This window comes from Mixophyes fleayi, chromosome 1 (genome assembly GCF_038048845.1).
Source record: "Mixophyes fleayi isolate aMixFle1 chromosome 1, aMixFle1.hap1, whole genome shotgun sequence".
Classification (NCBI taxonomy): Eukaryota; Metazoa; Chordata; class Amphibia; order Anura; family Limnodynastidae; genus Mixophyes; species Mixophyes fleayi.
This window is the reverse complement of record NC_134402.1, coordinates 24,290,994-24,435,172: the sequence shown is the minus strand read 5'-3', so window position 1 is coordinate 24,435,172 and position 144,179 is coordinate 24,290,994. Positions and strand designations below refer to the sequence as shown.

The 144,179-nt window shown below is 39.2% G+C and overlaps 1 protein-coding gene across 1 annotated transcript; it reads right to left on the bottom strand.

Annotated features, from left to right (window-relative positions):
* Positions 1–27,914: 27,914 nt before the first annotated feature.
* On the bottom strand, positions 27,915–106,091 carry LOC142148544 (cystine/glutamate transporter-like). Its single transcript, XM_075204832.1, has 12 exons — positions 106,055–106,091; positions 105,629–105,755; positions 89,301–89,416; positions 79,838–79,963; positions 75,689–75,788; positions 68,290–68,334; positions 51,272–51,395; positions 49,945–50,048; positions 48,875–48,971; positions 34,515–34,664; positions 33,377–33,554; positions 27,915–30,220 (listed from the first exon to the last, which is right to left on the bottom strand). Exons 1-12 carry the CDS (start codon positions 106,089–106,091, stop codon positions 30,156–30,158), a joined length of 1,269 nt encoding a protein of 422 aa, XP_075060933.1. The 3' UTR covers positions 27,915–30,155.
* Positions 106,092–144,179: the final 38,088 nt, after the last annotated feature.

The following is a 144,179-nucleotide window of genomic DNA, read 5'->3' as shown; positions in this document are numbered from 1 at the left end:
TTGATACTTTTGTGGAACTACATGTTCCAGTGTGCCCTGGCTGCCATGACATGCTGCTGCTTGTAACCACACAAGATGCAGCAAGTTCTGGCAGCCATGGGCATGTTGGCATTTGTAGTTATACAAGCAATAGCACGTCCGGCCAGTAATTTTCTGCCAGGTCATGCTGGGATTTGTAGTTCTACAATCGTACTATTCCCTTTTTTTATCTTTTGTTCCATATTTTATTTTTTCATTTGTATTTGTATTTCCATTCATTGCATGTATTACATTACTGTTATTCTAAAATATATATCTACAGACACTGGTAAAGCTCCTGAAATAATCTCTAAAAGAGCAAGAACCTTGAAGAACTATCTGCCCCCTAGAAGATGAAGGGGCTGATTTATTACTAGCAGCCTCATCACAATGATAAATATAATTTCTTTAATTCTTGTAATAAAAATCACTTACAACCAGTATGTATGAAAAACATATTGCAGAGTTAGCTGAGTGTTACTCAGCTGTCACAGCAAAACGTACCCGGATGTTAAAGTATTAATGGCCGGTCTCTGCAGTCCGCATGTGTGAGCCGGTTTTCTAGTTTAGAATGCGCAGTGAAACTGAAAGCTCCGATTTGGTCAGTCAGTTCTACCTATGAAAAAATAAAATATAAAATAAAATAATAAAAAGAAAGTAAAGTATAAAAAATGTAATTAATATTTAGTTAGTGACGAGTTCACACCATGTGACCTTGCCCCCAAAGCTTCTAATGTGACCTTGCACTCCCTCAAGGCAGCATGGAGTCGCCACAGACACCAGTGGCAGATGGACACGAGAACCGCCCACCATGGTGATGAATGGGGACATTACACCCAACTTCCATGGAGTCAGGACTAAATCAGGACTATTAGGAGGTAAGTCTTTTATGTATTGGGAGGTGTGATGACAAGTTCACCAGCAAAAAATTGTGTTTTCACTGGCAATAGACTCGTGCTTTGATAAATAGGCCCCTAACAACCCTTAAAGACTTCAGGCTGTTTTATGTATAAACACAATATAGAGGCTAATTATTAATGATTGCTGATTGTGGTGTAGAATGATGCTCTGTAATTGGCATTGTATGTTTGGTCACGCTGTGAAGATGTGTTTGGTGGGCATAAATATGTGAATGCCATTTTCACAGTATTTAGAGGGTACAAGTGTTTGATAAATAGGCCCTTATATGTCTTATATATACATTATATTACAGATTATATATTTCTACATTCCTACCACACAGCATATAAATCATCATCATCATAAATTAAAAACAGTACGTTTATTACAGGAGAGGTGTGATAGGAAAATGGATTTATATTTAATAGATGACACAGTTGGAACATACAAAATGCAATTTGCAATTTAATCTTCAATACAACTCTCAATCACGGTTAGATTACAACTTGTCAGTACGTCCCTGTTATAAGACACGTCTCACTACACAGAGTGAATATACCTGCAGTACTGCCACTCATTTCATAGACCCAAATTACACTAAGAGCAATGAGCAAATAGAATAGAATTGAAGTGACTACACAGAAATGGACAGATGAAGTAGACAAATGAATTTAGTAATACGTTTACAACATTTAATTACAATGTTAATAATCCATCATATTCCATTCAGCGATAAATCAACTGCAATATTACATTTGGTATCTATATTATTGTGCTGTGGTTGTGGTTTACAGTCTGTCAGTCACACAGCCAGCAGCCTGAAACCTTGTTTTATGGAGCACAGTTGGAGTGTCCTGAAGGGTGTATGAAGGTACTTCTACAATAAACACTTAATTCCCTTTCAATTATTGGCATTGATCATATAACACAGAAAATGGACAGTTCGTTCTGATTAATGCTGTGCCAGAGAGAGTCTTATTTTATCTTTAAATTATGAAAATGTCACTTTTAAATGAAACCTTAAACCTTTTAGTCTTTTACATGTATAGTCCTTTATATTCCTTTTATTATCATGTTCCTTCTGCCTAATCTTTTTTTTTTTCCACCTGTGTATACTGTAAATGATAATTGACATTGTTATTGATATATTAATTAGTTTTTATTGATGTGTTTTAGGGTATGTTCCTTGTATTCAAATAATTTTAACTTTATTATCATCCTAGTTAATTAATTGTACTGCAAGACTATAAAGTCTGTTCCTGCTCACTATCAGAAACAGAAAGAAACACACATAGCACTTGTTAAATTGCTCTGATCCACATGAGCCACCGTCCACTCCTGAGTCGTCACACGAGGAAACTGCTTTATCTTCACACGGTCTATATGTTCCACTATCCATCCGCTGCCTGAATGCACCGTGCAACTGATAGATTTGGCCTTAAGATGTTAATGTCGGTATTTTCTTACACATTGTAATCCTCCAATTGTTGTTTACGTGACTTATATTAAATTATCAGAGCATAACTGGACAAGTTTGTACTCTTCCTCCTCTATTTCTTGTGCTCAATTATGAAGATAAAATGACTGACTGACAACCAGCCCCTCATATTACTCCTGATCTGGATGTGATGAGAAGGTGATTGTCTCCAACCTGATCCAGAGACATATGATAATATCCTGAGAGAGGGAACAGTCAGAGGTCGTGTACATCACACATGATATGTTCTAATGTTTCTACATCACCCACTGGAAGATTTATATGTTACTTACACTTACTGTACTGGGGAAAGTGTCCACTTCTCACTGTCTCTTATCACACCCTGTTATGTAGTTACATGAGATTGTTAGTAGGAGACTGAATCATCCCCATGTCTGATACACATTTCTTACAGAAAGAGGAAGGAGGTTTTTGTACGGGTCTGTATCACTGTGTGAGAGGGTAACTATTATACTGCTGACAGTAATAATCTGCCTCATCTTCTGCAGTCACTCCAGTAATTTTTAATTTAAAATCAGTTCCAGATCCAGATCCACTGAACCGGGCTGGGACTCCTGTGTGTCGGGTGCTTGCATAATGGATAAGAAGCTTTGGAGGTTGTCCTGATTTCTGTTGGTACCAGGCTAACCAGCTGCTTATACCAGCACTGGATGTACATGACATGGTGACTTCTCCTCCTGGTGACACAGAGATATAACCTGGAGTCTGAGTCATCACAATCTGTCCACAGGATCCTGAGGATTAGAAGAGACATAATCATTATAGATAAATGTCTGTATATATTCATATAAATCCTGATGTGATTATTAATGTTACAATGTATAGATTTCTCTACACAGAATGATGTAATGACCCCAATCTCTCACCCTGAATATAAATGAATATCACAGCCAGCAGATAATTGTGAGAAACCATCTTGATGTTTCTGGACTGTCAGATAGAAACTATAAGACGTCTCCTGTACAATGAGATATATATAGAGAGTGACAGGTGAGATGTGACATCCCCCAGAGACTGTGTATGGAAATAAGATGGAAATTGTGTGGTGTCAGTGTGACAGTTACTGGTGTGTACTAGAGACAGGATCTCAGTGTAATGTCCTCTGAGGTGTCAGTCACTGTACTACATGATAGAGCCGGGTCTTCTGTGTTATAGACAGGACATTATATTACACCATGTGTGTTGTGTGTACATGGTGACAACTGTCCATAATTTATATTCTGTGATTTCAGGATCACCTTTACTTCCGTTAAACTGAAGACATTTTTTTTTTTCAAAATGAAGTGTTATTGGATTTGTAGTTTTCAAATTTGTTTTTGGTTGCGCAATTGTGGTTGGATTTAGAGTTTACATATGAGCAAAGATACATCCGCACACTTGTGTTACCTCCTCAGATTTTTAAGCTGCTATTATGTTAGATTACATGTAACTTGTACTTGTAATATCAAACATTCCAAATGTCCAGATTAGCACAATTAAGAATTGCCAGCCCAAGAAATGGTGGAGCTAAAAGGAAATGAGTGGGAGGTCCACAACAAGTCTTTAATGTACAGTATATATAAAGAATATAATAAGGCATTATTAAACAAATGGTAATAACAGAATCCAAGTTTGTTAAATGTTTCCCACAATAACCTGTAGTAAAGCTCTGTGTCAGGGGATAGGCTGTAGATGGACAGGTCTATGCTGCATAAACTTGACTTTACAGAAGTGGAGTTCTGTGTAAATCATGTTTACTTACTTTTTAGACCCCAGGGTGGATGTCCAATTGCCAAGTGCAGGGTGCATGATGATGCTATTTCCATTAATATGGCTCCACCACTTCACTGTGCAATGCCATGATTTGCCTAATTACACAGCATGGGGCAGGGTAATGATGAAAGAATCCCACCTGTTATAGTAGCAATAGCACAAAGCACTTATTTTATTCTTGCTCAAGAATGTCCTGGATACTCCCGAATTCTGCTTAGGTCTCCCGGACTCCCAGGAGCGCAGGCAATTTTCCAGCATCCTGCCCGTCAGGAGACTCAGCGTCATGATTTGCGGTGAATTGGGTCACTTTGGCCCCACCCCCTGCGACAAAAACAGCAATTTAGTTGCGAGGCAAGGCTAAAATGACGCGATTTGCCCTACCCTGCCCCTCCCTGCCCTCCCACCACACACCCCCTGCGGGATCTCCCAGCGGGCAACAATACAATGTTGGCGAATATGCCTTACCTTCCACTAAGCATAAAATCCATCATTGGAGTATTGAGCTATAACCACTGGGGGCAGCAAGACACTTATATAATAACTAGAGATGCTTGGGCTCGTTTCTTCTAGAACCGAGCCCACCCGAACACCGCTTAGCCGAGCCGGCTCAGTACTTTTGCGCGCCATTGGAAGTGAAGACGAGGCAAAACTTAATCATTGCGTTGTCGGATATCACAAGTTTTGGATTATATAAGTACCACCATCCACGGCAATTCAGTGCCGTTTCACAGAGAGAAAGAAAATTGGTAGCACGGTTCTTGGCAGTCTCTAGTGCAGTTGGACAGCATCATATCTAAAACAGAAAGAGGAGGAGGGGGTGGCAGTTTTCTTAAAAGTCTCCAGTGACATTCTACTGAGTTATAGCTCACACAGAAACAGGAGAGTTCCATTGCTCTCTGCTAATTGTCAGTGCTGAAATAGAAATAATAGGGCTGGCAGTGTTCTTCAAAATCTGCAGTCACATTGTACTGTGTTATATAGCTCACACAGTAACAGAAGCGGTCCATTGATCCATTGCTAATTGTCATTGCTGAAACAGAAATAATATGGCTGTCAGTGTTCTTCAAAATCGGCAGTCACATTGTACTGTGCCATAGCATACAGAAAATGGAGGGGTGGCAGTGTGCTTGTCACTCTCCAGTCTTCAGTCACATTGTTCTTGTCACTCTCCAGTCATGATGATACTAATCCCTCTATGTCATGTGCTAAAGTTCAAGTGCTCAGTGGTTTTGAGTCAGGGAAGCAAAAGTGCAAAATAAAAGCTTGTACCTTTTTAAAGAAAAAAGCACCTCTCTGATAAAGGTGAAAGTTTACTGCAGAAAAACATAAAATTGCCAACATGCCATTCTACCCAAAATATTAACAAGCATACCAGCATCAGCTAGCTCCCTTCTCTCAGCTAGATCCCAACACCTGCAGTCTACACTGTCATCCTCGCCCTCATCATTGTGTACATCATCCTCACACAATACTAATTCATCCCCGCTGGAATCCACCATTACAGAAGTCTCTGTACTTTGATGTAATTGCGGGTAATGGCCTTCCCGGTGGAATTTGTAGTTCATTTTACGACAGAGCTGTCATGATTTTTGGGCAGTTTGTTTACACCAGACCAAATGTCAAAATGTTGTGTTGACTCATCTGCTTCATCACTGGGTGTCTTGCAAAAGCTAAGTTTTTTCCTAGCAGCAGTTGCCAAAGAAACCGAGGGAGAATGAGGGGTCGTGTCATGTGCCACTTGAGCTGTCACCTTGCTGACCAGGAGCTCATTGCAGTGCTTGATATCTGGGTCAGCTGGAAAGAAAAAGAAGACATAGCTCTTAACCAAGGATCATGCACAGTTGCCAAAATATAATGATCTGATTTCAAAATATTGATAACTCTTGGATCCTTGCGAAGCAAATAAAGTACTTGATCTACAAGTCTTACATAGTTAGTGGAATTGCTTAGTTTCATCTCCTCCTTCAATTTCTCTAGCTGCTTTTCCAAAAGTCTAATCAGGGGAATCACTCGACTCAAGCTAACAGTGTCTGAACTCACTTCATAGGTGACTACTTAGAGTGGTTTCAGCACCTTGCACAACACAGAAAGTATTCTCCACTGCGCTTGACTAAAGTACATTCCCCCCTCAAAATTGATTCTTCTTGCAGCAGCTGTAATCTCCTACATGCTGTTGCAGAATGCTGAAATTGACCCAAATTATTTCTGGACACAGATAACATTTCCTGTAAGTCACTCTCATTTTTTAAAAAAACTCGGTACCACCAAGTTGATTGTGTGAACAAACAGGGAACGTGATGGAATTATCCCCGCTGTAAGGCTCTCACAATATTGGTGTTGGTATCACAAATGACATATCCTTTGGAGAGCCTAAGTGGGATAAGCCATGTTGCAATGACATCTCTTAGTTTTTCAAACAGATTGTCAGTGGTATGGCTCTTAGTGTAGCAGGTGATACACAGAGTACCCTGCCTCGGAATAATCTGGCATTGGTGGGTACATGCTCCTGCTGTTCCTGTTGCTAAAGGCAATTCACACGGTGGTAGTCAGCATATCGATGCTGACTACCCTGACAACACTCACCCCGACGTGTTGACAGCAAATGGCTCCTTCCCGACTAGGCTCTTTCCCGACTGATGTGACCAACAACTGGAAGGCATCACGACGAATGAAGACACCGGCGACAGTTGATTACATCACCGGCGAGCGCAACGCTGTTATCAGTGCTGTTAAGGGAGTAATGTAAGTATGCGTCCATGGACAATGTATTGGTGGCGTTATCATTTATGACCAATATTGTGAGAGCATTACAGCTGGGTGAACTCCATCACATTCCCTGTTTTGTTCACATAATCTACTTGGCGGTACAGAGCTTTTTGAAAAATGACAGGGATGTGCAGGAGATTCTGTCTGTGACCCGAAAAATTTCGGGACATTTTCGACATTCTGCAACAGCGTGTAGGAAATTGCAGCAGCTGCAAGAAAAAATTATTTTGTCCTGCAACCAACTGAAGCAAGAGCTGGTAACAAGGGGGAATTCAACACTTTATATGCTTGTGAGGGTGGTGGAACAGCAAAAAGCCATCCACGCTTACTCTACAAGCCATGACATTGGGAAAGGAGAAGGAATGTATTTTAGTCCAGCGCAGTGGAGAATACTTTCCGTGTTGTGCAAGGTGCTTCCCTTATTTAGACATTTGGAAAAGCACCTTGAAAAATTGAAGGAGGATATGAAACAAATAAATTATGCTAAGTATGTCGGACTTGTAGATCAAGTACTTTAATCGCTTCACCAGGATTGAAGAGTTATCAACTTCTGGAGATCATATCACTACATTTTGGCAACAATGCTTGATCCTAGGTATAAGAACTATGTCTTCTCTTTATTTCCCAGTGTTCCAGATCATAAGAGATGCAAAGTCTCCTGGTGAGCAAGTTGACAGCTGAAGTGGTACCTGACACGACATCATCCCCTCATTCAGTTTTTCAGGCCACTGCTGTTAGGAAAAAACTAAGCTTTTCTAAGAGACCCAAAGATGATGCAGATGATTTAGCAGAACATTTTGACATTTGGGGCTAGATTTACTAAGCTGCGGGTTTGAAAAAGTGGGGATGTTGCCTATGGCAACCAATCAGATTATAGCTTTCATTTATTTAGTACTTTCTACAAAATGACAGCTAGCATCTAAATGGTTGCTATAGGCAACATCCCCACTTTTTCAAACCCGCAGCTTAGTAAATCTAGCCCTTGGTCTTGTCTGAAATGTACCCAAAAATCGTGACAGCTCTGTCGTAAAATTAACTACAAATTCCAAGAGGAAGGCCGTTTCTGGCATTTATATCAAAGTACAGAAACTTCTGTAATGGTGGACTCCAGCCGGGAGTAATTACTATTGAGTGATGATGTTCTACACAATGATGATGGTGAGGATGATGACAATGTAAATTACAGGTGCTGGGATCTAGCTGACGAAAGGACGCTAGCTGATGCTGGAATGCTTATTAATATTTGGGTAAAATAACATATTGGCAATTTAATGTTTTTCTACAGTAAAGTTTCACCTTTATTAAAGATGTGTTGTTTAAAGGTAAAAGCTTTTTTTTTTTTACATTTTTGCTTTTCACATTTTTGTTATAGAGACTTCTATAATGGTGGTTTCCTGCGGGGTTGAATTAAAATTGTGTTAGGATTAAGTTTGTTTTCAATCATCCTTTCAATTGCTTCTCTCTCATATGTGTGACCACATACTTTGTTTTTCACTATGTTCACCATTTCCAACCTGCCAGGGCACCCGGATTGGTCTGATAAATGCACGCATCCCGGGGGGTCAGCGCTCGTCACCATGTATTAGCTGTAGAATTACCACAGTTATGCAAGTAACTGGTGGAGCGTTAAAAGGAACCATAACTGATTTAATGAACCATTCTCACTTTCACTTTACCAGCCGTGTGCTTTGGGTGACAGGAATCTCCTCGTCTTCATTTCCAAATCTTCGTCTGCAGGGACCGGTGACACACCCATTTGTTTTCTCAGGTTTCTTAGCTGTTCTTTAAACTGGACATATTTTTCATCCTGCCTCTGGGCCTCCTCTGTATTATTCTTCTGAAACGCAGTGTATCTCTCCTGTACCATATCTCTTAAATCTGGGATCTCATTCGGTGGGTCACGTTTTAATTTAAGTATGGTCTTCTCAACTGCATCTACATATTGGCTTAAATCTTTGTTTAATTTCAACATGATGGATTCCATGCTGCCCACATGTTCCATGTCACAGTCTATCTGAAGAAGATCTAATGCCAGCCCAGTTGTAATAACCATTTTTGTGTCTACATAAGTTTGGCAATTCTTCAGGGATGAGATTGAGGTATCCAAAGAAGAGAAGATTTAAGATTTAGCACGATCAGACATGGTTTAATAATGTAGAGTTCATTGACAGCACTGTTGAGCTTATGGCAGCTAAGCTGTTGGTAGCTTGTTTTGTGGGGACCCAAACAAACCAAGCACTTCAGCCACAGAGTAGCACTCCTTGTCGCTGGAGTGCTTGCCTTGTTAAAATGTATATGTTCTTTTCAATATCTTACATACGGGTGGGTGGGAGACCCCAAGGACAATTCCATCTTGCACCTCTTTTCTTTTCTGACACTGCTGTGTGGCAATGTTTCCTAGATGTGCTATGAACTGCCGTGCGTATGTGTCGTTGCTCTGTTGCTTAGCATGCAGCCAGGTCACTGCAGGCTTTGTCTAAAAGTGGATGAAAATAATATTGTGACTTGTGAGGTGGTCAAAATTGACTGCAAATGACTGTTAGGGCTAGATTTGCTAAGCTGCGAGTTTGACAAAGTGGGGATGTTGCCTGTAGCAACCAATCAGATTCTTGCTGTCATTTTGTACAAAGCACTAAATGAATGAAAGCTAGAATCTGTTTGGTTGCTATAGGCAACATCCCCACTTTTTCAAACCCGCAGCTTAGTAAATCTAGCCCTTAGTGTCTAATAACACCCGTGCTATCTGCGTTTTGTGTCACCTAAAAAGCATTCCATATTACCAACAAGCTAGATTTACTAATCTGCGGGTTTTAAAAAGTGGGGATGTTGCCTATAGCAACAAATCAGATTCTAGCTTTCATTTATTTAGTTCCTTCTACAAAATGATAGCTAGAATCTGATTGGTTGCTATAGGCAACATCCCCACTTTTTCAAACCCGCAGCTTAGTAAATCTAGCCCTAAGCATCAATATACTGGCGCCTATATGTAACACACAGTGTGTATGTCGGTGAGAAAGATACTGTGGTTCTAATGCTTTGCAGGTTAGTTTGATTATCATATATGTCCACAGGGGAAATTATTACATTAATAGCTGGAACAATTTGCATTCTATATTGGGGATAAGTTGCTGTGAATGGTTATATTGGCGCTTATAAGAAGTATATGGCACATATATCCATGAGACAAACATTGTGGTACAGACTGTATTGTGGATTATTTGGACTATATTTAAAACACATGTCTATGTAGATTACTATCTTAATGCCAATAGAAGCAATTGATATTGCACCAACGTACCATTGTCTAAATAGGGTATGTGATATGAGACGTTAAAGATTATCATATCAATATTTATAGGAAAGATGCAGTCTGGATGTTTATAACATAATCCATTGTAATGACACACATATAAAACATCAAATGTGGATATCTGTCTGGTACTCGGGTATCAACAGTGTATCATTTTTGTCTACTGAGCCAAGTGTAATATTGCGTAATCCCTTTTCTAATATAGAGTTATGAAGAGCAATGGGAGATTTGTAATTAAATAGGTGCTATAGGTGGCTTGCGTTAGCAGTTTGCTACTGATATCTTAACAGTTTAGTAGTTTTCATCATATAAGTGGATACATTTTTCGTTGTTTTTAATATTTCGCTATGAGTGTTTGGATAACACATATTGTACAATATAAATAATTTTAATGCATATCAATAAAGGGTTTTTTATGTTTTATACAAAACATTAAACTTAACCTTTGAGTGCCCAAATAGACACATTGTCTCTCTTTTAACTATCGGATTGCCAATACGATTTACATGTGTAGGTGCACCTCCTCTGTGGCTCTATGAGTATAATTATAATTTAATAAAATTGATCTACATTTAGATCCTATGAGGTTAAAAAGGTTTTTCTGGTGCAATATTTACATGACTTTGTTTTTCATATGATGCAGATATTGTTAAAAAGTTGTGAAAATTTGTTTTAGGGTCTCTGTCTCATAATCACTTCTACAAATTTTACGTTCTTCTAAGGGATGCTTCAAGAAATATTTCCAGAGGGTCAATTGTCTTATAAAAGGACGTAAGTCAAGTGCAAATGTTACTAAGAATGTAGCCAGAAGGAAGAACTAACATTGAGGGGGCTCCCAGGGGATCTAGATCCCAAAGACGTCTTTGAAGAACTCCCTGACTCTTTTGCCAGTCTGTGGTTATCTTCTGCAATTGGATGCTGGAGAAACCCTCATATCACTTATAAGAGGGTAGGGATAAGCCCTGGCAAGGGTGCAGTCATCGGCAGCGGCTCCTTAATCTTATTTATCCCCGGAGTCCTGCTCATAAGTTTATAACATGGAGCCATGGCTGCCATCTTGCCCACGAGACAGCAAGAAACACAGGTATAACGACGGGCTGAATCATCCAGACTTATTATTGGTAACTCTGCAATCTCCTTAGCCCTTGAGAGTTTGGTACCCTTGTTGTGCTTCCACATAGGGTGCTTGCATGACGATCCAGGACAGAGGAGACTACAGTAGAGCAGGTTATCCTTCTCTATCCCCCTTCCAGTGACATTTGGACAAACAGTCTGGTCTTGATTCACTGACCCTACTTCCCCCAGATCACAAGGCTGGTAATTAAAGATGCTCAGGCTCAGTTTCCTGAAAACCAAACACACCAGAATGTAGCAGATCCGAGTACCAAGCAGAGCCGGCTCGGTAATTTCGCGCGCCCCCGGAATTGAAGACGAGGCAAAACGTTGTTGGTGCGTCGTCGGATCTCGCAAATTTTGGATTCTATAAGTACCGCCCTCCACGGTGATCCAGTGCCATTTCACAGAGGGACACAGAAGGGGTAGCACAGTTCTTGGCAGTCTCCAGAGCAGTTGGGCAGCATCATAGGTGAATGGAAAGAGGAGGGGTAGCAGTGTTCTTCAAAGTCTCCAGTGTCATTCAGGAGAGCTCAGTTGCTGCATTTCTAATTGTCATTGCTGAAATAGATTTAATAGGTCTGGCAGGCTTGGTCTTCTAAATCTGCAGTCACATTGTACTGTATTATATAGGTAAAACACAAAGAGGAGAGCTCCATTACTCCATTTCTAATTGTCATTGCTGAAATACAAATAATAGGGCTGGCATTCTTGGTGTACCTCTGCAGTCACATTGTACTATGTTATATAGGTAACAAACAAAGAGGAGAGCTCCATTGCTCCACTGCTAATTGTCATTGCTGATATAAAAATACTAGGGCCGACAGGCTTGGTCTTCTGAATTTGCAGTCAAATTGTTCAGTGTTATAGAGGTCACACACAAAGAGGAAAGCTCTGTTGCTCCATTGCTAATTGTCATTGCTGAAATAGAAACACTAGGGCTGTCAGGCTTGGTCTTCTGAATTTGCAGTCATAGTGTACAGTGTTATCAAAATGGAAGCACAGTAGTAAACAGAAGAGCAGGAGCACCAAGCAGCTGCTGGCACCAGTCATGATGATTGTAATCCCTCTACGTTATCTGGTAAAGCCTATGTTAAAGTGCATAGTGTTTGTAAGTCAGGGAAACAAAAATGTAAAAAAAACACCTTTGATCTTGGTCAAGAAAAAAAGACCTGTAATCCAGGCAAAGTTATCTGCAAAAAAAAAAAAAATGCTAACATGCCATTCCACACACGAAGTGACAAGGAAAGAATGAGGCCTTCGCCTTTCTCTTTGAGTGCTAGTTCTGCAACTGTCACTGAGGCATCTTCTTGTAAGGTCAGTTGTGACCAAGCAACACCTTGTCATTCGGACTCCAAAAGTGGTGTCCAAATACTTTTACGTGTAAAAGCCGAATTGGAAGAAAACAGTAAGGCATTAGAGGAAAATGTATGCTCAGATTCATAAATGTCACAAATCCCTGAAGAGAGTCTATCCACGAGTGCTATGTGTAATCCTGACCTGTCTGATAGTGTACCTATAAAGAAGGCCGCTTTCAGCATTTCTGCAGATGTGTGCATGAACAGCCCAAGTGTAGGTGGTGATACACAAATTGAGGATGCCACGATGGAATTGCAACATGTTGAGGGGGATATTTGTGTAGCCGATGAGGGCGCTAATGATGATGTTGATGAGATGATGTTTTTGTGTAAGTCCTGTGATGTTTTTGTGTAAGTCCTGCACTGGTGGAAGCAGTTCTTGCATGTGATAAGAAGAAGGCCATTGTCATGCCTGGACATAAGACCAACAAATCCACCTTTTATGTGTGGAATTATTTTTACTCAAATCCTGACGACAGTCGTCTAGCCATTTGTAGCGTATGTACAAACTCTTCACCTGGCTTAATTTAAGGAAACCTCAGGACTCAAGCTGTCCAAGTAAACACAGTTTTCTATACTTTCAGCAAAGTTCTCTACACTCTAATCTGTTTCCGGCTGTTCTCAGGTGTGGACCCAGCTTTTTAGTACCAACACTTTGCCGCTACCTGCAGCTCTGGCCATTGTGATAGGCCAGGGGTATCATCAACAGGAACACTGATCTGAAGGCAAGAGTTCAGGGGTACCAGCCCAGGTGTACCAGCAAGGGGGTATACTAGCAGTGACAGTTACCCAGAAGGACACGTTTATGGATGCTGCTAAGGAGCACAGTGGTGGCAAAAGTTTAAACCCTTCCTACTGCTGTTAGAGGGCGCATTTGGAATAGAGAAAAGGGAACGGTGCAAAGTAAGCCCAGTTGGTTCCCAGTAATCACAGACAGGGTGGCATAGGCATTCCATCCTATCACACCAGTGCAATAAGAGTGTGCACCTAACTGACATACTAATATTTAACATACTAATATATGGACACCTGAAGCCTTAGCCAAATCCCGCCATGGCAACCCTGAATGGACTACTCTCCTTTCCTCACTTCCCACGTCACCCTAACCATTAGGATCAATCTTTAACATCTAAAAATTGAATGTTATATTACTGACCACTGCATTGTGCTTTTTATTACACGTTTGTTATATTTTATGTAATTTCATTTTAATTTATTTGTTTTTGATTATTGTGATTTATCATAATTGCATTATTTAAAAAAAATATTTTATGCTTTACGTATTGTTCAGTATATTAGATAGTAATCAACTAGTAATAGTAATCAACTACTGGATCCTGCTCCTTTATGTTTCCGTATAGTCCAATCCAGTAATAGAACTGTTATTGTTGGATGAATGGCTGCATTGTTGGATAAGACTTTCTCATTGTTATGTCCTGTCTTCAAAATTCCTGCTTATAGAACTGATTTATCAAGAAGTCTGCTGCTAGGAGGTATGAGATGCAGTTTAGAGTACACAGAGAAGGTGTCAGAGCTGCATGCATTGAAGAGAAGCCTGAATGTGGTAAATGTTTTGCCCGTCATCCTCATCATCTATGTTACTCTCCTAAGGAATGGTGCAGGACGAGTATGTCTCCACCATCGTATCCATGTCAACTGTTTTAGATCTGTGCAGGACTGAGAATGGAACTGTACATATTTATTTTAGTTTTATTTGCAACACAAGTACCATGCTGGAGTGAAGAGGAGTGTAAATAAACAGTTTAATTTTATACAGATGGTCTTTCACCCAAGTCACGGAGACATCTTTCACTGCACCCTAAGTTATCACACCTGTGTCCCAACACCTTAAAGAGAAATTGCTGAATGTGGGGGGACCATCTGGTCATTTATACCCACATCAGAGAGCTAAGCAGGACAGAGGAAAGTGAGAGTTGGGAATTGCATTACCTGTGCACCCAGGACCACACATACAGTGACAGGGGGTTACAGATTAATTAAAATATATTTTGATCTGGCATCTAGACTAGTTACTACACAATTCTTTTTTTGTTGCGTCTTTGTCCCCTCCATTTTCCTTTTCCTCTCCCAGCCTTTAAAGGAGAGGTGACTGGAATATTTTGTTTGAACATTCTCTTTCGTGTAGCTCCCTTGTACTTTGTACTTGAACTGAGGATACAAAATCACTAGACCTATCTGCCTCTATTCTACTCAATGCCATATGTCTATTCCCGAGGGTAGGGGCTAATCATTTATTCCACTCAGATTTACCACCTACTAAACACTACGATTTACCTGTCACCTTACAATGGTAGGTGAGTGCATTTTTGTCACTTTAAATTTACCTAAATTGTTTTCATGCAGTATACACTATGGTGTTTTTATATTTTCTGAGCACAAATTCAACTTTTTATTTTGGTCACTTTTATATTATGACGATCCTTCAAGATCCTTACAGAATTATTATAGAAATACACATTTCCCACCTTTAAGGGTAAGTTTAATAAATATTCACTTTCATTATTTTGTTTATTGGTACACAGTGAGCTCTGTTTTATTCATTCCTTTTTTGTCACTTTTGGAGAGACTTGGAGTATTGGTGAATTGCCAGAGTTGAAAATTCAAAACACACTGGTTGTACATTTGTAAGAATTTCTCTAACCCAAAATGATGAGTTGTTTATAATGTACCACTATATTTTACATATATTGAATGATAAACACTATATTTTTTTGAGGGGTCTATTCTACTGTGGATATTCTGTACGTTATTGAATACATGGTACACGTCACTGTGGGAGCTTCTCATGAATCCTGGGCAGCATTTATGCTGGAAAGAAAATAACTATTGGCCGCAGGTTGTGATTTGTAACATCATTTTTTAGTAATTTTTTAGTATTGAAGTCCCTTGGCCTTAAAATATATTTATATTAGTGCTGCAAATAAACAAGATTGTGGCATAATTGCAGCATCATAATTATGACATTGTGACATTTGCCCCTGCCCAGGGTGCCTACTATGCCCTCACCAAAATGGAATGGCACCAGTGTTCTCTCTTCTCAGGCCACTAAAATATCTCGTGACAGCTGAGGTGTCACACGCCCCTCACCCACGGCTGCCACCTGTTAACCTGAATATCATTCATTCCTCATTTCCTCCTTCTTCCCCGGCTGTCAGGCCAGCTATCAGCTCTGCACATGAACAGGTAATCATCTCACCTGTGTTCTCCTGTCCCGCTCATCCACTGGTTACCTCTCATTTATAAGGCTCCTCCCAGCATCTCTCAGTGCTGGTTCTTCTCGTCAGACTCCTGGTCTGGAAGCAGCTCATGCACTCTGCTGCTGCAACTCACCTATTACCTGCTCCACTCGTTAGTGGTAACTCCTGCAGATCATCGCCGTCATCTCTCCAAGCGTGCTGCTGCAATCACCTACTACCTGCTCCACTCGTTAGTGGTAACTCCTGCAGATCATCGCCGTCATCTCTCCAAGCATGCTGCTGCAATCACCTACTACCTGCTCCACTCGTTAGTGGTAACTACTGCAGATCATCGCTACCATCTCTATAAGTGTATTTTGCAACTCACCTACTACCTGCTCCACTCGTTAGTGGTAACTACTGCAGATCATTGGTACCTTCTCTCCAAGTGTGCTGCTGCAAATCACCTACTATCTCTCTGTGGACTATGGCTGAGCATCACTCAGTACTCCTATTCATTTGTGACTATCTATTGCCTACATTCTCCTCTGTACTCGGTTCACTATCGCTGCTCACTGGGAACTCCCCTAGAGGGCCGCGACCTGCAGGGTGGAAGCTGCCAAGCCCAAATTCCCTTGCGGGAACCTCTGGTGAAAACCTTCCACTTTGTTAGATTCCACGCCTCTGGGTGAAGTACCACCAATCCCAGGCAGAAGAGAAGGATCCCCCTCATGCTAGTGAATCCTGACATGAGGGATCAGGGCACCAAAAGTATATTCCAACATACTCAGGAGACATAAATCTAACATTGTGCATTAGGGATTATTGTCTTCGCATTATCCTGATAGGGTCATCACAAAATATATAACCTCATACAAATTCCTTTATCTTCTCATTTGTCAAACTTGCATTTTATGTGAGTCAAACATTTCTGGGAAAACATATATATCTTGACAAGACAAAGATGATATGAATGCTGTAATCAAACATGTCAATTATTGAAAAAACTTAAATTATTTAATTAATCTGTCTATGTATTAAAATGATATAAAAAATGTGAGGTGTCTAAGAGTATGCAATACTCAGGATATACAGTTACTGAGCACACAATACAAATTTCAACTAGAGGAGAAACGTTGATCAGTGTAAAAGAGGAAGGAGGTTTTTGTACGGCTCTGTATCACTGTGTGACTGGGTAGCTCTGATACTGCTTACAGCAATAATCTGCCTCATCTTCTGCTGTCACTCCATTGATTGTCAATTTAAATTCAGTTCCAGATCCAGATCCACTGAACCGGGCAGGGACTCCTGTATATCGGTTGCTTGTTTCATGGATAAGAAGCTTTGGAGGTTGTCCTGATTTCTGTTGGTACCAGTGTAACCTGCTGCTGATTACTCCACTGCTAGAACTACATGAGATGGTGACTTGTCCTCCTGGTGACACAGAGATATAACCTGGAGTCTGAGTCATCACAATCTGTCCACAGGATCCTGAGGATTAGAAGAGACATAATCATTATAGATAAATGTCTGTATATAGTCATATAAACCCTGATCTGATTATTTATGTTACAATGTATAGATTTCTCTACACAGAATGATGTAATGACCCCAATCTCTCACCCTGAATATAAATGAATATCACAGCCAGCAGATAACTGTGAGAAACCATCTTGATGTTTCTGGACTGTCAGATAGAAACTATAAGACGTCTCCTGTACAATGAGATATATATAGAGAGTGACAGGTGAGATGTGACATCCCCCAGAGACTGTGTATGGAAATAAGATGGAAATTGTGTGGTGTCAGTGTGACAGTTACTGGTGTGTACTAGAGACAGGATCTCAGTGTAATGTCCTCTGAGGTGTCAGTCACTGTACTACCTGATAGAGCCGGGTCTTCTGTGTAATAGACAGGACATTATATTACATCATGTGAGTTGTGTGTACCAGGTGACACGTCCTTTAAATTCCGACATTTCAGTTTGACATTTACTGGAAGACGTTATCTCTGTGCATCTGTTTTGTACATCTCCCCACTCCTCTTTGTGTGTGTTTGTATATATATATATATATATATATATATATACTAGACATTTATATAGTAGATGTGTGTGTATTATTTTTTTCTGTTTTTATGGCACCCTCCCACCTCCTTCTATTGCTATAGGAGGAGTAGCGTCTATTGTCAGTTAAGAAAAAAATACACCTAGATCCCACTCTAAGTTCCCCAGCTAGAGACTCATTTGTATGTCCCCCAGCACCCAGTACCTCCACTATGCCAGTGGTGATCATCAGCCGCTGGCCCTGCCCTTCCTATAATCTAGGGTTGTGCTGCGTCTGTGCGGTGTTGCCATAAAGATGGTTAAATCAGAAAGAAATTAACAACTTAAGGAAAAAGTTAATATAAAGGCTGCAGAAGGAGATAAAAAGAAAAGAAACAACTAAAGGAAAGTCCACTGCTCCCAGAATAACCTGATATAGAGACACAGGGAGCCACATTATTATTATATTGTTGGTATATTTTTACATTCTGTTAGTGTCTCCTAGCTACAATTTAAGACTAACGGGCCAGAGCCATTAAGGAAAGTAAGGCCAAAAAAGGAGTAAATGTTCCCTGGGACAAACCATGTTACGATGCAAGGGGTGCAAATTAGTTTATTTTTTTGCAAATAAGTTAAATACTGGCTGTTTTTACATCTATCAGACAAATACTTGCTAGCTTTATTTTTACACTGAAATTCAAAGTTGATCTAGGATATGCCCTACCCCAACTATAATTCTGGTCCCCACATTTTAAATTTACATCCACTTCCAATGCACAATGCAACATGGTCTTGCCCAATGTTACGCCTTTTTTATGCTTTGCTCTCCTTAATGACTCAGGCCCTAACATGTCTGTGATGCCTCCTCCACTTATCGTCCTATGATATCCACTCATCAAACTGTATAATTCTCACTCAAAACAATACCCGCCCCCCAAAGTGTCTATTTATAGTGGTATTACTAAATAAAAATATCAATGGATACCGCCTCACTTCACAAATGATGGATGACAATTTACTCCTTTGGTTGCTATTCCCCCTCTCCTTATCTTGTATTACGTACACATTTGTAAGGGTATATATATATATATATATATATATATATATATATATATATATATATTTTATTTTTTTTATTTATTTATACGTTCAGCACAATCTGTAGTTTAATACCTTGTGGGTGTTTCATTTAGTACATACAGTTTGTATGAAGTATTTCACTGCAAATAATGTTTCTGCCAATTGCATCTTCAAATGAATAGTTTATGACCTAAAATTGCAGCAGTGCAGAGTTAAAATGAAGAACTTTTAATTAATTTTGCATTTTCTACAGTGCACAGTGTGTACAGTGTCAGGACACATATGAATTGTGGAGAGCTCCGTTTTGGGAGTGTCATTTTCAATTTCCCTTGGTGGATTTTTTGTGAGTATTTCACATGTGAGCACCATTGTATTTGGGGTTGTGTTAGTTACACATCTTATTGGAGATAAGCATATATTTTATCAATGAACTCAAGAGAGTCCATTGTTTTCAAATTGACTCTACTATCCTGTACTTTATCTAAATTATAACACATATTGAAGATGACTTAAGAAAACACCTTAAAATATTGTTTACATATGAAATCAAAACTTGTGACAACATATGAAATTCACGTTCAGATAATGCACAATTGTGTAGCTGAATTTGTACTAAAAAGGAAATAATATCAATAATAATAATAATTATAATAATAAAAATAATATTTATAGAGTGTTTTTCTCACAAAGCACTTTACATTTGCAGATTTAAAAACAAAACATACATATAAAGGATTAGATTAGATTAGCAGAGTACAGAAAAGAGAGCTATGTATTTGGGTTTATTTTAGAAAATGAAGTGGCATTAATGAAATACATGAGTAACCAGGTGTGTCATGAATCTGTTCTTGAAGAATTCTAGAGTGGGGGTCTCTCGCGGAGTCTCAGACTGTGCGAGGCAGCAAGCTGCAGAGAGTAGGAGACACAAAGCTTAAAACCTGAGCCCCAAATGAAGTAAAGGAAATTGTAGGAACTGTTAGTAGTTCTTCATCTGTGGATCAAATGGGAGTACAGGGAACCAGAAGCTGCTTCAAGTACTTAGGACACTGGATTCAACATTGTGTTCTAATATGGCCTGGTAAACTCCAGATTTCATGATTCCATGCACATGTCCAAGGCATAAGGATGATGGTGCTATTATTGTCCACAGGGCATTCTCCCAGAAGGAATTTGGCTTATTCAGGTGTGCTCTGGTAAACATTATTCTGGCTTTCTCTCTCTCAGAAGTGGGAGTCTCCTGGCCCTCCTACCCAGAGCCGGATTTAGACCTCATAGGGCCCTAGGCAGGATACTGTTTTTGGGGCCCCTCCCTGCAACAATCCATAGCACTATATTTTTGCAGCCTACCATATACCCCTATAGTTACGTAGAAGTGAAAGCATGTGCCGCCGCATGCCTACCATATACCCCTATAGTTAAGTAGATATGAAAGTATGAAAGCATGTCCCGCGCGCAGTGGCGGCACGCCGCCAAAGGAGGTGAGGGCGTGGCTTGCATCTTTGGGGGCGTACCTAACATGTGAAAAGAGCAAGGCCACCCTGCTGCAGAAAAAGGCACCCCTAAATAATTACCAAGCAGTCCCGTTTTTTTAAGTAGTTGGGTCAAAACAACATAATAAATATTGAAGTCAGGGCAGATATACTTACTTAAGTTGTTTGCAAAAATAATACGCATAAATCCAAGTATGTGCTCTTGTCACTTTTGTCCCTCTATCATCACACTGTGCCCCTTCATTGTCACTTTTGCCCCTTCACAATATCACATGTGCCCTTTCACCATCACCTCTGTGCCCATCACCATCACCACCTCTGTGCCAATCACCATCACCACCACTGTGCCAATCACCATCACCACCTCTGTGTCCATTACCACCTCTGTGCCCTTCACCATCACCACTTCTGTGCCAATCACCATCACCACCTCTGTGCCTCTTCACCATCACCACCTCTGTGCCCTTCACCATCACCACCTCTGTGCCAATCACCATCACCAATTCTGTGCCCCTTCACCATCACCACCTCTGTGCCCTTCACCATCACCACTTCTGTGCCCCTTCACCACCTCTGTGCCCATCACCATCACCACTTCTGTGCCCCTTCACCATCACCACTTCTGTGCCCCTTCACCATCACCACTTCTGTGCCCCTTCACCATCACCACTTATGTCCCTTGTTTTACTTACCTTTCTATTGCGCGCTGCTCCTCCTCCGTCAGTCCAGATGTAAAAAAAAAAAAAAAAAAAAAGAGAAAGAGTCACGTGATCGCTCGTCGGGTCCCGGCAGCCTCTCCTCCTCTCTCTATCACTGAGAGGAGAAGAGGCTGTCGGGACCCGATTCGCGGCACCCGACCCCCCCCTCCTCCGATTCGCGGCACCCCCCCCTCCCCCGACTCGCGGCACCCCCCCCCCCCACGAGTCGCGGGGGGGGGGTGCCGCGAGCGGTAAATCCGGCCCTGCTCCTACCAGATAACCCCCGTTCATTGTGTTGGTGACAGATGGTGCAAGTCAAAACAGTTTAAAAAATCTTTGGGTATTTAAAAAATCTAATATAAAGCAGCTGTTAATAGGGATTTTGTGGTCTATTGGTAAATAAACAATTACATTAAATTACATGGCTTTGTGTTGTATGTACAGGCCCGGCGCTCCCATTAGGCAACCTTAGGCAGTTGCCTAGGCGCCGGGACCTGCAGGGCACCGCTCCCGATGACTAGATTTGAAAATCTAGTCAGCAGAGAAAAGTGTGAGAGAGGTGCCACTGCTGTTTCTTCAATGTCCGCCCGCCCGGGCTGCCCGGCGCATCGCACAGCTAATCACCTGATCACTCACATCAGTGATCAGGTGTCAGATCTTCCCAGCGGCCGTGGCACCTGTGCTGCTATATATCACACTGTCTGCCACTGGCAGACAGTGTGAATAAAGTTTTGTAATACCCAACACCCCCCTCCCTTCCCAGCATGCATCGGCTGCTCCAACCCTCTCCCTTGTGGTAAAGAAGGTGAGGAGCGGTGGGCAGCCATTAAAGAAGAGCCACCCAGCCTTCAGGATCCAAAACAGTAAGTATTTATCTTTTTTGGGGGGGATATTATTAATTTAATTTAATTAATTAAAGTGTGTAGTAAAAAAAAATGTTGGGGGTGGGATTTTTTATTATTATGTCACCCTTTTTTGGTCTATGTTCAATTTAAAAACTATGGTGGTTAAAATAATTATTTTATTGCACCTGATGCTCTATATTTGACTTGCTTCAAGTCAATAATAGAGCATGACGTGCCAACAAAATAATTATTTTATCCACCATAGTTTTTAAATCAAAGATAGAGCATGAAGTTGCAAATAATGTTTGTGGGGTGATGGTGGGGCAATTTAATTTAATAATAATTTAATTTAATAGTGGGGCCTATTAATTTAAGATGAGGCGGCGGGACCTTTAATTTAATTTAATGCTGTGGTGGTTTGGGGCTATTAATTGCATATGGGGCTAAGTTTGGACAGGAGGGCTATTTATCAAATGTGAATGTGAATTATTTAATGCCATTGATGGTTGTGGGAAATTATTATTTTTATTAAACTTAAATGCTACTTATTGCTAGGCCTGTTTGGAGGTTGGGAAATAGGTTTATTTACTAAATGCGAATACTATAAATTTATTGTCGTGCCTGGTTGGAAGGAAAGTGATCTATTTATCAAAGTGAATACAATTTAATGTTGGGGCTGGAGGGAGGCCTAATTATTAAACGTGTGTACTATTGATTTAACGCCAAGGGCTGATTGGAGTTTTCTAAATTTCATGTACCCATTTTTTTTTCCAGATAGTACTCCCAACATCCCAGGATCCAGACAAGCAGCAACTGAGCTAAAGACACCAGCAGCCACAGGACACACATAGTCAGGTATATACAGTAGGCGCACACACTCACATTGGGTGCACACACATACAGGGCTCTGCCTACCATTTATTTGGCCCCACCTGCACTGTCAGACTTTTTTCCAGGGCCACTTTAAGTTCACAATCTGTCCTTGCCCTTTTCTATATAGGTGGGGTAAAGGGCGAGTCATCTGCACCTTAAAGAGTCACACACGTTATGACGTTGGAGCCTGCCCAGCTGACCACAGAGAGGAGATGAAGCAGAGGTAAGTCACGTTTACTTTAACTTATTGTAATTTTTTTATTTGCTTTTTTTAAGCTCTTATTTTTTTTAGTATGTTGCATAATATGATTGGGGGCATTACTGTGTGGCATAATGTAATTTGGGGGCACTACTGTGTGGCATAATATGACTTATGTGCTTTGCTGTGTAGCATAATATGCATTGTGGCATAAATTGAACTGAGGGACTACTGTGTAAGATAAAATTGTTTGGGGGCAATACTGTGTGGCATATGAATTGGGGGCATTACTGTGTGGCATAATATGAACGTTTATTTGTTCTATTGTTATTACTAATGTATATAATATATATAATCTCTCTTAACTATCTAAATGCACAACTGGAACACCTGGGCTTGAGTAGATTTTAGCAAACCCCTGAACGTAGTGAACACTGCAAGAACAGGTAAGAGAGAGTAGGACAGTCTGCCAACTGTTCTGATTCTAGTGGTTCAAGACTGATCTAAGGGGCAGGGCCTAGACTATGCAATCTTTATATACACTGCATTCTTTATATACTGCACTGTGCCGCTAGCCATGTCCTTCATGGGCTGACCACTCCCCCTCTAGTGGCTGGTGTCGCTTCTATGATGGTTGGCCACACCTTCTCTGGCAGGCCCAAACTGTTGCAGTCTCCAGGTGGCCCCTTCATGCCCCAGTCCGACACTGCACATTTAGTCTGGTCAGACATTGTTTGCTATAAGGAGTTTTATTAACTATTGAATGATTGGATACTGTGATAATTACATTTGTTTGGGTGTGTATAATTATTTTATTATTGTGAACTTAATAAATGTGCATATTTATTTATAAACAGGCGCTCAAAGCTCATCTCTTCCTCAAAGCCTATCACCCCTACACTTAACACTCTCTCCATGCTCTCTGTCTTCACCTCCCTCCTCCTCAGAAGAGGGGAGCGCTTGCTCCCCTCTTCTGACTCCCTTTGTGCCATCCGTCTATTTGCCCTACTGTTAGGATGTAAGCTCTTTTTAGCAGGGCCCTCCTCCCTCCTGTCTCTATACCTTCTCTTCTGCTCCAACTTCAATATAATTGCTTTGCCTGGAGCCTCTGAATTCTTGGTATTACTTGTTTACTGTTCTGTACTGTTTTCCCTGTATTGTCCATTGTTTGTAGTATGTACGGTACTACAGAAACCTTGTGGCACCTTATAAATAAAGGATAATAATAATAATAATAATAATAACAATTTATTATTTTGATACATTAATTTGAGCACTGATTCATGGTGTTAGTTTTTCATGCAATTAATGAGATTGCAATTACCAAAACACGGGGGTCCGTGCATATGTCTAATTTTTTTTACGGTCAGGTCTTTTGTAGCCAGCATTGCTCTTGCAATGTGCCCTGGATCAATGTCCTGTTGAAATACAAAAGTTCTCCCCAGTTTCAGTTTTTTGGCAGATGGTAAGAAGGTTTGTCCAATATCTCTCTACAATGTGAACCATTCCTATACACAGCTTGAGAGCTTCCCCCATACATGATGCGACCATATCAAAACTCACAGTGGGGATTATGGTACCTGACTGGTGAACAGTGTTTGATTTGGTCCATATACACCTCAATCCAACAAGTTCTAATTTTTACATCAGCAATGGACTGCATTGAGTTATGAGGAGTGTTTAATGTCTTTTGTTTTTTGGAAAGTATATATACCATTGTTTGGGACCTTAGAGAATAAGAGGGATATTAATATTTAAAGTCATTAACAAGAGTGGGGTTACACTCCCAGATTTTACCTCTAATTTCTTGTATAAATACGTTAGTGAGCACATTTTGTAATTTTTGAAGTAATGTATTGCACCTGTACAAACGTGAGCTTACACGGGGTAATCTGTTTTCAATTTTAGTAACTTGTGGAAAGGCTTAGAAAAAACAATTTTAAAATGGCATGGTTCTCAATACTTTTTGAATCAGTGCAAATAACAAACTTTCAATTTATTTAAAATTCAGAATCTGTGATAACACAATGTGAAAAAATGTGACATATAAATACATAAATGAAAACAATGAATAAGGATGGCCCTGCTCATGAGATAGCTTGCATTGCATTTGGAAGGAGAGAAACAAAAGGAGCAAGACTCAGAGTGGATATTGGGACAGTTGTGAGGGTGTAGGTGAGAGAACAGTATGCTCACATAAAAACATGGGCTTTCAGAAAGCATTTAAATATTTTAAGGCTGTGGGAGAGTATGATCGGAAGAGGTAGGGTGTTCCATAAATGGGCAGCAGTGTGGGAGAAATCTTGTAGAAGGGAGTGAGAGATAGTTACCAGAGGTGAGGTGAGGCATAGGCCAGAAGTATATCTAAAAGCGTGAAAAGAAGATTGTCTTGAGATGAGATTTTAGTTGTATAAAAGGGTGATGTTGTTGTGGGCTTTGTGGGTAAGTGAGTAATTTGAACTGGATTCTGGAGGACAGTGTAGATATTTGTAAAGTGGTGGGACAGATGCAGAGCAGTGAGAGGTGAAGATCAGTTTTGTTGTAAAATTTACAGATGCTTGGGCTCTGTTTTCGGAAAACCAAGCCTACACGAACATCACAGATCGGAGTACCGAGCTGAGCCAGCCCGGTACTTTCGCATGCCCTCGGAACTGAAATCAAGGCAAAACTTTATCCTCGCATCGTCGGATCTAGCGAGTTTTGGAACCTCCCTCCACAGAGATCCGGCGCCATTTTATCTTTACTGATATTTCGACAGAGTAGGTTCATCCTTTCCATGTCCTGCACTTTATCAATCTTCTGATTTAACTTATTCTCTTTATATCTCTTGTCCATAAATTGTTTCTTTAAAGTTGTGGCCTGTTCTTTAAACACTTCTACCTTAGTACAATTAAGTCTAACTCTTTGAAATTGTCCGAAAGGGATGTTCTCCAACCATTTTTTGTAATGGTTATTATTAATGGGAATAAATGAATTTGAATTGGTGGGTTTGTTATAGTTTCTTGTAAGTAATTTATAAGCCTCCACATAGATATTTAAATCCAGAAAATTTACTTCTTTCTTACTTATATCAAAATGTAACTGTATGTAATAGATATTAGAATTTAATCTATTACAAAAATCGGTTAGGGAAGAGTTGTCTCCTTGCCATATGCAAATGATGTCGTCAATGTTCTGATACCAGGAAAGCAGATTTGCCCACTCTGTGGGATCTTTCCAAACATGGTTTTCCTCCCACCACCCCATAAACATATTGGCATAGCTAGGGGCGAATTTGGCTCCCATCGCAGTTCCCTGTAGCTGTAAATAAAATTCACCAGAATACCAAAAAAAAAGATTCCTTAATAGAAACTGTATACTCTCCAAAATAAATTCCTTTTCATTTTTCCCCATTGTAGACATGTTCAAAAAGTACTTAACCGCTTCCTCACTATGTTCGTGACTGATATTGGTAAAAAGGGAGCTGACGTCAGCCGTAACTAGTATGTACTCTTTCCATGGTATATGTTGTAATTTATTCAATATGTTCATCGTGTCCCTAAAATATGGCTTGAAGAACTTCATAAATGTTTGTAGGTGATAATCCACATAGTGGGATAAGTTAGATGTAATTGACTCCGTTCCTGCCACTATAGGTCTACCAGGTGGACTGCAGTAATTCTTGGGAATTTTGGGGAGGGTATATAATACGGGAATGGAGGGATATACATAGATGTATTCCTTTATTTCTTTCGAAATAGTACCTTTCTCTGTATATTTTTCTACCATAAAAATCAATTTATCTGATATTCGTTTAGATGGATCAACTTTCAAGACCTTATATACACTTTTTTCTTTTACTTGTCTAACAATTTCTTCATGGTACTTCTTCTTGTCCTGAATTACCATGCTCCCTCCCTTGTCTACGGGTTTTACAACGATGTTCTTATTATCCCTTAGATTCTTTAAAGCTACTTTCTCTTTTTTCTTTAAATTCAATCCATGTTTTTCTCTTTCAGTTTAATATCTTGTAAATCATCCTTCAATAATTTTTCAAAAGCTTCCACCATACGACCCTTACAGAAAGACGGGAAGAAAGTTGATTTAGGTTTAAATAGATTATCTTTCCTATTTTGTATATTTTCGTTAGGATTCCTTTTAAATAACTTTCTTAAAGTTAACTTTCTTACAAATTTGTGGAGATTCACGAAAATGTTAAAGTTATCAGGTTTGCTTGATGGGGCAAATTTAAGCCCTTTTTTAGTACTTGTTCCTCATCAACTGTCAATGGGTGTTCACTTAGATTGTAAATTTTAACTCCATCTGTTAGAGTAGAGTTATCAACAATACAAGATGATATAATTTGGTTTGAATTTGAATCTTTTTTGTGAGATCTTTTATCTTTCCCAGCCCTTTTTCCCTTTTTAATTTATGGTTAGAATGTTTATTAACTAATTTGATCTTCCTAAAAAAATTCCTGCTGGTTCCAATTTTTGCTTGTGCACTCTTAAATATTTCTGTGTTAAAGTCACACGTTATAACAAAGGAATCGATGCTCCCAGTCATGCCTTCTGCAAGTCCTTACAGTCCAAAAACAATGCAGAAAAAACTATTGCTTTGAATGCTTAATAGGATAAAAAACTAAGCTTGTTATTAAATATACCAGATAATTCCAATTTATGACTTTAGTTGTAGCATGCAATAACAGTAATCATAATAAAAATATGTAATGACTGAAGTATGATAGACACAGTAGTAACTTAGTTTATTTATTGTTGGTATGGCTAAATACAATTTAAAATAATTAGGTTTTTAACAATAGCAATGATAATTCTGAATGTAAAAAAAGACAGTGGTAAATATATTTAGTGTGTTCATATCATAACCAATGCTTAAAAACCTGTTTGTAAAAAGAGATGTGCACTTTAAAGTATACATTGTAGAATTTATGTAGGCAGAATACTAACTATAATTAAGTTGATGAAAGCACAGAGAGAGTGATAAGTGGAAACGTGGGAATGGAATTTATAAATACCTACCAGATGGCATTGTTATAAGCTTAGTAAGTCCATCTATATGTATTGCAGTCTCTGCAATCCGGAACAAAGGTTGCATGGTAGCCATGCAGTTTTAAGACAGCAGATAAGTTTAGTAAAGTAGAATCTTCCTATCACTTCAAATCACAATTTACAAATCATAAACCGCAACTGCCAAGAATCTTGGCTTTCCTAGGACTGTGTTGAACTTCAATGTTTCATTTAAATTTTGTGCTAACGTTACATACCTACCAACTGCCCGAATCATAGGGTACTATATCACCATCCCAATAGTCAAGACTTCTATCCCAACTGCCAGGACAGTTAGAAAGTATATTAACAGTTGCAGGTACACTTGGCATTGGAGAAGTTTGGGGATAGTCTAGTACATCATTAGTGCTAGGTACAACCTCTGGGCACATGAGACATCCCAACATGACATGGCTAAGCCCCTGCATTGCCATAGCCCCTTTTCAGAGGTACTCTCTGTCACGAATATCAAACTCCATAAACATAGTTAGTAATACAAAATTCCAAAGATAAGTGTTTAAGAACTGACACAGTCCATGGAAATCATGGTCAGTTAACACCTGCACAGTACCAATTCTCTTAAACTGGAGAACATTGATAGACAACAGGCAATCTTGGGTGTCCACAAGCTTGGTGAGCCTTCTCCTGCGATCTCCAGCCAGCAGCATCGGGGACCAGAACAAAACTTGGGTAGGGGTGTGGTAATGGAGTTTATCCTCCCAGGCCCCTTGTTCTGCAGTGAAAAGAGCATAGATGGGGCCTCTTCTGAGAATGTGTAGTCTGACCACTCAGATGAGGACTCCGATCTGCACTCTGCGGTGCCAGTGTGTATTTTGTGGTGTGAGTGCACTGCTGCATGGGGAATGTGGTGCAGGAGCCTTGGAGCGGTGCTGCATCCATGGTAGTTTCACCACTAGCTCCAGCTGTTTCCAGGTTTATGCTATTTGTCTGACTGTTATTGAGTAATTCATTACTGGGGGCGCAGGTGAAGCTCAGAGTTTTATACAGTACTGTGTGATAAGAGCAGCCGCTTCTGCATTATGTGACCACACAACATAGGGCATTTAAGTGAGATCAGAGGATTTCCCACTCTCCTCCATTGGAAAGTCTTTGATTCCTGAATCCTAACTGACTTTGGTCACTAGCTGTTAATTAGAAGTGAGTGGTGGGGGTATTTGAGGTGGTCTCAGTAGCATGTGAGGAGTTTGAGTGACATGTGAGGAAGTCTAAAGGAATTTTTAGAGAGTTTGATCTGTGAGAATGTGGAGCATTATTTGTCAAGTGGTGACTCTTTTTTTTATTAAATATATTGTTTTAACTTACTACTGAAATTAAGGGTAATGTGCAGCTATCGATGGATAGATGGCTGCACATTCAGCCCTTGAAGTGTATTAGGGTCCACTGCTGTAGCCTGAATACAATTCTCTTTCTGTGGGGTTTTATTTTGTGAGAGTGATGGTGGTTAATTATTGATGGTGAGTATCTAAAAAGGTAAAAAATAATTACATTGGGCCTAATTCCTTAAGGAAAATTAAGCAAAAATAAGCAAGTAAGGCAAAACCATGTTGCATTGGGGGGAGGTAAATTTAAAATGTGATGGCAGATTTATAGTTGAGGTCGGGTATGTCCTAAATCAAGTTTAAATTCAGTTCACAAATAAGTTATCAAGTATTTGTGTCCTACATGAAAAAACAGCCAATATTTTCCTTATGTGCAAAATAATAAACTCATTTGCACCCCTTTTCAGTGTAACATGGTTTTGTCCAGAAAACTTGAGTAATTTTTTTGCTTAACTTTCCTTAATGAATCAGGCTCATTATGATTAAGTGTCCTAAGGTGTATTTTGCAACTCTAATAAGTTAACATGAAAGTGGAAACAATGTTTTATCTTTATATTTGGCCCCCCAGTAACACAACATGTAGAACTGCAGTTGGAGGGGTTCAGCATATTATTTAATTTGAGTTTTTCTTAGGAAATATTCTCTTCAGCTGGCACAACTTCCAGAAGTATTTGCAGCAATGTGGTGACTCTATCTGTAAAAAGAAAAATAAATAATAATAATAATGGTAAGTAGAGGCTATTGAAGGAGGAGTTTCACTCAGATGATTTATAAATCAGTATCATCATCTGGTAAAGCTTTTACCTGTCATAACACAATATACATAATGTATTTCTATTTTACATAAAACACCCCTTCTATGCCACACACATCTGTCACTGGTACATGCAGAATTAAAGTAGATAGATAGAGAGATGGATAGATAGAAGAGATAGATAAGAGCTAAATAGATAAAGCAGCTTTAGATGTAACAGCTGAAATGCTGTAAGCTCCTTTAAAAATAAGTGTTCTTATTGTCAAGCAAATGTAAAATAAACCTGATTTAACACTGTCATCTAGTGATACAAAGCTCAAGCATGCAACTGGATTGAAGAACAGATTTATCAGGTTTCCTACAATAGAGAACGTACCTGTTTACTTAATCAATCTATGGTACTGGTACCAAGTGTTTCAGGATTTATTTATTTTTTAAATTTACAGTGAATCAGCAGTTGGTGGATTTTTGGAAGAATTATACATTTTATTTATTCCATAAATGAATTACAGTAAGCAGATTGGCTTTTGGAAATATTAACACTGCATGCTGTTCTACTCAAAAGTATTTGCATGTGCTGAATAATAAATATTTGTAACAGCCTTTTAATAGTTCCCTCATAAACAAATAACCACTAGTGAGAAGAATATAACAAATTACATATTACGTGGAATTCCTGTCCTTAGCTAAGAGGCTCTCTCAGACACATACTGTCCCCCCAAAAATATTTACTTTACTTTAGCGCAGCCTGCGCAATATTACCGTTAGTACGGAAATTTTAATGCTGATTTTTGCTTGCACCTCTTGGGTGCCCCTTAGAACGCTCAATCATTTCATTCAAAGTGATAAAAAAATATATTAAAAAACTACCTAAAAGAAACATTAAGACCTGGGCAGCATGAAGGCCTAGTGGCTAGCACTTCTGCCTCTCAGCGCTGGGGTCATGAGGTAGATTCCCAAACATGGCCTTATCTGTGTGGAGTTTGTATGTTCTCCTCGTGTTTGCGTGGTTTTCCACAGGTGCTCCGGTTTCCTCCCACACTCCAAAAACTTACTAGTAGGTTAATTGGCCGCTAATTGACCCTAGTCTGTCTTTGTGTATGTGTGTGGTAGGGAATTTAGACTGTAAGCTCCAATGGGACAGAGACTGATGTAAGTGAGTTTTCTGTACAGAATTAGTAGCGCTATATAAATAGATGATGATTACAGATGATTTACCTGCTATAACTTGTTATTTACTATTTGAGCCTTAAGTACTAATGTAGAGCACCAGGTAACCTCTGCCATCATAGAAATGAGGGATGATCTCTGCTTAGCAATGTGAGAAGGGAGCCGTTCAACAGGACGCATGGTAAGGCTTAATATCATTGTCGTCTGTGATTGCCTTCCTTCTACTGCAGCTACTCCTCCGGCCATGCTACTCAATGGATGGATACGAAAATCATTTGTCCAAAGGAAATTATGGTGGAAAGATCCTCCATACTTGTCTTGATATATAGACCCCTTTACATCTAGCAGGGTCCTAAACCAGTCAGTAAAGTGGTCAGCCCTACAACGAATGTAAATACTATTTAGGGAATATTTACAAATTGACAAAGAAGTTTCTAAATGATGGGCATTTTTGCTCATTAATTATCAACTAGCTGGTTTTCTGTGGGACAGATTTATTAAACTGATCTATCCATCTTGTGTGTTTTTTAGGGAAGAGGGCTGGGGGGTCTTGTGAAGGGTGGTCACTTCCTCATCTCATTGCAGCGAGTGGCCACACTACATGCACATGCCCTTCCCAAAACATAAATGTTTTGCAGTAACTCATAGCAACCTATCAGAATCAAACTGTATATTTTCCACTGAACTTTAGTGAATGAAAGCAAACATCTGATGGCTTACTCTGGGTGATACTAGATTTCAGCACATAAAACCATGTTATTAAAAAAGCCCATATGTGTTTGGCTGTTATTCATTTGTCTGCATATAATATGTATTTTATTCATATACAATAAAATTGAAATTGAAAACATCCAATTAAAATGTTGCATCTTTTGCTCATCTTCACCAATGTATCATGGTAAAATACAGCTCTACTGATTAAATAGTGCTCACGAGGTTCGAATCAATTAGCAAACACCAGCCAATCACAAACACACAGTGTGGTAAATGTATTATACTCCGAATTGTTCAAGTCGCCGGAAATCGGCGACTTGGCAGCTAAAATTTAAAGCGGTGATGGCTCGTAAAGGCAAGTTTGCCTTTACACACGTATGGTGTCAGCAATCTTTGATTTCAAGGGACAATTTCAATTCTTCAAGATTTGTCTCGTGGTGGGACAGCGGAGCAAAGGGCGCTGAACCTCCTCATCATGACAAAACCATTACCTTGGTGAGGACAGATAAATATCAGCCAGCTTTAGGATACTCAATAAATGTGTTTAATCATAGTTGAGTTGAAGTATGTTGTAATAAAAATGAATATTGAAAACTAGTAAATGATAAATGACATATTGTATATGTGACACTATAAAGAGTGGAACTACAGCTGCAGAATTCCATTCAGCTGCTATGGAGCCGGGTGGTGAGGATAGTCCAGCTATGCTGGTCCATCCTCTATGAAGGCCTCTGCTCTCTTGTGTATGTGTAGGAGCTGGCTCAGCAGAGCAGAATTGGGGCCTATGTAGCATATAGTCCAGCTATGCTGGTTCATCCTCTATGAAGGCCTCTGCTCTCTTGTGTATATGTAAGGCTAGCTCAGCAGAGCAGAATTGAGGCCTATGTAGCATATAGTCCAGCTATGCTGGTCCATCCTCTATGAAGGCCTCTGCTCTCTTGTGCATGTGTAGGGGCTGGCTCAGCAGAGCAGAATTGGGGCATATGTAGCATATAGACCAGCATGGCTGAGCACATCACACATTTTGCGATGGAGCCCGGTGATTGCATGTTATGCCCCTGATTAAAATCCAAAAATCCAAATTTTACTTTCATCAGTTATTTAAATGATATTCAATACCTCTCAACAATAGGATGCACATTGTGATTTACTGACGCATTGTGTTTAATTCAAAGTGTTTCTTTTCCTACATCACAAAGCAGTCTACTGTACCTGAAAAGGTCCTGAACCATTTTGGCTTCTTATCCCAGAAGATGAAGAGATAATAGACAGGTACACCGGTTAGGGTGATTGCAAAGCCAATCCCAGTGTTTATGGGGTCTGAATATAGTGACAAAGTAACCATAAGCAGACAGGCGAAGGAGAACAATGCTGGAATAATAATTGGCACCTGAAATAAAAACAAATTAAATAAACTTATTATCATAATGAATTGTACATACAAAATGACTAGTTGGCTACATCATGTTCATATTATATGTACATTGTTTTCCTTCACATAATCTTCTTGGAAGAACCGTTGAACAGTTTTATATTTTAGCTGCGCTAAGCAGTTGGGGGTTGGGGGGATATTTTGTCAGTACATACAGGCTGGCAGACTAATAGGTGTAGGACCATTTTCATGTAAATACGGACAGAAAGGTTAATAATATTTTGTCAATAGCATATACATATTGCTTATACTCTAAAACAACTTGAATGATTATTCATGGTCATTCCACAGGTCTTTAACAAGAATGAAAGTCACACAGTTAATAAGTAACATATAAATAACATAAAATAAATTGATACCGAAAATGAGTTTGAAGCTAAAACTATGTAAATATAATTCAAAATAATTCCAGCATAAATAAGCATGGTTTCCAGTAAAATAACTTGCCATACTTTTGAAATATTAGCTTAGAGTATCATCCTTCAAACATAGGTTTTGAACCACTGATTTACCGAAACTAAACCTTAGATGAGAATATGCTAATGTGTTTGTTTCAACCATCCTATGCTAGAACATTTTGTGAGCTAACAATGGCCACCAATCATTAGAAAAATAAAATATTCATGAATAAAGGCTATTTCTTCTTACTTCTAAAGAACTGAAACATTTTTAAGCAAAAAAAAAATAAAAAATTAGTATCACATACGATAAAACACAAACGTTTTGTCAACATTCCACAAAATAGTTTCCAGGGCCATTTCATATAAGTGGCTAGCCATGTTGTCAGCTACAGTTACACACAGTGAAGTCTCTATATTAGTTGGTGATACACAATCTTCTTCAATTTCCTGTGACACTGAGAAAGGATCAGTGCGGCATATCAAGATTAATGTCAGACAGACAGAGAGGTGAGTGTACCTTGAAAGGGCGATGCATCTCAGGTCGTTTGTATCGTAGATAAAGGAGTCCAACAACAGCCAGGCCAATAAAAAGCCATCGAGCAAAACTAAGAAAATTCAGAAGGCTGTAGACATCCCCAGTGAAAATCATTATCATTGTTAGTGGATACTGCAAAATACAAGATTGTTTTTCCAATGAATACACTATGGAATAAGGAAATAGTCACAGACATGTTTAAAAACAAAAGGTTTCATTTTAAAACAAAATTAAAAATATATTATTCATGTTAATTTTTTTGCCTAGTTTAAATATGTGTATATCATGCTTATTAAATCTTTTAAATGATATGTATAATTGACTTACAGAAGTGTTTTGGATGGTTGCCAGTACATATAAGTATGTAGCCATGTGGGGTAGACTGGAGGAAGTTTAACTTCATTAACAATATAGGATGTTGTTTAACGGCCCAAATTAATATTTAATAGATTCCAAAAGGAACTTGTTTTAAATTTGAACCAACTTACATTAATTACCACTAAAAATTGAGTTTAACAAATAGTTTCAGAGATATGAAAACCCAAATGCCTAAAATCTGTGTTCTCTTCAGATATCCATTTGGAATAAGTGTCAATTTGTTGTAACTGGCAGCTAGTAATAGGATATGGCTAACTATCCTCTAGTTTCTATTAGCTATTTATCATTGTCCAGAGAGAATGGGGGAGGTGGAATAGAAATATTTTGCACTAATGCTAATGCTTTAATGGGTTAAGATGCTTATTACAACTGTATTTCAATTATAAAAGAATACATTTGTATAAACAGTACTTGTATGTAAAACTAAATAACGGAGGTAAGAAGAATTTGCTAGACAGAAGTGAACTTGATGCAAATTGTAAATATTTATGGGTCCATTTCAAAATGTGCTCACTGATCATGCTGATACAATGGGCAACAAAATATTCTGCATTATGATGTTTGGCCATTGGTAAAATTTAATACTGAAATCTATGAATGGTCACAGACTGGGGATGCATATAGTATTTTCCTACTTGATCAATAGAAGATCAATAGAAGGCAGTGATCCAGTCTATTATATGAGCCCGTCTGTGCTCAGGCAGTGCTAGTCTTGAAATCTGAACTTCCGTGGTCCCTGAGTAGGAGAGATGAGAAGCACTCAGCTCTAGAAATAAAACCTGTTGAGGCATTACAATAACATTGAAGGATAGGAAACAATATATTAGTATACAAGCCAATAGAGACTTGTAGTTGTTTGAAATCATGCCCATGCTAAATAAACCATTTGAACCCCTGATAAGAAACTTTACTATCGAGACCTACTACCCACTCAAACTGGTGTCATTCAAACAGAAATATTATTGATAGCTTATTTGTACACTGAAATTTAAAGTTGATATTTGTGTACTACATGAAAAAACAGTCAGTATTTAACTTATGTGCAAAACAAAATCTAATTTGCACCCCTTGTATTGTAACATGGTTTTGTCCAGGAGACTGAAATAAGAAATTTCTCAAGTTAAGATCCTTAATGAATCAGGCCCTATGTTATAGTCTATGGTGTAAACATACAACATAATAGTTTAATTTAGGCAGTTTGTTGCCATATTGTTCCACCAGGTGGCAGCACAACCTGGCTAAATCACCTTCCCTCCAAGAATGCAGTGGTAAAACTACTACTAGACAGAACAGACTGCTCAAGAAAATTGCAACAGAGAACCAACAATTGACAGGAAAATGTGTGATGATGGTGTGGAAGAAAGCAGGATCTAACATTTCTTTAAAAACTGTTTGGAGGTGCCCTTCAGAGTTTGGGTTTAAAGTTTGTTGACCATTCAAGAAACCGAAGCTGACACCGGCAATGAGGAAAAAATGCCTATCATGGGCCAATAAATAAAAAAATAATTTTAGATAAAGTATTAAATATGTGCATTTGCCATTATTTTATCAAAATGTTACAAGAAAATAAAATATGTCTAATTCATTTTCCAACCACTGTATGTGCCTGAAGGTGTCCTCAAGTCTCACATAATTCACCAATAATACTTTATTCTTAGATGGCTCCTTACCATTCTGGGTATTATCTCTTTTCATCTTATAGACATATTATTATACATTTCATTTGTGTATAATTATCAGACTGTTGATTGCTAAAAACTGGAAACAATCTATGATTCCTACCATGAAATAAAGTATTTAAGGATTTTTGTTTATTGAAATACAATATATATTATTTTTTATGGTGGGAAAATTCTATATAGTCTCAAATATCTAGTGTTTCTATCATAGTTGTTTCTCTGTGATACAGAAATTTGTTAATTTCCTTACTGCTATTGGTAATTATAATTGACTTAACCTAGTATATAATGCATGTATACCAGAATACCTAAAACAGGACTTGTTACAGTTGTATTGTGTATTTTTGTTAGTTTATCTATTTTGACCTTGCCTATTGCTACGATATTTCATGGATTCTCCCATGTATAATGCAGCTGTCAATACTTCAGTACCTTCTTATGTTTTTCATTTTGTAAAAATAATAAAAATGACAATGTAGCCAACATCCATTGACTGCATATCACATCCCGAAAGCCAAGTTGGTAATGTAGTGATCCTATGTAAGCTGGGTACACATCTATGCAATCATCGTGAGCGCACATCTCAAGACTGTTTGTTTAGATATTGCAAGAGTGTGCACACCCATGATCATGTTCTGTTGATTTGGTTTTCTAAACTTCCTAAAATTCAATGATGGAAAGATGGAACAATGTCAGGCAAATGTAGAAGAATGTACACACTCATTACCAACAGCGTAGGCAGATACCTGTAGAGTGTCTACAGTCATCATCTTTTCAACAGATGGTTATGAGAGATGAAGATCACAGATCTGACGGCATATTGTGTAGGTGTGTGCATATGATCATCTGGATTTCAATCATTGGTGAAATTGTTACAGAAATTGTATCTGAAATAAGATTGCATAGGTGTGTACACAGCTTGAATTGAACAGATAATTCTACAGAAAGTCACATCGGTACCATATGATAACACGGGTGCAAATTTTTAACTGAGGACATTTTATTGGGGGTAAAAAGAGGCTATAAACAATTATTATTATTATTATTATTATCTTTGACTTATAAGGCGCCACAAAGGGTCCGCTGTGCCGTACATTACATATACAGAAAACAGAACCAAGACACAACATGATAGACAAATATATACAAATACAGGTGGCAGGGTAAAGCAAATCAGATTATATCTGACAGATAGTGAAAGGGATGGTAGAAGTCAGCAAGAAGAAGGCCGAAGATTAATAAACAGGGAAAACAGAGCTAGTGAAGCAGGCCAAGAGGTACAGAGGGTGAAGGAACAGTAGAAGGAGCACACAAGGAAAGAGGGCCGTGCTCATGAGAGCTAACAACCTAAAGGGAAGGGGGAGACACATAAAGGGTGGTACTAACTAGGGGAGAGAGCCAGGACAAGAAAGTTAGGAGGACTGATAGACTTGAATAAAGAAATGAGTCTTAAGGGCATGCTTGAAGCCTTTGAGAGTAGATGCTAACCTGATGAAATGTGGAAGATTGTTCCACAGCATGGGAGCAGCCCGGGCAAAGTCCTGAAGACGAGAGTGAGAGGAGGTGGTCAGTGCAGTAGTGAGGCGGCGGTCAGAGGCAAAGCGGAGGGGGCGGGTAGGAGTGTAGGTAAAGATGAGATTGGAGATGTAGGGAGGGGAAGATTGACTAAGAGCTTTAAAGGTGAGGGTGAGGAGTTTAAATTCTGTAGGGTATGGGGAGCCAATGTAGTGACTGTTGGAGGCAGACTGCAGAGATAGAGCGGTGGGAGAGAAAAATGAGGCGGACAGCAGCATTGAGGATAGACTTAAGAGGATCAAGGCGAGAATCAGGTAGGCCAGAGAGAAGAAGGTTACAGTAGTCAAGGCGAGAGATAATAAGCGAGTGAACAAGGGTTTCCGTGGTGAGAAAGGGACGTATCTTAAATATATTCCGAAGGTGGAAGTAACAGGATTTTGAGAGGGACAGAATGTGAGGCTTAAATGAGAGGGAGGAATCAAGGATGACCCCAAGGCATCGGACTTGGGGGACAGAAACGAGGGTAGTGTTATTAACAGAAATAGAGAGGGGGGGAGGTGGGAGAGTCCTGGCAGGGGGGAAGACTATAAGCTCGATCTTGGAAATATTGAGTTTAAGGAAGCGATGGGACATCCAAGATGAGATGGCCGAGAGACAGGAGGAGACACGAGACAGAAGGGAAGGGGAGAGGTCAGGGGATGAAAGATAGATTTGGGTATCATCAGCATAGAGGTGGTACTGGAGGCCAAAGGAGTGGAAGAGGACACCAAGGGAGAAGGAGAAAAGCAGGGGGCCAAGAACAGAGCCTTGAGGAACGCCAACGGGTAGGGGAAGATGTAGAATCATGAGTAGAGACTGAGATGGAGCGGTTGGTGAGGTAAGAGGAAAACCAGGAGAGGACAATGTTACATAGGCCTAAAGATTTGAGAGTTTGCAAAAGGAGTGCGTGGTCAACAGTATCGAAGGCAGCAGAGAGGTCAAGAAGGATCATCATCATCATCATCATTTATTTATATAGCGCCACTGATTCCGCAGCGCTGTACAGAGAACTCACTGACATCAGTCCCTGCCCCATTGGAGCTTACAGTCTAAATTTCCTAACATACACACACAGACAGGGAGAGAGAGAGACTATGGTCAATTTTGATAACAGACAAATAACCTACTAGTATGTTTTTGGAGTGTGTTAGGAAACCAGAGCACCCAGAGGAAACCCACGCAAACATGGGGAGAACATACAAACTCCACACAGATAAGGTCATGGTTGGGAATTGAACTCATGACCTCAGCGCTGTAAGGCAGAAGTGCTTACCCCTTAGCTACCGTGCTGCCCCAAGGATAAGAAGGGAGTAGCATCTATTGGATTTAGCGAGGAGAAGGTCATTAGTGACCTTAGTGAGGGCAGTTTCAGTAGAGTGGAGGGGGCAAAAACCAGATTAGAGCGGGTCAAGTAGTGAGTGAGAGGAAAGAAAGGAGGTGAGACGGTTGTAGACAACCCGTTCAAGGAGTTTGGAGGCAAAAGGAAGAAGCGAAATAGGGCGGTAATTGGAGAGAGAGGCGGGATCAATGGATGGTTTCTTGAGCATGGGGGAGATAAGAGCATGTTTAAAAGAGGAGGGGAAGATTCCAGTGGAGAGGAAGAGGTTGAAGAGGTGTGCAAGGTGGGAGCAAGCTTCAGGAGAGAGGGAGCGGAGGAGGTGGAAGGGGATTGGGTCCGGTGTGCAAGTGGAGGGGGGAGAGGAAGAGAGAAGGGTATGGACATTATCTGCAGATACCGGAGTGAAGGAAGAGAAGGAGGGTGAGCTAGCTGGAGGGGAGGGGAGAAAGGAGATAGCAGCAGCAGAGGAGGGTGAGAATGGGGACAGAATGGGCATGGAGGGGGGAGAGGGTGGGGTAAGAAGGGACTGCTGGGAGATGTCATGACGTGTAGACTCAATGTTGGAGGTGAAATGGGTAGCAAAGTCGTCTGCAGAGAGCGTGGTGGGGAGTGGGAGAGGGGGAGGGGAGAGGAGGGAGTTGAAGGTGGCAAAAAGCAGACGGGGGTTGGAGTATTGGGAAGAAATGAGAGCTTTGAAGAAAGATTGTTTAGAGAGGGAAAGGGCCGAACTATAAGAGGCAAGCATGAACTTGAAGTGGAGGAAGTCAGCATGAGTGCGTGACTTTCTTTAAAGCCGTTCTGTACTGCAGGAGCATTTTTGAAGATAGCGGGTAAGTTTAGTGTGCCACGGTTGTGGCGGGGACTGACGAAGCTTGACGGTGACAGCCAGGGCGACAGAGTCAAGTGCAGCGGTAAGAGTGCGATTGTAGAAGGAGACAGCCTTATCGGGGCAAGAAAGAGTGGTGATGGGGGAGAGGAGCGAGTCCAGGGAGGAGGAGAAACTGGTAGGATCAACTGTGTCAAGATTACGCCTGGTGAGAGTAACCTTGGGGGCCGGGGACGATGAGAGGGGTGGAGAGATGCTAAAAGAGAGGAGATGGTGGTCCGAGAGAGGAAAAGGTGAATTATTGAGGTCAGAGACAGTACTGAGGTGTGAAAAATACAGATCTAGGGAGTGGCCACTGCGATGGGAGGGAGAGGAGGTCCATTGAGAGAGACCAAGGTAGGAGGAGAGGGAGAGAAGTTTGGAGGGAGCAGGGTCTGAGGGATTGTCTATAGGGATATTAAAATCCCCCAAAATCAGGGAGGGAAGGTCAGAGGAGAGAAAGTGAGGGAGCCAGGTGGCAAAGTGATCAAGAAACTGGGAGACAGGACCAGGAGGACGGTAGATAACAGTAACACGAACGTGGACTGGGTGGAATAGGCGGATAGAGTGTACCTCAAAGGAGGAAAAAGAGAGGGAAAGTTCAGGGGGAAGAACCCGAAAAGAACAGCAGGAGGCGAGAAGTATGCTGACGCCACCACCTTGCCGTTCCCCAGGTCTGGGTGTGTGTGGGAGAAGGACAAGCCCCCAAAGGAGAGATCAGCTGGAGAGGTAGTGTCCTCAGTGGATAGCCAGGTTTCAGTGATGGCAAGCAGGTTGAAGGATCTAGAGATAAAGAGATCATGGATAGAGGTCAATTTGTTACAGACTGATCTGGCATTCCAGAGACCACAGGATAGAGGAAAAGAGGGAAGAGGAGAGATGTGGATGAGATTGTTGGGGTTGCTCCTCTGCAAGGGTGAGTATGATATGGAGCGAGGGGAATGACAGGAAGAGAGGGTTGGAATAGGACGAGATGCAGAAATAAGAGGGGATTTGTCAGCAGATGAGGGGGAGGGGAGCAAGAGGTAAGGGAGGTGTGGAGAGGGGGCAGATAAGGGGGTTTATGAATGGGAGAGGCAGAAGGTAGGAGTGACGTGAGGGAGAAGATTAGCTGGGGGGAAAGAGAGGGAGGAGGTAGGTAGGAGCAGATTGAGGCTGATAGAAGAGCCCTAAGGGGACAAGAGGGAAAGGGTGTGAGTGGGGCAAGGGAGGAGAGAGGAAAAGATGTAAGAGGGGGCAGCATGTTAGATCAGGGGCCCAGAGTCACAGAAGAGATGAGAGGAGTGAAATAGGGAGGGGGATGGGAAGTGAGAGGGGGGGTGAGGAGGAGGAAGAATATGGAAATGTTGGACACGGGAAGCAGGGGGGATAGAGGGAGAGGACAGAAGTGAGAGAGGAGTAAATCGTGATAAAGCTAGAGAAGGTGTGGAATAGACCGTTGAAAGAATTCAAAAATCAAGAATGGTAAGGGCTTACAAGTGTAGTGAGGAAATGGTGAGAGCACAAGAGGTGAATAAAAAAGAATGCAAAGGTAGAAGGAGAGAAAAGAGGATGAATAGATGTAAAGTATAAGTCAGGCAATAAGAAGCAGAAAGGACAGCAGCGATAGCAGATGGGTGGGTTAAGAAAAAACAGTTAGGTGAAACAGTAACATCAGGCATGATTGGAAGGCAATAGTATAAAACAAGGCATAATACAAGGTGCACTGAGCTGGTTATACAAATCCACAGAACAAGAGGGAGCCAGGTCAAAGTTCAAGCTAAGTGAAGCAACAGTGTGATTTAAAAGTGGGAATCCAAGCAGCATAAGAGGAATCACCAATTGATAATACTGCAGCAGGCCTGAGTAAGTGTGAGAAACAGTTCAGCAGGGAGAGTCCAGGCAGTTAGCAATCCAGGTGGTGGAGGATATCAGAGCTCAGGGCTGATTGTTGAATGTTGTCCTCGTGTAGCAGTCTTTGCAGGTAGAATGTTCCCCTCCTGTACTCCTCTTGTTCCTCTCTTGTATATCTCTAACTATATTAGTTAATACACTTGTAAGAATTCTCACTAGCTAACAGCCTAACACTGCTGTTTAAATAGGTTCAAATAGCCATGTGACCACTTTCATGCGTTAACCCCCACTAATCACACACTACAAACAAAGTAATAAAATTCTTAAACAAACAAATAGAGGGTAACCATACCATATAAACTACAATATCTGCACAATTGATCTTTTAGAGATAGCTTGAGCAGTGAAATTTTTTTACATGGCTAGAGTATGTTGCGTTGTATTTTCCATATGTACCAAACATTCACAACTTGCTTTCCTATACATAATACTAGTAGTTGTGTTTTTTACATGCAGTTTTTACATACACGCTCTGTTTAAAGCACAATTATGTTAAGAGCCAAGTAAATATAATATAATACTAATATCTAAATAAATGATTAGAAAGAGAAAATATCATAATCATTTATAACCATTAACTGAAAGAAGAGTACTGAGCTTATTTACTATATTGTTTTTTATCACATTACAGCTGCTGTGAATATTTTTTGTCAGCTGAAAGCTTCTATTTTTCTTGCCTAAAACAATAACTATTAAGACAACCAATGCTGTCACTTTCTGAGCTGTCTTAAAACCACATAAATATTTAGTTTTTTTAATTCACAGACTTTCTAATTTCAAGGTAGACGTATGGGTATATATGTGTATGCTACACACTGAATAGGCTTAGTCTGTCTCTTGATAGCATGTACTTCAGATGATTCGTAATCCTTCCCCAAGCAATGCATGAATTATTTTATATATTAAATGGTTACATGATTGTAATTTGGACTTTTCCATAGTGCCTTAGTACTGATGACACTTGTTTTGTTAAACATCTAGAGCAGACTTGAATAAAAATGTAATCATAACATACTAAAACACTCTAAAACATTATATAAAAATGACTTTTAGTAGCCATGTCAGCATATACAATAATTTTTCATAAAATGTACCATCAAGGGATTCAATAGATCCCTTGAGGGGTGAATTAGAGCTATATGTAAGTGCAATTAGTCTGCACTGCGTGTGCACACAACTTTTATGTGATACTTGTTTCACTTTGCACTTAAAGGGGAGGATCTAGGAGCATTCACGTGCAGCTGCAGTACAATAAGGGAAGTGTGGCCTTTAGACTAAACGAAGTTAAAATCACGTGGGTGAGTGATTAGGTGTTTAGCCAATGGGCTTCTGCTATTTTGTAACCAATGGGACAGAGGAGGGGAGTGGTTTTATTTCATATAGGTGAAGGTTCTCCTCCATTTTCCCCTCTCTGTTCCGGATTTCCTCCCTCCCACCCGTCAGTTATTGGTTGTTATTATTATCTTGGTGGGAGAGCAGTGCAGTCGGTAAGTTTGCATATGGTGCTTGGGTCATCGTGTCATAGGTCACTACTCCCCCTCTTGGATTGTGTTGTCATCACGTATGTTGGGTCCAGTGAATGGGACTCTGTACCAGTATGTTGGATATTTTACTGGTGGATATAGGGGGTGTAGTCTTGCCGTTGGACAGATATTTCGCACCGGCCAATAGTTAAGGCATGATCCTGGGTTGGTGGTACAATGGTCTGACCTTTCCACCGTTATTGGTTTTGTTTTTGCTGACTGCCCTGCTCTCGTCCGCCTTTCAGCCCCTTTAGTTTAAATATTAGCCATTTAATAAATATATTTCATTCCAACGTTTATCTGGTGTCCGTGTCTTTATTGGTTTATTAAGGTATTTTGTTAAACACTAAGAACTTCCACACTGTGCATTTTAAAGCATGTAGATGCAATTTAAACACACCTGTGATGAAATGAGTGTGATAACCCTGTGAGCATTCGGTGTCTCATTTCTCACATAATATGGATTATAGTACTTTTTATAGCCCATGCTTTTGTTCCCCAGCTCACAAGACTACAACTGCATTGTCCAATAACATGTGGCTAAGGGGACATTGTAGTTCAGTGTAAATATGTACATTGTGTATTGTATATTGATGACTTGCTGTAAGGTTATTCATTGTCTTCAAAGTGAAGCCAGGGGGATTATGGGTAGGGATCAGGTTGCCATGTGCTGGAGTAGGAAAACGAATTAGTGTCCATTGTTCACACCAGGCTAGTACAGACAGGCTATCTAACAGGGGAGGTTCTCTGGAAGGACAGCTCATCTTCACTCCTCTCTCCAACCCCCCTATTCCAGCACTGAACAATGGTTAAGAAGAATAGACCCAGGGGTTTGCCCAGGGAGGGGAAAACACTGTGGAAATTACACCCAAGATATAAGGAGCCACTCCAAGGGGGGAAGGGTGTTCATTCTGGGATTTCATTCATGAAGACTGCAAGATTTAGTTTTGAATTGTCGTTTTCTAACAAGAGTCTATATATGCAGCTGAGAGGGATCCATGGGTCGTGAAGTCTGGACAGCAGGTGACTATATCTCCCTAAGTTATTGGGGTAAGGGACAGATAATGTGGTAAATCTGCCTGGCATTTATTTACTGTGTGTACATAATATTCTAGTGTTGTTTGTATGACAATAAATATACTGTTGTATTTTTATAACTGCATTTTGCCTGAGTGACCATACGAATCCTAGAAGGTACTGGGTAGACTTCCCTGGCATAGGAAGGCACCCGTGGGTGGCCAGCCAGTGTGAAGTGGGTAGCATTGGGCGAGATAAACCCGGTATCTTCACAACACCCCATTCAGATGCATATTATTTTGGATCATATATATCTTTGAATTATGTCAGTTATAAACGTTAAAACTAAAAAATACAAATAATAAATGCCATATATTTAGTCTGGATGCAACTATATGTTAGATTTAAGGTGGCAGGTATCTTTAGATGTGTGTAATGCAAATGCCAATGTGAAAATCTAAATTTGTCTTGTTTTTAAAAAAAATACACAAATGGGGATCTTTTACCTTCAACTTTAAATCACTCCCTTGTTGTTCTCAGAACTCTTAGTGTACTGAATATTCGGAGAATCTGTTACAAACACAATACTAATATTATTTTGGTGCACCCTTTAATTTGCACTAATGTTTAAAATCAAACTGGTGAGGTCAGCGCAGGAGGATTATTTTTATGGCTCTGAAAAGATTTATTTGGTATTATTATTAACATAGTTATTATTAGTCAATTTAATATACAATTCAGCTTATTTTGAGAAAGTGAAGGTTTCATTTTTCCTAAATCATGTATTAGGTATAGTAAGTTGGTTTTTGCTACTTAGCAAAATATGATTGTTATATGAATGTGTTTGTTAGATTTGGTGCCAAGATCCACTCTGCACAGTCATCTGTAACCTCTAAGACATGTCTTTGTCCACATTACTTCCACTCTTGCGCTTCATATATTCAATATTTCAGAAAAGGGACAGTGACCATCAGGGGTTGGAAATAGAAGAAAAGGAAGAAATCCTTTACCTCTTCAATTTCTCCTGCCATTCATCACTCCACATAGATAACTGGAGGAGGAGTGCCAGAGTGGAGGTTGTGGAGGAGGGGACTGAGTAATTGTTCTGTGTGTCACTGTGAACTTCCGCGTATAGGGCCTTATTCATAATGGAACACAAAGTGAACGTAATTTGCGCTTTTTAAAATCAGACAAAAATTGCATGCACGTACACCAGTATTCAAGTACAAGTTTCTTGAAAAGTATGTTCTCAAGAAATGTTTCCATTTGAATAGGAATATAACTGTGGCAAGAGCACACATCTGGTGGAACACATGCAAATGAATTCTTGCTTTTCATTTTGATTTAATGTCAGGATGGTAAAGTACTTGAAAACATAAAGATTCCATAGTTTTTTTGTGACCCTAAACACTAAATAAACAGAGACCAACTCTCAAGACAGCGGTCAGCTTTTCTAGCATCAGTCATCCTGAACAATGAAACAAACAGGTTTTTATATCTGATGTTACCCCCACAGTCCTAGCTTGATGGGCAGGTGACGCTACCACCTTCTCTTTAAAAGGAAGTTCTCATCAGCTGCTTCTGTTTGATTACTCTTACTGCAGACAGGGCCTGTAGCTGTGGGAAAAGGCACTTTCAAACCATCTATGTTAAATCAGACTCTACACCATTATTCTGTCACAAATATGTCCTCCACCTGTTTATCTTTAAACTAGATGCAATGCTGCACAAATGTATTACTCTGCTTGCTTCCTTTCTCTGCAGATTGCCAGCTAAATGCCTCCCTTTGTTACAGAACAATCTGGCTATTCTTAACTTGCCATATGCAGACAGAAAGGCATGGGTGCATAGGGGGAGGGGGGGATCAGGTGCAAAATACCAGATCCCAGGCCTGCCTGTGTAGGAAGGGCCACTAATCTAGTGTGTTCACACCCCCTTCGACAGCTATGGAAGGGACCCCAGGAGATTTCTATACTGGGACCCAAAAATCCTTTTGGCGGCCCTGCAGGCAGAACACACTGCAGGATATGCACAGTGCAAATATGCAATATAAGCCTATCAGAACACATGGAAAAAAAATACATGACAAACAATTCTACATACAACTCTAAATACATACAAAAAACTCTTAATGCTATAATCATTAATAAAATACATTTATTAAAAAAATGTATTTATTTTTCTTGTTTCCATATTCCAATACTCAGGGAACCCTAACTGTGCTTGTTTTCCATAGGTCCTTGCTTGAGCACAGGTGTGTGGTACTAATTATTTCATTTGTGATCTGAAAAACTGTTAAATTTGATTTAAAGAAATATAGAAATAAAGTTTCTGGATCACACATGCACCACATGCATCTACTAGATCACTAGGATTATCCCTGGCACTGGCTCCTCCTAACAACAGATGATCTAACTGAAAAATATTCTACCAGCCAAAAATAATGAAAAAAATCCTGACATACTAAGTAGCTTTTTAAAGAAGGCTAAAGGTAGCCACACTTCATGGCGCTTATATAGTGTCATACTTTCAGGAACAGAGGGCACAGGAATTTTTGAAAATAGCTAAATTAATGTAAACAATGTTTTATTCCTTAAGAAATATTTAAAATGAGAGAGAATTAATTTTGTAGGGATAATTTATGACTTATGCTTCTTGTCTTAGTACTTTGAACTAGTATTTGATATGCTTACTATTAGGAAGGAGGAGGGATTGGATCTTTCCTGAAACAACCAAACAAGGAGCCCCAAAGTTGGGGCTGGGCAGTTTTCACTTGAATATGTGGGGGAGGGGAGCACGGTCTCCAGAAACAGAAGACATGCCAAGGGACTATTTAAGGGTGAACAAGGCTCCCAAGGGATGTTGAACTACAACTCTCCTACTATGGATGTATGCACAGGAGTGGCCCAGTTTTATTGTCTCATCTTATGACACAGAGCAGCATAAAGCCCCACTCCAGCTGGGTGGGATGATATGCCCGCAGCCATGGGACCCTGGTGGGAGTTTGAAGAACTTTGTACTGCTGTCTACCATACCCTCAGTCCCAGGTGAAACTACAGCAGGCCAGAGACTTTGGACTTGGGGGAGAAAGGTGCAAGATCTGGTTTTGAGTTGTCATTCTAAACTAGAGTCTACATATGCAGCTGAGAGAGATCTATGGGTCGTCAAGCCAGGTGATTGTAACTGCTTAAACTAGTGGGATAGGGGAAAGATGATGTGGTAAACCTGCCTGGCATTTATTTACTGTGTGTACATAATAATCTAGTGTTGTTTTTATTCTAATGAATGTACTGTTGTACTTAGGAAGACACCCGTGTTGTGGCATAGGAAGGCACCCATGGGTGGCCAACCAGAATGAAGTGGGTAGCATTGGGCAAGAAAACCTGGTAACTTCACAAACTCTATTGAAGTAAACTAGAGGGACTACAGTCACTCTCAGCTTCATGTAATACGGGGAAAGGTAAAATTTCTATATATGAGGGGCATGTGAATAATAAGGGTTTGCCCAAAATTGTTCTTGCAAATGTAAATTAATAGTAATCAAAATATCTCATAAAATTTTAAAAATTCATGACCTTCCTTATGTATTTACAGGTAGATCTATATATCAGATGGGGTGTTGCCTTATGCCTTGTTCACTAGGTGGTCAGCACAGCTTAAGCAGCCTTGATTCAGGGATTAATATATCACTATGATGAATGCCCTGTCAGTATTCTCAGTACTCCTTTCAAGTACCTAATAGACTAAAATCTGGAAGAAGTACTCGACCTTATGCTACATTTATCAAACTGATCTATTGATCACTATTTGGAAAACTGCTTTCACCATTGACTAAACAAAGCACAGGCCAATACAATATGTGTACATGTAAAGTCTGAGGAATATATAGTCAGGTATTACATGACTGCATGATCATTGAATAATCTACTTTACAATGTGATCATCTGGGTAAGCATTGAGATATATGCAAGAAAGATTTGTAATATGTTATTGCAAAGCGTAAGATGTTGGACAACTGTTAATAAAATTAATTTCAATACACTGTAAAATAATTATTAATAAACAAGAATAGTTAAAGATATTATTTAGCTTACCAAAACAATAACAGCTGGTAATGGAGTATGCTTGTGTACATGAATCATAGAGAGGATCTCTGGAAGTTGACCCTCTCGGGATGCAACGTAGACCATCCTAATGGAATAAATATTGAATAATGCATTTATTTTAACAGTATTTATTGCTGTTTACCTAGGTATGCTTATATATTATCAACAATGGAACACTGATATATTATGTTATCATTAAAATAAAAATAGAATCTATGTTGTTTGTTTTGTTTGGTTGGTCCGATTGACCAATCTGACAAACATGATCATATGTGGGTTACAAGACTATCACCACACCCTATCAAAATTGAATCATATTGAGTCAGATTTAATCTGAAACATATGTGCTGTCATTGTCTGACAGAGAGAAGTGCAGATAACAATGCTTGTGGCTGTTTATCTACAGAACAACAGATTAGTGGAATTTTGCCAAGAAGATAAGTTCCCCATTGATCTGAATTAATTAGTCATGCTGGTTGTGTTGAATGGATGGATCAAAACATGTGGCACTAATAAACTTGAATTTATCATTATCATTGGCTAACTCTTTATAAGCTTGTAACACTACATAATTAATAAACCAAAAATAGAATAGGGGCATGTGGCTGTTTCAATAATGACAACTTTTTTTTACTGATGATGACTAGAGACATACACATCTCCTAAAGATTTGTGTCCGGTATCAGATGAAATCTTGAGCACAATAAAGTGCTTGATCTATTACAGAGAAGACAAATGAAAAGGATAGAAAGTCAAAACTTAATAGATATCCTTTTCCGCTACAGTAAAATAAATTTGATAAGTGTATAGTACAAGCCAGCAGCAGTCCAATAGCAGCATGTTATACTTTTGGTAATCTTATAACAATAGGCCGGCACTATTTTATGTCAGGGACTGACTGAAACTTTACAAATCTTGGTATGGCCCCATGTTAAAATATACATGTATGCATGGTCGTTCTTGTTGGGAAACCTGGATATAATTCCTTTGCTGTTTTGTACTTCTCTTTAGAGATGCAAATTTTATTATTATTACTATTAATGTTGTTATTATCTCACCTGGACACACCAAAAATACCACTGTTCACGGTGCCTAAGCAGGATAAAGCAACAAAGAAGGGAATGGCCAGTGAGAAGTTTCCCAGGAGACGTTCTGCAAATGTCTAAAAGGAAATTTTTTGTGAGAAAGTTTTACTCATGCCTAGTTGTTTTCCATTTTATTGAAGCAATCCTAACAAAGTTTTAACAAAGATTGACTTACTTTGACTAAAGTATTGTACTATATACATGCTATTAAATTTAACAAGTGTGTTTTCAAACTGTCCCCATCTTTTACCTGTGATCCTTTGGTACTTCTTGTACCTCTATGTCCCCTATGCTGGATTCCTTAAATTTTTTCCAAGTTGTTAAAATCAGCATGAGGCAATAAGGGGGCAATGATGACGGGAGTACTCTGTTGTGGCCAGCTCAGCTCAATGGCAACAGAGGAATCGTTATTCCTCTCCTGAATAACTCTGTATGTCTCTAGACTGGTTGCCTGTTTTCTACCAAATCCAATATAAAATACTTTTACTAACCCACAAGGCCATCAACAAAGCTGCACCAACATCCATCTCCTCTGTTGTCTCGAAATATATCCCAACTCGGCAACTCCATTCTGCACAAGATCTGCGTCCCTCATCCACCCTCATTACATCCTCCCATTCCCAAATACAGAACTTTTTTTGTGCTGCACCCACTCTATGGAATTCTCTCCCTCGCACAATAAGACTCTCCTCTGGTCTACAAAATTTGAAGCGTTCTCTGAAAACCCACCTCTTCAGCCAAGCTTATAATAGTCTTCAATTGCCCTCTTAACCTCACTACCTTACCCTATTACCACCTGTTACACAATTTCAAACAAGACAACTACCCCCTGACCAACATTGTTGTGTGACAGGATCATTTAGCTTATGAGTTACTTTAACCTTTGCAGCCTGGCTGGGCCGAAATGCAAAATGTAGACTTAGCCTTAGCCTCATGTGTCAAACTCCCATTGTCCCATAGATTGTAAGCTTGTGAGCAGGGCCTTCTCACCTCTTTGTCTGTTTTACCCAGTTTGTTTATTAGTTTACTATGTTTGTCCCCAATTGTAAAGCGCTGCGAAGTATGTTGGCACTGTATAAATAAATGATGATGATGATGGCTTCTCCTAAATAGTTTTACAGGTGCAAAAAGATGAAGGTTCCAAGGGCAGGGGTAAGTACTATACCAAGTGGAGAAGTCCTTACCATAGTTTTAACTATTACACATATGTTATAGTACACCAAACCTTTTCATTACAATATCTCAAATTGCTGCTTAAATCTTAAAATCGTGATCACATTTGCCTTTTCTACTTCCTTACCACAGCAACAGCTTTTGACAGTAGCAACTCTTCTGCTGTAATGGCTGTATAGTATGCCACGTTAATTAAGACATATCCAATTGTTACAATCACCATTGATATACATATTGCAAGTGGTATGTTTCTGAAAAAGAAAAATCTAAAATTTATATCCAATTCATTTATGTTCAGCTCTGACAAAAACTAGCAACATTCACAATACTACATGTCAGAACAAATAATAATTCACTGAATAGAAATTAACACAATATTTGTCTCAACTGTTAATGTAATTTACCTCTCCTTGATCAAGTCCCTTCAGATATCAGTGAGATAACCAGGAGATCAGTAAACAAGACACAGACATGCCAATGTCAAGATGGATACTGAGCTGTGCTCGTTTATTAGTGGGTTACATTTATACATGAAAAAGTGTTTGATCTGGTTATAGGATAGAAGCACAGTTTTGTATCAATTACCTCCATATCTATTGTGTTTTTTATACCTATTCCTGTGCCTGTGACCCCCAGTAAGGTGTCATTCTCTCTTACATTTCTTTTACATATCAGAGCTGTATCTTAACATAGTTTGTAGGAAGATGTTTATTATTAACTGTATAATTTCTATTTACAAAAGAGGGTGTGTTGCTCCTTAAAATATCAGTCTGGGGGGACGTATGTGGGGTGAGATGTATGTGTGTTTTCTACACTAAGTGGGTTTTCTCACAAAGTGTATAAAAATGCACATTTAGACAGCACAGTTGGACAAACAATGGACTAAATTTGATTACTTCTAGGAATAAGCTACATCCGCCACAGCCTATTTCTGCAAGAATTGTCTATATATACAGAACACTGCAAATAGGTAATTCTTTAAAATCCCCTAACTTTTTTGCTTTTACTCTTTTATCACAATGTTTAACAAATTGCTTTTCCTGGTCCCTTTTCATGACATTGTCTTTAGGACTGTATCATCTTTCACCCCTCCACCAACACAAACATTTGTCCACATTGTATCTTCATTACTCCACTCTCTTCTAGTTAACACCCATGAACTGTTGTCCTCTTATTATCTTATTATCTTTATTATCTTTAACATGTACAGCCTCCACCTGTCGCCAGAAAATAAATGGTCATACATCTTACAATCCCCTTACCTATCTTTCTCTCACTCTGCTTCTATTAGCTGGTGATATATCACCTAATCCAAGTCCCCCACATTCCTCACACACACACATATATCAGAGCACTACTGCTCTATAGCAAACCTCAAACACATCACCTGCTTCCCCTCTCTTCCAAAGTCCTTTAAATGTGCTGTTTGGAATGGATGCTCTGTTTGTAACAAACTTACCTCCATACATGATCTCTTCCTCTCAAAAAACCTCAACCTTTTGGCAATAACAGAAACATGGCTCATGCAATCAGTCACTGCCTCACCTGCAGCACTTTCACATGATGGCCTCCATCTCACTCACACCCCCAGACCTGAAGGGAGACAAGGAGGTGGGGTTAGACTACTTCTCTCCCCACAGTGCACGTTCACAGTTCTACCAAATGTCCCATCACTCATGTTCACATCTTTTGAAGTACATGTTATTTGCATTTTAATCCATTCTCTCTAAGTGTTGCGGTGATCTATCATCCACCTGGAGCACACCAACAATTTATTGAGGATTTCTCTGCATGGCTCTCTTACTTCTTATCTTCAGACATCCCCACCCTCATCCTGGGTGATTTCAACATCCCCATTGATAACCCACCTTCCAAAGATGATTCAAAACTACTCTCTCTAACCTCCTCACCAGACCTCTCTTTGTGGATTGAATCATCTACTCATCAGGATGGCCACAGCTTTGATCTTGTTTTTTCTAGACTATGCTCAGTTTCTAATTTCCTTAACACACCATTCCCCCTATCAGATCATCACCTTATCGGCTACACGCAAACCCCCACTGCTCTAGCTTCTCTACTGTCTAACTCTACCAAGCCTCCTCATACCCGCAGAAATGTTAATTCTATTAATCTTCAACAATTTTCCACCTCTCCAACACTTTCTCTCCCCTATCTCTACATTCTCCTCCCCTGAGATGGCAGTACCTCATTTTCACCAGACTTTGATGTCAACCGTGGCACACTACAGCAACGCAAAATCTTCAAAAACTTTCTGTAAAGAAGAACGCCACTGGCGTAAATCTCGCACCTCTAGTGACTTCCTAACATATACTTATATCTACTGCTCCTATCAAAAGACTCTGGACACTACAAAACAAATATACTTCCAATCTCTTATCTATGCTCAGGCTTCTAACCACAAATGCCTTTTTAACACATTTAAATCTTTTCTCAATCCTCCCACCCTGAGCCCTCCATCTACTATCAGTGCCCAGGATCTTGCTTCCTACTTCAAGGACAAGGTTGATAAGATCAGACTAGAATTGGTATCCTCTTCCTTGACTAGCAATCAGCTCAAATCCTTCCCACCACCCTAAGACACCCTCTCTTCATTTGATCCCACAAATGAAGAGGAAATTTCTGCTCTCTTCTTATCTTCCTACTCTACCTTCTGTCCTCTTGATCCTATTCCCTCGCAAATTGGTAGATCCCTGTCTCCTGTGCTCATTTCACCTCTAACTAAAATCTTTAATCTCTCGCTCTTTCCATCACTATATACAAGCACGCAGTGATTACTCCTATTCTAAAAAAACAGGATTCCGACCCAAACTCTCTCTCAAATTACAGTCCCATCTCTCAGCTCCCGTGCCCCTCCAAGCTCCTAGAGAGATTTACCTACACTCGCCTAACACGATTCCTTTCTGCAAACAACCTGTTGGATCCTCTTCAGTCTGGCTTTCATTCTCAACAGTAGCGCAAGGTTCAGTGCTAGGTCCTCTGCTGTTCTCTATCTATACTGCTTCTCTTGGAAATCTAATAAGCTCCAATGGATTTCAGTATCATCTCTATTGGGATGATACCCATATTTATCTATCCTCTCCTGATCTCTCGACATCTGTGTTTTCCCGTGTAACTGACTGTCTTTCTGCCATCTCATCTTGGATGTCCTCTCGCCTACTCAAATTTAATCTTTCTAAAACAGAAAAAAAGTTAATAATATTTTCACCCACCAACAAGAGCATACCTGACATTTCTATTTCTGCTGATAACATGACCATAGTTCCCACCCACAAGCTTGCTGCCTAGTTGTAATCCTCGACTCACACCTATCCTTTGTTCCCCACATTGACTCTATATCTAAATCATGTTTTATACATCTAAAAAACATTTCCAGAATTTGCACATATCTCACACAAGACACTGCAAAAACCTTAATTCATGCACCTGTCATCTCCCGCATTGACTATTGCAATTCCCTCATTACTGGTCTTCCCCAAAACAGACTCAAACCCCTACAATCTATTTTGCATGCAGCGGCAAAATTGATTTCCCTTGCAAATCGTTATTCCTCTGTTGAATCTCTCTGTATTTCTCTACACTGGCTGCCTGTTTTCTACCGAATCCAATATAAAATACTTTTACTAACCTGCAAGGCCATTAACAATATCTCCCAACTCGGCAACTCCGTTCTGTACAAGATCTGCGTCTCTCATCCACCCTCATTACATCCTCCCATTACCGGTTACAGGACTTTTTTCGGGCTGCACCCACTCTATGGCATTCTCTCCCTCGTACAATAAGACTCTCCTCTGGTCTACAAACTTTCAAGCTTTCTCTGAAAACCCACCTCTTCAGACAAGCTTATAATATTCCTCAACCACCCTCTTAACCTCACTACATTACCCTATTACCATCCGTTACACAATTTCACACAAGACAACTACCCCATGTTGTGTGACCGGATCATTTAGCTTATGAGTCACTTTTACCTTTGCAGTTTGGCTAGACCGAAATGAAAAATGTAGACTTAACCTCATGTACCAAACTCCCGTTGTATCATAGATTGTAAGCTTGCGAGAAGGGCCTTCTCACCTCTTTGTTTGTTTTACCCAATTTGTTTATTAGTTTATTATGTTTGATCCTAATTGTAAAGCGCTACGGAATATGTTGGCGCTATATAAATAAATGATGATGATGACGACTTGTCTACTTGTTCTGCATAGTGATCTGTTTGAATTGGTGGACTCATATCCAACTGCACAGGCGCAGGACCAGTGATGTCATCAGTGATTGCAGTCTCAACTTTTGATGTATATCAGATCTCATTAGGACACTGTTCTAAGGATATGAACAGGACTTCAAACATCTATAATGGAGTTTGGAGGTCATATTTTTTAAAAGAGCTGTGATGGAATTTTAGCTTCACACCTCACAATATAATGTATGACGCTTTATTGATATCTGAAAATTTACATTCTGGGTTTAGTAGTTAGGTAAAATGCATAGCAAAAGCTAGTATGCAGAAACTCCCAAAAACCACAACGGAAAAGTTAATTATCGATGCTATAGTAGCTTTATTTTTACACTGAAATTAATGTTGATCTATGACATGCTGTATCCCAACTATAAATCCATCCCTAAATTTTAAATTTACCTCCCCCTCTTGTTCTAATGTAAATTGATTTTGCCAAGGTGCAGTTTTGCTCTTTTTCTTTGCTTTGCTGCTAACTCAAAATCATGCCCTGAATGTTCCTTCCTATAGTCACTGTAAGGAGTAATGCTAAATTGTTTAATAGGGAGGGTTGTGCTAAAGGGTGTGCTGAAGAAGACATGGACAATGTTTTAAAGTAATTTAGTGTATTTTAGGAATAGTGCTCCATATTACAGAAAACTCCTTACCCACAAGACACTATGTATATAATGTTCTTGCTAGTATGCTTAGTACCCAAGACACAGTTGACAGAAAGCACCCTACACCCAATGATAAACTAGAGATCAAAGGGTCAGAGTGAAACTTTTGGTTCTGTGCTCCCATTCCACTAATCATTTTCATGATAACCTCCCAACTCATTCTCTGATACATAGCATACAATATAGATCGTAACCAGTCTGGAGGATAGTGTACAATACAGAGCCAGGTCTGGTGGCTGTGATGGGCAGAGCCATTTTTGGTACAAACCGCCCACACAATTTAATGGTATTTATAAATCTAAGCACCAGTTTCTGTCATTGACAATTAATAGACAATATACAGTTCTCTAATTGGCTATTGGCTCTCTTCTGTTTCTACATTGGACACAGACAAACAATAACTTTTTATAATGAACAGTACTGTAGAATAAATTATGCAATCAGTCTAAAGCATAGGTGTTGTTGAACTTGCAGAGTAAAACATTTATTAAAACTCCAATTTGTTTGTCATATTAAATGGGTTGTCCCCCAATGGACAACCTCTTTCTTAGATCTCCATCTAGTAATTTGGTGGGAGAACCTCCTCTGGGACCATAACTTTTTCTCTCTCACCAACACACCTTTTGTAAATCTGGGAGTTTCAATTCAGATACTGACATGAGTGTGTTTATGAAAACAGCAACTAATTGGATCGCCAAAGTTTATTTTGACTTTTCAACCATAGATTTGTGAAAGCACAAGATGACTCCAGTGTCTTAGAGAGAAGACTTCTCCTCTACTCAAGCTTGAAAATGGTATTGTCCAGCATCAATGAATAGGTAACTTTGGATGTCCCAGGTGTGAGACTGGTGAATTGTTACTTTGAGGGGAGGTGTCTTCAAATAGGGATTGTCCCATAGTTGATAATCTCTTTACCTAAATCATAGTAATTAAAAGGCAGTTTTTACACATTTTCAACTAATTTATGGTTAGTCATAATGTGTAACAAAATCACCACCAAGTGTGAAGTCAGCAAAGTTAATTTCAGAATCCCACTAGTATTGCTGCATTACAAATTAAAGTGTTTGTTTAAAGCAAATACATTGTATTATAGCAACCCAATAACAAACCAAACTGATGGAATAAATGTACTCATAGACTATACAGGTGATTGGCTATGGATAGACAACTTTCCCAAATTTAGTGTTAGTAAATTAGCAATACCAACTTAAAATACTATGTCCCTTTATCAAAAGAGAAGCAATGATGCTGTTTATTTTCCTACCTGAATCATCTGCAGTATAAAGATCATTAACAATTAGAAGGTATGACTGATCCTTGTGCATAACTAATAGTATTAGAGGAGCAGCTTTTTTGGGGTTTAATAATCCAGCTGACTGTTGATTTTAACATGTGGAGAACCATATATGGTGTTGGGCAAATATTCTGTCCTTTATTCAATTGTTTATAGCACATTTGATGTATTGTACCTTTGCATATACAGAACATGTGTTAAAAAATCAAGACTGCAAGGTACCTCTCATCATTTTACTCGTCTTGAAATTTTTTTCAGTTTTGAAAATGGAATAGGATGTAACATAACCTTTAAAAATAGGCCATATTGAAAATAATTTACAGAACGAAACTTCTTTAGGACTTTTATATGACATTTAAAATGCTAATGCAATATTCTTACCCTTTGTGCAGCCTACTCTGAATAAAATTGCAGTTGGTAGATGAAACAAATTTTATAATGCTTTTATGTTAATTCATGCTGTTAATGTATTTTTGGACAAAAGTGCTGAAAATACAAAGAAAAAATATGGAAAGTGTGAAACCTTTAAGTAAGATACAGGATAGAAAGCTGTTAAACAATGGACCTTTGTTATTACAAGAAAACTTGGGTTACATATTCTGACTGCAAACTATCAGCTCCCTGAGAACTACCATTTTGTTGACTACTTAACAACAACCACTTCCCGTGAACAAGGCTCTGAATACTATAATGAAATACCATTTTTCTAAGTACAATGGGGCTGATGCAGGGTGAGTACTAGAACAATTTGCTCACCATACGTGGTGTGAAACCGCTCTGCTCAAGCCCAGAAAAGTGGCAACACACATATGTGCCTATGCAGATTTGTACTATACTAGCACTTATGTCCAGGGGCGGGGTGGGCCGGACAGAAAATTACTATTTTGGGTCAGTGCATGAACCGGCCCAAGTCTCTATTATTTGTTGGCTGGACCATCCTCCGGGACCAGCCACCTTTCATCATTGGCTGCGGCCCCTCCTCCCCTCCCTCCCCTCTCAATGGCTTGTCACATGGGTCACGCACCATGTGACAGGTGCCATCCCATGTGTGAACTGGGGAGTACTGCAGATGCACGGGTGAAATAAAGTAAGTGTGGGTGTTGATTTTGTGTGTGTGTAGTGTATAACTACAGCCTGTGTGTGGGGTCAGTATATAACTATAGAGTGTGTGTGTATGAGTTCAGTCAATAAATATAATGTGTAGGCAGTATATATATATATATATATATATATATATATATATTTATTTATTGTGTGTGTGGGCAGTGTACATATATTGTGTGTGGGCAGTATATTTATATTGTGTGTGTGTGTGGGCTGTATATATACTGTATGTGTGGGCAGTATATATATTGTGTGTGTGTGGACAGTATATATATATATATATATATATATATATATATATATATATATATATATATATTGTATGTGTGGGCAGTATATTTATATTGTGTGTTTGTGTGGGCAGTATATATATCGTGTGTGTGGGCAGTATATATACATACATATATATATATATATATATATATATATATATATATTAGAAAACAAATAGAGGATATATCAGGCGCTGATCACCACAGCGTGATCACTTAAAAGTGGTATAATAAAATAAAATATGTATATATGCACACATACATATACACAGTTTATACCCTTCTGCTCCACGGGAGGTTTCTGTCCTCCCAGAGCTCGCCTTAGTCTTAGTCTTAGTCTTAGTCTTTGCTGTACTTGTAGTCCTCCAGAACTCCATCGGTGGAGTTCTGGAGGACTACAAGTACAGCAAAGACTACTCCACTATTTCCCAAAAAGACTCAACTCTATTTTCCTCACGGTACGCATGTTATTGCTCTATCCCATGTTGCATATTTAATATACCACTGAAAGGCGCCCTGCTTGTATTTCTGTTGCAATATATATATATATATATATATATATATATATATATATATATATATATATATTGTGTGTATGTGTGTGTGTGGGCAGTATATATATTGTGTGTGTGGGTAATATATATTGTGTGTGTGGGCAATATATATATATATTTATTGCGTGTGTGGGCAGTATATATTGTGTGTGTGGGCAGTATATATTGTGTGTGTGGGCAGTATATATATATTTGTGTGTGTGTGGGCAGTATATAAACTACAGTATGTGAGTGTGGGGGGCCAGTATATAAATATACTGTGTGAGTGTGGGGGGCTAGTATATAAATATAGTGTGTGTGTGGGGGCAGTATGTTAATATATGTGAGGGAAGGGAGGGTCTTAATTTAGTGTGGGAGGTAGGCTATTTAATGGTGGAGTGCAGGTGGGGGCTAATTATTTAATGAGTGTTATTTTATTTGTGGAGTGATGGTGGGGCAATTTAATTTATTGGTGGGGCTATTTAATTTACTATTGGGTCCTATTATTTTAAGGTGAGGTTTGGGGCTATTAATTGAATATAGGACTGATTTTGGGAGGAGGGCTATTTATTAATTGTGATTGTAAATATGAATTATTTAATGCTGGTGATAGTTGTGGGAAATGGTTATATTAAAAGTAAATGCTATTTATTTTATTGCTGGGGCTGTTTGGAGAGGGGGAAAAAGGATTATTTATTAAATGGGAATACTATTAATTTAATGTTGGGGCTGGTAGGAGGGAAATAGATCTATTTAGCAAATGTGAATATTAGTATTTTAATGTTGGGGGTGGAGGGAGGCCTAATTCTAAAACCTGTGTGCTACTGATTTAACACTGGGGGTAGTTGGGGTTTTCTAAATCTCATGTACCTATTTTTTTTTCAAAGTAGGGCCTTCGACATTCCAGTATCCAGACAAGCAGCAACTGATCTAAAGACACCAGCAGCCACAAGTGGCGAAAGTGACAAAAACAGGTAGGAGAGAGCAGGACAGTCTGCCAACTGTCCTGAATCTGGAGGGATAGTTCAGAATTTGGGTGACAGTTTCGCTTAGTCAGGATTTGGAGGAGTTGGGAGGTATGTCCCGCTTCACACTGTACTGCTCTTGAAGGCAGAACTGTGTGCACCTAAAAGTAGTGCACACAGTATTTCCTGTGTATTGTATACAATTTGTCTTAAAAGATAACCATGTTACATCATTGGGGCCTCTGTCTAAAGTATCCAGGCCCCCCAGAGCCTTAATCCAGCTCTGGGCAAGGGTATCAGATTGACACCTAGTGCTCTTCCCAATACCACCCCTCATATTATTTGTTTTAGGTTAATCCTAAAACAAATATTAACTCTATTAGTATATATGGTGAAGCAAAATCAATCCCTTTGCTTTAAAAATCTGATGTTGCTGGGCCGCTACTTTTGGGTCAGTGTTGTGTGCTTGCCCCCCGGGCTAAAGTCTGCCAGCCCTCCCTTGCTGCCAAGTATCTTCCCCCTGTTTAATTGTCTGCCCTTTTTGTAGTAGTGGAATTAGTGCTATTTTAAGGCATCCGTGCTTCCACCAGCTTCTGGATGTATCAGTATTGAACCAAAATAAAAAGTAACATTGCTGTTATGTTATGTTCTGGCCAGATTCACTAAGCTTATGTGTGGTGGAGAAAATAGATTCAATCTAATTTTAAACATACATTAGCTGCGGCCAAATTTGAACTTTGAGATTGAAATGATAATTTTTACTATTACTGCCTTTAAAAACAAACAAATAAACAAAAAAATGAGTGTTTACTAATTCACTGCTAATGTACTATTTTGCTATTAATGTGTAATAGAGTGACTATAATGTTCATTCTTCATCCATGACACATATAGGTGTCCTCAGTTTTTAGGTGGGAGTGTTAGAACAATTTGTAGCCAATCAGATAATAGGAATATTCACAGCAGCACATATCATTTCAGGAGATAAGAGTGCTGATCTTGTGGGAGAGCATAAAACACCAGACTGAGTTAGTAGAAGGAGGAGTGTTCACCAACAACACACAGTAATGATTAAAGGCTTGTGTTAAACCAAAGCAAGAAATCTATGGTATCTAGCTTTTCTTTACACATTAAGTATTCCATTCTCTTCAATAATAAATATTTCTTCTAGTCGTGTCTCCAAAATTGTACCTCATATTGAAAATGCAGTTTTATCAGTGACCACAAGCATAATACAAATAGTTTCCTTGTGACCATACTGACTGAAACAGCTGACTTACATGCAAACATTTTGTTTTCCAAGGTCTGGTTTACTGCTGCTCTTTCATATATTGTACTACTATTTACTCTTATGTGATATAATATACCCCCATGTGTGTTATTGAGCTTCTGTGCCACTATGTTCTGCACTGTGAAAATATGCTGGTCTTGTTAAGGGCCCAATGTACTTATTTTGTACTGAGGAAAACTCTAGCTATACCACAAAGCAACTCTAAGTTGGCATTTTTCTCTTGCACCTTTGTAAGTCTTTGTAATCTGTCAATGATATCTGTATCCCAATTTCACCTCACTCACACATTAATTCTTAGATCTTACTAGTGGCATTGATTTCTCCAAGTAAAGTAATTATAGCAATCAGTGGTGTTTTAAGAAATTTGTGGGCCTGTGTGCAAGTTTTATACTTGCCCAACCCCTCACATTTGCAACATTTTTTAATTTGGACAGAGAGACAGAATGTGTAAAGTGGCGTGGCCCGCTCAAGAAGAGGACAACGGAAATGTGGGAAAAAGGCATTGGGGGGGACCGAATGTCCACCCCCTTCCACTCATTTAAAACACCCTTTTAATGCAACACACTGGTACTCGTGACATTGAGAGGCCATCACATAGTGGGACATATCTCACAGCTGTTAGCGAATTGAGACAAAAGTCCTTTTACGCTGGCTAATGGGACAGTCCTCTCAAATCTAGACTGTACCCCTAAATTGGGAGAGTTGGGCCCACGCTGCAGGTTTCCTTGCTATAGTGCCTCCAACCCTGGCTGGCAAAACTAGTAAATTCATGGGGACCTTGCGCTTTTTGTACCCCTGATTTTGCTAGTAGTAATATAGGCTGGCAGCACAAGGGCTGGTTAAAGTTTTATTAAGTGGGGGGCAATGTCGTATTTATTTATTGGCTTTATGGGGCCGTGCCAAACGATTAAACTATAGCACATGCTTCAAGCATCTCTTACGAAGATTTAGGCAATTTGCATACCATTTTGAATCTGAAACTAAAAGAGAGAAAATCACTACACTAGGTATAACACCTGATTCCTAAATATGTTCAAAAATATATATAACAACCTAGGACAAAATATTTATCCTAGGGGGTGCACCCAACTCATAGTTAAGTTATGAAAAGAAAAGAAGAAAAGAATGTGTTTAAACAGGGCACTCCAGAAAGGTCAATGGTAAAATTTAAATTTTATTAGGTATACATTAAAAAAAAATAATAATAATAAAATTGGTTGGGTTAAGAGTGAAATATTAAAAATAACCATAAAGACAAAGGTAAAATAGTGAGTTAAAAATGCAAAATAAATTGCATTACCTCAGCTACTATCATGAGAAAACAGCACATATATAGGTGCAGTAGATGGCTACAAAGATAGTCCATACATAGGACACATTCCATATGATAATTAAAACTACAGGTGAGTGTAATAATAACACATGACCTTATAGGTATTAACAAAAGAAAGATTAACCACTGTCAATAATATAAATTAGCCCAAGGTTTCTAAATATATCACTGTCAAAACTGAGCTGAGAAAGCTGCCTATACCTAGTGGAAAAAAATATTTTCAAACTCAAAAGAAAGCAGATAATGCTGCAGATTAAATTGTCAGAAAATACTATCCCCCTGTGATTGCAGGATTTTGTGAAAGTCCCTACCTAGTAGTTAACTGGGAAGCGATCAGTGGGGAAGTAAGTAGCCCAAAATCAAATGATGTAGCAAGGCAAAACGCCACAATCGTTTCGCTCAGTACCTTTTTCAAGGCTGGAGCAGAGAAACAAATGACAGCTCTTATATAGTACAAAACAGTAAGCGTGTTTCATGACGTTACATTGGAGGACCAATTAAAAAGGCGGTCTATGTTATTTATTGATTGACCTGTGTAAGAACCAAAAACATTTTTTCATAAGATCCGCCTCCTAAAACTCCTACATGTTACGAGTCTTTGAATGACGGAACATATCAAACCTTTTCTTTATTAATTATTGATTTACAATGCTAGTGTCAGGTCAGTGTGTATATTATATATATGCCCTTACAGTGTTAATATTCTTATGGCTTCATAGACCGATATTTGTTGTGATCACTATAAGCGCTTTTCATGTCCCACTTATTCTCTGCTTAATCATAACATTATAGAAAGAAGGAACAAGTGGAACAAAGAATCCCAATATATATTGGGTATATTATAATGGTTGTTATGTTATAATATATTATACATTAGGCTATAAACTCAATGAGAAAGCACCTTGTGACAATATTAATATTTACAAAAAAACTAATTGGCAGCAACTATATCCATAACCTCCAAAGAATAGGATAGTTAAATTCAGTTTAAAAAGGGTAAACACATTGAATTAGTCCTATTCGAAAATGTAATAATGCCATAGAATTATTATGTCCGTAACAATTTATCTAGATTTGTAATATAAAAACATCCAGAACAATTTATTCTGATTTGTAATGTGAAGATGTTATAAAGGGGGAATGAACATAAGAAACCCACATAGATGATAATAAACAATTATTTTTAGCTAATGATTATCATAAAGTATTAATTACATTAGTTGCTAATTTGGATATCACAGTGATGATGTCTACTATTTTAATAGAAATATTGCAGATAGAAATATTTATTACTGTGAAAAACCCAAAGAAGTAATTTTGTGTCTTAAATAGTGATTTTATTAATTATATGCGAAAAATAATGTACACATTATTGCGAAATCGGATCTTTTATGGTTACTGTCTTTGTTGGTAAGACACCGCAGAGAGTAACTAATATCTGTTTTAACAGTGTAATAACAGTGAGTAACTAATATCACCTATCCTGGCTTTTATAAAAAAGCCATGTAGCAGTTATAGTCGTTGAGGCCATTTGGAATCAGGCTTCCCATAAGAAAAAAAAAATTGTTTTCTCTTTTTAGCAATTTTTTTTGTACATCAGCTTTTCGAATTCCCATGTTGATATTATCCATGGCAAAAGCTTTGATGAATTTTGGATTGCTATTATGATGAAGCATAAAATATTTTGTGACTGTAGAGTCTTGAAGTTTCCTTCCTCCCTAACACCATTTTTGATGTTATATAAATGCTCAGATAAACGTTTTTTGAATGGTCGGGTAGTCATTCCTATATAAATCTTTGGGCATGGACATGAAAGGCAGTAAATAACACCTGTAGAGTTGCAATTAAGGAATTCTTCTATTTTCCATACCTTATCATATTTATCCTTATAGGTTTTAGTGGGGACCATATACTGGCATGTTTTACATGTTCCACACTTGAAGAAACCATTTGGTCTCTCCACAATTGTATTTTTCTTTTGAAAGGGCTATGGACTAATTTATCTTTCAGACTTCTCGCTCCTCTCCAGCTGAAGGAGATATGTTTTTCAAGATTTGTTTCAAGGTCCTTATCAGAGAGTAACACATGCCAATGTCTTTGGAAAAAATCCCAACCATCCGAATTTTTGGATCATTAGTTCTTAAATTCTTTTTAGGGTAAATTAGAGATTCCCTGTTTCTCTTTGAGACAGATTTTTTTTTGCTTCACGCAGCATTTTGTTACTGTAACCCCTATTTCTCAATCTATCTGTTAATTTTTCTGCTCTTTTCATGTATGTTGGATTATCAGAGCAATTTCATTTCACTCTCAATAATTCCCTTTTGGGAATTCCCTTAATTACAGCTGGAAAATGTGCACTTTTATTATGTAAAATTTCGTTAGTGGCTGTTTTCTTTCTATAGATATCAGTTTTAAGGATTCCTTCTATGGTTTTATGAATAGTTAAATCCAAAAAATTGATGGTTAATACATTAATTTCAGACATTAATTTTATATTCAAACTGTTGTTATTCAAAACAGTAGTAAATGAGTGAAAATGATCAATATCTCCATCCCATAGAATCAGGATATCATCGATATATCTTAGCCACATTACTACACTATTAGTGAATTTCTGATGGCATCTGTGAAAACATATTCCTGTTCCCACCACCCCAAAAATAGATTAACGTAAGTGGGTGCACAGACTGTTCCCATCGCTGTTCCTCTTGTTTGTAAGTAGAACCCTTCATTGAAGACAAAATAATTTTTAGTTAGAATGAATCTTAAGAGTGTCAAAATAAGCTCATTCATATCAACATTGGTATCCATATTCAGAAAGTATCGGACAGCATTCAGACCCTGCTCATGCTCAATGTTTATGTAAAGAGACTCAACGTCATAAGACGCTAATTTAGTATTCGTGCTGACTGTTATGTCCTGTATTTTTGAGAGGACATCCAATGTGTCCCTAGTATAAGATTGAAGCCTGATAACGTAAGGTCGCAAGTAATGCTCCACAAATCTACTAGCATTTTCTGTGAGTCCACCGATTCCCAAAATTATGGGTCTTCCTGGTGGGTTTCATATTTGTGTATTTTTGGTAACGTAGATTGTAGGTACCCTGGGGTTTTTAACTTCAAAGAAATCATGATCAGATTTAGAAATGACTCCCCTCTGTAATGCAGAGTTAATTATTCTTTGATATAAGGTGAGTAAATTAGCTGTAGGGTTAAAGATCAGACATTGGTACCAGGATGTATCACTTAATTGACATTGGATCTCGGCCATCTATTTATCATATGGCCATAGAACGATGTTACATCCCTTGTCAGACTATTTTATTATGATGTCTTCCAATTTTCTATTTCCTTTCAAGCTATAATTTCTGTTTTATTGAGATTGTTACCATAGTAATTGTTTTGTTTCCTGGAAAAAAGGAGATCTAAGTCCCTAGAGACCAATTCTTTATTTGTGGACACAACGAAATGTCTGGAAAGAAAGATGATTTATTTTTAAGAATTAATTTAGGATTTTCTTTTAAACCTATTTCAGTTATTTCATTCTGTGAAGTATTACCATGTAAGTCTTCTAATATCATAAGGGCCTGCTGATCTTCTTCAGTGTCCAACATGACATTAGAGGTAGATTAAAAATTGTTCACGCCTATATAAGAAGAAAGCTGTTGATTCTCCACATGAGTATCTATCGTGTCCACTTTTTCAGAGTTTTTATAGTTGTAAAATTTATTAAGGAGTATTTTTCTTGTGAATAGGGCTAGATCCTTTTCCCATTCAAAATGATCCATATTGTGGGCTGGTGAGAAAGATAGTAGATCAAAGCAATGTCCCCTTGGCGCACAGTGTATACACTTATTACTAAATAAATGTCTTTTATTGCTCAATAATTCAAACGTTTGATATAAACAATTGAAACAAATTGCAGTAAAGGTTGAAACCTTGTAAACACAAAGTATCACTGATTACATAAATACATTTGCAATAAGGTGTACATGGATAAGTAAAATGTAAAGCAAGTTACAGTGGGCTAGGCTAGTAGCCTTCACACACCCATATATAACTGCATAATAAGAGTTCAGTATGAGTCCCAATGGTGAACCCTCTTAGGCACCAAATATCAATGTCCCAATGGTAAAAACAATTAGATGTAGCTCCCAACGGAGTCCAGGGTTACACGGGTGCTAGAGAGTAAGTGAGTGGTGAGTGGTGAGAAAGATAGACATTTATTAAAAAGACTAATGTGATGAGATTCAAGTAGTTTGTCTGAAAAATTAATAATTCTAAAATTAGAATCTAGATCTTGTGTCGTTTTTCACTTCTGCGATAAATCACATTGCTTCGGGTATCTAGTCTTTTTGTCCGATTAGTGCCCCCTCCTCCGTATTTTTTCTATACCACCTTTCCCCCTGATCGCTTCCGAGTTAACTACTAGGAAGGGAGTTTCACAAAATCCTGCAATCACAGGGGGATAGTATTTTCTGACAATTGAATTTGCATCATTATTTGCTTTCTTTTAACCTTTAATTTTTTTTTTCCACTAGGTATAGGCAGCTTTCTCAGTTCAATTTTGACAGTTATATATTTAGAAACCTTGGGCTAATTTATTTTATTGACAGTGGTTAATCTTTTTTTTGTTAATACCTATAAGATGATGTGTTATTATTACACTCACCTGTAGTTATAATTATCATTGGAATTCTATATATGGATTGTGTCCTATGGATGGACTATTTTTGTAGCCATCTACTGCACATATATATATGCAGTTTTCTCATGATAGTAGCTGAGGCAATGCAATTCATTTTGCATTTTTAACTCACTATTTAACCTTTGTCTTTGTTGTTATTTTTAATATTTTGCTCTTTACCCAACCAATTTTATTTATTTTTTTCTTTTTAATGCATACATAATAAAAATTAAATTTTACCATTGACCTTTCTGAAGTGCCCTGTTTAAACACATGCTTTTTTTCTTTTCTTTTCACCATTTTTAATGTAACAATTGCAGCTTGGAATACTAAGTAATGTACAGGATTTGTAAGTGTAAATTGAAGTAACCTATTAAAATCAGTTCACATTACCTCCAAGAAGGTCTAAAACTGTATTTTGTTAATAATGCTAAGCAGCACTTTAAAAATTAAGGCATTCCAATACTTGTTTTCAGATCTGTTATTTTAATTGTAAGTACATGTTGCAGCAAGTGAACAAAAATGTGCATACATAGTTTTACCTATGGACCCATTAATTATCTGTATCTTCAAAACTGGCAAATTTGTGATCATTGGCCCTAGCTAGCAAGCCATAGTATTAACTTGATGTACACATACAGATTTGTTTTTTGTGCTTCTCCAGCATATCATAATGACTGATATTACATCTTATACGTTAACATCATAAATAAAGAAAGATATATTTTTTTATATATATATTTGTTGCTCACTCACTTTACAGGATTTTCAACTTCTTCAGTAACAAAATTGAGGTAAGACCTAAAAAAGAAAGAAATTGAGCTGTATTCAGATTGCTAAATCAGGTATGTAGTCAAGGTTTGATTTTGTTAATCTTAAACCTAAACGTGCATTTCAAAACACGTAGTATGTCATTAAGCAGTATAGCCCATGAAAAAGACAGCATAAATTGTTATATATGTTTATCATAACATAATACAAGAATTTCCATTTTGGTTTCTGCCTATTTTTTACTGATTAAAATGTTTTTTAATTTAGTAGCTCATGAAACCTTAAATTGTTAATGGTCTTGTCAAATACAATCAAAATCTGATCAGCTTGAACTGGAATTAACTGGCTATGAGGAAAACTGTGTCAAACAAGGACTCTACTGTCATTTGTGTGCAATGATTACTAGTGCCAAAATGCAGGAACCTAGATGTTTGAGAAATGGTGAGGAATTAGGGATATCCAGTCACACATGTGTGCTGATTAGTTACTCAGGGACTTATGTAGAGTTGGATGCAAGGTATGCTTACAACAAGAGATATTCACTGACCCTCGTGTTCTGGTTTTGGTTTTGGATATGGATTAACTTCGTGTTTTGGATTTGGTTTTGGATCCCTATTTTTTCTAAAATCCTTTTTTTCCCCTACATTATTATTAACCTCAAGAACACTAATTTCAAGTCATTTGCAGTCAATTTTAACCACCTCACAGGTCACAATATTATTTTCATACATTGTCAAACAAAGACTGCAGCGACCTGACTGGATGCTATGAGACAGAGCAACGACACAAACATACGGCAGTTCATAGCACATCTAGGAAACATTGCCACACAGCAGTGGCAGAAAAGAACAGTGGTGCAAGATGGAGTTGTCCTTTGTACCCTCCCACCCACACTTACGTAAGATATTGAAAGGACATGTACAGTTTAACAAAGCAAGCACTCCAGCGACAAAGCAGTGCCACTTTTGTGGCTGAAGTGCTTGGTTTGTTTGGACCCCCACAAAACAAGTTACCAATAGCTTAGCTGCCTTAATCCCAACAGTGCTGTCAATGAACTCTACATTATTAAACCATGTCTGCTCATGCTGCATCTTTAATCTGCTTCTCCTTTTTGATTTCCTCCCTCTCATCCTTGAAGAACTGCCAAACTTATGAAGACACAGGAATGGATATTACAACTGGAGTGGCATTAAATCTGCTTCAGACAGACTGTGACACGGAACATGTGGGCAGCATGGATCTGTCAGGTTGGAATACGCTGCATTGAACAGAGATTTAAATCAATATATATGTGCAGTTGAGGAGGCCGTACTTAAGTTAAACCGTGACCCACCGGATGAGATCTCGGATTTAAGGGAACTTGTACACAAGAGATAGACTGCACTTCAGAAGAATAATACAGAGGAGGCTCTGAGGCAGGACGATAAATATGTCCAGTTTAAAGAACAGCTTAGAGACCTGAGAAAACAAATGGATGTGTCACTGGTGCCTGCAGACTAAGCTTTGGAAGATAAAGACAAGGAAAATAGCCATCACCCCGAGCACATTGAAACTAAGAATGAATCGTGAAATAAGTTATGGTTCATTTGATTGCTCCACCATAACTGTAGTAATACTACAGCTAATTAATGGTGAAGAGTGCTGACCCCACCAGGATGCATGCTTTTTTCAGACCAAGACCAATCCAGGGTGCCAGACAATGCACTAAAAAAAGCCATTGAAATTCACAGCAAAAAGCAAGTTCATCACTGAGCTTCGAATCAAACCCAAAATCAATTCCCAAAAAATTATAATATAGATAGGTACCTTTGACGTAAAGTGCAGATTACAAACACTTTTGCAATACTGATGAAAGAGCAGCAAAGTGGAAGGTTTGAGTAATACATATACATATCTATTTAGACATCCATGCTTACATTACTTCTGCAAGCAACGTTGTTCTATGTTAATAAACTGTTGTCTTTATACCATTCAAAAAAAATAAATTAATCCTCCACCATTCTTTGGATGTTGATAGTTGATAGTAGGATCAGGTGGAGTTACAGCAGAGGTGTCACTACGTTTGGTCAATTCTTTTACAGTAGACAAGACCAGATGTCAAAATGTTGTGCTGAGTCATCTGCATCAACTCTGGGTCTCTTGGGAAAGCTAAGTTTTTTCCTAGCAGCAGTTGACTGAGAACCTGAAGGAGGAGACGTCGTCCTGTCACGTACACTTGAGCTGTCATCTTGCTCACCAGGATCTCCTTGCATCTCTTGAGATCTGGGTCGGTTGGAAACAAAGAGAAGACATAGCTCTTAAATCTAGGATCAAGCACAGTCGCCAAAATGTAGTTATCCGATTTCAAGAATTTGATAACTCTTGGATCCTGGCGAAGCGAATAAAGTACTTGATCTACAAGTCTGACACACTGGCATAATTGCTTTGTTTCATCTCCTCCTTCAGTTTCTCAAGCTGCTTTTCTAAAAGTCTAATTACGGAAATCACTTGGCTCAAGCTAGCAGTGTCTGAACTCACTTCACAGGTGACTACTTTGAATGGCTTCAGCACCTTTCACAGTATTCTCCACTGCACTTGAGTAAAATACATTCCCCTTCCTTCCCAATGTCATGGCTTGTGGAGTAAGTGTGGAGGGCTTTTCGCTGTTCCTCCATCTTCAGAAGCATATACAGGGTGATATTCCACCTTTTTACCACCTCTTGCTTCAGTTGGTGGCAGGGCAAATTAATTTTCTCCTGTAGCTGCTGCAATGTCCTACATGCTGTTGCTGAATGCCAGAAATGTCCAGATATTTTGAGGGCCACAGACAGCATCTCCTGCACATCCCTGACATTTTTTAAAAAGCTCTGCACCACCAAGTTTATTGTGTGAGCAAAACAGTGAATGTGATGGAATTTACCCAGCTGTATTGCTGTCACAATACTGGTGGCAATATCAGAAATGACATATCCTGAGAAAAGTTCAAGCAGGATAAGCCATGTCGCAATGACATCCCTTAGTTTATGTAACAGATTGTCAGCTGTATGCCTCTTAGTGAAGCTGGTAATACACAGAGTAGCCTGCCTTTCAAAAATGTGATGTATTTGGGTACATGCTGCTGCTGTTCCTTCTGGTGAAGGCGAATCACCAACCCAGTGGGCTGTCACAGTCATATAATCTTTAGTTTGCCCAGTTCCGCTTGTCCACATATCTGTGGTTAAGTGTACAGTGGGTAAAATGGCTTTTTATAGCCCAATAATTACATTTTTACGAACCTCCTGGTGGAGGTGAGGATTTGCTTTTCTAGCAAAATGGTGTTGTGATGGAATTTGGTAACGGGGACACAAGACCTCAAGTAACTGTCTTAAACCAGCAGCAATAATAGTGGATATTGGACGCAGATCTAACACTAGCATAGTCGCCATGGCGCCTGTGATACGCTTTGCGACTGGGTGACAGCTTTCATACTTTCTTCCTCTTGCAAAGAATTGTTTAGCAGTCAATTATTGTAAACTACTAGTAGTCTTCTTCTTGGTCTGCTTCTGGGATGAAGATTCACCCCCAGCAGTAGCAGCAGCAGCAGCAGCAGTGGGACTAACGCTCAAGAATTGTTCTGAGGGATTCAGGATAGTGGAGGAGTCATCTAGCCTTAGCAACTTGAATGCAGGACTAAGTCCGATCGCTACTGAGGATATTGATGATGAGAACAGTGTTGAGGGTGTAGATTGCAGGTGTCGGGATCTAGCTGAGAGAAAGGACCTAGCTGATGCTGGACTGCTTGTTGTTAATTTTTTAGTATATCACACACATAAATATCCCCCTCATCCTGTTGCAATTCCAAAGTGGCATCCTCAATTTGTGTATCAATGGCTACACTTGGGCTGTTCTTGCACACATCTGCAGAAATGCTGAAAGGGGCCTTCTTTATGGGTACTCTATCAGAAAGGTCAGGCATACACATAACACTCGTGGATAGACTCTCCTTAGGGATTTGTGTCATTTCTGAATCTTAACATAGATTTTCCTCTAATGCCTTACTGTTTTCTTCCAGCTCGGCTTTTACACATAAAACTATTTGGCCACCACTTTTGGAGTCAGTATGACAAGGTCTTGCTTGGTCATGACTGACTTTGCAAGAAGATGCCTCAGTGAAAGTTGCAGAACTAGCAGTCATAGAGAAAGGTGAAGGCCTCATTCTTTCCTTGCCACTGTATATGTAGCGTTAACTATATGGCCAGGGAGCATTTTTCATTTTATTTTTGTTAAAAGTAAGAGATATAGTTCAAAGATATAGTGGTCTTTTTTTTATCAAGAGCAGCCCGTTTGTGGTGATATGTAGCGATAAGAGACAACTTAACGCTTTGCCAGTCCAGTCTTTGAATCGGCTTACCAGTGTTGAAGTTTAATAATCTGAGGAAGGTGCTTGGTGCTCCTGGTCTTCTGTGTACTTCTGTGAATCCATTTTGATAACACAGTACAATGTGACTGCAGAATAAGAACAACACTGCCAGCCCTATTATTTCTATTTCAGCAATAATAATTTTAGTAATGGAGCAATGGAGATCTGCTGTTTGTGTGTGAGCTATATAACACTGTAGAACAAAGTAATGGGGGATCTGCGCTTTCCTATAGAGAAAGATAGTAGGGCAGCCAAGGGGAGAGAAACAGGAGATGGTCTCGGGCTCCTATAGTTGAAATAGTATTATTTGATTCCCCAGCGCAAAGAAAAGAATAGGTGGAAAGAAATATGAGCCAAAAGATGGTATTAATAACAATTCTGTGTATTGGTGAGTGGACACAAAGTGTAAAAACAAATCACAATAATGCGAAGCAAGTTGCTGTTAAAAACATGAGAGCATGCAGACCGCAGAGAGTCCTCCCAGAACTTTTTCTGACATTGGTGCTGCATCTATGGTAATGCCAGCGGTCCCTACCATTAGGAATTCTAATTTCAATAAACAAACAATGTTGTATAGATAGATGTTCTGGAGTTAGGACAAATATGACTCAATGCCAAAAACTCCTGTACCTGGCATAAAGATATCGTATGCCAAAAAAGTAGACAAAGCAAGGGTAAATTCCACAAAGAGAATCCGTACTCAGGACTGGGAAGTGTAGGTAGTACACTTACCTTCCTCCCCAGATGATCTGGCCGAATCTCCTGTCCTCCGATCAGCTGAGTGAATCAAAGTTCCGCTTGCAGCCGTTTTCTGCCTCTCTCCGCCGGTGACTTCTCCTCAGGCCCTGCTTTTTTTTCTCACAGGTATTCCGTCCGGATACTGCTGCTTCAGGGTCAGCCAAATAAGTACAAGTCACGTTCACAGTCTCTCTCAGCCACTGTCAGCCTAACTCGGCCAGTGGCTTCTCCTCGATACAAAGGCTGGAATAGACTGGTATGCCTCTGTCACAAAATCAAATACCCTCCAGTCCTTTCTCTTACCAAGTAGTTAGACACTAATTACAGTGATGTAGTAGAAGTGCTTAAAATTAGCTATTTAGTGACATATTTTAACGTGATTTTTTTTATTTTTACTTTTTCTCATTATTTTTGTAACACGTGTTAAACTTGTGTTGCCTGTGGATGTGGCATCAAAGGCATCACTTTTGAAAACAAATTTGTTACATTTTGCTATGTTATTAAGAGACGGTGTGTTAAACATCTGACAGGTTACATTATACGAGTACAGGCAGCTTGATAGCTGGTTCCAACCATCATTTCATTGATTTAAAAAGTATGCAGCAAGAATGAAGAGAAGAATCTAGGAAGATATACATTATAAATACCTTTGGAAAAATTTCAGCCATCATGTCTATTTAATCATCCAATATGTCCAGTTTTACTAGATACCTAGTTATATCCTTCTTTGTATAATAGCTTAAATTTGTCAGCAATAAAATGTTTCTTTTTCTTTCAACATACTTTTTATTATGTTGCGACATTTTCTAGAATACTATGCGTACGATGATTGATGTTATTGTATGATTAGCTTACGATACATGTGGTTTAGAATAGTAAGGAAAATGCATACAATCATCATCAGTGAGGACTGTTCACCAGGTGAAAGCAGACACAACAGACACACATCATGAAAATTGTATCTGCGGCTTCTTCCTCCTCAGTATAGTGAGTAAAGGGGCGATAACACACCCTTACTGCACTATGCCTACGCCTGCCTGCCCAATACCTCATCTTCCCACCTCTCTAAGCATAGAGAGGCACTAGGGGAAGACATGTCTCAGTCTGAGAGAGATTTTCTCTATTGTCTCTAGTATTACCATACCTATTGGAATTTTTACTTGTGTTGCAGTAGTATTTTCTCTGAAAGCCACTTGTTACATTTTTTTTGCATTTGCTGTGCAGCTTACAGTGATCCCTAAAGACACTAGTAAAACCACAAGTTATAAGGCTCACCAAAAATATTTACATTTGATATGTATTTTACTAGCAAATGTATTAAAATGCCAGTGGGTCTGATGTCTTAAACTGATTGAAAAGTTTAGGACTCATTCACATATGCTTACACCTCCCTGCCTGTAACTCAATTAATGGATTCTTGGCATCATTAGCAGTGCATGGTCCTAAACACAGGGAGCCGGATTCATCAAGGAATGTAAAACAAGCATATTGTGCATTTTTGTGTTTTTTAAAAAAAAAGCATATATCTCGGGTGTACGTGCGTCCGTATTCAACAAGAAGCGGATCTGAAGATACGTCTGTTGAGGAATACAGGTCTTGTTGTGCTCTAACAGACAATACACTACAGGATATGTCTAATACACATGTGGAATATAAAGTCCCAAAGGTAAGTGTGTTCGAAGATAAATTGGACGTTGTTGCGTTCTCTGGTATATGGCTAGTTTCTGGGCATGCACAGACTGATTTTAAGCAAAATATGGCACGTATCAGCATTCACGTGCCTTAATGAATCAGGCCCAGGGTGTCAGTTCCACGTAAGTCCATACAAGTAATATTTCTAATTACAACATATAAATATGAATCTCCGTGATGGTCAGAGCTGTATTTACCATGCTTAAAGCAATATTGTTCAGGGGGCAGAAAGTAATTGATTTTATGTTACTTAGCTTTTTTACTTTTAATTGTATGGGTATTTTAGTTTGCTATTTGGGTTTTACCAGCCTTCTTTTTCAATCAACATAATGGAGGAAGTAATAAATGGGTGACTGCATGAGAGTGCGGAGAGCGCACTCACTGAATTAGTTTGAATACACTGCTTTGAGTAAACTCAACTCTAAATAAGGCCCTAATTATAGTCTCTGCATATATATGGAAGATCCACTTAGCTGGGGTTATCTCCAAGCAATGGGATTTTTTAAAGGAGCCTTTAAGACAAGGAAATGAAAAGGTTTACTTTTCACATGAAAATATTTGTACAGATCTACTTACCAGCCGTAATATGCATACATTCCAGAATAAAAGGCAAGGGGTAACCCCATAAGGCCTACATCTTTCCCAACAAATGCATTTTTGAAATTCTGTGTCTCGCCTGTAACAAACAAGTATTTATTGACATGCAATAATATAGTTGGTAATCCAATGCGGTTAACATGGAAATTACTTTATCCATAAAGAATGATATGGAACAGCTCTAAACATATAACTGTCAAATATAATGTAGAGAGATGTCCATCTTCTGTTTGATATTCTCCAGATATTCTTATTTATATATAAATAATATATCGGTACAGATAAATGTATTTTTAAGTGACATTAATGCAAATATGGAAAACACAAGCATAATTATAAGCAATGTTTGATCAACTTATCAAACACATTTGTTATTTACAGGAATGCCTTGATGGACCTGACAAGTTCTGTATCAGCTACTCCATCAATGCATGTAAGGTTATGAGCAGTCGTGTTTTCAATCTCTACCTGCAAAACTGTGCAATACATGTAAAGAATAAACATAAAAGCAGTTAAAGATTAACATAATAAAAACACATAAATGCTCTAAGATATGTGAAGGTGAATATGGACTTAACATTTTTTTTTTTGATCAAGAAATGTATCCCTTTCTGGAACTTGGTTGTGTCAATGTAAATAAACGCATTGATGTGCATCTGAACATAAGTTTAGGGAAGATAATTATACATAAAATGAAATCAACTATTTGGATTCATTTTTGGAAAAAGGTATTGGATGTTGTTGGTGACAACAAACCTGTTGCCTAAAATTGTAGAAGTTAATTTATTCTGCGTAAAAGAGGTATTATTTAGCCTTTATATACACCGATCAGTCACAACATTTAAATCACCTGCCTAATACTGTGTAGGACCCCTTGTTTCACTAAAATAGCTCTGACTGGTCGAGACATGGTGTCCATAAAGCCTCTGAAGGTGTCCTCTGGCATCTGGCACCAGGACGTTAGCAGTAGATCCAGTCATGTAAGTTGCAAGGTGGTGCCCTCCATGGCTCTGGGAAAATTGAAGGCCAAGAGAGCTTGAACTCTTTGCTATGCTCCTCAAACCATTCCTGAACAATTTTTGCAGTGTGGCAGGTATATTATCCTGCTGAAAGAGGCCATTCCAACAAGGTCCAGATCACATGCTAATTGTAGGAGCTTTCGGCAGTTTACAGTGGTCAGCATGGGCACTGACCAGTTTGCAGCTATGCAGCCCCATATGCAACAAGCTGCGATGCACCTGTACAAGGTCCATAACTATAGCATGTATCTTGTACAGCCGCTGCCTCCTTAACTTACTACCTTAAAAACTCGGATCACATTCAGTCTCTTCAAGGTGATGTCATCACCCTCTCCCGGGTTCTTCAGGTGCCGCAATTGAGGAAAGTCTGCGCTTGAAGGTGTCTGTCTTTTCTGTGAGTCGGCGATGAGGTCTTCGGCTTCAACCTGCCGGGGTAAGTACTGTTGGGTTTCACAGCTTCGGAAAATAGTACACAACCCCCCTCTGCTACCTGCTAAATGTAAATAATAAAAGAAATGGAACGGAGCGCAATGAAGTTTGAAGGCTATGACGCGACCAGGGCTTTGTTTCGGTTTTCTTCGAGTACCGGTTTTATGTTGAATTCTTTGTTTTTCAGCTTCAAGGCTCATGTTACTTTGTCTAACCATTTGTGTGGATTAATCTCTGCTGTACATCATGGTTTTTAATGTTTAAACACTGATTTTGTTGGAGGTACCAATAAATATAAGCAGAATTTTATCAATCATTTACATTTTTATTCCTCTGAGTGGTTGTATAGGTAAGGCCCCAGGACACTGCTTTGCCCGGGGCCTATAATGCTGTTAAGATGGCTCTGCACCCAACTCCTCGTTTCAGCCTGTGAAAACTTCACTGTCACACATTGAGTTCTTAGCTCCACTTACCTGGTATGGAAATGTCACCTTACAGCCTCTGTGCCCTTACAGGCCATCTATGGTACTCCTAATTCCTGAGTCATTATCTGTAAACAGACACTCCCTGCTGTTCTGCTTCATGGGTGTGACTTTCTTGGATTGCATCATGTGATCCATTCTAACAACCCTGCAACTCCAGTCACATGGCTGAATAGCCAGCCTATCAGTGATTTAAGTAGGGTATCCTGCTCTACTTAAACCAGGAACTGCTGGTTGCACATTGCCAGAAAAACTCTCATCCTTTAGATGAAGGTCTCTGGGCTCTGCTCCTATTCGCAGTATGTTCTACAAGCATTTTCAAGTGCTCGGTTCCTGACTACTGTATTTCCTATTAGCAGTACCAAGTGGCCTATAGCAGTGCTATAAACTAGTCCTTGCAGTTTCTCAATAATCTGCAAGCAAATATTTGAGGCAAAATTTCCAGTGCAGCCCCAGTGAAAACAAATAATGGGGGGGGGGGAAAGTGCGGATCGCTCAAGCTTTGATGTGCTAGGAAACTGTATATATACAATGACCAACAGTACATCTTTTTGCATTCAAATATACAAATATATATTCAATATTTAGCCATTAAGTAACTGATTTGTTACTTAGCCACATGAGTTGATGGTCTGTTGGAATTCCTTTTGGAATTGTATTCATACACAGCTGTTTAGGCTGAAAAAAATTACATTTATATCCATTGAATTTCCAACCTTCATCCAGAAAGACCTCTGGCGGCAGGCACTGGGTCTTCAGTGTGAATGAGGCATCATCTGTCACACTGCTTCTTCCTGCGCGGATAGTTGATTAGGACCAGGTGTAGAGGATTCAGACACGTGAAGTCACAGTAAGTTCTGAGGCTTTTTGTTTTTTGGGGGGGAGGTGGTTATGGAAACCCAATGCTGTCATGTGAAGTCACCTGGCTTTTCTTCAAGCTGGTGTTGTCAATTTCAGAACAGGGTGAAGCACAACAGTTCTCCCTTGCAGCACAGCATTAATAGAGAACTGATAAAGTGATCACGTTGCTAGCTGGCGATTAGTTAGTAATAAATACCTCTCACAAATTATCTATTGCCTCTACAAGCATATCCACCATGCCCCCCACTACAACTGGAGGGGCAATAAGTAAGATTTATAAGATGTTTAAACAGCATGCCCCTATTACTTCTATGTCCCTGGTATGCCTCTACTCAATGTGTTCCTGTACGTGTGTCTAGGTTTTATTCCTCTGCTCTTTCTCCTTAGTCAGCAGACATCCAATCAGCTTTATTGACACACTTTACTAAATGTTAATTTAAGCATCTTAAGAATAGAGTGGGGGTAAGAATTGAGGCATTGTGGTTATATTGGAACAAATGTATTCTTTCCCTTTTAGCTACCTGCGTTATCATATCATATTGTACAGTTTGTGTTTCTGCTCTTGGAGAGGAATTCAATTAGCCGTGTTGCGGGTAAAAGTAATGCAGCGTGCGCATTATTACCGTTATTACAGTAATAATGAGCTTAATTACCGCAGAAAGCCGGGTAAACACTGCCGCAATAATGGTAATAGTTTTAACGCTGCGCTAATTCAGGGAGAATTGAATTCCCCCTTGGTGTATAATAAGCTTTTTTTTGCATCTGAGCGTGCACACAAACCACTGATTTCAGAATTAGTACATTTTGCGATTTCAAAGAAGTAAAAAAAGCACATAATATATGTGTTAAACTTAACATAACCTCCAGTGTTATGTTGCAGCAAACTCCTTTTCTGCCTACTCCAGCAACATTTTTCAAAGATACAAATCCAGAAAACTATTTTGGTGTTATAATTAAGACACTGACACATTTCTTGGCCAAGATTACACATAGGGGTTTATTTACTAAACTGCGGGTTTGATAAGGTGGAGATGTTGCCTATAGCAACCACTTTCCATCTGTCATTTTGTAGAATGTACTAAATAAATGATAACTAGAATCTGATTGGTTGTTATAGGCAACATCTCCACTTTTTCAAACCTGCAGTTTAGTAAATAGACCTCATAGTATTTAAAGTTGGAATCGTGTTTTAAGTACTATATGGGGAATTGATGTGTTATTCTACTTCTTTTCTTCCAGCAAATATATAGATAATTTATATATAGTATATACACAGTACATGGCAGGTTTTGACATAATTATACATTCAAAAATATTACAATAATGTTAGCTCTTACCTTTAATTAACTGCATAACTCCAGGAACTATAATCATCAGGATTGCTGTAAGCTTACAAAAAGTCATGAAGATCTGTATTCGAGTACTGCAGTTAACGCTCATACTGTTCATGACCATTACAACGGCTGGAGGTTGGAGAAAAGAGAAAGACACAGAGAAACGAATGAGAATCCTTTGTGTAATTTATTTTTGCAGCAGCCATAATTTGTGCATCACAACTTAATTTTATTCATCTAATACCTTACTATCTTATACTAAATATACTTATAATGCATCTTAGCAAATTACTTCAGGTATTCTACATAATAGACAGAATATTTTATGTAACCTATGGTAACAGAAGTACAGTACATTACCTGTAGTATTTTGATTGCTACATGTATTTAACACTGTTATTAATTTGCAATGTTTGCATTACTTTTCTTTTAAATTAATAAAATGTGAGATCATGAGTGGGCTGGGAAATATGACTCATTATGAAATACCGACACATAACACCTGTCTTTGTCTAATGAGCAGAGGAACATTGAGTTTAAAGCTACAAAACATGAAATAATTAGGAACTGGTTTGAAGTACACACACACAAACACCTTACATTACACTGGGAGGGCTGGGAAGATTTACATACTACATCCTTCAACAAGGTGGAGTCCAATTTAATAATTCTATTGCATCATGGGAACCTAGGAAGAGCCAATCCCCAATCTCTCCTTTTATATGCTAGGGAGACAAGTTGCATAATATTACAAGGTGGGCCTATATACCTTGTCGTTTCATTACCAGCAGGCCCATTGAGTGGATTAATCCAACATCTGTTTACTTCTATTTTGCAACCAGCTCAGCAAGATTAGAGCAAACTGTGTCTCATTGGTGTATAACAGATACTGAGGATATTTATTATTATTTATTAGGGCCAATCATATTATGCAGCACTGTGCAGAGAATTTATAATGAGTCACATCACTCCCTGCCCCACTGGAAGTTACAGAGGTCAAATAAAAACCATGAACCCAGGCAGCAATTATAACCACTGTGGGCCTGATTCATTAAGGATCTTAACTTGAGAAACTTCTTATTTCAGTCTCCTGGACAAAACCATGTTACAATGCAAGGGGTGCAAATTAGTATTCTGTTTTGCACATAAGGTAAATACTGACTGTTTTTTTATGAAGCACACAAATACTTGATAGCTTATTTGTACACTGAAATTTAAAGTTGATATTTGTGTGCTACATGAAAAACAGTCAGTATTTAGTGATTTTGATGTGTTAGCCACGCCCCAATGGCGCATTTTCCACGCCCCCAAATGCATGACCACACCTCTGAAATTTTTTTACAGAGCCGCACTTGGCTATAAGGGGGGCCCCATGAATTTCTTGTACTGGGGCCCTGAATTCCTCTTGGCAGCCCTGATCGCTAGAGCACTGCTGTTAGACCCTAATATTTGGTCAGAACGATACAGCACATACAATATCATAGTAGCCATGGCGTCTGTGATCTGTTTGGCGACTGGGTGACTGCTGTCATATTTGCTTCCTCTAGCAAAAGATTGTTTCACAGTTAATTGTTGTAAAGTACTAGTGCTCTTTTTCTTGGCCTTCTTATGGGAGGAAGATTTACCCCCAGCAGCAGCAACAGCAGCAGCAGTGGGACTAACGCTTAAACATTCTTCAGAAGAATCAATTATAGTGCAGGAGTCATTGAGTCTTACCAAGTGGGATGCAGGGCTAACTCCGAATGCTACTGAGTATATTGAGGAGGACGGTGTTGTGGGTGTAGATTGCAGCTGTTAGAATGTAGGTGACAGAAGGGTCCTAGCTGATGATGGAGTGCTTGTTATTTTTTTGCCTTAACTTTCAGCTTTTCCCAACACCTTACCATGAACTCTCGTCAATTGGCGTAACATGGATGGGTTTCCAAGATGGTAAAGGTCCCTCCCTTGACTAACTGTGGCTTGACATAAACTACAAATGGCTATAGAACTGTTGTTGGGATTTGGGTAGAAATAATTCCACACATAAGAAGTGACTTTTTTGGTTTTATGCCCAGGCAAGACAATGGCCTTCTTCTTGTCACGTTTACATAGGGTTTACCAGATGACGTACAGGGAAGACTACCATCAGGACTGGTGCCAGCAGCTGCTTGCTGATCCTTCTTAAATGTGGACTGCTGTGAATCCATTTTAATGAGACCAAAAGCATTTATAGTGCAAATTCAGAAATATATAGTCCTGGTATATAATAATTTCAGCACCAGAAAATAGATTTTTGGAAACAGGGGAAAATGTCACACCCCAAGCACTTGTAGTGCAAATTCAGAAATATATACTGCTGGTATATAATAATTTCAACACCAGAAAATAGCTTTTTTAGAACAGGGGAGTATGTGACACCCCAAACTCTTTTAGTGCAAATTCAGAAATATATAGTGCTGGTAAATAATAATTTCAACACCAGAAAGTAGCTTTTTTTAGAACAGGGGTATATCTGAGAGCCCAAACACTTGTAGTGCAAATTCAGAAAGATATAGTGCTGGTATATAATAATTTCAACACCAGAAAATAGATTTTTTTGAACAGGGGAATATGTGACACCCAACACTTGTAGTGCAAATTTAGAAAGAAATTGTGCTAGTATATTACAATTTCTGCAGGCAGAAAATAGTTTCTTTAGGAGGGAATATGACACCACAAACAGTTTGTAATGTTTGGAAAAATGCCTTCTCTATACTCCTCTCTTCCTGATCTAATAACTGATCTCTTTCTGCTGTAATAACTGCTGTAATAACTGTTCTCTCCCTGCTCTAATCCTGCGACCTAACCCTTCTCTCTCCCTCTGGCCATACTGGCATACGTAAAACCATTGAGTTGGTCTCCCGCAATTATTGGTGGCCAAAATTTCATTGTGATGTTAAGGACTTTGTTGCTTCCTGTGAAATTTGTACTCAACACAAGTCATCTCGTCAATCTCCTTCTGGACAATTAATCCCACTTCCTATTCCGGACAAACCATGGACCCATTTGAACATGGACTTTATCACTGATCTACCCCCTAGTAAAAAAAATTATGCACCTTCCCTATATTTGTGTCTCTCTCAATAAAGCTTTGCACTTCTGTGAACTGCTGTGAATCCATTTTGATAACACAGTACAATGTGACTGCAGAGTAAGAACCACACTGCCAGCCCTATCATTTTTATTTCAGCAATGACATTAACAATGGAGCAATGGAGCTCTCCTCTTTGTGTTCAACCTATATAACACTGTACAATTTGACTGCAAATTCAGAAGACCAAGCCTGCCAGCCCTAGTATTTGTATTTCAGCAATGACAATTAGCAATGGAGCAAAGGAGCTCTCCTCTTTGTGTGGTACCTATATAACACAGTACAATGTGACTGCAGATTTACACCAAGCCTGCCGGTCCTAGTATTTGTATTTCAGTAATAACAATTAGCAATGGAGCTCTACTCTTTGTGTGTTACCTATATAACATCTTACATTATGGGACTGCAGATTTAGAAGACCAATCCTGCCAGACCTATTAATTCTATTTCAGCAATGACAATTAGCAATGGAGTTCTCCTGAATGTCACTGGAGCCTTGGAAGAACACTGCTACCCCCTCCTCTTTTTATTCTACCTATGACACTGCCCAACTGCTCTATACACTGCTAAGAACTGTGCTATCCTTTCTGTGTCCCTCTGGGAAATGGTGCTGGATCGCCGTGGAGGGCGGTACTCATGGAATCCAAAACTCGGGAGATCCGATCTGAGGACTTAACAATGACATTTTGCCTCGCTTTCAATTCCGAGGGCGCGCGAAAGTACCGAGCTGAGCTCGGATCTGCTGAGTTCAGGTGTGTGTTTGGTTATCGGGGAACCACGCCTGAGCATCTCTACTTACAAGTAGTAATGCAAGAGCTGATGCTATAGTGGAAGAAAAAGGAAGTAGCTGAGCTTGTCACTGTGTATGCGTATGTCTTTCCCAACACATCCAAATAGTGTGTGTTTGATATTCTCATAGCTACCGAACTGTATTGATTTATGGCATGACAGATCCACCCTCTTGGCAATATGTTTGTGCTTAATTACAAGCAGTAAGTCTAAATTACTACATACTTCTGAATTTCCACTTTGTCATGAATTTACAAGCAGTACAGCTATGCCTGTGAGGTTTTTTTTCTCACGCTCCTGTGATCTCAGTGACCTTGATGTTTTTCAACATCTGCTATGCTCTGATTTTCTCATTTTTTAAATTATTTTTTTAGGAAGAAGTATGAATAAATTAATTAAGCTCAAAAACACAGTCAGGCATTTGAGCCACCATTTAATTACTGATACCCATGTGTTCATATTTTCTTGCAACAGGTGGACAGCCTGTTAATTTGGATCTAATTTACTGGAACTGCTATAGAAAAAAAATAAAAAACACACTATAAAAATAAGTTTTTGCTTAAAAAAAAAAATCCCAAAACCAAAAAGTTTTGGGTGTACTTGACACTCTGAAAACACTCGCATTTAAATATACCAATTAATTTATTGTCATTCCATTCTAAACCACAAAAAAATATCCCTACACTTTACAAGCATTTAATTTGCTCTTAATTATGCATTTGTGTGTCGTGCACTATGACCCATTGTATTAATGAGATCATATATTAGGCATTTGTGCAATTTGTTGTTACAATTTTTACAAATATTTTACACATGCAATGGGATTCAGTACATCAATTATAATGCAGAACATGTAAGTAAATGTAGATAGAAGAACTAAATCTCAAAGTATTATTATAAAACTTGAAAGAAAAATGACAATTGTGAGGAAATAAAATCAATAGTTTGTTTTAGAATGATATTAAAAATAAACATTATTATTTTAAGTACTTATATAAATCAGTATAATCATAAATCAGTATAAGTTAGCAGTTAATATGCAAACCATGTTTGTTGCTTCAATCACAGGATTTTATAATATGTTATCACAATTCTGTTTTTATACTTTCCTGCTTTATTGTAACACCTTCAATGCATAATAATGGCTTGCTGTAAATCCTGCTATATTCTGCAATTAAATATATTTGTGGTTTGGAACCACAATAGTCACATTGGACAGTGTTTTATTGGTAAGCGATAAAATGACTTTAATAATATATATATATATATATATATATATATATATATATATATATATATATATATATATTAGAGATGCTCACTGTGTTCTGGTTTTGGTTTCCGATCTGTATTAACTTTGTGTTTTGGTTTTGTCTCTGTATTTTTTTTAGAAAAATAGCAAACGTGCTAAAATCACATAATTGTGCTTGTTTATTGTTTCTACATTATTATTAACCACAATAACACTAATTTCAAGTCATTTCCCATTAATTTTGACCAACTCACAGGTCACAATATTAGTTTCATACGCTTTCAAACAAAGACTGCAGCAATTCTTGCCAGTGATAAGAATGCCTTTGTCATCCCTAGGCATAAGACCAAAAAATCCACCTCTGAAGTGTGTAATTGTTTTTACCCAAGTTCTGACAACAGTTGTCTAGCCATTTGTAGCATTGTAAAGCCACAGTCAGTAGAGGTAGGGACGTTAACCATCTAGGATGCTCATCCATGTTATGCCATTTGAAGCGAGTTCATGGAAAGCTCTGTCACGAGCCGCGGCGGTACGCCGCATCCTGGCATGAACTAGCAGCCGGGCGTGTGTTTTCGTTTCTGTGCTCTGTTATTATCCTTGTGGCATATATGTAGGAGGGTGTAGGGACAGCCTCCATCACTCATATGATTTAAACTGGTTCACTTCTATTTTTTTACATGCTTCCTGGTTATGTTATTACCTATGCTAGTTCTAGCTAGTAATTATTTAGCTGCTTCCTGAGGCTGATTGTCAGCCCTATCCTCCTCTGTCCTGATTGGCTCTTAGTACTATTTCAGGCAGTGAGATCAGAGCCTCAATGCCGGTAATGGCGTCCTGTTTCAGTACTGCTGCCTGCTCCTTTGTCCCTGTGTTTGGTGTTTAACCTAAGATTGATTCTCCATGTATGACCCTTGCCTGTTCCTGGATTCTGAACCTGTGCCTCTGACCCTGATCTACTGCCTGAACCCGGATTCTGATTCTCTGCTAGTGACCCTGATCTTTCGCCTGTCCCTGGATTCCGAACCTGTGCCTGTGACCTCTGACCTTGGTTTGTTCTGTGGATACGCTGTCTACTGCCGGCACCGACTCTGTCTTGACCACACGCTGCTGTCCGCCATAACACTCTATTACTGGGTTCTCCTTAGCCAGTACACAACTCTCGACCCTCTGTTAGTCTGCGGCCAAGTCTGTCCCCATTACTAGGGGCTCCAGTGAACACCAGGCTTTTGGAGCAGACTCCGGGTTTTGTTGTACCGGCTGGAGGGGTTCCTAACAAGGTCTTGGGAAAATCAGAAACTTATGCGAAAAAAATAATCTAGATACCAACACCTGCAATCTACACCCCCAACACCTTCATCATCAATATCCTCACAAGTGATAGGAGTTAGTCCTGCATCCAAGTTGCTAATGCGAGATGACTCCTCCCCTATCCAGAACTCCTCAGAAGGATCCTTGTGCAATAGGCCCACTGCTGCTGGGGGTGGATCTTCAACCCAGAAGCAGTCCAAGAAGAAGACTATTGGTAGTTGACAACAATTGACTGTTAAACAATCCTTAGCAAGATTGAAAGCTGTCACCCAGTCGCAAAGCGGATCACAGACGCCATAACGACTATGCTAGTATTAGATCTGCGTCCAATATCCACTATTAATGCAGCTGTTGTTAGACAATAACTTGAGGTCTTGTGTCCACGTTACTAAATTCCATCACAACACCATTTTACTAGAAAAGCTATTCCTCACCTCTACCAGAAGGTTCACAAAAATGTAATTATTGGACTGCAAAATGCCATTTTACCCACTGTACACTTAACCACAGATATGTGGACAAGCAGAACTGAGTAAACTAAAGATTATATGACTGTGACTGCCCACTGGCTTGGTGATTCGCTACTCTGCATATCATCTGCATATTATTATTATTATTATTATTATTATTATTATTAATAATGATGATGATATTATTATTAATATTATTAATATTATTATTGTAGATTTGTAAATTACCACAGTGCTCCACAGTGCCGTGCAATAGGGAAGACATGGACATACATAAAACCAGACATATGTAAAACAAGAACAGACAAGGCAGACAAACTGAATGGAGACATGAAAACAAAAGTTATGGATGACCCTGCTCATTAGAGATCTTACATTCTAAAGGGAAGAGGGCACATCTGAAACAAAATGAGCGTGTGTGGCTCAGAGTGGAGATTGGGATAGTTGTGAGGGTGCATTAGTGTGAATAGTGTTATTGAGGATAAGGTCACCTCTAAAAAAGAGATGGGTTTTCAAAGTGCATCTAAAAATTTGAAGGCTGTGGGAAAGTCTGATTGAGTGTGGTAGGGAATTCCGTAAGTGGGGAGCACCACGGGAGAAGAGTTGAAGGCGGGAGTGAGAGGTGGTTATCAGAGACGAGACATGGTGCAGGTCACAGGTAATACCGCTGACAACCTGTTTGAAAATTTAAGGGATGTCATTGCAACATGGCTTATCCTGCTTGGACTCTCCTGAGGATATATGATTTCTGATAACTCCACCAATATTGTTAGAGCATTACAGCAGAGGGAATTCCATCACATTCCCTGTTTTGCTCATACCATCAACTTGATGGTACAGAACATTTTAAAAAATGACAATGACATGCAGGCGATGCTGTCTGTGTCCCGCAATATTTAAGGTCATTTTCAGGAGTGTGCAACAGCATGTAGGAGAATGTAGCAGCTGCAAGAAGAATAGAATTTAGGGGGAATGTACTTTAGTCCAGCACAGTGGAGAATTCTTTCCTTGTTGTGCAAGGTGCTGAAATCACTCGAAGTAGTCACCTGTGAAGAGAGTGCAGACACTGTTAGCTTGAGTCAAGTGATTCCCCTAATTAGACTTTTTGAAAAGCAGCAAGAGAAATTGAAGGAGGAAACGAAATAAAGAAATTCCACTAATTATGTTGGACTTGTAGATTAAGTATTTAATTAGATATGCCAGGATTCAAGAGTTATCAGCATATTGAAATTGGATTATTACATTTTTGGCAATTGTGCTTGATCCTAGGATTAAGAGCTATGTCTTCTCTTTCTTTCCAACTGACTCAGAACTCAAGAGATGTAATAAGCTCCTGTTCAGCAAGCTGACAGCTCAATTGGTACATGATACAATGACACAATGCTCTCTTCTTTCTGTGCTACCTATATAACACAGTACAATGTGACTGCAGATTTACACCAAGCCTGCCAGACCTAGTATTGAATTTTAGCAATGACAATTAGCAATGGAGCTCTCCTCTTTGTGTACTACCTATATATAACACTGTACATTATTGGAATGCAGATTTTGAAGACCAAGTCTGCCAGACCTATTAATTCTATTTCAGCAATGACAATTAGCAATGGAGCAATGGAGCTCTCCTGAATGTCATTGCAGACTTTGAAGAACACTGCTACGCCCTCCTCTTTCTATTCTACCTATGACGCTGGGCAACTGCTCTACACACTGCCAAGGACTGTGCTACCCCTTCTGCGTCACTCTGTGAAATGGCGTTGGATCGCAGTGGAGGGCGGTACTTATAGAATCCAAAACACGCGAGGTCCGAGATCTGACGATGGAACGATGACGTTTTTGCGCCGTTTTCAATTCCAAGGGAGCGCGAAAGTACCGAATCGGCTTGGCTCGGTCCTCGGATCTGCTTTTGGTGTGTTCAGATCTCGGGGAACTGAGCCTGAGCATCTGTAATATATATATATTATAAACATATGGTGCATACAGCAATAAATCAACATGCCATAGCCTTAGATACTCTGATAAAAATTTTTTATATATATATATATTTATAAAATAGGGATATGTGGTCTTTTACTCAAAATGCATGGGAGTTTTCTGGATAAAGTGAATTTCCGAGGTTTCATGCGCTATGCCTATAAATACCTAAAAATATATTTAAGCACATTTAAAAAGTAACCCAACTGCCCCCAATATTTCCTTCCTAATTACCTTGTAAAACAGTGAAAGTGACTGTAAGGAGAGTTGCTCACAATCACCTCTGTCTGTATAATATCATCACCAAGCAGCAGTAAATATTTATTTTCTGTATGGTTTTTCAAGTCTTCTGGATACCAAGAATTTGGATTAAAATTCCATACATGTACTGCCATTCAATAACTCTTAAAGGAGACATACAACATTTTTCTTAAATTCAAATTTGCAAGCTTATTTTTGAAAAATTATAACAGTAAATCACACTTTATGCAGCAGGTATTGATGGTACATGATACAGATATTTCTTGTTCCAGAAATAAAATTCAGATATAAATGGGTAATGCTTACTTATTCCACAAGCTGTGACAAATTTGATAGCGAGGTCTGGTATCTCACATTGTATAAAGAAGGGCTCGAGGAGATAGCGACCAAATGTTAGTGATATCAGTGCTATAGCAGCTGGGCTAAAACAGAGAGAGAGAGAGAAACGATCATTGTAATGAAAAGTGTATAAAAAAATCAAGGCAAGGATTATAAATGCATTATATTTTCTGTGACAAAAAATGTTTCTTGTATCTGCTTTGTTCTATAGCACATCTTTCTCATTGTGCAGAGTCTAAAAGTAAAATACATGTATTGTATTGTTGTATTGTAGTTTTACAAGCAGATGCACACAGATATAATTATAATAACAGTTAGTTACTGTGGAAATGTAGCACTGACTGTAAAGGTAAAGATTATAGGACTATTCATTAAAAGCCATTTTTTTTGTCAATCCAAAATCAGCCATACAAGATGAGCCATTATATATGATCTACACTTGGTGTTTTCACTGAATTGAGCAGGAACTGTTACTGAAACAAAATTTGCCTTCTGGCTTCAATAGCAGCATAAACTGACAGAAATCTCACTTCCCTCAGGAGAATAAGGGAGAGAAGAAAATTATTTACTGATGTGTAGTAGGGCAATTAGTGAGGACAGGATCAGTCATGCAGTGACAGTTGGAATGTATCCAGTAAGCTGGTTCAGTCTGCTGGGACATGTCTCATAACAACACATGAGTAGATAAGTTATAGGTTTAAATGGTTACCAAAGTTTGCTTTTGAGACACATAAATTGTCTTGACATTACTAGCTCAGCCTAGAAATTGTTTGGGACCCCCCACCCGAATCCAGAACTGTATACTTAAATTGATAAGAAACACTGAAGTCCCTATATTGTTAGGGAAAATATGTTTTATAAAAAGAATGGAGAAATACCCTTTTACTTTAGTGCAAAAAGGAATTACATTTTGTTATGCTGGGACAATGTTAGCTAAGCATTTAGCTGAGAATAAGAGACCAGAGACCATTGGCCATCAGTGTTCCCCACTCTACTGTTTTTGTGAATTTCATCCACCAAAATATTCATATTCTTTCTAATTTTCACTCTAGACCAGTTTCAGGTTTACATTTTCGTTAGAACACCCAACAAGCCCCTTCCTACAATTGTGTTAATACAAACTGCAAGACTCCAACTATTTTGCAATAACACCAAGAACTTCTTCCCAAGTTCATTAAAATATAACGTCCAAACTCAGTTAATTTCATGTCAAGGTCATCCATTGCTTTTGAATTAATGTTTTTCCCTACCATATAGCCTTGTACAATACACTGCACGTTACATAGTTAATCTTTTTGATGCCTGATGCTTTTTATTCTTAAAGATTGTTGTACTTAATTATTAAACAGAGTCCATCCTTCAGTTTCACTGCGCATGCGTGACCCTGCTCTCTGGATCACTCCTGCGCATATGCCCAGAGACTGGTCCAACAAAGCTTATAGTCTGATCGCTCCTGGATAGTATCGCCCTACAGCTGAGTATGTCTCAGCTGCCCCGGCAATGTTTTATATATTATATTTAAATTATGGCAATAAGAGGTTTTCTGTCACTGCTAGAAGTGGAGACAGAAAACATTTTCATAAGGGGGTGCTTTGGGAAGGCATATGACAATAATAAGATGTGAGATAATGGAACCAGGTTTGAGATGAGTAGAGGTGGCTCTTACTTCTAGTTGTCATAGACTTATAGCATTTGTTAAGCATAAGTTCCTGACTTAATCCTACCTTTAGGATGCAAAAAGAGGCATGTAGTGACTAGGCAAATTATTGACAAAGGGGTGTCCAGAATTTCCATCCTACTGTATGTACAATAGTAGGACAGTATTTAAGCACGGAACATACAGGTAAAATATATGTAGTAAATTAAAAAGCAGATAACACAAGTACTGGATTGAGGAGTAATTTTTCACCACAGTGTAAACCCCTCTATGTGTATAGAATTAATCATATAATCATATATGAGGGGAGGTGCACCTACACAAATATAAATTTCAGAAGAAACAAAATGAAAGAAAGAATTGTGTTTCCACGCACTCTTTTGTTCTTTGCTATGTGTGATAAATATTTATTAAAAATATAACCTTTATTAGAATATTTTAAAAACAATTATAGTGAAATATTAAAAGAAAAGAGGTGGTAGTGACTTGAAGAGAGATACTCAATGCTGTTAAAAAAGTAGAAGAACTACCCAGCTGTCTCGCTGTCCCTGTAATTATATATTGTAATAGTCAGCTAAATCATTTATGGTTGCAATGGGATCTTAGACCTTGATTAGATATTTATTAAATTGATATTCAAATAGCAATATTACTTAAACATTAGTGGTATCCCAAATTTATAGACCCTAGTACAATACTACAATGTAATCATATTAGATTCAACTAGTTAGGTCAGCCTGATTATATTATGATAGTATTGACAATCCAAACTATTTATTCTATCTGCAGTGTGGTTACCTGCACTAATTCACAGGAAACAGTATCCACACTGTAAATGATTAGATATATTTGCACAATCTATCATACAGCCAAATTGTTACATTCAGCTCTACTTAGTTCGGCACAGGTGCAAATCCATTGCACTTCTGGACCTCCCTCCTTTTCTCATTGGCTGAGCATTCCTAGAGCACTATTTAAACCTCCTGGATTCACCTGTCTGATGTCTGTTCTTCAAGCTCACTTCCTGTAGCCTGTGGTTCTGTTTCCTGTGCTCCTTGTGGCTCTTCTGCTATTCCAGCCTGCTCTCAGTTCGTGCCTTATGTTGAACCATCGCTGCTCCAGTACTCTTCTAATCATCTCCAGTGTACTTCATCGTGACAGCTCCGGTTCTCTCATCATTACACTCAGAGCCGCTATTACACCCGTGACTCCTCAGCTGTTTCCACGAGTTGCCTCCACTATTCCAGCCTGCTCTCAGTTCGTGGCCTGTGTTGAACCATCGCTGCTCCAGTACTCTTCTAACATCTCCAGTGTACTTCATCGTGACAGCTCCAGTTCTCTCATCGCAGCACTCAGAGCCGCTATTACACCTGTTACTACTCAGCTGTTTTCACGAGTTGCCTCCGCTATTCCAGCATGCTCTCAGTTCGTGGCCTGTGTTGAACCATCACTGCTCCAGTACTCTTCTAACCATCGCCGGTGTACTTCATCGTGACAACTCCGGTTCTCTCATCGCTACACTCAGATCCGCTATTACACCTGTGACTCCTCAGCCGTTTCCATGAGTTACCTCCGCTACTTCAGTTTGCTCTCAGTCTCTGTCTGAGTTGAACTATCGCTGCTCCAGTACCACTACTACCATCTTCAGTGTACTTCATCATGAAAGTTCCAGTTCTCTCATCGCTATCACTCAGACCCGCTACTACTATTGTAACTCAATATTATTTTCAAGAAAGAGAGAAAGGAGTGTGCACTCAAATGGCCATAAGCCTTTACATTTTGTTAACTTTATTAATTAATATATATAATATAATAACAGAAAGATTTTTATTAGAGAGCTGATAGCGAAATATTAAAATTGAGTGTGAAATGTATGTACCATAAATGTGTCAAACTGTTAAGAAGGTAGAAAAAAAACTACCCAGCTGCGCTGCTGCTCAGACTGATAACATCTTGGCTTATTAATTACAAACTGAGGTTTTCAGATAAAAAATATATGGAGCTCCTAATCTAGCGGAGCTCTATTAAGGATAGGAGGGTCTAATAAGCATAATTCCTAGATTATACAATGTAAAAAAATAGATACCTCTGAGTATAGTGGTATTATAAAACCAGATTTCTTATTCGGAATTAGCAATTGCCCCTTTCCCCTTTAAATTTACACTCCCCCTTTTTTTCTAGGTTGGACACAAGGTATAATCACTCCCTCCTTTAGACCAATATCATCCCTTCAAAACTAAGATTACTCAAGTTCTAATAGATTTTCAGAGCTCCTGATTTACTAAATTCTAATAAGAAGTGATAAGTCTAATAAGCGTCATTTCTAGGCTATCTGAAGTTACATTTTCTCTATAAATAGTCTTAGAGTTTTCTTATAGCTGAATTGTAATGAGCAGCAGACGCAGCATTCGCTGACGCGCGTTTCGCTAAAAGGCTTTTTCAAGGTAATATTGATCTTCACCGAGTGTGTAAGCGCACCCTCCATTGAACACGGGGGGGGGGGGGGAAAGTATCTCTTTATTAAATAAATTCAAAAGGAGTAACAACGGCCAACTTGGTGCTGCCACCACTGAGCTCCTTTATGGCGCTCAGAGCCACGTTCCTTCTGGGTAACTGTCACTGCTAGTGTACTCCTGTGCTAGTACACTTGGGCTGGTAAATCTGGACCTCTTACTATGGATCAGGGTTGCTCTGGATTAATCCCCCCTGGCCTATCATACTGACCAGAGCTGCAGGGTAGCGGCAGAGCGGTGGTACTGGAGAGCTGGATCCAACCTCAGAATCAGCCAGAGAACGGATTAGATTTTAGGGTCTAATCTGCAGGTCACAGGATTACAGCAATATTGAAGAAGTTGTCAAGCAGGGTCTTGAAGCAAAGAGTGATGTTTTATTTTACTCAGGTGCCCTGACAAGGACAGTTCCACTGATTAAAGGTATCAGTGGTCAGGTCAGATGGAACATCTGAATGATACATTTCAGTTTACAGGACAGTGCTTTTTATACAGATTTGGATTCAGGCTATTTTAATAATAAGGCTGTAACCTGCTTACCAAAACATAGATTTACATGCATTGCAAAGATAACAATATTTACACTTATCTGTGATATCTTACAAATTCAGTGATGTCCTGCATTTTGGTTTTAGACACAGGAAATCTAGTAGCAACCCTTCCTGCCTTCAAAAGGCCTCACATATCAAAAGATCAAATCAACATGAATCCTTTCTTTAGACAGTAGCAGACTATGCATTCCTAAAGACAGATACAACCCAAGACAGTGCATTTTACTTACACCAAGATATGCAAAAGGCTTTCAAAACAAAGACTAATTGTATCAGCTATACATCAGAAATAAGGTATTTGCTTTTGAAAGTTTAAAACAGAAAAAACAAATTTTCTAACCTGGTCTTAGAAATAATGATTTCCTATCTCAAAATATACACAATATCAAAAGTAAGTGCATTGCGCTATTTCCTTTAAATAAATTTATACCATAAGTTAATTATCAGTGATCCAGTCACAGTACTTAAGTGAGGAAAGATTGCACGCAGATGTAAAGCTTCATTTAAAAAATACTTATTCTCATTCATACAATCTTACACATAATATAAGACAGATTAGCATGTCTGGCACAATACATCATCGAGTTTCCTTTACTCTGATTGTTTTACCTGTCTCCATAACATCACTATATTTATACAATGGCATTGTACCCTCTCATCACTATATATATATATATATATTTTACAGCACAATCTCCATAACCTCACTATATGATACTGGCTCAGACAGACCCTGTCCTGAAAAGGCTTCCTCCAGTGGTATCATGATGCCTGGCCCAGAGTCTTTTCTGCTGATCCTGATACACCAGGAGCTTCCAAATTAGAATTAATATATTGCTCTCCTTATATTCCTCGCTGTCTACACAGGAAGTAGGATCAAAATGTCCCGATCCTCCCAATTTCAGCAGAGGTCTATCAATGAACAGTTAAATTATTTAACTGTTAGACATACTGGGCCTGAGTTATCAAGAACAGCAATGCAAAAAAAAGAATACATTTTATCCTGGACAAACTATGTTACAGTGCATTGGGTGAAAATTAGTTTATTATTTTGCACATAAATAAACTGGCATACTGGCTTTTTTTCATGTAGCACACAAGTGCTTGATAACTTTGTGTTTACACTGAAATTTAGTGTTGATCTTATCCATGCCCTACCCCAACTATAAATCAGTCCCCACATTTCCAATGCATCATTTTTGTTTGCTTTGCTCTTCTTAATGACTCAGGCCCACTGTCTGTTACCTTGATTATACAATTGAATGACTTGATTGATTTAATTATTAGGCTGGATACACTTAAGAAAGAGTTGCAAAATTACATCAGGGAATGACATATCATGCCTGCATGAAACATTAAGACATTTGACACATTATATCTGTAGCATTAAACAATTTCAGCCTGTAATACATTTTGATACAATAACATTTATATTGATGCATATTAAAACATTACTATGTCAGCCAGTATAGTACTGTGGATACACATTGAACATAATCTCGAAGTTCTAACCCAATTACCTTTTTAGTTTACCTGTTGACCTAGATAACTAATTTGGTCGGGGAACTAGCTATCTTAACAGTCATTCAGACATTGTTCTGATTGCTAACAGCCCAGGGCAAAATGTACCCAATGACATGAAATAACAATAAACATAATACACTGATGCTCTGGTGTATATAGTTAGACTGGGTCCAGGATCAAAAAGTACAATAAGATTGTGTGTGGACCATTTGAACTGTGGCCATCAACATATATGAATACTTCATTGTTGGACAAAACATCTACCATCTGGTGAATAATTACCCCTTTTTGCATCTACAATCAGTGTGCACAATGTAATAGCAGTATATGGGAAGATTGTGTGTGGTTATTAATTTATCTTCCATATATTGGCATCTGGACTGAACTTTCAGAGCTCTGATTATATGTTTATATATATTGGACTTTTTGCATTGTTCTTTGTATGCAGAAAGCTATATTGCAACCAAATTTTATTGCCAATGTTTATGAATATTTTTTCATATGCAATTTTGACTTTTACTGAGGTTGCAACCTGTTTCAATTTGACAATATTGTTCAAGATTTTTTATTGGAATAAATATTTTTTCTTTATATATATACATCTGCGCCAAGGGATATACTTTTACTAATTGTCTATTTGTAGGAGTGGGACTACTCTTCTTTATTACCTAATCCCTACGGCAGCATTAGGTTTCTTTCTTGCATAGGGAGCGCGGATCCCTAATACCTTTTGTTAATACAGGATACATGGTTAAAGTAATCATTGCAGTATAGGTGAAAGGTTTTCTTGCAGTGGTCAACAGATGTCTGTTTTGAAAATAGCTAATGCTCCTTTCACCTGTACAACTACCTATTGTCCTCTAGACCAGGTTCTCACACAGGGTGCATAATGTGAACTGGAAACTGTAAAACTAGGAATCTCCGTATTGCTATTGCAGCTAGTGAAACCACTTCCTGCTCATCCTGGGTCAGAGTGAACAAAAGTGAAATTAATTAATTAGCTGAATGCACGTCAAGCAAGTCTTGGTGTGAGGGAGTCTGTGTCTTGGCATCAAGATTACAAAGACAGCGCTTGGATTATTTTGGGTGGTCTGCCTTTTGAGTTAACTGAAGGGGCCATTATTTGTGCTTTCTCACAGTATGGGGAAGTGGTGAATATTAATCTGGTTTGTGACCATCGTCATCAACATTTATTTATATAGCGCCAGCAAACTCCGTAGCGCTTTACAATTGGGAACAAACATTAATAAAACATTACTGGGTAATACATACAGACAGAGAGGAAAAAGAACCCTGCTCGCAAGCTTATAATCTATGGGATAAATCAACAGGGCGCTCTTGTGGATTCTGCTTTCTTAGTTATGAGGATCAGAAAAGTACAGTGCTGGCTGTGGATATTTATCTTCAAACTGTTATGCATAAACACATCCACGGGGTGTTTTCGGTGGTGCTGGGAAATATCCTGAAGCAATATCACACTAATGTTGTTTTACACATGTTTCTTATTTATGGTGTAGAGCCTTGAACAGTATCCAGGTGCAGTTTGTGAAGACCACAACTTTAATACACCTAATTAAGAATACATTCGGTACACATATACAAGAGAAGTGTGTCCATTAAACTAAACGCAGTTAAAATCATGCGGGTGAGTCACTTGCCAAAGAACCTATTATCTGTGGATTCCTGGAGTTTCAGCCAATGGAAGCAGGAAGGGGTTGGGACTTATACACAGTTATAAGTCAGTGCAGACAGGATATAGTTCTTCCTGCTTCCGGATTCCTCCCGCCCTCCCTACAAATTTTTGGGCTTCATGCGAGTTGTTAGTTGGTTAGAGTAGGAGAGCAGTGCAGTCGGTAACTGTGCATATGGTGCTCGGTTGATCTTGTCGTAGGTCACTACCCCTCTGTGGTTATGGTGTCATACTATGGTTGGTCCGCCTGTTAGTTGGACCATTGGGCCAGTATTGCATTGTTTATACTGACAGAGTTAATAGGGGGCGTAGTCTTGCCGTTGGACTTGATTTTAGCACCGGCCAATAGATAAGATATGATCCTGGGTTGGTGGTACTATGGTCTGACCTTTCCACCTTTATTGGTTTTGCGTTCCTAACTGCCCTGCTCTTGTCCGCCCTACAGTCCTATTAGTTTAAATATTAGTTTAAAAATTAATAAATACCGTCATTCATTCCAACTTTAATTTGGTGTCCATGTCTTTACTTGGTTTGGTAAAAGGTAATGTCACAGTGTGTGTTATTTGGGGATAAACTTCCCCGCTATGCATTTTATATCACCCCTTATTTGTCTGCTATAGTTCCAGAAATACTACACTATTAGATACTTTACTTTCTTGTTCCATTTAGAATATATATATATACATATATATATATATATATATTAATATATTTATATATATATATACAATGTGCATATCTAATATATAAAAGCCTAGCGGCGTGTGTTAGTGTGTGTGGAAAAAAACTACCGGGTGACATAGTGCTCAAGCTGCAGCGCCACCTGCTGGGTGGAGTTATATACTACACTGACCTATTAAATTCTTAGCATCTACTATGTAAATGCCTATTGGCGTGTGTGGGAAAAAAAAACAAACTGCAGCGCCACCTGCTGGGCAGAGTTATACACTGACCTATATATTTCTTGAAGGAGAAGTGACAGTTGTGAGTGGTTGGTGGTTGCCGGGGGTGACAGTGGGGAGTTTTTAACACCTTAAGTAGCTTGATGAAGGATGTGGCGATGAAGATGAAGGATGAGGTGATGGAGAAAAATGATGAGGTGGTGACATGTGGACAAAACCACTTTAAAAAAGGGCGCTTGCGTCGGGAAGTAACACTCTTCCCCTGAGGAGGCCTGGGCTAGGCCCAAATGCATGATAAGAACCTTTTTAGCACCTTAAGTAGCTTGATTTGACTAGAATGCATGAGTATCATGCATGAGTTAACTTGTTATCTAATACATATAAGCGTGTGTTACTGTGTGTGTGTGTGTGGAAAAAACTATTTTCTCAGAAACGGCTCATCCAATTGACCTGAAATTTGGTATACTGACATTATTTGACAAAAAAATTATAATAGTGAAGTCAGTTAACTTCCATCATCCCCCCTTCCCCCTGTGGGAGGGGTAGTAAAGGCTAAATTTAACAGTTGAGGGCACAAACTCTTGACCGTGTGGGTATTTATTTACCAGAGCCTGTGTATGGTCATGGACAATTGTATGTCGCATTTTCATGAGTACGGAGAAGCAGTGATGTGAAAGTGCAGGTTATGAATACTGTCCTTCAAGGAAGACTGATTGAGCACAGCAATAAGGTGGTTAGCAGAAACGTTGTGTATCGAGAGGTTTTAGAACAGTAAGACGATGGAGATTAAGGATGTGGCGATGAAGATGAAGGATGAGGTGATGGAGAAGAATGATGAGGTGGTGACATGTGGACAAAACCACGTTAAAAAAGGGCGCTTACGTCGGGAAGTAACGCTCTTCATCTGAGGAGGCCTGGCCTAGCCCCAAATGCATGACAAGAACCTTTTTAACACCTTAAGTAGCTTGATTTGACTAGAATGCATGAGTATCATGCACGGGTTAACTTGTGTATATATATATATATATATATATATATATATATATATATATATATATATATATATATATATATATATATTTATATACTGTGTGTATATATATATATATATATATATATATATATATAAACAAATGAGAAAAAGAAGCGCCAGAACATAGTGTGATATTGCCAAGTTAGAGCAGTGATCAGATTAATTATCAAATTATCCTCGTACCAGATGAATAATATAATTGCGCTTATCTGAGATAGTATCCCTCTGTGAACTCCAAATCCTTCTTATGCAGATTAGGGTATTCCAGACTAAAACTCAGATAGAAAATAGCAAACAATAGAGTAGTGCGTTTTAACAAAAGTGAAACATCATTTAATTCATAAAATTGTATCCATAAACAGCAAATTCATTGCCCGTACATTATATAAAATCAATTCAAGCTTATCTGTGCACTAGAATCATCCACAGTCCAGTTATGATCTCGCCAGACACCGGTAATCCTGGCTCCTTGACATCAATATACCGACAGGGGATAAGATTCCTCAGCCCTTTTCAAGTAAGTGACAATAACGTCCTCAGCTGGTGATTCCAAAAAACGAGTGCACCTCAGAGAAGATCCTTGACGCGTTTCGTCTATCAGACTTTATCAAAAGGATGAATATTTACCAAACATAACAAGCCCTCTTTTATAATGCCCGCTTCTCATCAATTCCACGTTAGAAGCGCCGGAAACCGGAAGTTGTCAGTGCCAGTATGAAGCGCTGCCTCACTATCACTTCCGCCCTTCAGACTCTCCAGTCAACTTCCGTTTTCCACAGAAACGTCACTTCTATTACAAATCATTCAATTCAAGGATACAAAACTTTTACTACTAAAACACGAAGTATGTATAAATCGCACTACTGTCTCCCTTATATAGGGGATCTAAACAGTATTATTAATAACTGGGCCAAAATAGTTATCCACATAATAGATTTCAATAAAATTAGTTTACATCAACCATAAAAATTATTTTATAACTTAGGACCTAACATACAAGGAACAGCAGGTAAGTATTTATATATTATGTAACAATCCATCATTTCTATACCCTCCAAGTACAATACACAAAATCTGGACAATGGAGGAACTAAGCTATACAAAGGATAAACTGACTAAAGAGCCAATATATCACTACTCAGTGCATAAAATCTATAACAATAATTATACATATAAACTAGCAGATAATCATATATATGATATTGATCGTAGAGGAGACAAAAAAGGGAAATATCATGAGAGAAAAGACAAAAAAGAGAAAATGAATAACTTAAATGAACGGAGCTATTTCAAATGCTTCATTTAAGCCAGATGGAGCAAGTGTATTCAACTTAAAAATCCAATACATTTCCCTACATGATAATTTACGGGCAAGATCCCCACCCCTAGGGCCTAAAAATACATATTCTATCGCTTTAAATTTAAGATGCCTAGGATCCCCATTATGAAAAAGTGAAAAGTGCTTTTCCCTAATCTGGAATACCCTAATCTGCATAAGAAGGATTTGGAGTTCGCAGAGGGATACTATCTCAGATAAGCGCAATTATATTATTCATCTGGTACGAGGATAATTTGATAATTAATCTGATCACTGCTCTAACTTGGCAATATCACACTATGTTCTGGCGCTTCTTTTTCTCATTTGTTTATTTAGATTGTACATCTGCAAGCTGATGTATCAAAGGGAAGCAGCCTAATGTATGTGATTTTAAATATTTTGAGCACAGGTTTTTAAACACGTGAGCATTGGTGTTTGCACGGAGCGCCGTTGTCTTTTTCACATTGTTTATGTATATATATATGTATATATATATATATATATATATATATATATATACAGTTTCAATATAAAAAAACAAAATGTTTGCTCATGCTATATATACATACAGAGAGGTTTTCTGCAGAATGCCCTCAGTGTTTTGTCCATTATGTACCTGCATATATGGAGAAATGCGATGAATTCACAAGTAAGGAGGGGAGGGAGGGAGCGGGGGGGGGGGGGTGGTGGTATTCTGGTAAATGCTTTTATGAGGCCAGGTTTAGTGAAAAAGTCTGCAAAATTTATTTACAAAAGTACAAAAATGCAGCTATGCATATTTTTGTTCCAGTAAAGATGCCTGTTCATCCGATGAGAGTAAAACAAGAAGTGTATTTAATTTACACTTCTGAGAGTGCCCCATGCAAATTTTCTTCCCATTTGTGTGCCAAGAAGTGAATGTGGTGTTCTAACAGGAAATAGGTGCAATGGGGAGGAATAGAATTAGATGGTCATGTTAAATGATTCAGTTATTTTAATACTAACTATATCTTTATGCAAGGCAAATGGATAAATGCCTGGTATACTTCTTTTATCTGTATATATGTAATACAATTTTGTTTTAAAACTTAAAACCCAGTTGTATATATTCATGTATGATCTGATATTTCCTCATTCAAGTATCTAACAAATGCATGAGTGCCTTAATACCTAATTACCGACACCAATTCGGTTCTATTTTAAAATGTGAATGTGCATGCTGGGTAAAGTATTACTATCACGCCAAAGTCCTACATGTTATGGGGCCTATTTATCACTGTTTGCAATTTTGCTCCATTAAGTGTTGCAGTGATGACAGATGACCTAAAACAATTTACCATTAAGGTCATGTTGGGACAGCACATCCGATAAGATGAAAACTCTGATGAACACTCTAGGTCGGCGGTTCCCAAAGTGTGCGCCGCGGCTCCCAGGGGTGCCGCGGTGCTGTCACTGGGGTGCCACGGGCCAGCCATAAAAAAAAGAAAGAACACAAAAACGTTCCAATCCGCGCGGCGCAGGGACCCAGCATCCACCTCTCTTCCGCAGGTGTCACTGAATATCGACGTCAGTGACAGCTGCATGAGAGAGGAGAATGCTGGGTCCCGGCGCAGCACGGATTGGTACGTTTTTGTGTTCTTTCTTTTTTTTAAGGCTGGCGCGGGGCAGAGTGAGAAGGATCGTGATAGCGGAGGGGGACAGTGGGGCAGCAGAGGGGGCAGAGTGAGAAGGATCGTGACAGCGGAGGGGGACAGTGGGGCAGCAGAGGGGGCAGAGTGAGAAGGATAGTGACAGCGGAGGGGGACAGAGGGGCAGCAGAGGGGGACAGCGTGACAGCAGAGGGGGACAGCGGGGCAGCAGAGGGGGACAGCGGGGCAGCAAAGGGGGGCAGAGTGAGAAGGATCATGACAGCGGAAGGGGACAGTGGGGAAGCAGAGGGGGGCAGAGTGAGAAGGATCGTGACAGCGGAGGGGGACAGTGGGGCAGCAGAGGGGGGCAGAGTGAGAAGGATCGTGACAGCGGAGGGGGATAGCGTGACAGAAGAGGGGGACAGCGGGGCAGCAGAGGGGGACAGCGGGGCAGCAGAGGGGGACAGCGGGGCAGCAGAGGGGGACAGTGTGACAGCAAAGGGGGACAGCGGGCAGCAGATGGGGATAGCGGGGCCGCAGAGGGGGACAGCAAACAGCAGAGGGTAACAGAGGGCAGCAGAGGTGGGCAGCGTGACAGAGGACTTCAGAGGGGGACAGCATGACAGCGGGGCAGCAGAGGGGGCAGAGTGATAAGGATCATGACAGCGGAGGGGTACAGCATGACAGCAGGGCAGCAGAGGGGGGCAGAGTGAGAAGGATTGTGACAGTGGAGGGGGACAGCGGGGCAGCAGAGGGGGACAGCGTGGCAGCAGAGGGGAACAGCGGGCATCAGAGGGGGACAGCGTGACAGCAGAGGGGGACAGCAAACAGCAGAGGGTGACAGAGGGCAGCAGAGGTGGGCAGCGTGACAGAGGGCTGCAGAGGGGGGGCAGCGTGACAGAGGGCTGCGGAGGGGGGCAGCGTGACAGAGGGCTGCCGATGGGGCAGCGTGTCTGGGGGCAGCATGCCTGGAAGCAGAGGGGGCAGAAGGTCTGGGGGCAGAGTGCCTGGATGCAGAGGAGCGGAAGGGGGCAGAGGGGGGCAGAGTGAGAAGGATCATGACAGCGGAGTGGGACAGCGTGACAGCGGGGCAGCAGAGGGGGCAGAGTGAGAAGGATCATGACAGCGGAAGGTGACAGCGGGGCAGCAGAAGGGTGCAGAGTGAGAAGGATCGTGACAGCGGAGGGGGACAGCGGGGCAGCAGAAGGGGCAGAGTGAGAAGGAAAGTGAAAGAGGAGGGGGACAGCGGGGCAGCAGAGGGGGCAGAGTGAGAAGGATCATGACAGCGGAAGGTGACAGCGGGGCAGCAGAAGGGTGCAGAGTGAGAAGGATCGTGACAGCGGAGGGGGACAGCGGGGCAGCAGAGGGGACAGCTTGGCAGCAGAGGGAAACAGCGGGCAGCAGAGGGGGACAGCGTGACAGCAGAGGGGGACAGCGGGCAGCAGAAGGGGACAGAGGGCAGCAGAAGGGGGCAGCGTGACAGAGGGCTGCAGAGGGGGGCAGAGTGAGAAGGATCGTGACAGCGGAGGGGGACAGTGGGGCAGCAGAGGGGGGCACAGTGAGAAGGATCATGACAGCGGAGGTGGACAGCTGGGCAGCAGAGGGGGACAGCGTGACAGTAGAGGGGGACAGTGGGGCAGCAGAGGGGGACAGCGTGACAGCAGAGGGGGACAGCGGGGCAGCAGAGGGGGACATTGTGACAGCAGAGGGGGACAGCGGGCAGCAGAGGGGGATAGCGGGGCCGCAGAGGTGGGCAAAGTGAGAAGGATCATGACAGCGGAGTGGGACAGCGTGACAGCGGGGCAGCAGAGGGGGACAGCATGACAGTGGGGCAGCAGAGGGGGGCAGAGTGATAAGGATCATGACAGCGGAGGGGGACAGCATGACAGCAGGACAGCAGAGGGGGGCAGATTGAGAAGGATTGTGACAGTGGAGGGGGACAGCGGGGCAGCAGAGGGGGACAGCGTGGCAGCAGAGGGGAACAGCGGGCATCAGAGGGAGACAGCGTGACAGCAGAGGGGGACAGCAAACAGCAGAGGGTGACAGAGGGCAGCAGAGGGGGGCAGCGTGACAGAGGGCTGCAGAGGGGGGCAGCGTGGCGGAAGGGGGCAGCGTGACAGAGGGCTGCCGATGGAGCAGCGTGTCTGGGGGCAGCATGCCTGGGGGTAGAGGGGGCAGAGTGCCTGGGGGCAGAGTGCCTGGATGCAGAGGGGGCATTTTTGCATACAACTAAATAAGTATTTCTGTCCTTACCTAAATACTTATTACAATTTTTTGACCCAACTACTTCTAAAACAGGACTGCTCAGTAATTATTTTGGAGGGGTGCCTTGAAAAAATTTGGAGACTCTAAGGGTGCTGCGAACTGCAAAAGTTTGGGAACCACTGCTCTAGGTTCTGATTCGATGTCTTTACAGCACATGAATGACTTAGGACTGTGCATGTGCAAGGGGCAATTCTGGTAATCACTGCAGGGGAGCACACAAAGGGTGTCAGAGAGGGATCTGAAGAGCCGTCTCCTGTGATGCTCTCCCTTTAGGATTGTATGGCATCATTCAATCCTACCTATATATATTCAGATGTCATCAGCCCTCCGGGTCAAGCTCCAAAAAGCAAAACTTTTCAGAGCTTGATAAATTTAACCAGACCACAGTCCCCATTAAGAAATATGGGAACTGCTGTGTTTTGTGATACTTTGCCTAATGCAGCAGATATCTCTGCCTTAGACATTTGTTAACTTGCTACTATACTTAAAAAAAATTCACGCAGTCATTTTAGCATGGTTTAAGGCTTGATAAATAGACCCCTATTATTTTATCACCATCCTCTTAATCAATTTAAACTTTTGCATTTTGCTCTTAAAATACTTGTTTGTGTCATAAGATGAAGGAGGCATCAGGACTGTCTTTATTACAGGAGTCACATTTGTACATTGTAATGTTTTTATATATTGGTTTTTCTGCACACAATAAGCTTTCCTGCTTAAAATAGTGTGTTTGATTAGTGTGAAGTTGTAGGTATAGGACATAACCAGATCTCTGCCACCTCCGAACATGTGTACAACATGCAGAAAAATATTCCCCTAAATGATAAATGAGCACCCGCTAAAGCCGTAATCTCTGTGAAACTCATTAAATATCTTGGGCCTGATTCATTAAAGATCTTCACTTGAGAAACTTCTTATTTCAGTCTCCTGGACAAAACCATGTTACAATGCAAGGGGTGCAAATTAGTATTCTGTTTTGCACATAAGTTAAATACTGACTTTTTTTTTCATGTAGCACACAAATACTTGATAGCTTATTTGTACACTGACATTTAAAGTTGATATTTGTGTGTTACATGAAAAACAGTCAGTATAGTATAGTATAGTCAGGGACTAAAAACATTTGAGGCCCAGCTTAAGAATACAGCCTGTCTCAATGAATGACGTTTGTATAACACACAATATTCTTTAACAATCAAACACAAAACAAAAGAAACAAAAGCACTTATGTTACTTACTGAACGACAATCACTTCTACCCACACTCTCACAAATGCAGGTAATGGGCCAAATGCTTCGAATATATAAATATAGGGGCCACCAGATTTTTTTATGCATGTTCCAAGTTCAGCAAAGGAAAGAGCACCTGTTGGATAATGGAAACAATCATATTAAATTATTTTGTCAAAATAATAATATAGTATATTTAAAGAGTTCAATTGTCTATCATGTATGTAATGGGCAGTACCCACTTAAATCCTCTTCAGTTTATATTATTTTCAGGTAAAAATTAATTTACATAACTTTATCATGTTAAATATTATTTTAAAGTGACACAAACTCCCTCTATAATATTCAAAAAATGTCATCTGACCAGATCAGACTATGCTGAGTGCACAATTACCAAGTTAGCAATATATGTAATCTGATACAAAGCATACATACATTCCAAATGAGCAGTTGAAAACCCTTTGGCAAACATAGTCCATATTTTTAACCTAAATTACTTCATGACCAGAGCAGGGTCAGAAAATGGCATTGCCCGGCCCGATAGCAAAATTTGGGGTATCACTGCCCACGTCCAGTCTTGAAGAGATTGGACTCTGCTCTCCTGAGAAGCATATTGGAATACTGTATATTTATATACCTTAGGATTTGTTTAGGGAAACTTTGTGCTAAAGCAGATTTTTCCCTAAACTACTTTTAGATAATTAATAAATAGAGTATAATAGGATTCAAAAGAAGAACTGCTGATGTCACAATGAGTCTGCACAATACCACATCACATGGTTATCATCTGTGCAAGAGAAATTACTTACACAATTAAATGACACATTGTAAATATGATGCTCAGACAAAGTGTTGCAAACAAAATCAACAACTAAAGTGACAAGCAATGCCATAAGCAGAACGCTTGTGCATGAGCCATTCAATTATCAATTCAGGGTTAAGTCTACTGACATCTCCCAAGCACTAATATCCATAGTAGAGGGGCTCTGGCTAGGCCCATCTATTCTCCCCCCAGTGGGTGTTGGGTCTTTCTTTTTGATGCAGGCATTCTCTTCCCATCTCCCCACATTTCTGGGTTCTGTTTTAACATTTTTCTCCCTCTTACAGGTGAGGCACCGTTGACATTAAAGCTTTTGCAGTCAGCGACTAATTCAAATGGTGCTGTTGCTGATTGGCCGCAGGTCACCGCCCCCTTCGAAGCAACCTGTCTCTTGGTCCTTTAGTGTGGGGAACCCTTTGATTTGCTGGTGTGAGCACGTCATTGTAACCCCAGAAGGTGAGTAGTCACTATGACACCAGATTTAGCACCGAACAACTGTAAAGCACAATGTCCTGGAAGTAGTTGGTTCATGCCTGTTGGCCATACACTGTTTGGTTTTGTTATTAGTTTTTAGTCGCAATTTGCTGTGACCCGTTTTGCACGTAGTTATCCTTATGGACCAAGATCTCAGACACATTTTCTTGATAGTGATGATAGTAAGCAAATGCTTCTAAAAGGTGTGGAGATATTTTATGAAGCATACTCAGCATACACGGCAAAGCGCATTATGCTTGTCAGTCTGTGTGGGTGATCCACCCAGCGCATTTCAATGTGCTTGCCTACTCTCAAGTCCTAGAAGACACCTGTTACGAGCCGCCGCGGCTCGCTTCCTGGGTCTGCTAGCGTCCCGGCCATCACCTTGACGACCGGGACGTCATTTCCAGTTCCTGGTCGGCCGTTGCCAAGGCAACGGTCCGACGCTTATACTTTAGCGCTGCGTCCCGGCGGTACTAGTGGCCGGGCGCATGCGCGCAATTTAACACAGCCTGTGGGCTGATTAATGTAATTTATATGGGGGCTGTGTAAGACTCAGAGCTAGGCTCTGATTGGTGGCTTGTGGTATTTAGGGCAGTGAGGTCTGCAGCCTCACTGCCGGTTATAGCGTTCTGTCCTCAGTCCTGCTGCCTGCTTGTGCTATCCATTTTGGTTCAGGCTACCTTGGATTTGACTACCCGTGTTTTGACCCCTGCTTGTTATTGGACCTGTGACCCTTCTCTTCTGACCTTGACCTTTTGCCTGGAAATCTGATTTTGCTTCTCTGCCTGTGAGTTTGACCCTTCGCTTGCCCTTGGATTTTGCATCTGTGCCTGTGACCTTTTGACCTAGGATTCCTCTTATACTACAGTCCACCAATTACTCCACTTCTGGGAACTCCTTTAAGTCAGTATACGTTACTCGACCCTCGGTCAGCCCGCAGCCCAGTCTGTCCCCACCACTAGGGGCTCCAGCGAACACCTGGCCTTCAGAGTAGTTCCCGAGTTTCACTGTACTGACTTGGGAGTTCCTAACAACACCTCCCCAAATTAAAAGTGCAACTCAGTGTGGGGCACAGATTTATCCAGAGGTGCACTGCTCAAAAGTGTAAATGTCACATTAAAGTCCAGCCTTCTATCACGTTAGTACCTATCTATTCAGTAAGTAAAATACACTTTTTAGACTCAAAATAGACTTTCAGTCTTTCTCTGCTTGATTTGGCCTCATTTACAGCTTAACTTAATCATTAGACTGAGAGGATTAAACAATGTTTTTAGTACATGCACATTTATATGCCTGAAACTTTTTATTACATTGCAGAGTGCATTTAGAAATGCTAAAGTGCTACATGGAAAAGCAAGATAGGTTTCTCTAGAAGTATAGGATGAGACTGAGAACTACCAGCTAAGGTGGTGCAAAATACAGGACAAAGCTTTCCCCTTCCCTCCACTCAGAAGGGAATGTATCTAAAAATGGGCCCTGCCCACTCATTTCAATGATCTTGCTTCACTAATGGGAAGCTTATTTCTGCACTGCTCCACAAAACTAGGCGTATGCACTACACCTACTGCATACTAGGATTCATTTTACCCATCTATTCCATCCGTCATGTGCAAACTTCTGCTCTTCCTCAAATCTTCCTCAGTAAATCCATGCCCCGCAGTGGTAGTCTAAGCACATTTTGCAAATCAATTGTGGGTCCAAAGGTTTTTTTGCATGTAATGACGTAAATGGCCAGTGTTTGTAGGAAGTTCAGTAATTGTAACTTATTTCTGAAGCTTAGAAAACCAGACAGCTTAGTCATGTTCATGCTTTAAAAAAATGAGCTGTGTTAATCATATAATATTTTATTATTATATAAGATTTTGTTGTTTCACAATGTCCCCACAAGATTCATTATACTGTTAATTCTATGATGCAATATTAATGCTCTGTAAGAAGATTTATTTTCCAGGAAATAACAAACTGTAACTGAATAAATCTTGTAACGTTGTAACACTGCCCTACAGTCCTCTGACAGTATCAGTGTTTAAAAGTCTGTTCTACATTTGTTTTAAAAGGTGTGCTAAAACATCAATGAGCTATGAATATTAGAGGACTGCAGCACTTTGATATACTGATGTCAGCATTAATTGACTTTCTTATTTGCAGTATTATATTAACTACTAAAAATAGAGATGTTAGAGCTTCTCCGCAGGTTAAAACAGGTTAAATGTAATTACTGAGGGCATTCATAAAGATGTCTATACATGGGCAGATTTATATTTACTTTAGTCACACATGTATTTCTGTAAATGTGGCCAAATGGGACTGAACCATCTTTTCTGTCCTCACAGTGAATGGCCACTTTCCATTGGTACAATTAATGCAGTTGGCTGATGACCACACACAAGGAGAACCAGATTCTGGTCATCATCCACCTGTCCTGTTCGCCATGTGACCATGTGAATCAGATGTAGATATGGACAGATAGCCAATACATTTCCATACACACTGTGATTTCTGGTCAATTAAAACTACTCATCAGAATCATTCAGTGTATTGACACCTTATAGCTGCTTTACCATGTATGAAAATATTTTCCTAGTTGGCCCTTACCCCTAGCCCAAGTGCCTGCTCCATGCAGCAGTTTTTCTCAGTGCGCCTCTGTTTCTCTGACAACCATGCTGAAAATCGTAGGTGTGTGTGTGTGGCGGGAGGACCAGTCACAAGAGAGATTACAGCTTGCGATTGGTCCTGCCGTTCACACACCCTCTCATCGACCATTTACAGATGGTGATCTTTAGTTAATTTGGTCTAGCGTAGGCTGACTACAGTAAGGTCTTATTCACACAAACCTGGCTGAGGCAAACCAGCACAAAGACGTATATGCCTGTCAGGAGATGTATCTGCTAGAAGGCGGTTACAAATACACACTGATGACGATGATGGTCCCGGCAATAGATAGCAGCTTCTGACTGGCTGGTTGCAGATTCACCTTTGAAGTTGATAGATGCTTTTTTCATTGATTGTGCATATATTAGAGGATTTTTTGGGTGTATTTTATATATAAATCTGCTAAGGTTCAACTGGGGTCAAATATCCCTAAAGTAACTTTAGAATCTACCAAACTTTGATTCAAGTAAATTACTTATTGGGCAATCAAATTGCATTTTAGAAGAAAGTATATGTTTGTCATTTACTAGAAACAAGACTGAAATTATATCATGTGTTTATGCCCTAGTTAAAGTATATATAATATAAATAGGGCTCATGGACTACTAAACACATGTAGGAGTTACACATTGCTCAATATAAAAGAGATATTGACTATTATTTATATAACATGGTTCAAAGGTGCAAATTTATGATATATAAAATGATTAAAAATATCTCTGTGTGCATCATAAAGGAATGTAGACAGTGTCACACCTTCTGTCAATTTGTATAGAGCAGTCTGTCTTCCAAAACTCATTATTCATGTGAGTAGGCACTTGTTAGGGAGTACACCCAAGGCCATAATTAGGGCGGTGCAGGCCTTGGAGACACCCAGGGTGCAAGACCGATGGGGCGTAACACTCGCACACTATATGCAAAATGACCAACATCCCAGAAAAACATTAATGGGGTTCAGACTGCTGGCTGTACTTGCCAAGGGACAAGGGACAGGTAGCTGTCACAATGAGGAAGGTTCCCAACTCCCTACTCCCTGCTCCCTGCTGTCAGGAGGAAAAAAAAAGAAGGCACAGCAAGAAGACACAGCAAGGAGAAGCAGGAAGAAGACACCTCAAGAAGAAACAGAGATAAGAAGATGAGAAGTTGAGGAGGGCTAGGTGCTGAAGAGAACAAGCGGGGGGAGGGGGGCTGGAGAGAACGGGGGAGGTGCTGTGGAGAGAACTGAGATTCAGGGGGTTGGAGGTTGAAGAGGATAAGGCCTTTCTTTGGAGTACTTATGAATGCTACATTAATACCATAAAACAGTAATTAATTGCAAAAATATAGTACTATATTCAAAAGACAGTGATGTGTTTATTAGTAGTAATAATTTCCATTAAATGTGGGGGGAGATTTGTAAGCCATACATTTGATTTTGGGACTGGTGGTGGAAATAGGCTTTTGTATTATATGGGATTGCTATTAATTGTCAGGCCTGGTGAGGGGTGTAACTGGTCTGTTTATCAAATATGAATGTTATTAATTTAATGTGGGGGGGTGTGAGCGGGATATGTCTGTTTATTTTATATGTAACAAATATTGTTTTCTACAAAGTGATACACACATATTCCACAGACACAATTTCCCTACATAGATGAATGTACAGTCATTTGGGTACCTAGAATTTAAAGACAATCGCTTATCCAGGACCACAAGAAGTTGACACTGGGATTTGGATCAGGATCTCCAGCAATGAATTTAATGTATTATTTTACATTCAGTACATTTAACCACTGAGCCTCTGCTTGTCACAAAATTCTTTCGATTTGGCTATGGATGTACTTGAGACCGTTCTATTAGGAATAACAAAGTTGATATAACATTTAGCGACAAACAAGAAGTAATTATTTAGTTGTAAAAAGCAATAAAACCGAAATAATGGATAACTGTGGATTATTTGCTACATTAGAAACTATCCCTGAGAGTTTACTAATGAGACTTTGCTAATTAAAGTCTTTTGTAAAATTTATCTTTTTAGTTTTTAGCTTTCAGGCAGAGTTTAAATAAACTTTCAAGAATTAACACTTTACAAGTACTGTATAATCACATATCATTTAGTGATCATGAGAATAATCATTTTTGCATATAACTAATACAGAGATAGAACTAAAAAGGTCTCCACTTTAAAGTGGACATTTGATAGGTGAAAGGTGAATGTTTATCTGCATGACAAAAATAAAGGAAATTAACAGCAATTTTTTTTCTAAAAGAATAGGAGTGAGCCAGAATAATGGGTTTGAGAATGTAATTAGAATATTAATCTAAATGGTGATAGTAATAGCGGAATACAAATTTAGTAATGTATAAACCAAGTCATAGTATATTTTTCGATTTTTGTTTGGTTGGTGTATTTATATCTTGCATTTGTAATTACTTTTACCCCAGTTAGTATGTTTAGAGAATTGGAACTATTTTGTTTAAAATATTTTAAATTGGACTGTCAGTAGAATTAAAAAGTGTAGTCATGTGAAAGCAAAGATTTGTAAAAAGTTTACCCATCACCTATGCAAAGTTATTGCAGCCAGCTTGTGGGCTGAGCCAACATTACTCATATCAATTTATTAGAAGCTAGCAACAGGTATTCAACACAATTTGTGCTAAATAAAGCTGCTTATAAAAATAGCGTATTTAGGCACATATATATTAAGTCACACGTATGGCAAGATTTGTCCAGCTCTGCATCCGTAGTATATACACCAGGTTTAAGTCAGGCATACTTACACCAACATACACAACCAGGTCATAAGCACAAAAAGAGTTTATTAACAATTGTCTTGACAGCAAAAAACACATTTGCTATGAGGTTTGATATAATATAGAAGACATTATATAGAAATTATATAGATAACACAGAAATATTATAATCCGATAATATATGCATGATCACTGCAGAAAGCAACTGTCAGCTTCAGAAGTGGATTTACAATCAGCAAATCAGAAGAGGCCATCTCCGGGCTGGTCTGCATCAGACACATTAGCGTGTACACACCCCTTACTGTACTCAGCTTACATTTCCGCTGAGTATAACAAAAGGTTTCTGTTGTGCAATTTAACTTAAGAACACACTTCTAAGAACCTAAGCAAATTAGTTCATTTGAGGTCAGTGAAATGGCCTTTTCAAATTAAGATTTATGTGTTGCAATATCTCTGCCGGTCAGAGCTGGATTAAGGCTTTGGGGGCCCGGGGCACTTAAGACAGGGGGGCCCCTAAAATCTAAAATTAAGGGCATAGTGACACATCCTGCATTACATCACCTACAGCCCACAGTATGACACTTACAGCTCTCCCAGAGGGCTCGCTTAGGTTGTCTGCATAAGAAAAATCATTGCTTCCACAAACTAAAATACTGTACATTAAAACAGTCATCAAAAGACCACATTAAAATGGGTATTGACACCACACATTAAAACTAGCAATGATATCACACATTAAAAATAAAATTTATAATGCACATTAAAACTAGCAATGATACCGCCACCCTCCTACAGACAAAAAAACTGCATTGTTGTGTACACCATTGAACAGTCACTAAAAATTGGGATTGTCCCACTAGAATCACAACATTTCACAGACTTTGCTGCTCTCTCCTACCTGTTCTTCTCACTTTCACCACCTGTGCTGCAGGTTTCTTTAGTTGCGGCTTGTCTGGATCCTGGAATGTTAGGGGCCCTATTTGGGGGAAAAAAATGGGTACATTTAGAAAATTACAGCCACCCCTGGCGTTAAATCAGTACCACCCATGATTAATAATTAGGCCTTTCGCCAGCCCCAACATTAAAATAATAGTATTCACATTTAATAAATAAACCTATTTCCCTCCCTACAAACAGCCCCAGCAATAAATTAATAGTATTTACATTTCAGAAATATACCTATTTCCCGCAACCGTCACTGCCATTAAATAACTCATAGGCACATTTAATAAAGGGACCTCATTCTCCCCAAACTACCCCATCCTAAATTAATTGTCCCCACTATTGTGTCTCTCCCCCCCCTTTTTCCTCATGCTGTGTGTCTCACCCTTTTTTCATATACTGTGCCTTTCTCCCCCCTTTTTTCTCATGCTGTGCCTCTCCCCCTTTTTCCTTACTGTGCCTCTCTTCTCCCCATTTTTCCTCCATACTGTGCCTCTCTTCTCCCCCTTTTTCCTCCATACTGTGCCTCTCTTCTCCCCCTTTTACCTCAATACTGTGCCTCTCTTCTCCCCCTTTTTCCACCATACTGTGCCTCTGTTCTCCCCCTTTTTCCTCCATACTGTCCCTCTCTTCTCCCTCTTTTTCCTCCATACTGTCCCTCTTTTCTCCCCCTTTTTCCTACATACTGTCCCTGTCTTCTCCCCATTTTTCCTCCCTACTGTGCCTCTCTTCACCCCCTTTTTCCTCCATACTGTCCCTCTTTTCACCCCCTTTTTCCTCCATACTGTCCCTCTCTTCTCCCTCTTTTTCCTCCATACTGTCCCTCTCTTCTCCCTCTTTTTCCTCCATACTGTCCCTCTTTTCTCCCCCTTTTTCCTCCATACTGTCCCTCTCTTCTCCCCTTTTTTTCTCCATACTGTCCCTCTCTTCTCCCCCTTTTTCCTCCATACTGTCCCTCTCTTCTCCCTCTTTTTCCTCCATACTGACCCTCTTTTCTCCCCCTTTTTCCTCCATACTGTCCCTCTCTTCTCCCCCTTTTTCCTCCATACTGTCCCTCTCTTCTCCCCCTTTTTCCTCCATACTGTCCATCTCTTCTCCCCCTTTTTCCTCCATACTGTCCCTCTCTTCTCCCCCTTTTTCCTCCATACTGACCCTCTTTTCTCCCCCTTTTTCTTCCATACTGTCCCTCTCTTCTCCCCCTTTTTCCTCCATACTGTCCCTCTCTTCTCCCCCTTTTTCCTCCATACTGTCCCTCTCTTCTCCCCCTTTTTCCTCCATACTGTGCCTTTCTGCATTATTCCCTTTTTTTTTTTTTAACTTACCTTTCTTTTAGCTTCTTTCTTCTCTTCTGTCTTCTTGTTTCTTTCTTGGTCCTCTCCGCGCTGCTACTCACTGAATGACAGGCGTGACTTGATGATGTCACGCCTGTCATTCAGTGTTGACAGTGCAGAGAGGAGGGAGGAGGAGGGACGCCAGCGCCGCGGTGAGGTAAGTAGTGTATATATTTATTTTTTTTACTACCCGGCTCCCCCCACCAACGAAGGGAGCCCCCCGCCCCCCGCCAACGCCGCCGACGCTGCCGGCACCATTAAAAAAAAAAAAGAAGAAAAATAAAATCAGTAGAAGTTATGCGCGCGGCGGCGGGGGGCCCTCGGAGAGAGGGGGGCCCGGGGCACGTGCCCCCTGTGCCTCCCCTTAATCCGGCTATGCTGCCGGTGGATGATGTCCAGTGCCCATGGTATTTATATTGACTTGTTGCCATTCCACCATCCAATGCCCCACCTACCCATAAAATATAATTGCCCATAAATTCTACTCTGAGCTGCTAACCAAAATCTGGACAGGGAACATCAGTCAGCAGGACTGGTAGAAAGTAGAGGGCTGTATAACCCCCATTTATTTGGACTGTGACCTACAGTAAGGTGTGCCTGAGCCTGCTGCTAGATAGCTCAGGCTCCTCACATCTAACCGACTGTGGCTTACACCTTTACAGGCCATTAGAGGACATGTGACTCAAGTCACTGTGGTTGGACTCCACCGTATCCCAGGTATTGACCCCTCTATGCAAAACACAGTATCGAAAGGGCTGGGGAAGAGTTGATAAAGCTGAGCAGCAGCTCTCTCCTTATAATTGTGGAGCAGGTGGAGGTGGAGATAAGGGGATGGTTAACACCCATTTTCTCCTGCAAAAGGTCTTTGTAGTCTTTGATAACACTACTTTTAAAGGACAGGCCATTTCTCATGGGCCAGTGCTGTGTACTTGCCCCCCTAGGCTAATGTTTGCAGCCAACCCTGCTCAGAGGGGCCCTGTGGTGCAGTTTACAATATTTTGTTTTTTTCCAAGAATTAGCAAACACTGATGATTTATGAAAATAATTGTAATTAAGCATTGTATGGGTATTTAATTACAGTGGTAGTCATTATTCCTATTATGAGAATGCAGAGAATGTGGATTTCAGAGCCAGAAACATATAATTACTCCCTGGGGGTATATTTACTACGCTGCAGGTTTGAAAAATTGGAGATGTTGCCTATAGCAACCAATCAGATTATAGCTGTCATTTTGTAGAATGTACTAAAATGATAATTAGAATCGGATTGGTTGCTATAAGCAACATCTCCACGTTTTCAAACCCGCAGTTTAGTAAATATACTCCCTAGAATGATTTAAGAGTTTGGTGCAAATTTACTAGGCAGCCATCTGGACTTAAATGTTTAATATCATTTCTTTTTTCCGGTGTACTATTGCACAATTGTTGGTATACAGGTAACCTTTACATGGAATGGAATATTTTACACTGACAGTAAGCAGTAAATAAGTATGAAGCATACAATTTACTTTACTAAAGTTAATTCAAAGGTAAGGTAGCAAAATAATTAGTCAGTATTGACTGACACACCCTCTGTATGTCATGCCAATAGCAGCTCAAGCTGTAAGAAACAAATGTACACACACACTCATATATCATTAACGTGTAGCTCACATAAAGAGGGTTTATACTGATCAATCTATCACCTTGAAATCAGAGAGAAAATTGGATAATAAGTAGTGAATGTGTAACTAACTCAAACTGATTAGTTTAATCTTAATTTAAATTGAGGAATATAATAAAACACCATATTATTAGCTACGTATACAAAAATAAATGCTTTTAATTCCAATGAGTTCAGAGTATTCTTCAGGCATATAACAGATAAATACATATTTAAATTATATATAAAACAGTTGTCAATCCATGCAAGATTCACCTTCCCCTTAAATGACGTATATAATATTACATAAGTAGACAATAAATATCACAAGATGATACTTACCAAAGAGAGAAAGTATGCCAGAAGCTGTCCACACAGTTAAAGACATTCCTATGCTCCCGGTATGCAGTAATATTCCTTTGGGGGAGATAAAAATTCCTGCTCCAATTATAGCTCCAACTATTATAGAGATCCCTCTTAACAAAGTTACTTTCTTTTTCAGCACCACCTTTCCTCCTAAGTCAGGCTGTTTACTGTTCGTTGAGGGTAACATGCATTGTGATTCCTTTGCAGGGTAACTATTTTTAGAAATCATGGGCACATTAGCAGATGCAGATTTCCTATACATGATGGAGAAAATGACCATAAAATCTGAAATAAAAGAAAAAAGCTGTGCAGGTAGTGCTCTGTATGCTCTGCAGTTGTGATGTCTACAGAGAGCTGACTGCATCTCATGTAAAACTTTCTTAAAACTAAAGTTCGTAGATTCTGATCTTTTGCTTCTTAGGAACACCTGCTCATTCACACTCGTTATTGCCCTGGAGACCAAGTGGTATATTTACTAAACTGCGGGTTTGAAAAGGTGGATATGTTGCCTATAACATCCAATCAGATTCTAGCTTTCATAAATTTAGTGTATTTTTCAAAATGACAGCTAGAATCTTATTGGTTGCTATAGGCAACATCTCCACTTTTTCAAACCTGCAGTTTAGTAAATATACCCCCAAGTCAGCTTCCGCATGGGTTTGATAATTTGTACAGAATTTAGGCTGCTGTCACACCAGCTTAATATTGCTGAATGATGATACAAATTCCCCAGGTTTGCATCAGTTACGGATAAATCTTTTGTATTACTCAGTAATTCTTCTTACAAAGCAGCATGTTGCAAAAGCAAAAACTTGATCTTCTTACACAAAATCTGAGTGAGTAATAGGAGCTTCTGTTGTTGTAAGAAAATCATTGTGACTTGCAGAAATTCCTTCAATTAGAGAACAAAGGACATTTATTCAAAGGCTATTTATGAAAGTTAATTGCTTGTTGCTACCAAATTAAGTCAGTCTAGTGTCCAGTGTCTCTGTTAACAGTGACTATACAGGCACCTAGAAATAAAAGTTATAATAGCTATTAGAAGGAAGTTGGCAGGGTCAGGCAGAAAACTCTGAGATTTACTGTACTTGATTTGAGAAAGATACAAATATTCCTCTCATGTATGGAAAATAAAGACATTTTAATGTCTTTATTTTTACTGCTGTACACACTTTAATACACAAAACTGATTAATATATCTTTTATATTCTGTGCATAAATTCCTCTACACAGATTTATTTCAGAAGCATGGACAGAGTAAAGCTTACTGATAACGCAATGAAATAATGTAAATCTATCAATAAATGAACACAAAACCACTTAGCACGGTGGCTTAGTGGTTTGCACTTCTGCCTCACAGCACTGGGGTCTTGAGCTCAATTCCCAACCATGGCCTCATCTGTGAGGAGTTTGTATGTTCTCCCCGTGTTTGAGTGGGTTTCCTCCGGGTGCTCAGGTTTCCTCCTACACTCCAAAAACATACTGGTAGGTTAATTGGGTACTAACAAAATTGACCCCAGTGTTTGTCTGTGTGTGTTTGGGAATTTAGACTGTAAGCCCCAATGGGGCAGGGACTGATGTGAATGAGTTCTCTGTACAGCGCTGCAGAATCAGTGGCGCTATATAAATAAATAAATGATGATGATGATGATGATCTGTTTCTTTGTCTTACTATAGTCTATATTGCAATAATCATGTGACACCATCAAAATATTTAACAAATGTCAGATGTATTTATCTCTTGCTTTCAAATATTTATTGAAATGAATAATGAGGGAGAAAGTAAAAGAGAGAAATGAATAAAGTCAAGAAAAACAGGTAAAGAGGAGAGGTAAGAGAGAGAAAAAGGTAAAGAAGAAGACACACACGAAGACACACAAACACACACACATACACACACATGCACGCACGTGGGCCTAGCGCTCAGTGCAGGATGCGCTCTGTGCCCCATGTGCTCTATGTGGAGTTCTTAACCCAGAGAATTTCATTCTTGCTGGGTGTCACCAGCCCTCTGTGTGTGCCGCAAAAAGCCCGGCACCCTGGGCTTGCTTTCACCCCCATTTTACCTTTTAAATATATATTTTAAATCAGCTACAACTCACAGACTATCTCCATCACTATGGGCGTGTATATAGCCGGTACCTGTTGGATCTCTACCTGCTTATACGTCTAATGGGTGCATCATCCATGCCTTTATGCATCCCTCTGTAGCTGCACTCATACAAACTTAATTAGTACTCAAATGTGTAGCCTCAATCCCTGCACAATCCAAACTAGCTCTCATCATTCCTTGATAAATCCTTATAAATGAATAAAGGACCAGGAACTTGTGGGCGCATGTTCAAAAACTTTTTTGCCCTCTCTACCGGGGGGTATGATGGGCTCATGAAGCTTTCCCAACTTGTTTCATCTTCGTCTTCCCAGCTGCTCAGCTTAGACCTCCAAATAACAAGAACTAACCCTCCTCACTTAACTGGATATGACTCGCATCGCATCCATCCAGCTTCTCTTCTGTTGTGGTTGATCAATTAATATATTATTATGGCCCCAAAGATTGCCAGCACAAGTACTGCATGAAATAATATTTTTTATAATTGAGACAAGCACTCCCTTTGGAAGTTGTCGGTTATCAACTCTACATCGCTGGGCCTCTGTGACTACAACCTATTTCATTTGGTTAACCCCCTCCTTATATTAAAATCCTTTGTCACATCTGGCCAATCTAAGGAATGTAAGCAAAACACATTTCTGCCAGTAGTCTTTCATCTCCAACAAGAATTGCTTCATAGCCTTAACTTGAGATATTCCCTTAACACTTTTGTCTGTGTAGATGTCCCAGTCCCTGCAGTAGGCGCTCCCGATATTCCATGCTATAGAGGCTGGATCAGCTTAACACTCATGTGGTCTCTAATTCCTAAATGTAGGTAGTCCATTTGTAAGAAGCAAATTCTGCCTGCAAAGCCAAGATGTGAAATTTTTAAATATTAAACCTAGATAACGCATCTGCTGTTCTGTTAGCTTCTGTAATGTGCCTAGCCCTCACCCCAATATTCAACTTCAAATATTTAAACATCAGAGCCAACAATAATGCCACTACTTGAAGTAATTTTTCTGAAAGAGTTTCCAAATTCCACCATCACCTCATTGTCTATCCTAAATAACACCTTCCTATTGTGCAATTCTGCACCCTAAAACTCTACTGCTACCAAGACCGGAAACAGCTCTAAGAGCGACACATTGCACAATTTTTTCCTAATCTAGTGGCCACCAATCTGTACACTATTTTCCTGCAAAATATGCTCAGAACCTCACCCTACCTGCTGTATCAGTAAATGGATGTATCTAGGAAGGGCAAACCTGATCTTTCCTTTACATTGAGGACATAATTCATTAAGGACCACAAAGCGAATGCAATTTGCATTTTAACTAGGGTAGAAATTGCACGCAAGTTCGCCTCTATTCAAGTACGAGCAGATCTGAAGAGACATATCTAGTTGAATTTGGGTATAAGTACGTATACAGTACGTAAGTTTGTAGACAGACTCAACACACTGCAGGATACGTACAATGCATATGTATATATGATGTCCCATCAGTACGCACAGCTAAAAAGCTAAAAAAATAAATTAACACCTGTTAACAATATAATCATTAAAAATAATACATTGGAAAAAAATTTTAGTTTTTTTAAAATTTGTATTTTACATGAAATACACTGATCAGGAAGTTGTGGAAAGTTGGCACATGGCCGTTGAGGTGGGTCATTATGACCTGGGTTTATTTTATGCCTGATTTTAACATTTTAAGGATGATTTTAGAAGATTATTAGTATATTTGGAATAATGAAATATTAAATTAGGTATTTTGATTAAAAAAAGTAATAGTAATAGTAACTTTTTTTACTTCTACTTAGTGAGAAATGTGATTTTGCTAAGCTGACGCCATCTTGTTGCCTTATAGCCATTTTGTTCTCTTATAGCTTAAAGACAGATTATATACTGCTAGCTTGTAGGAGTTATTCATTGTTTGCAAGAAACTACGCCCATGATCTTGGAAGTGGCAGACAGGAGATAAAAAAAACTCCCCCCTGGGGAGTATTCCCATGTCAAAATGTGAGAATATAGCAAGATCTGTGTAAAGAAAGCATGAGTGGGGCGTAGTTTTCTGTAATACATGATTTTGTGCTATATAGATATGGACTTGTAACTAATAAAGCAGAACTAATTGTACACGCAGAACTTGCAGTGTCTCTTATTCTCTCTGGCTGATGAGCTCATAACTGATAAACTGACACTTACAGGTGAACAATATGAATTAGATTCAACAGCATTGGAGGTCGACACCGAGACTGCTGACCTGAGCAAAGGAAAAAAAAAATGGACGTCACCCTGGACACAGGACTCTGACTATAACCCGGATGAGTAGAGTATTCCACTCGTCAGGCTCCTCTGTTTAGAGGTTCCTCATGTCCGTCTAAGTTATCAGGCACACAGATCGGTAAGTCTCAGATTAATACAGTAATTACTAGATCATTTTGTTTACTGTATTGGTAATTTGATTTCTGAAAGATGAGTGAATTTTGAGTGTATGTGTGATACACCAACACCATCCCCAGAACGTTGTCAAGAAGTTAGATGAATTTGGCAGACCTTCGTCCCAGATGTTGTCAGGCTATTCTGCAAAAGGGGCATCCAGTGCGCAGTTCCCAAAGAACGGAACATCCAGTGTAAGGAGTCCAAAAAAGGCATCCAATGTTTGGAGCCCACAGAACCGGACATCCACCTCAAGGTGTCCACAGAATGGGACGTCCACTATTGGGACAATCCACAGAAACTAGATCAGAGTCTCTATTGGGACTCAAAAGTACTGTCAATAAAGGGGAATATAGACAGTAAGCAGATAGATGACAGCAACCCCCCCATAGAAATGATGTATAGATTTCTAGGATGTGGGGGGTAGAAGGTCTGAAAGTAATTTTTCAAAAAAGCAAGGATAGTCAAAGAAGGAATTGACATGTGTGGATGGAGAAATGAAGGTGTTGCAAGTGGTAATGTGACAAGAACAAAAGGAATATTGAGATCAAACCCCAAGAGATAGTTTGAAGTGGCATAGGAAAGTTAAGAGATCTGGAAAGTCGAAATATATGTGGATATGATAAATGTATCAGTAGCTGAATGATATAATGACTAAAATAATGAATCAAGTAGGTTGTGTACTATAAATGTATGTTTAATGCTGTGCAGCTGAAAGAGTGAACTGTGTAAAAGGTTTCAGTGTGTTGAGATAAGAAAGACTCTGTATTTTGTTATCTGGCAATGTATGTAACGTTGATAAAATGGTTCTTCAAGTATGCTTCAATAATTTGGTAATAACATGTTGAAGCTAACTTATATTTATTCTAATGCTGTGAATTGTAGTTCCACAGCAGTAGGCTGTAAGATATCAGTTAATTTTTCTCTCTCTTTATGCTCCTTCTTACTACGTGTGAGAGAGATCCGTGTCTATCTGTCTTGACCGATTTAAAAGAGACATGTTTCGAGGTCAGAAAAGTTGCATATTTGTAAATGTAATGCCTGCATTGCTTAATTGTAAGCTTTTGAAGAGATGTAAAAGAAGTCTTAAAATCTTTGGTTCGTCACTGCATGATACAGTGGACGGACAAGACTGTAAATAATGTACAAATAGTGTCAGAAGAAAACTGGCTGTGGTCCACCAAGCCGTTTCAGTATTTGAACAAAATCATTTTGTTTGTCAAGTGGAGAAAAGTAGCTTTCTCTTTAATGAAGTTGAAAATTGTGGAGTGAGCTTTTATATGTAGATATAACAAGCGGTTTTAATCTATGTAAAAATGTCACTGATGAATGTTCTCAGAAATCAGGAGAGTTTGTTATGCCCATAAAGAAATGTTACGAGATAAAATGCTGTCTGTGAGCGAGACTTGCTTAAGTGAATATATTTGTACTTTCAACATGGAAATCACAGAATCTGGAAATATATGTGAATATGTGGTGATGGGAGATTTTCTTGAGAAAATGTTGAGTGAGTTACAGACACAATGTGAGGTGTCTAACGGGAGTACTCTGATTTATGAGAGAAGCAGTGTTGTTTTCAAAAAAGATGAATGCCTGGAATCGATAGAGATTACAGATTGAATGTTTGTAATCCCGGGAAACATATTAGTGTCATTCAAGGGGGCTGTACTAGTTGATGATGAGAAAGGAGTGGCTTTGAACACTCGCCCAGGTCACGTCACTTTGACATTCCCTGTTTTTGAGAATATGGACTGCCCCTTTCAGCAAATCCTATTTTCATGGCATGGAACGCATAGTATCACAGTTAAATTACACAGAGAAACATTTAAACAAGTGTCTTATTAGCAGCTGTTCACTGCACAAAAAATGTTTACTGGTTATCTGATAATGGTGTACAAGCATATTACATGCAATAACACACACTAATTGGGAGATGTGAATTAATGATAGTTACTGTAATCCTTAATGAATAAATATTAATTTCCATGCAAAAGTTTTTTTTTTTCACAGAAGGTTTCCAGCTACAGAGAAATCCAGATTGAATTTATCCAACTTCCAATGAATAGAAGTTTGCAATATGTTTTGGTCCACAGCCACAACAAACATAAATAGAAACTAATGAAGGATTTCAATAACGTAGACTCTGCTGAGTAATGGTTACCGTGTTTTGGAAAGAAATATTAGCATTTATGGGCTATTTGCATAGCAAATGCATGAACTAGGTGGTTTTTATGTATGTCCTAAGGTATGTCTTTGAAAAAAAAGGAGAAATGGACTAACATAGTTGAATATGAAATAGTGTTTGGGTTTGTTTTTGTTTTGTATTTGTTTTTTTAAAACCAACTTTTATATTAGATGGTTTGAAAGAAAGTAATGCAATGTAATGTCAAATTATGGTAGATTACATAAGGTTTTTATTTTTATCCTCATATTAGTTTTGAGTCAATCAGTGTTGTAAAGACATTCACTGCCCTTATTTACTGTGCTATAATCGTCATAAACTGTAAATACCTCTTTATATCATGGGTACGGTAATGCATCAATGTTTGTACATAAATGATAAAGCTTTAAGACTTTATGAGCTATTATCTGTACTTCTGCATTAGCACTTCTGGATGATAGCAAGCCGTTTACACTCTCCTCTGAGCAGAACCAAATGTTTAACCAATTTTAAGCTGAAGTAACTTCAGCGCCAGCACTAGCTTTGCCAGATTATGACAAGCCTTTCACATTATTTTGTTATGAAGTCAGTGCACACGCACAAACAGTACTGACACAGATACATGGTCGCAGGCTAAGGTCACTTGCATACTACTCTGCACAATTAGACCCAGTCATACTAGCAGCACGTACATGTATTAAAGCAGTGGCTGCATCGGCCATAGTGTTTGGAAAAAGTACAGATATTGTGCTAGGGCACCCAGTAACCCTAATGGTGCCACATGCAGTAACAGAAATTTTAAATCAAGCACAAACAAAACACTTCTCAGCAGCCAGACTTGCCAAATATGTAGTAGCACTGCTAGCTCCCTGTAATGTTACATTTAAGCGGTGCATAATGTTGATTACTGCTACCTTATTGCAGCAAGTTTCAAAAAATGGGAGAAGTACCTATATATATCAGGGTTCCCCTAGGGATTTGTAGGAATCCCATCCCGAGCGCACTGTGAATTTTCTCCCTCCCTTTCCTTTTTTTCCTTCCCTAAGAAATCCATAGTTAGAAGATAAAAAGGAAGCACAAGAGGCCCCAGAGCATCTCATGTTCACTGATATATGTGAAGATCTGATATCAGGACATGCAGCGGGTGCAAGAAAGTCATCGACTCATTGACCATCTATTAATATCAGCTAGAAGTGGGATCATGGACTTACTATTGGTGGGGGATGGGTTGTTCTATGTATCCAGTTTTAGACATCCATATGTTCTGCTAGAATGGTGTATGTGTATTATGTGTATAAGTACCCATTCAAAGCGACAGCAAGAATGTGATCTCTGATAGGTAGTGTTAGGGCACATAATGAATAAAAAGATGGGAAATGAGAAATGTGATTTTGCTAAGCTGGCGGCATCTTGTTGCCATATAGCCATTTTGTTCTCTTATAGCTTAAAGACAGATCAGATACTGCTAGCTTGTAGGAGTTATTCATTGTTTGCAAGAAACTATGCCCATGATCTTGGATGTGGCAGACAGGAGATAAAACAACTCTCCCCTGGGGAGTATACCCATGTGAAAATGTGAAAATGTAGCAAGATTTGTGTAAAGAAAACATAAGTGTTTAAAACCTTTTAAAAATATTTAATAAAACATAAATACAAATAAACATAAATAATTTACAGTGAGGTCCCATTCATTCCAAACAAATATGTGAAACCAGAAGTGATGTATCGCTACTGTCATCCTCAGTTTCTTTGCCAGCAGCGAGACATCACCGGAAGTATTGTATCACTCCGGTTTTTATGCCAACAAAAAAAGCTTATGAATCGATTGGTTTTTACATATCCAAACTATAATTACACCTACCTCAAATATGATATACAGAAAACAGAGGTTATACAAGATCACATTTTCCTTATAAAAATTATCTTTACCCACATATTTCTATACATTACATAACTAACTGAAATATGATAGTGGGTGTATATATCAATAAATAACAATGCATCATTCTATATACATAAATATAAAAATACAAAATGAAACATAAATTCAAATAAACATAAATAAATAAATATTTCAAAATTTCTTCTTCTTTATAATCTTAATTATTTCTAAAAGAATGTTGATTGAAGTACCCAAAGGTCATCTGTCATTTAAAGAAAATAAAAGGTGGAAAAAGAAAGAAAATACTCAGAGAAATATTTAATAAGATCAGGTTAAGAAACATTTAATCTCAACCTCCTTGTTTAAACGTTGTGGACTAAGGAGGACTAATCACAAACATGTTACTCATATTATCAATGATGACATAGACACAGCATATTTACAGTTGAAATTCACCTTTAATTCAAAAATCCATTTAATTTCTCTCCTAGATAATTGTACTTCCACATTTCTACATTTAAAATTTGGTTGAACTTAATCTATCCCCACAAAATAATAAGATCTCTTTTTTTACATTCATGTTGTTGTTTAAAATATGCTGATAAAGAGTGGGTTTCTAGACCCTTCTCTATTAGGAAACTCTTTAAAAAAAATCTCATTGGTTGAAACAAAAAAGATAACTGAGGAGAAATTGGAAGAAAACCCTACTCTAACTTAAATGGTAGACGGGACTTTGGACCAACTAAATTTTCCAAAAAATCCTATTTGTATCCTTCACATGCTAAAGGACCTTATGTTGATACTTTTAACAAACTAGTAGCCTATAATTATAAGAAATGAACAACCTATAAGAAAAAGAAAAAATATTTCAAATTCACCATCAAATGAAAAATAAGCCTTAAGAGATCTTCAGAAAGTCACTAGTCTAGTAATTAAGCCGGATAAGAGGGTTGGTCTGGTGATTATGAACCATGAAAAATAAGTTAAAGAAAATGAAAGACAATCTAGTGAAGGGAATGCGTATTTAAAATTAAAATATGACCCCACCTTTAATATCAGAAAGAAGTTCAATTTATTTTTAGAGATGTTTGGTATTAATACTTTGAACGAAAATTAACTAGCATTCATTACAATTGAAAATCCTCTTATACCTTATATTTATATTTTGCCAAAAATTCATAAAACCTAACTGACCCTCCTGAAAAAACAATAATCTCCGGAGTTAAAAGCATCACTTCCAATATATCTTCTTTTATAGATTACAACACGGAGGGTTATAAATCACATCATATTGGTTTCATGCCTAACGGTGCAGGGGTATCCCGAATGCATAACTGTACAGACAGACAAACAAACAGACCAAAGAATTTTATATATAAGATGTTATTCAAATCAATCCAGTTAAAGGCCCAGAACAGCCTCCCCAGGTCAAACTTCTGTATACCAACGTATACCAACGGGAGGTTTGACTGGGACCCTAACCACTCTAAAACCTGCCAGGATCCAACTGGACCAGCTCACATTGTTTTCATCCCAATCGGTGCAGGGGTGTTGATGATATTCGCCAACAAACAAACAAACTTCTTCTCTTATATATGTAGATGCATCCAATGGGCGTAACTGCAGAGACATTCACATCTAATCGTTATGTGAACACATCCAATTGTGTCGCCGGGGCCGGACTGGGACTAAAAATCAGCCCTGGCATTTAAGGTACACAGGCCCACCTCAGCTCCAGTAGGGGAAAAAATATATGCCGCTGCACAGCGGCGGCGCCGAACAGGGAGTGACCTCTTTGTGTTGTGGGTGTGGCCAACATGGGGCATTGATACATACATTATAATTATACATTACGTTTATCATTTTAGACAAATACACAGGCACTATTGTTAGAAGCACACGTTAGATGCGTATGGCTCAACATTACCTTGTAAAATCAGGGTTTTTTGGATAGAATTTCTTTTTTGTGTTTTAGATGGAAATTGTGTACAGCCCTACATGAGGCCCTGAGTATACTTTAAAATCCAAATCCGTATGAACTCAGTAGATACAAAACCTATGGGCAGCCACATTCCTGGCAGCAAAACATAATAGACTGAAGCAAGGTATTATAAGTCGCATATAGCAAAATACAATAATCAGCTGTATAACACAGAGGTTGGTTGAACCCATTATATTATACTAATTGGCAATGTAATTTAAATCCACAAATGCATATCATTGTCTCGGATTTGTAAAATCATACTAATACATTTAATATCTATAGTAGTATATATTTTATCTTTGTTGTACTAATACATAGTTTGTTGACAGGTACCACTTATCTACATTTGCAACACTTGAAACTTACTATTCCTCACGGAGCAATATTTTTTTGTGCAAAATTTGCCTAAACTAGTGGAAATATTAGTCAATCAGCATTTTTGAATGGACCAATTAGAGTAGAATCCTAAACATTCCTATGACCATCAGTTCTTAAAATTCCAAATCCCACTTATACGGGCAGAACAAAGACAATGATGTGGAAATACCTTGTTAAGACTGGTGGACAGTTACTGGCAGAGTTTCGTAAATATGAATGCAGAATTCTTGCAGTGATTGCAATCTAGTTTTCTACAGGGCAAAAAAGTTACTGTTATTTAATAATCATTTGACCACTATACTAGCATAACTAAGGCAAATCCACACTTTTTTATTTGTGTATTAGCAATAGGTTGCAAATCATTTTCACCCCCAATGTTTCAACTGTTTTATAGCAGAAACAAGCACGCACTAATCTTACTTCTTTAGTATCTACTGGTGTGAATTAGAATCCAGGTGATCTTTATCAAGTGAGCTAGATCAGACTGTAGTCTGGGCTTTCCCAGCGCCCCCACCCACCCCCTCTATTCTTTTCTTTATAACCTATTTACAAAAAGTGACCTTGGCAGGTAGCCAGCTAGCCAGCAAAGCTGTATGACCACATCTACATTGTTCAAGCTGTTAACCCTTGGGGCTGATAAAAATCACATACATTTAAATGTTTTTAGACACATAGCAGTGATTTGCAAATTAGCTTAAAGGTAGCACACAAACAGGCTTAGATGCTATAAATTGCATGTTTCATCAAAAGTGCTGCTGCTTGTCAACTTTCAGGCATGAAAAGTGAGACATAAACAACTTTACTCTCCAGCACAATACTCTTGGTTACATAGGCAGTAGACTTGGCACAAGAATTAACATTCTTGCTTTGTGATACTAGAAAATGCAGTCTCAAACCTTACAGGTGCCTTTCAAAACGAGCACAGATGCTCAGACGCCTCACCTCACATCCAGCAGCAGCACTGCTCGGCGGATGGAGAATCAGTGACTGCCGCCTATGCGAGCAATCACATGGGACAGCACCATGTGACAGGTGCCGTCTCATGTGATTGCTCGCATAGGCGGCAGTCACTGATTCTCCGTCCACCAAGCAGATGACACAGTGCTGCTGCTCGGCAGGCATGCAGACCGGCCCACCTGGCCATCGGCCCTTCTGGCATTTGCCAGAAGTGCCAGATGGCCAGTCCGGCCCTGTCTGTTGCGTTATGTGAACACAACTAATTGTGTCGCGTTATGCTCTTACTGTACTCTGCTTACACTTATCCCCCTGACCCTGCTCTGCCTCTCTCTGGGAGTAACAGAACACAAGTCAATGATCTGCATAATCTATATATGGATGTATGGGTACATATTGTCCGTCTACATGTGCAGTACAGAAATACATATTGTAAAGGTGAGCTGCGTCCAACTGTAAATATGTTGTGTCTATGACAACATTGATAATATGAGGAACATTTTTGTGAAATCTAGCTCAGTATTCTTCTATGTCTGTTATACCTAATGTAACAAAGGACAATATATAACAAATCCATGTTCAAAAAAGTGAAATTAAATTGAAAGGGGGAAACTCATCAGTATCTGTGTGTTCAAAAAGCTCAGCAAGGACAGAATAGAGAAAGAGGAAGAAGGTTTTTCCACAGCTCTCTATCAATGTATGAGAGGGTAAATAATATACTGTTGACAGTAATTATCCGGCTCATCTTCTGCAATCACTCCAGTATGTCACACTTCTGGTATTACAAACGGAACCCAATAGCCAGGTAGTACTTTAGTAAACAGGATTTATTTTGATACAGAAATAAATCTTAAATGTCCAGCAAGCAAGTCCAAAGTATCAACAGGATAACTATCCTGTAGAGGTACCAAGTAATTATATTCCAAATCACAAGGGAGCAAGGTTCTGTGGAGCATCTGGTTCAGACACAAACACAATACTCTAGCAAAGGCTGCATAACAGGAAGTGCCTTTTCTAGGTCCAAACAGGAAATGAGATCCAAGATGGAATCTTCCTGAGACAGTTCTAGCCATCTTGGATAAGGGCTATTGTAAGGGCAAGTTCATATCAGAGATCCAAGATGGAAACTTCATGAGGCAATCACGGCCATCTTGAATGAGGGCAAATCTAAGGGCAAGAACATAACAGGATGCCCCCTTCTCAACGACGTCCTCCGGACGACTTAGGACCAGGCTTCCCAGGATGCTGTTGATGAAAGGCTTTTACCAAAAGTGGGGCGTGAACATCCTTTTCAGATTGCCAAGAGTCATCTTCTGGCCCATATCCCTGCCAACGTAGCAGATACTGTAATTGAGTTCGGAACATACGAGAGTCCAGGATCTTTTCGACTATAAATTCCTCATGCTCATCAACTTGAATTGGCTCAGGAGGAGGCAAAGAGCGACCAGGAAATGGATTCTTAACTGAAGGTTTTAGTAATGATACATGAAAAACAGGATGTACCTTCATGGAACCAGGAAGATCCAATCAAAAAGCCACTGAACTAATCTGTGCAATGATCTTATATGGACCAATAAACTTACTTCCCAACTTAGCAGATGGTACCTTCATTCTTAAATGTCTAGTTGACAACCATACTTCATCACCAATACCAAAAGTTGGAGCAGCCCTTCGTAACCTATCAGCATCACGTTTATATCTTTCTTGAGCAGTTTTCAATGTCTCTTTTAATAATTCAAGATTACTTTGCATAATAATCAGTCTATCTTCCACAGCAGGAATTGGAGAGTCACAAGGTAGATTGGGACAAATATTTGGATGATATCCTAGATTAGCATAGAAAGGGCTAAATCTTGTAGATGAATGTTGAGAATTATTGTATGCAAACTCAGCCATGGGGAGGATATCAACCCAATCATCCTGTAGGTGACAAATATAACATCTGAGGTATTGCTCAAGTGTTTGGTTTGTTCGCTCCGTTTGTCTATTTGACTGTGGATGAAATGCAGTGGACAAGTTCACCACAATGCCAACGGATTTGCAAAACTGTTTCCAAAATCGTGATGTGAATTGAACGCCTCGGTCTGACACCACATCATTAGGAACGCCATGCAAACGAAAAACTTCTTTTATAAGTAAGTCGGCTGATTCTTTTGCTGTAGGAGTACCCTGGCAGGGTATAAAGTGAGCCATCTTTGTCAGTCTGTCAATTACCACAAAGATAGTGGTCATATTCTTAGATCTCGGAAGTTCTACATTAAAGTCAATGGAAATGGAATCCCATGAATGTGTAGGTATTGTCAAAGGTTGTAGTAGTCCAAAAGGAGAAGCACAAAGAGTCTTAAATCTGGCACATGTTGTACAAGAGGATACATATTTTACTACATCTTCCTTAAAGTTGGGCCACCAGAATGAACGGCTTAACAGTTCTTGAGTTTTCTGAAGTCCTTTATGGCCTGCTAATTTAGGGTCATATAATAGTTGCATGACCTTTAACCGTGCTTTTTCTGGAACGTATAGTTGATGTGCCATATGCCAGACTCTGTTGTCATAAGATAATTTAACATTTTTTGGAGGATTCATGAGGGTAGAATCCATATCATATCCATTCTTGATCTCTGTTAATATCTCACTTGTACAAAAAACCCCCAAAAAATTTGAATCAGAAATTATTGTTTGAACAGGCTTTACCTGTTGAGGATTCTCCGCATAGGCTCTTGAGAGGGCATCAGCTTTTCCATTCTTCGATCCAGGTCTATAGGAAATTAGGTAATCAAAACAGCTTAAAAAGAGAGCCCATCGAGCTTGTCGGGGAGATAATCTTTTTACTGATTTAAGGAATTCCAAATTCCGGTGATCGGTGAGGACTATCACTTGATGCTTTGCACCTTCTAAAAGATGTCTCCATTCTGAAAAAGCAGCTATAATGGCAAGAAGTTCTTTATTTTCCACATCATAGTTTCTTTCAGGAGCAGTCATTTGCCTTGAATAAAAAGCACAGGGGTAAAGTAACATTTTTTCTCCTACTCTTTGTGAAATTACTGCTCCTATAGCTGAATCCGATGCATCAGTTTCCAAAACAAATGGGAGTGTAGGATCAGGATGAATTAATATAGGAGCTGACGTGAACTTTGTTTTCAAAATGGAAAAAGCTTTATCAGCTGCTGGTGACCACTTAAAGGAGGAAACCTTCTTTGTGAGCTGAGTAATGGGGGAAGCAATTCCAGAAAAGTCCTTTATAAAACGTCGATAGAAATTAGCAAAGCCCATAAATCGTTGCACATCTTTGACGTTTTTAGGTATGGGCCAATCTACCACAGCATGCACTTTACAGGGATCCATACACAGTCCTTGAGGGGATATAATGTAACCCAAAAATTTTATTTGAGTACGATGGAATTCGCATTTCTCCAACTTGATGTATAATTGGTTTATCCGTAGCCGTTGTAAAATAATTCGAACATGTTCTTGATGTTCTGGTAAAGAATTAGAAAAGATAAGGATATCATCAAGATATACAATAATGAACAGATCAAGCAAATCTCGAAAGACATCATTTATAAAATGTTGGAAAGTAGCAGGGGCATTACATAACCCGAACGGCATCACAAGGTACTCATAATGTCCATATTTTGTTCGAAAAGCCGTTTTCCATTCATCACCTGGTCAAATGCGTATTAGGTTGTACGCTCCTCTTAATCGAGCTTTGTGAAAATACTTGCTGTCTGCAGTCTTTCCAATAATTCTGGGATGAGAGGAAGTGGATGTCTGTTCTTTATAGTAACTTTATTTAATTCTCTATAATCAATGCATGGCCGCAAAGATCCATCTTTATTTTTTACAAAAAAAATAGGAGCCCCTGCTGGAGATTTTGAAGGACGTATAAAACATTTAGTTTCATTTTCTTCCAGGTAAGTCTTTAGCGTCTTTAATTCAGGATCAGCTAATGAATAAATCCGACAAAAAGGAATAGCAGCCCCAGGTAATAGATCAATGGGACAATCATATGGTCGATGGGTGGTAATTTGTCAGCATTTTGTTTGTTACAGATATCTGCAAAATCCTGATATTGAACAGGCAATTGTTCCACCCCAGAAGAGGGGGACACTGAGATCTGATTCTCTTCTTGTGCAAGTGGGACCACACTGATAGGATCTTGAAACGTTAGGGTTTGAGACTCCCAGTTAATGGCTGGGTTATTGTTAGTGAACCAAGGGAGACCCAAAATTATGGGAAAATTTGGAGAAGAGATGAGAAAAAAAGTGAGTTCATCCTTATGATTGGGTTCTATCATCAGGGACATAAGTTCTGTCTCATGTGTGATGGGACCAGAATTCAGAGAGGACCCATCAACTGTCTCCATCATTACAGGAGTCTTTCTTTCTTGAAATATTATATGGTTTTGTTTAGCAAAATCTATATCCATGAAATTACCATTGGCTCCTGAATCCAGCATTGCCATGGTTGAAATAAGTTGAGAGTTTATCTCAAGTTGTATTGGTATTGAAAAATGATTCTTTATTCTTCTGTTCTCTCTCTCAAATGTAGACAGTGAAGAGATTTGAGGAATAATAGCATTCAGTTGATGTGAGCAGCATGAAATAATAGATTCCTGGTCAGAGTCTTAAGGCTCCATCAATGTAGCAACTGTCTTGCGAGGTCGTTGAGAATAATTAGATACATAATGTCCAGATTTACCACAATACAAACAGAGATTTTCTTGTCGTCGTTGATCTCTTCTTTCAATAGAAATCTGTTTGCGAATGGTATCTATTTGCATTGGCTCAGACTCCTCAATTTGTTGTGTTGCAGGAGTTCCAGAGTAATTTGATATTGCTGGTTCTGGATAATTAGGACGAGTCCACATGGAACCCCATCTATCTTGTTTCCTCTCCATTTGACGAGCATCAATACGAATACAATGTTTAACAAAGCCTTTAAATTCAGTGGGTTCATCAGCTCTAGATAATTCATCTTTAATGAACTCAGATAACCCCTTTCGATAAACAGACAGCTTAGCTGCCGAATTCCAATCTGTGTCCAAGATCCATCTTCGGAAATCAGAGGTGTATTCAGCCACTGAACGTCTTCCCTGACGCATCTTTAATAAAACTGACTCAGCAGTAGCACTTCGATTTGGATCATCAAATATCTGGTTCATTGCATCCATAAAATTAGAAAGATCTTGTAATATGGGACTTTTTGCTTCTATCAAAGGAGAAGCCCAAGGCATCATCTTTCAACAATAAAAGAATACAACGTACTTTCTGCACATCAGTCAAAAAATAATTAGGATGTAAATCAAAATGCATATTACATTGATTAATAAAACCTCTGTATTTTTTACGATCACCTGAGAATCGAGCCGGAGGTAGTGGGAGTGTGGGCTGATGCACTGCAGCTGAAGGTGCTACAGCATTAACTTCTTGAAGCCGCACCTGTAGTTCTGTAATAACTCCATTTTGTAGCGCTATTTGATGTTTGAGTTAATGAACATTTATTTGCAACTGTCACACTTCTAGTATTACAAACGGAACCCAATAGCCAGGTAGTACTTTAGTAAACAGGATTTATTTTGATACAGAAATAAATCTTAAATGTCCAGCAAGCAAGTCCAAAGTATCAACAGGATAACTATCCTGTAGAGGTACCAAGTAATTGTATTCCAAATCACAAGAGAGCAAGGTTCTGTGGAGCAACTGGTTCAGACACAAACACAATACTCGAGCAAAGGCTGCATAACAGGAAGTGCCTTTTCTAGGTCCAAACAGGAAATGAGATCCAAGATGGAATCTTCCTGAGACAGTTCTAGCCATCATGGATAAGGGCTATTGTAAGGGCAAGTTCATATCAGAGATCCAAGATGGAAACTTCATGAGGCAATCACGGCCATCTTGAATGAGGGCAAATCTAAGGGCAAGAACATAACACAGTAATTGTAAGAGTGAAATCAGTTCCTGTTCCAGATAAAATGAACCAGTCCAGGATCCTGACATCACTGTTTGCAAAATAGATGAATAGTTTTGGAGGTTGTCCTGGTTTCTGTTGGTACCAGGCTAAGAGATCTTTGCCATCCCTACTGTAATAGAGGCTGGAACTGGATTTACATGAGATGGTGACTTTACCTCCTGGTGACACAGAGATATAACCTTGATTCTGAGTTATCACAATCTGTCCACATGAAGCTGGTAACACAAAGACAAAACATAATTAAATCGTGACAACAGGTAATATAAATTGCATTATCAGCTTAATATGCTTCACCAATATTGTGTTGTGTATATTTATTATATTATACAACTAATATAAAATATTCCCATACCTTGCATATAAAGATAATAGAAACAGAGCAGATATGTCAGAGAAACCATCTTTATGTCTCTGGACTGTCACAGACACAGATCACTGTGTTACAAGAAAGACTGTTTATATCACATTAAATCTATAAGTAAATAAGTTTAGATAACGAGGATGTAAAACAGGAAATATGCAAATGATTCACACTATGATATCTCATCTTATGTCATTTTTCTACCATAAAGAAGTCAGATGAACATGTAAGAGATGCTGAGAGACTGTACAATATAATGTGAAGCTTCTGCACTTCAAGCTTCAAAATATAATATGTTAAAGTAGTGGAAATGTGTTATGTGGAAATGTAACATTTTCACCATATTCTGAGGAACAGAAACTAGATTGTGAGTTCTATCACACAGACAATCACGTTATTTTTATAGTGTTCATAACTGGTAGCACTATATTGTAATAAATGAATAATAATAATAAATAAATAAATATATAAAATCATAGTTTGTATTTAGAATATGGTCCAAAAATAATAATAGGGAGGTCTTTGAAGAGACAGATTTAATTTTTATAGCATATTTATTTCCCACATATCACTAATTATCACACAAAACATTTTCATTGTGGCAATTTGCTTAATAGGTGAAGTTGTACAGAACCATGTGTGATGCAGGTACACATATTTTATGGTTAATAATTAGACAATAGACAATATGACCCAATCATGACATCTCCCCCCATCAGTGAGGGGGAAGGTAACTGCGCGAATGATAAACCAGCCCAGCTGGAAAGTACAGAGACATGCCAGAAAGATATAGCAAAGTAATAACTAACATTTAGCCAATACAATAAAATCATCTGATGGGGAACAATCCCTTCAAATTCTGCAAGCAGCATTTCACAGAGAGTTCACATTACATGGGGTCACATCACAGAGACTCTGGGAGTACAAATAATGGACAGAATATTGTTCTGATAGTTGGTGGAAATTAAAAAACTATGATGTTCTTATGCTTGTGGTCCTGCAGCACTGGGCACATAACACATCAGTGGGCACCAGAGCAGAGAAGTGAGGTGCCAGGTGGTGAGAATCTCATGAATCTCTATGTTGGAGGAGACTCCTGACCTTGGTTGTATTTTTTCTTTGTAAAAGCTTTATTGAATCTGCTGTTAGATAACATATAAGTGACCAGTTCTGGCAGCTTTGTCTCATTCACAAAATGTTCAGCATTTTATCATATATACATGTTTAGCAGTTTAGCATATTGAGCAATCTCTACTCTTTACTCTTCTCTCTATACACCTCCTCCCTGGGTGAACTCATCAGCTCCTTCGGCTTCAGCTACCACCTTTACGCTGACGACTCTCAACTATACCTCTCCTCTCCTGATCTCTCTCCCTCCCTCCTCTGTAGGGTGTCCGCCTGCCTCTCTGCCATCTCCTCCTGGATGTCCTCTCGATTCCTCAAACTTAACCTTGCCAAAACTGAGCTCATAGTTTTTCCTCCCTCTTATACCTCATCCCCTTCTGACCTCTCCATCACTGTCGACAACACCTCTATCTCCCCTGTCCCCCAACTTCGCTGCATTGGTGTCATCCTCGACTCCTCTCTCTCCTTTGGCCCCCACATCCTCTCTCTTGCTAAATCCTGCCGCTTCCAGCTGCGTAACATCGCTCGCATCCGGCCCTTCCTCTCCCAAGATGCCACCAAATGCCTTATCCACTCTCTGATCATCTCCCGCCTGGACTACTGCAACCTCCTCCTCACTGGCCTCCCCCACTCTCATCTCGATCCCCTTCGATCCGTTCTTAACGCTGCCGCTAGGCTAATTTTCCTCTCTCGCCGCTCCTCTTCTGTCTCCCCCCTCTACCTAGCCCTTCACTGGCTCCCATTCCTCTTCAGAATCCTCTTTAAGCTCCTCACACTCACCTACAAGGCCCTCGCCAACTCCACTGCGCCCTACATCTCCACCCTCCTCTCTATTCATGCTCCATCCCGCCCTCTCCATTCTGCCTCTGACCGTCGCCTCTCTTCCCCCCTTATAACCTCCTCCCACGCGCGTATCCAAGACTCCGCCCGCGCTGCCCCCCTCCACTGGAACAAGCTCCCTCCCTCCATCAGAACTTCCACTAATCTGTCCAGTTTCAAACGGGCCCTAAAAACCCACCTTTTTCTTTAAGCCTTTCTGTCTCCCACTTAACTTCCTACCTTATCTTCTTCCTCTGTCCCCCTACTCTCCCTCTCTCCCCTGCGTCTCTCTGTCTGTCCACCCCTCCCCTTAGATTGTACGCTCCTCTGAGCAGGGCCATCTCTCCTCCTGTTTCCACCACTTCTAACTCTGCTCTCCAGCTACTTAGCCCTCCTCCTCAAGGGTCCTCCACCCCACGTCCACTCTCGCTCCCTCCTCCCCCCTGGGGGTCTCCCTGTCTTCCGCGCCCTCCTTCTTGGGCCCCATAGTTTGCGGATCCTCCCTCCCCCTTCCCCGCCCTCTCTAGCTGTGCATTGAGCTTACTGAGTTGCTGTGCTTACTCTTTACTGTACTGTGCTGTCTCCCATTGTATTGTAATTTGTTTGTCTCTGTACGGTGCTGCGGACGCCTTGTGGCGCCTTATAAATAAATATTAATAATAATAATAATAATAATAATAATAATAATAATCTGATTGGCTAAGCCCATCATGAACTCAAGTCAAAAAAGTAAATGACAGAAAGAATATGATCAGTCCAAAATAAATATTGGTAGGTGTAATGCTGGTGTGTGTGTGGTAGAGAAATTAGAGAGTAATCTAAACTGAGGCAGGGGCTTATGTTAATGATTAAATAACATTCTGTGTAAAACATGACATAACATGTTGGCGTCATATAAATAGAAGTTAATTATAAACAATAATCAGTAAAAGGACATAAGTTATGCAATAAATTCAGCTAATTTACTATTTCAATTATCCAAAGAATATAGATACCCACAAAACTATGGATAATAATTATATTTTCAAAAAAAGACCATACTTCTAGGGCCAGTTTTAGCAAACATTGGGTCCCTGGGGCAGAAATCATGATGCTGAACCCCATTGTCACGAACACCCAGCCGTGACTGGCGTTACTTTAGTCACCTAGCAATGAATACACCTTTTCTGCCTCCACAAAGGATTTATTATGTTTTCCTTACGTTCACCAGAGCCACTTATTAATGTTTCACACTTAAATCATATACACCTGTAGCTTGAGCCTCTCTGGGCTTCGTAAATTCACAAAGAATCACAAAGAATACACTAGATTAAATTTATTTAATCTGAAAAATGTTTCCATGTTACAAAAATTAAAAACAAGACATACAATATATTTTGCACAAATAAGTTTCAGAAAATAAAATAGGAAATAAAATCAGAGTTACTGCCTACTAGTTAAGGCCAGATGGGTGAGGGAACATAATTTAGGAAAATTGGACATTTCAGTCTTGATAGACCCCTCATGAAAATGCACAAACTATTGTCAAAGTCAGACGATTTTAAACCTTTTTGCCACATAGCTATCACCCCCACCTTTGGAGTTTTAACTGTCAATAAGGGCAGATTGATCTCACAAAGTTCACAGGGCTTTTTGAAGGGAGCTAGGGATGTACTGAGATCGGAATGTTCACAGGACCTGATTTCCCACTTTTGCTCATTCTTCTTGGCTAAATAGTTTACAACTTTAGGGCTTCAAACTACTCCAAGATCCTATGTCTCCCTGGTCTGGCTATTTCAACAGATTAATGACACTTGCATAAATTCAAACTCATGTCATCTAGCAAAGCACATTTTGAGATTACATTAGAAGATTACATGTAATAGACATTGTCATACAAGAATTCAACAGAAAATAACAATCAGTCATTAGATATACTACATAATCATCACAACCACTATTATTTGTTTTCTTTTTTATCTATCCCTCTCTTCCAGTGCAGTATAAGTCATGCTCCTGCTGATGACCATACCTGCAGGCTTCCCTTATTGTCTGGTGGAGCTGCCTTGTTATATGATTACTGAATTGGACATTACTGTATATGTTTGTAGCATGCTTTCAGCAGATTACAGGGAAAAGCAATAGTAAATAAATGAAACATAGAGATCTGTCCTAAGAGTAAAAAATTAAAAAGTGAAATGGACAGGCTCTATGATCATATTGGCTTTCTGTGAATCTTCTTTCTATGTTTTTGTTAACTTTTTCTTTAAATTAGTAAAACATTTATAGGTAAGAGATTGTTCTTACTTAGTTCATTGTTAGGGCAGGATTTACTAGCCTAAAGGCACAGCTCCACCATAAGCTTTTCAATTAGCCAATCAATTTAGGCACAAAACTTGATGACGTCACAGAGGTGAGCAAACTGGCAATCACCTGGGCACTGCCACCTGTAGGCACAGGCCAACCATGTCTATTGGAAGCTGCCCATGTACATTTTTTGGAATTTGATTGATAAGTATGAACATGACAATCCTTGTGCAGCATATTAGCCACACTGTACAGTGATAGGCCATAAATACATTGTTTCAATGGATTAAATCAACCTTACTTCATCTTAGCATACTTCCTTATAGTACAACTTCCCTGTAGTTGACCAAGTTTTCATTGTAGCCTTGTCATTCTGTACACATTCTTTACACTTTTTAGTTCTTTGAATGTTTCTTAAAGTATAATGAAGGTGAAATTATTAAAGAGACTTTCACTGTAGCCACTGAGCACCAGTGAGAAGAATCAGAAGATGACTGAGACTGTAAGGGAGCCTGAGAAGGAGGAGGATAGAGGCTGAGTATAAGTATTAGTGTCAGGTTGGGTCATCACTCTCTGTCTGTTATGTAGCTCAGCTAGAGCCAATTCCCACCAACCTCCAGACCTATATAGGACCTGTCAATACACTGGAGGCTGCTGGTGCGTTATGTGGCTCCATGGAACTGGTCTTTTATCACTGTTCTTGTCAGAAGCCTCTGTTCCTTCTGTCTCCGTCTTATGGTCTTGAAAACGGTGCACATTGCAGCACATCTCCAGCAGCTTTGAGGTTGAAAACTTAAATCTCTGGTAATGCTCGGTGGTTTTCAAAATCCAAATCTGCTGTTGATTTAAAGTAAAAGCGGCAATAATGTGAAAATGATCATACTTCTCTTTGGTTGTTTTACAACCACTTTAAACACTAGTGATTTTGACCTCAGCAGCTCTGTAACAGCCTGGCCCATACCTTATATTAGGTGATAGGGGTTTGAGGATCTATACATTACAGGGAGCAGAGGAGAATGTTTTGTTGAAATAAGTTGATTCTTGTTATTGTTATCTGAAAGTATATGTAGAAATTCCAGAAAGATCAGCATACATTTTAATCTTCAGATCTTATATTTATTACACCCAAATAGCATAAAACACATGTTAAGCATATAAAAATAAAAAAAGCACGTGTAACAGTAACAAATGGCGCTCTACTCCATATTGCAATATTAAAATATTAAAATAAAAAGTCCATGTACTCCTTGAAGCACTGCCTTATATAACGGCGGCTGTCATCCTTCAGAGAGTTGGGTGAGAGGTCCGATAAATTATGCAAGTCTAAAACAATAGAGGAAAAGGAGAAAGGCACCTGATAGTGTAGTAGTTAGGTGAATATGGCCCAATCTAGCCAGGTATTTATTATTATGTGTACCTGATATAAGCATCAATAGGGCACATCTGTATGTTGGTCCCAAAGGCATATATTGTATCTGAAAACTCAGGAATGCCAAGAAGACAAAGAGAGGACAACCAAAGATAGTGTAGTACTTTCTAGGCAATGTGAGTGAATATATATAACTCACCCTATAGTAGTGCCTGTACGTAACTAATGAAAATAAATTATAAGCTTATCTGTATTAGTCCTTGATGCTGTAGTACAACTGGTTCATTCTGTATGTCTCCAAAAGGAAGAGATAGGAAACCATATTGTGTAGTATTTTTTGACACAGTTTAAATAATCTTTTGCTCATAACATATTATTTCACTCAGATGATGTTATGAAAGGTCTCATCTAATGGTGCCGTATAACAGATTGATATTTGTAAGTATCATAATGGCAGCTCCTTCATGACCCCCTTCCCCATCTGCCCACTGCAGCTGATAAGGTCAGAGGTGCTGTCACTGTTCATGTCTTCATTTTATTGTTTTATTATGTAACCAGCGCATGGAAGTGTTACTGCTCTCCATTGTTGTTTCTTTTGTCTTTATTTTGTTTATTTTTGGTTTATTATGTGTGGAAAGAATACAAATAAAATTAAAATAACGGAGGCAACAAATATTAGTGTCTTTAAAATAAGGTTGAAATTCATAACAGAGCAGAGATAGAGGAAGGTGTCTGCACAGCTCTGTGTCACTGGGTGATGGGAAAGCTTCTAACTTCCTGACAGTAATAATCTGCCTCATCTTCTTCTATTGCTCCAGTGATTGTTAGAGTGAAATCAGTATCAGATCCATATCCACTGAAGCAATCTGTAACCCCAGTATAACAAGATAGATAAGAAGTTTTGGAGATTGTCCTGGTTTCTGTTGGAACCAATGTACATAACTATATGATTATGCACCAGAAATAACAGCAGAGATGTCAGAGAAACCATCTTTATGTCTCTGGACTGTCACAGACACAGATCACTGGGCATCAGGACAAACTGTTTATATCACATGAGGTCTATAGGGAAATAACCTCAGAGTCTGTGTATGTAAAACAGGAAATATGCAAATTCTCCAATCACAGATTATAATATATCACCTTTCATCCATTTCCTATCATGACATAGTTATGTCTGTGTGTTGTGTGATATTACCATAATTCTATGACATGTAAGACCATTATGGTGTTGTATTATCATGGTACATGGCAGGAAATAAAATAATTACAATAACTTTCTGATCAGGACATATAAAATGTATAAAGCGGCTTTGGTCTCACTGTGCCCCCAGATTTCCTCCAATCACATCTGCAGTAAGTTCACTGTGTTTGTGAAGAACAGAAGAATGAACAGGACATAAAGCAGTTGGGTGCAGTGAGGATGTTCTCTACTAGGTAAGGAGTTTTATGGATCTTTACAGAAATGGAGTTTATTGCAGTGAGATAAAGAGGTGGAGGTGGCTGTCCCTTACTACACAGAGGGGCACATAACCATTTGCATTCTACAATTAAACTTGAATTTCGCACCAGCTCCGAGCAGGGTCTTTGGATTTCCCCCTATACTATAAGTGATACATTCTAATCCTTTATGTTTTCCTTTAGCAAAATAATTCACATTTCTAACTGTTCTGATTTCCTCTCACTCATGATTAATTTAAAAATAAATGAGACTAAACCAAGCAGTATTTTAGGGGAAAAAGTTAAAGTTTTAATGTAATGAAAGTGGTGGTTGTACAGTGGTCGGAGGTTGATGTGACATTTACACTTTTGCACTTATTCATATTTCCCCCTCTCTGGACACATAGGTGCAGTGTTAGTGTGTGAGGACATCTCCTGAGAGCAGGTAGCAGTAGGTCACATTAATGTGCGCTGGGCGGACCATCTAAGAGCACCACTAAGGCGTATTGTGGTGAGCATCCAGTGCGCTTCATAAATGATGCCCACATTGTAAACACCAGGGCCTGCTGAAGGTTACGGTCAGTGAGGAAACTGCATTAGTCCTCATGCTGTGTATAGAAAAGAGGAAATTGATCCGTCATAAGTTAAAGCTAATACAGATTTATTACATTTGGGCAAAACAGGTCTAATCTCAAATAAAACCTGGTTCTGATGAGATCCAGTGAATAATAAATGTTCTCTGTAGAATAAGAATAATTAAAGTTTAGGGAAAGGAGCTGATAGCAACACAAATTACCATCAGATGACAAAAGGTGTGTCCCACTCACTGCAAGAGTCACCTATAACGAATGCACATGGCAGTGCAGGGGTACGCCGAAAATCAACAATCTTTTGCCATGTGAAAAACAAATCAGGAATAATAATTGTATAATTCCCCCTAATAAAAACTGAAAACTGCACCTTAATTATACAGAATTCAGCTTTGTATAGGTTCAGTTCAATAATATTTATTTCATATTTGATCAAACAAGATATATACAAAATGTCTATGTGCAGAAAGAATTTATATAAAATTACTAGTTATGTCTTTTACTTAAAATTTTTCCTATAACCTTTTCCTGTATTACCATGAAAGCTTAACATCACTGGGAAAAGACTGACATCTAGAGGCCACATCAGGAACACCATGTTCTCTGCATTCAATCATTCTGGGCATGAGTTTGATATATGTCTATTTGAGTTCAGCATACTTTACTCTTGCGGCCTCTTATATATGGAGATGTGAATTATGGCATTCATGTGTAAGTAAAGCACATAAACAAATTTACCACACATCTTAGTGATACAATTTAGAATTACACATATCTTTGATATATGACTTTTAGGAGTTGAATCTCCCACACACTGTTGTAAGTTTTTGAGTTTATGATGATGATAACAGATGCATTGTAACTCTAGGGGTCCCATTGGATCCCAGGGCTGCCGTTAGCACTAGGATCGGTACAAAGCATCCATAAGGTTTTTCAGTATACAGACTGGTTGTGTTTAGTAGAAGGGGGCATGTGTTCTTTATCTGTCCCCCTCCACTAGTATCAATCAGCAATGCTCATCTTATGGCTTCAGTGATTCCATGAAGTCCACACTGGAGGTCTCCAAAAATCATACTAGTTAGTATATGTATATGCATCACATACTTGAAAGCCCCCCCCATGTGTGACTGGTTTTATGTACTTCTGGTAACTTGCTATTATAAGGTTCTATATAATAAAAACTGAATCATTGTTCTCAATGGAAGCTCCCTCTGTCTTTGTTTTATTTGGGAATAACATTTCCTTGTTTATAAAAAAGGGATTCAATGCAAATTACATAGAAAGGGGGAACACACATTCTGTCCTTGCTCAGCAAGGACAGAATAGAGAAAGAGGAAGGAGGTTTTTGTACAGCTCTGTATCACTGTGTGAGAGGATAATCATAATGCTGCTGACAGTAATAATCTGCCTCATCTTCTGCACTCACTCCATTAATTGTGAGAGTGAAATCAGTTCCTGATCCAGATCCACTGAACCGGTCTGAGATCCCCGATAGGCGAGTTCTTGCCCATTCGATAATAAGTTTTGGAGGTTGTCCTTTTTTCTGTTGGTACCAGGCTAAGTAATCTTTGGCATTGCTACTGTAATAGAGGCTGGAACTGGATGTACATGACATGGTGACTTTGACTCCTGGTGACACAGAGATATAATCTGGAGTCTGAGTCACCACAATCTGTCCACATGAAGCTGGTAACACAAAGACAACATATAATTAGTGGTGAGAACAGGTAATATAAAATATATTTT

What these genes read in the sequence shown, in the direction of transcription:
- LOC142148544 (XM_075204832.1), bottom strand. Translation starts at nt 106,091, where the DNA reads ATGTTTGCCAAAGGGTTTTCAACTGCTCATTTGGAAT. An exon ending in ATGTATGCATATTACGGCTG is followed by an intron (nt 68,335 to 75,688) that starts GTAAGTAGATCT and finishes TTTCTTTTTTAG; the next exon opens with GTCTTACCTCAATTTTGTTA. An exon ending in ATGGTTCAGGACCTTTTCAG is followed by an intron (nt 30,221 to 33,376) that starts GTACAGTAGACT and finishes TTCTTTTTACAG; the next exon opens with ATAGAGTCACCACATTGCTG.